The sequence below is a fragment of the Manacus vitellinus genome, unplaced genomic scaffold, assembly GCF_001715985.3.
Source record: "Manacus vitellinus isolate BGI_N305 unplaced genomic scaffold, ASM171598v3 scaffold_12_pilon, whole genome shotgun sequence".
Lineage (NCBI taxonomy): Eukaryota > Metazoa > Chordata > Aves > Passeriformes > Pipridae > Manacus > Manacus vitellinus.
Genome location: NW_021938949.1, coordinates 17195948 through 17328993, shown reverse-complemented (window position 1 = coordinate 17328993; position 133046 = coordinate 17195948). Strand labels below are relative to the sequence as shown.

General features: G+C 45.7%; 3 protein-coding genes across 3 annotated transcripts in view; all 3 read left to right on the top strand.

The window, feature by feature from the left end:
- The first annotated feature begins 11484 nt into the window (after nt 1–11484).
- Nucleotides 11485–94868, top strand: CREBBP (CREB binding protein). The gene is made up of 32 exons (XM_029957864.1): nt 11485–12124; nt 14214–14749; nt 14876–14926; nt 37614–37790; nt 47828–48077; nt 48585–48698; nt 54755–54997; nt 55584–55683; nt 56119–56265; nt 56727–56844; nt 59449–59641; nt 59745–59798; nt 60984–61108; nt 61693–61881; nt 63341–63760; nt 64353–64532; nt 64762–64948; nt 68797–68915; nt 69054–69293; nt 69749–69837; nt 74849–74959; nt 75649–75705; nt 76952–77029; nt 77529–77596; nt 81710–81860; nt 82659–82805; nt 83180–83293; nt 83751–83916; nt 84799–84966; nt 88067–88228; nt 88497–88778; nt 90453–94868. Exons 1-32 carry the CDS (start codon nt 11485–11487, stop codon nt 92622–92624), a joined length of 7848 nt encoding a protein of 2615 aa, XP_029813724.1. The 3' UTR covers nt 92625–94868.
- A 2849-nt stretch (nt 94869–97717) lies between these two features.
- Nucleotides 97718–121839, top strand: TRAP1 (TNF receptor associated protein 1; the record flags this gene model as incomplete). Its single annotated transcript, XM_018067674.1, has 18 exons — nt 97718–97739; nt 102408–102602; nt 103998–104080; nt 104477–104617; nt 111656–111727; nt 112127–112287; nt 113110–113219; nt 113405–113478; nt 115791–115946; nt 116288–116408; nt 116522–116591; nt 117259–117406; nt 117929–118114; nt 119130–119268; nt 119741–119826; nt 120903–121048; nt 121336–121408; nt 121680–121839. Coding segments are annotated over 18 exons (2085 nt in total), but the record flags the coding sequence as incomplete, so codon positions are not given.
- A 10160-nt stretch (nt 121840–131999) lies between these two features.
- Nucleotides 132000–133046, top strand: part of SLX4 (SLX4 structure-specific endonuclease subunit) — a 28791-nt gene continuing 27744 nt past the window's right edge. Inside the window, exon 1 of the mRNA XM_029957916.1 lies at nt 132000–132110. The gene's annotated coding sequence lies outside the window, so the exon portion shown is untranslated. The remainder of the gene's footprint in view (nt 132111–133046) is intronic.

The window sequence follows — 133046 nt, the reverse complement described above, 5'->3', positions numbered from 1 at the left end:
GGGTTGGGCCTCCTGCAGTCGAAGTTACCGGGCGGGACCCGTACGCCAAGTACCGTCCCGGCTATAAATAGCGGTTGGAAAAGGCGTTTTTTTGAGTCGGGTTTCCCCTTCTTTTCCTCCGTCGTCCTCGTTTTTAGCTCCCTAGTTCGGATGATGGGGGTGCGCAGGTGAGTGGGGTGCGGGTAGGGAAGGAGAAGGGCTGACCATCCTGCTTACTGTAGAATCGTGGAATGGGGTTTGGGTTGGAAGGGACATTAAAGCTCATCTCGTTCCAACCCCCTGTCATGGGCAGGGACACCTTCCACTGTCCCAGGTTGCTCCAAGCCTCGTCCAACCTGGCCTTGGACACTTCCAGGGATGGGGCAGCCACAGCTCTGGGCAGCCTGTGCCAGGGCATCACCACCCTCCCAGGGAAGAATTTCTTTCTGATATCTAATCTAAATCTAAGCTGAAGGGTGGTCAGGGATTTTATGTGCTCCTGAAAACCCACTGCTAACAGCCCTATACAGGCTCTTCCACTGTGCCCCTACATGCCACACATGTAGGAATGAAAACGGAATAAAAACTCCCTAACAGCTTCCTAATCATGGAATGGTTTGAGTTGGAAAGGACCTTAAAGACCATCTAATTCCACGCCCCAGTTAATACTTTGCTTTTTTTTTTTCTTGCCTCCCCACCTGTGACTCAGGTTGAAGGCGCTTGGCTCAAACAGTCCCGAGCGTTTTTCCTTTAAAACCCAAACGATTTGCAGATAATAATTGAAGTTGTGGGGTTGGCTGTGTGACGAAATGCCCGGCAGCCTGGCAGTCGGGCTGTGTGTAGTCTCTCTGGCGTGCCTCATTCTTCAGTTGTGATGGGTTTGTAGATAATAAGGTGCATCAAAATGTTTCATTTCCAGCAGCGCCTGCCTGTTGTAAATACACACGTGTGTGCACAAGAGCATGTGTGTGTGGACCGACGTCTCCCGGTGTTCCCACTGTTTCAATCACTGAAACAGTGGTTTCTGAGGAACACGAAGTGTGTTGGACTTGCATTTCTGCTTTCAGAGATTAATGAATCTTGTGAAAGGGACAGTGATAAGTTAATCATGCTATGCCTGCTGTGTTTTTCATAGACTGAAAAAATTATTACTATAATTGAGCTGATAAATTCTGTGGGTTTTTTCAGCTTGCTCAATCTGCGTTTGGCAATAGTTGTTAGGTGTCCTTTAGGGGTTTTTATAGTATCCTTTTCTTTTCAGCCTACAAATAAATGAAACAAGCGAGAAAGAAACAGTATCGAGAGTAAGACTTGTAAGGGAATATCTAGGTGAGGTCTTGTGATTGAACCATGTTAATCCCTTTGGTGGAAGCAGTGGAATATACGGGAGGCTGATACACAAGTTGCTGTGAAACGCTACACAGTAACTCAGGTTAAATACAGTTTTTCTTTAAGTCTTCAGCTAGACATCTTAGGCTCTCCTGGTAGCCAGTGAAAGATGTTTGAAGAGGTGTCTTGGATTTATTTTTTTTTTCTTTCTTTTTTGAAGTTCACTTGGTCTGTTCTGGAATGCTTCAGTCTTAATTACGTCCTGTTCAGCCAGTTCTCGGTGAGCTCTGTGCAGTGCTGGATGTGTGAACTCCAGCATCTGCAGAAAGTTCTGCAGGGCTGAGGGGGCCTCTGGGCACTGGGATGGCAAACCCCAAGCTGTATTTTGGACAAGTGTGTCCGTGGAGTTCTGTTGTCGCCCTCGTGTTCCACAGGCAAAAATCTCTCTCTGCGGACAGCGTGGGTCATGTTTGTTCACTCAGAGATTTTTTTTTTTTAGGAAAAGCACTTCTAGGTTTGTTGCCAGCACTTAGTGCTGCTTGTTGAAGCATCCCTGGTGGTTTCTGTGCGTTGTAGCAGGTGATACACACAGTTTGAATAGTGACTGCTGTCAAAAACCTGCCCTGGACCTAAACCAGGCTGGCTCCCTGATGCCGAGGCTTAAATGAAAAAGTTCTGCCACAGCCTGGAAAGGGGCTTTTGTGACTGGAGGAGCCTGGGGAGGTGGGTTTGAGCCTCGTTGCCTGGATGAGCAGCGAGTTGTGTGTGGGTGAACAGCACTGTAATTGCAGTGGTCACCCCGTGCCGTTGGGTGCTGAGGCTGCCGCGGCGGGGACGTGCTTTCAGTGCTTTCACTGCTTTCACTGCTTTCACAGCCACCGCGGGCCCGGCTGGGCCGTTCTGCTGCTGAGCAGTTCAGCTCCCAGCCTGCAAATGCCCGGACCCGAGGGTCTGGTGGCAGCCCTGAACGCAACTGCTCATCCTTGTTTATATTTCTCTCGATGCTTTGATGCGGTGATGTTAAGCAACTCCTTTTGTCAGGGTAAGTTTTAGCTGCCTTTAATCTTTCTGATAAAAATAGCTCCTCAGCTTACCGGGGCGAAGTTTGTGCCGTTGAAATTGGTCTGCTTGCGTTCTGAAAATACAACCTTTCCTGTTAAACCCAAGCAGCTGAATCTAATGTCTGATCTGGAGAAGGGAGCAGAGATGAAAGGGTAACAGAAATGGGTGCTGTGACCATCTTTAAATTTCACGATAGACCCATTTTGCAGTTGCCCCGCTGCTCTTTGTATGAATAAGAAAGGTTAAGACTGGTGGCTGTGCTGTATTGAACAAGCTGACTCCTGTGCTAAAATGTCCGTGGGAAAGATTTTTCCTTGTCTAGCCAAGTAGGAGTAGTGCTTTTGTCTAATTACTGCTTTATTAGAGACAAAGTCGTTTTCATACCTAAACATTTCTCTTCTCTGTGGCTGTTGTGGGACATTCTCATTCAGTATGGGGTAGAATAAACAAGGGACTCTTACAAAAAGTAGAAATACAGTAACTTTGCTTATGGCAGTGTGTTATTTTAACGTTGAGTGTCGTGGTTATTCGGTACGTTGCTGGCATTGGTCCTCCAGCAGAATATGCAGAGAGCCCACGTTGTTCTTGAGCTGGTCTGGGGCTGAATGCTGCACACCACACGCTGGGAAAAATACAACTGTGTGGAGCAGCGGCAAAGCTGGAGGTGTTCAGTGCCCCTGGACCATGGTCCCTCCTACAGGTGGCTCGGTGGGGTCTGGGTTGCACTGAAGTCCTGCCTCTGCATTCGTTCCGTTCCCTGCAGCTTGTGCTGCTGTGGAGCTGCACCAGTTCCAGAAACGACACCGCATAATCTGGGCCAGGGCAGAGGGTGTCCCTGACGGCGTCAGGACTTAACGAATTCCTAAAGTAGGTGAAGCTGGGAAGAAGGTGAGATGAGCGGCTTCAGAAACCCGTTAGAGCTGGATTTTCACCTCAGAATTTCTTGGGGGGGGGGGGGGACGCACTAAAACACTAAGCACTGGGGGGGGGGTTGATTTTTTTTACCCAGCTGAAGCAGCAGAGCTGCGGCTGCGGAGTACGCGGGCTGACACCCCCGGGAGCTCCCGTTCTCCTCACCAGCCCTTACGAACGTTGCGTGGCAGCCAGGCCCCGGATTCTGTGCCGGGGGAAGGCTGGCCCTGCCGCACGTGCCTCCCTACGTGCCGTGATAAGCAGATCTCTGGCTGACTCCCAGCCAGCTCCAGAACTTCGCAGAAGGGAGTTCGTGTCGATGCGCAGCCTGATTTGATCCTGCTCCCCTGCCAAAAACCAGAGAGGTGTATTGCAGTCGATTTAGGTTTTAGTTCTGAAAGAGGTGGACAAAACCAAAGTAGCTTAAGGAGAGGCAGCAAGGTTTTGTGAGCTTGTGTTCATGTTCTTAGCTGAGACTTCAGGTGGAGTGACGTCTCGGTGATCTAAAACCAGATTTTGTTTGGGCACGTGGAAGCATTAGTATGGATGTTTTAAAGGGTTCATTCCTGCGTGGCTGAGAAGCTCCATGGAAGCCTGTGTAATCAGTCTGCTCTTGTTCTGTAGGATATGTGCAAAACTTGAGTGTCATTTGTGTGCTGTGGCAGTAAGAACTGCAGTTGCACACGTGCTTCCTCCATCTCTCCCTGGAACAAGGAAAAGGGTAGTTCCATTAAATGACCAGACTTGGATTTATAAGCAGACAATCTGGGGAAGAAATGCATCTTCTGAAAAGCTGTAGGTGAAGGAGTGTGTGCAGTTGTAATTATTCCACCGGAAAGTCCTCTTTTTTGTGGAATTTGCACCATAAGTATCTGGGGTGGGAGGTGGGATATTTCATGGCTATATTGTTTCTTTTGGGATATTTCATGGCTATATTGTTTCATAAGACCTAGCATTTAGGTGTAACAATGTGGGTGGTGGATGGGAAAGGAGGATGCCAAGCAAGAATGTTTACTTTGGGCTGTGAGTTTGATACAAGCTGATTATTTTCTTTTCCACCCGAAGTGACTGACCCTCATAACTTGATGCCAGCAGTTGTGATCTGGAACAGGAGATTTGTAAGATTAGAAATGGGCTCCTTTAGAGAGTCTAGTGCAGCTAATTCTTACCAATTCCTAGAGCATTGCTGGTAGCAGGATATTGTGTACTTTCTTAGTGCATGGAGACTTTTATAGATTTTTTTTTCCAGGGAGTTTGATACTCACATCTGTGTGTGGGGGATGAAAAGTTGAGCAGGTGATCTGCCACTCTGATCATGTATGACTGTCCACAGTCTTTTTTTTTTTGGAAGTCATATATATTTTGAGTGATAATTGCCCATGTACTGAGGAGTTTATCAAACTGATTCCTTCCCTCTTATGACTTAAAATTACCTCAGTAAATGCTGTCTTGTGCAGTGGTGTAGAGCTCCTGGAGAAGCCCTGCCAGCAGCAGGCAGGAATAGAGGCTGTGCTTGGGGGGTCAGTCTTTGCTGTACTCCAGAGATCTCTTGGTAGCTCGTGAATGATTCCCAGTTTTCTGCTGCAGATGATTCACTTTCTGGTCTGGCTGGACATTCCTTGGCATCATGATCCAGTGCCATTAATTATTTCTACAGCAAAGTGCAGTGTTTTGTTATTATACCTGCAGCTTCACGTTAAAAAAAATCCCCATGTTCTTAGTGTTTACCTTTATTAGATGTTTTACTCTCTGTTGTTACCTGCTAATAGAAAAGAACATGAACAAAACCCCTCACTCTATTAGCAAAATAGTGCAAGTCAATGTGAAATCAGGGTGGAGGGGGTAGTTGAAAAACACAATTTGAAAAATTCTAGTGTTTGTTCTTATACAGGGGAAAAGCATGTGGGTTAGCTTAGAAATCTGACACTTCCACCCTAATTTGGTTTACACTTTAAAGAATTTTTGCTTTGTAAATCTTCCTTTTAACATATGTTACGTTTTCCATCTGTCTTCTCAGATGTCTGAGATACAGAGAGAACCTAAATCGTTTATTTAGAAACTCTTTTAATAGAGATGCCTCAAGAAATACTGTTAGGTATTGTGCACAATCAAAGTGTGAATGAAAAGAAAACTGAAACTTCTATTAGCCCTGATAATTATAGCTCGGAATCCAAACCCCTTAACATATACTCTTCAAAAGCTTCACTTCATTTTTCCTTTCCTCCTTTCTTGTTCACCACCATTGAGAAATAAGGATCTTATTTGTGACACTGGATAAATACAGTATCCTTGGTTTGCAAAACATTCATTTATGTATCTGTAGGTCTGTAAAATAATCTCCTTCCCTGCTGACCACATGTAACGCTGCGGGAGCTGCCTCGGGAAGACAATGCTGTCCAGAGGAGTTGTTCTCCCTGGGTGATCCCCCTCCCAGTCCCACAGGCAGACACATCCCTGCTGCAGTTGGATGTGGCTGAGCCAGGCATCGGAGCTGGATCCTTTTGGTTGCAGAGTGAGAAGTAAAATGGAATATTAGATTCCAAGCCCTGTCCTTGTGTGTGTCACCCGAAGAGCTGCTCCTGCTCTGCCCAGCTTTGCCACCACGGGTACTTGGGTGGCTGATTTAGTGGGTGTTGGTGATGACATCACTTCTGTGTAGTATCATCTCACAGAGAAGAGAACTGGGGAAATTACCAAGAGGCTTGAATTCAGTAAGTGCTGAGTGTAAGTCTGGTTTGGAGGAGCTGTGAAGTTTTTTTTCCGAAGGTTCATAAACTCCCTTAAGGAAAGTCTTAATGAGAATGATTCAAAACAGCCTCATCTCACTGAAATCAGTGCTTTAAAGTAAAATAGATATGTGAGGGAACTGGGGCTTTTTGGATTGTCAGTTACGGTTGGAAGGTTTTTTAGACAGAAATACGCAAAAATCATTAGTTTTAAGCACACATCTGCTGTTGCTTCCTTATGTGTATTTGGTTTGTTTTGGTATGTATGTTCTTGCACAGCTGAATTTGAGTTGCCAAGCAAAAGACACTTCACTTAAGTTTGGTATCAGAAGTAGGGAGGAAAAAGTGGCATTAAAAAGAACAGAAACACAGTTTTTGCAGCTGTTGTATGTCATAAAGGAGACCTCAAACTTGCCTGTTTCCCAGTAGTCTTGCTTAGCCTTTTTGTTTGTTTGTTTTAATAATCTTATTTCAATACATATTTATCTGGTTTAGTTTTCACAGAATAAGCCTGTTCTGTGGTTCTGTTGGAGAAGGTGCATTAAGGTGGGAACTTTAGGAGGAGGACTCATGTAGCTGAAGGGAATATTGGGAGCTGCCTGAGCCAGAACTGAGCTTGAGTTCTCTTCACTGTCAGTCACTGTGGGAAGGATGGGGACTGAACACTTGGAAGTCTGAACCACCTTTGTTGACAATATATTTACTGAGAAGTCTGTGGCCAGGGAATGTCACAGTTAAAGTTTGTTTGTCAGGATAATTCACGTCCTTGCACGTTATCTGCTGATTCCTTTTCCAGCTGGGCAGGGAGGGTGGTACAGCGAGGGGAGCAGTGGCTCTCTCAGCTCAAGGCATTTGTGTGCAGACACTGGTTTGGTGCAGACCCTGCATTTCACACTGCCTGAAGCAAGTGCCAGCTGTTAATTACCAGATTCTCAGATGAGTCCTCTTTAAAGGGTCATCCCCAACTGAAAGGTTCTGTCAGCTATAAAATTAGGGCAACAGACCAGATGTGTGTGTTTGTGATAGGATGAGAAGGCAATTCCACTGCTGTTAACGTGCTCCAAGAACCTTAAAATATTTAATCTTCTTCAGGATGATCTTGTGAATGGGAAGCTGATGTTCCCAGTGTGGTGTCTCCCAGTCCATAGGCAGATTATTTGCCTCCTTTTCCTTCTGTCCAGGTTTCTCTTCCCACGGCGCAGAAATGTCCTGGAGCGTTTTGGTCAGTGACACCTGCACTGTTACACCATGTCTGTGGTGTGGATGCTGCTGGGTGGCATTTAAAGTTACAAGAGCAAACACAGCAACAGTGTCAAAATAGTGAAGGCACCTCTGGAAGGGAGGAAGCAAAGTTTTGGAGATGCTCTGTAGGACCAGAGAAGGGTACAGTCAATCCACTGTTTGCCATCTGATGATTTCAAGAACAGACAAGAGTAAATGCTCTTGTTGGGCTGCTTCTGCTACATATTTTGGGGTTCTGCTACATATTTTGGTTTTATCCCCCTCTGGTCTTGAGAGGCTGGCTTCTTATCTGAATATTTTTCCTCTTTTTTTCTTTATATAAACTTCAGTGCCAGGTGCATTTAATGTGCCCTTATATACTACTTTGTAATTGATAGGGAAACATTCAAGCAATCCAATTTTTATGGAAGGGTAGATCTGAAAACAGGGATAATTCCTGAAAGAAGCCAGTATCTTAGGTTTTTCTAGGCTTTTAACACAGACTGTATTTTCATTACGAGCACAGCAAAAGAGAGATGGTGGAGACAATTTGGATGAGTACAGCAGAGGTTATGACATTGTGACACACAGTGTGCAAGTGGAAAGAGGCTGGGAACTAAACCTGGTGTAACCAAGGAAGGATCTCTGTTTCTAACATTTTCAGGGAGGTGAGAAAGAAGCCAGGGACAGAACAGATGACCTTTCCTGTGTCAGGTGGTGCTTGTAATCACACACATTAGTCGTGGTATAAAGGTTATAGATACCTGCATTTTCCCCATCCTGACTCCTGTGTCTGGTGTTGGGGCTGGTGTCAGGACCATTTTTAAAATAAGTCAATCATACTGGTAGTATTGCAGTAGAGATTAGAAGAGAAGGGATGCTTTTTCATTAGTTTTGAGATTTGTTTGCTCTGTCCAATGAGCTTCGCTTTTGAAAAGTCAGTTGCTGGTCTTACAAAAATAAACTGGGGGAGATTTTAGAAGTGTGAAGCTGCTTTAACTTCAGATTAACGAGATTCTAAGGTGATAGAGTCCCTTTGGCTTATTGGGATGCACAAAATGGATCTAATTTAATTGATTTTAGGAACTTTGCTGCTTAGTTGCGTGTCTGTACCCTGAATGGGATTCATCTTATGAAGGGGAGTCATGCTTTGCCAGAAAACAAGTTGCAAAGGAAGTGTGGCTGAATGAATGCTTCCTTCACAATCCCCCCATCCCTAAAATCCTAGCCACAGGAAAGCAGAAGGCACGTGTTACACCAATTTTCAAGAAGAGCTAGAAGGACAATACAGGCAACTGGAGATTGGTCAGCTCCTTCCATCACTGGGAAGGTCATGAAGGAGCTGGAGTGAGTTTAGTGAAGGACTAACAAGGAGATTGGGGGCTGGAGCAAGTGCCTTCTGATAGGAGCCTGAGGGGCTGGGCTGCAGACAGACCTCCTGACATCCTTTCCAACCCCAGTGACTGGGTCTGTGAGCGAGAGAGTGCCCTGATAATGATTCCAGTGAGTTTCCTAGAGGCAGGTACCAAGAATTCTGAAAGGTCAAGCTCATTTCCACGTATTGACATACTTGAATTTTGACCAGTCCACTGACTTAGGAATGAGCAAACCAGACCGTATTCCTTTCTCATCCCAAGTGCAAGTAGTTCAATCAATCAGGCAGGAAGAAATTAAGAAGTTAAATATTCAGATCTCTTATTATGCAAGCCATCAGTTGTTGGGACTCACCCAGATCCCTGCTGCTGGATCTCTCATTCCCCCTTACCACCCTCCACCCAGCTGGGTGTCCTTGACCCAGCCAGGTCCCTCATCACCATCATTTTCAACCAGGTTGTTAAACATCGTGTTCTGAAGAAGTGTTGCTGCTCTGCTGACAGTCAAGGTCAGATGCATCACAATCTTTCTGTGTCTTGTTAGGTAGAGACACTAATGTAAAGTTTCCTTACTGGAAATTTTATATTTTCCATGAACTCGTTGTTTAATTGCTCTAAAACATTAAATGCTGTCATTTTCTTTTATGAAACAATAAATTACAGAATCCTCAGACTGGAATGGAGGTGGTAATTGCTGACTGCACCAAACAGTGTGGCTATTGAGGGGAGCTACCTGACAGCGAATTTTAGGGAATGGCTGGAGCTCTGAACTGTTGAGGCTTTGTCTGCTGGGGTCTGGCGTGATTGAAAGAGGCCTTACAAAACAAAATTGGGCTCACTGAAATGTAACAGCTATGTTGGCATGAAAGAAAGGCACGGTGAAAATACTGCCTGTGTGCTGGACTGCAGTGTGACTCCAGTGCCTGCTCCGTGCATGGGCAGGCAGGTTGTGACAGGAAAACTCCCAGTCACGTTTCAAGCAGAGATTGTGCAGCAAAAAACGAAACTGAATTTGATAGTTCTCCTCCTGCTTGCTCTGTGAGGTAACAAGTCGCATAACGAAACACCTTAGAATGTTTGTCACCTCTCCGGGGTCAGCTAAAGGGGAAAAAATTGTGACATCCAAACAATTTAATTGATTGAATATGTATATTAAGAAAGTCCCCCAATAACAGTCACAAGCAGTCATACAGGTGAGAATGTTCTGCCTTGAGGATGCCACACAGTTTGGGCTTTTTTTCTTCTCAAAAGACTTAGAAGAAAACAGAACATCTTTTTTTATTCTGGTTTCTGAAAGTGTTGTCCAGGAAGGCAGAAAACTGTGACATTTAAGCTCATAAAACTGAAATTAGGAGAGAAAGTGTTTCAAGTGTGGTTATCTTCCATGTGTGAAAATAGCTGCTCAAGGAAGGCAGGATGCTCAAATTGGAGAAGGAGCCTTTTGGAAAGAGTGGGGGGGTGGTAGTTGCCTAGTGCTTTTCCATGCCTTCCAAAAGACATGTCATCTCTGTTTTTTGGTGAGGATACTTGGTTTTATATAACAGAGGTAATGGAAGGCGTGAGGTTTAGGATCAGAAGTGCTGTGTGAAGAGACAAGGCACTGTGAGGTGATTCTGCACAGCCTTAGTCAGCTCTGCTGCGTCCTGAGCACTGAATTAGAGGGATGTGCCTTATGAGTTCAGGGAATCTGTTCTCCTTTAAAATCCAGATCACTTTTCCCACTCTCTGTGCTCGGAGAGCAGCAGTTGGGAGGGATGGAGCAGCTCCAGAGCTCGGTGGTTGCAGTGGGACCCCTCAGCAGAGGTGTTTCCTGGGCACTGCTTCAGGTAACTGGATGGAAGGCAAAGACCTCCCTCGATTTTTAGGCTCTTGGTAGCTGCCTTTGACTTTGAGAAATAGTTGAAGCATTGAGAATTGGATCAATTATGTTCTTCTTGTGAGGATGGAGGGACTGCAGTTGCTTTTCGTTTTTCTGTCAGTAGAAATAGGCCGTGTTCTTATTATGGCAGATTTTTATATGTGTGTAAATATATTTATTCTTTTTATAACTGCCTAGACAATCTCTTATCTTTATGGATTTGTTGCAGACATGCTCAAGCAGATTTTTTGTTTTCTGTTGTATTTTATAACTGCTGTAAAATGTGCCTTGTGTTGGTGTTTTTAATGTACATGACTGATTAAATATAAAAGAGGATGATTAATCATTGTGTGAACATTTGAATTCTTGGTGAATTTTTACACAACCACTGTGCTAAGTTGTTTACCTGCATTTTATTTTCCTGCTGGCAGAGCTGTACGTTTTCCATGCCTAACCTTAATGTACAGCCTTCTTACAGGAGCTTAGGAGCAGTAGGTTATTTCAGGTTTTAAGAGGCTGTATTCCCAAATGCTTTCTTCACTCTTTTTGTAAACTGCAAAAACATTTCCAGTCCTTGGCTCTGGCAAGACTGAGTCCAGCCAACCAAGCAAAAAAAAAAATTAAAAAAAATTGAGCATTTATGCTCCAGCATCCCATTTGGAAATACAGCTGGAAAATACTACCCTTTAAGCAACAGCAGCATCTTCCCCCTCTACATTTTGTCACCCCTCTGCCCCTGTCCCGGCACGCACACGCATCTCTTGTTGATGAAATACTAACAATTTTGGTGCAGAAGCTTGGAAAAATGCCTTTTTGTGGGATTTAGGGAAGTTGTCTGAAGGAGTGCTGTAACTCCACCCTCGGTGACACACGGGCACATGGCTGTGGTGGAGCTCCAGCGGCAGTGGCACAGCCTCCTGGCATTCCAGGATGGCACAGCCTCCCTGTGGCAGAGCCTCCCGGCACTCCAGGCTGGCAGAGCCTCCTGGCACTCAGGGATGGCAGAGCCTCCTGGCACTCAGGGATGGCAGAAAACCTCCCGCACTCAGGGATGGCAGAGCGGCACTCCAGTGGCATCCAGGCAGGCAAGAGCCTCCCGGCATTCCAGGCTGGCAGAGCCTCCCGGCATTCCAGGCTGGCAGAGCCTCCCGGCATTCCAGGCTGGCAGAGCCTCCCGGCATTCCAGGCTGGCAGGCCTCCCGGCATGTCCAGGCTGCAGAGCCTTCCCGCAATTCCGGCTGCAGAGCCTCCCCGGCATTCCAGGCTGGGCAGAGCCATCCCGGCATTCCGTGCTGGCAGAGCCTCCCGGCTATTCCAGGCTGGCAGAGCCTCCGGCATTCCAGGGCTGGCAGAGGCCTGTCACGGGCATTCCAGGATTGGCAAGCCTCCCGGCACTCAGGGATGGCAGAGCCTCCCGGCATTCCGGATGGCAGAGCCTCCTGGGACCTCAGGGATGGCAGAGCCTCCCTGTGGCAGGAGCCTCCCGGCACTCCAGGGTGGCAGAGCCCCCGGCATTCCAGGCTGGCAGAGCCTCCCAGCACTCCAGGGTGGCAGAGCCCCCGGCATTCCAGGCTGTGCCACAGGGACCCGACACCCACCAAGGACTCACCTGTGGACAAAGCGGGCTGGGCCCCCAACAGCCAATGGGTTTTTCATCAGGAAGGGTGAGGGATGGTTAAAAACAGGGAAATCTTGGAAGAAGGAAAGTAGAAGCAAAATGTGTAGGGAGAGACAAACTGCAGCCCAGTCAGTGTGGAGTGGTGATGTGGGAGAGAGGAGGGCTGAAGCAATCACAGGCTGGAAGGGAGCTGAAGGTACAGCAGGAATTTCTGTAGAAGGCAAGCTGAAAAAGTGAACTAAACACTTGAAAGGAAAGGCAGCAAGTAAGAGAAATTAAAAATACTTTAATGAACCTTGCTAACAAAAATATTACCTCGTTACTTGCCGGCTTGGAAGGGAGCAGGGGGGCTGTTCTGACCCGAGGGTGTGTCTTGTCCCAGCCAACTTGGTGCAGTCCTGGAGGGATTATTGACTTCAGTAGGTGCTGATGGCAAGGTGGGGCCCTGAAGGACGTGCTGCTGTGAGCCTTCAGAACAGGCAGAGTTTAACATTTTTGACTGTGTTTACTGTGACTGTTGATGTAACTCACTGGTCATTGTAAATCTGAACGTTTTTACTCATTTTCCTTCAATTAGGTGTACTTGGAAATTCACATGCTGATGAAATGTGTGGGATTTAAGTGTACTGAGATTTGTTGTTTTGCATCCCTGCTTTGTGATACAGGTTATGTGTTGTCTGGGGTTTGTTCTTTCTTTTCCACGTACCGTCTTACATCATTTTTGCAGCCTGGGTCTTCTTGTGGTTGAAGAGTGAATTAAACTTTAAAACAATGAAGCTTTTGGGATGCTCTTCTTTAGTAAAGATCTTTTCTTTGCTCTAACCTGGAAAAGATGTGGTTTGTCTGTTGCTCACAGCGAGGGACAGGAGTTTGTCAGGGCAGGTTTGGGGGGCAAAATAGAAGTTTCACATATTTATGTTACAGTGGGGAAGTGATTGTTTTAGATCACATCCCTGGACTGGAAGAGTCTTCTGAGATGAGCTGTATGTCTAAATAGCTGCTCTGGTGAACTGTGGCTGGTCTGTGTAGATGTTTATTAGTATTGCTTGTGCTTGTCCTTATGTCTTCAAATATATAACTTTTTTATTTTTATATGGAAGTACCTATATACAGTGCAGTAACTTTCTGTTTTTAGTTACATGCCAAAATAACCTTGTTGCACAGATGCTGCTTATGATGTGCAAAAAAATATTTTAGTGAACCTGAGTTGCTCCTTAAAGGAGTAAAAAAAAAAAACCCCAGCACTTTTTTATTAGTCTGGGTGTTCCAGCCAGGCAGAACTGTTCCTTCAAGTGGCTCAATGAAGATTTGATTGATTTATTTTGCTCATCTAGAGAGTGTGTGGATTACCTCTGTCAATACTGGGCATGATAAATGAGGGCTGGGCACTTACAAAGCAATTTGAATTATTCGAGCTGTTCAGGAATCAAGCAGTGGCTTGATTCAAGAGGCATTACAAGGAGGAAATGCTGAGTGCATTTTGGGATCTCCTGAAGTAGTGGATCACGGTAGGAATCAATGAGCAGAAAGTGATCTGAGGCGTGTTCCTGTGTGAGGCTGGGATCAAAGTGCTGAAGGAGTGGTGGTTGTGTTTTGGTGAAGCTTTGAAGCCGAGCTGGAAGATGTTCTTTGGCCATGTGCACACATGAATGGCAGGGTTGGGGAGGATTGCTGGGTGAAATTCAGTGGCTTGGGATTACACAGGAGGTCGGAAGAGGTGACGTAATGGCTCTTTGGGGAGAGTAAATCAATAGGAAAAACCCTCTTATTGTTTCCACTGTCATCTTTTAGCCAAAACAAGGGGAATTAGGAGTTAAGATTAGATCATTGTATTCTTGCCACCATAGTTTTCTTAAGCTTTGTTTTGTCAAGTCTTGCCAAAAAACCTGCTTGTTGGCCAGTGCTCTTTCTTCCCTGTATGGTTGTTGTGTGCACAGTGTGTACCAACAACTGCTCTGAAAGGCTCTGGGGTTCGTGTCCCAGGGCCCCTCACTCGCTTCCTGGCAACTTGAGTTGTGGGTAAAGATGTACCTGAATGCCTGTCATTGTTAGCACTGGTACCAAGTAGTGAAGATAAGTATTTTAGCTGCTTGTCTGTCATGTTTTCTCACTCATGTTTCTGTTTTAACTTGTAGATTTTGGATCTTTGTTTGACTTGGAAAATGATCTTCCTGATGAGCTGATCCCCAATGGCGAGTTGGGCCTTTTAAACAGCAGTGGGAACCTGGTTCCAGATGCGGCTTCCAAACACAAGCAGCTTTCTGAACTCCTGAGGGGAAGCAGCGGCTCTTCCTTGACCCCAGGGATTGGCAATGTGAACTCCAGCAGCCCCGTGCAGCAGGGAGTTGGTGGGCAAGTCCAGGGGCAGCCGAACAGCGCCAACATCGGGAGCTTGGGTGCCATGGGTAAGAGCCCTCTGAACCCGGGGGACTCGGCTGCCCCGGGCCTGGCCAAGCAGGCAGCCAGCACCTCTGGACCTACCACACCTGCCTCCCAAACCCTGAACTCTCAAGCACAAAAACAAGTGGGGATGGTGACGAGCAGCCCTGCAACATCACAGACTGGACCTGGGATATGTATGAATACTAATTTCAGTCAGACACACCAGAGTCTTCTCAACAGTAATTCTGGTCACACTTTAATGAATCAGCCTCAGCAAGGACAAGGGCAGGTAATGAATGGATCTCTTGGGGCAGCTGGAAGAGGAAGGGGAGCAGGAATGCAATATTCTGCCCCTGCCATGCAGGGGAATGCAGGCAGTGTGCTGGCAGAGACTTTAACCCAAGTATCTCCACAGATGGCTGGGCACACCGGGCTGAACGCAGCACAGACAGGAGCAGTGACTAAAGTATGTACATGCCATTTCATATATTCTATTTACTGCACTTGTTTTTTCTCCATACAGGTGTTTAGGAAACGTAGTAGACCCTTTTCTGGAACAGAACTAAAGGATGTGCTTTTTTGAGCCTGTAGCTATCCGTTTCAGTCACCAGTGGTATGGTGAAAGCAGGATAATTGAAGCAGTACTGCTCTTGTAATCAGAAATGAAAGCACTCGTTGAAAAAGGCATCCTTGAAGTTAAAAGTTGGAGAGTATCTTAGCAGGGTGAATTAGAAAAGAGTAGTGTAATCCTGCAGAAAGGGAGCAGCAGATGATTTCTGGTGTGCAGAATCTCAGTTTAGCTGCCAGACAACAGCATCTTCTAAAGCAGTGTGAGCATTGTGAGAAACACTTGTGGATTGAAGGGAGAGGTGTAGCAATTGCTCCTCTTGTCAAGGACCACTGTCAGCAGCTGTGCAGCAAATGTTTTTTAAATATGGAGGAACTGATCTGGAAACATCAGATTTCAGGATTGGCAAGCTAATGCAAACTTGGGAAGGGCAGAAGTCTAAACAGTGTTTTGACTGCTGTTCCTTCTGCCTTGTGTCTTATCTCATGTCTGGGTTGCTTTGGTACAGTTCCTTCTTGAAATGTTGATGGCAAACCCACCACATTCTGATATGTAGAAAAAGATAAAAAAATTATCTCTGATCTTTTATCTTTTCCTACATCACTAGCTGTTATTACTGGAAATTATTAATGTTGGTGTTAATTCATTGATGTGTTAGGAAATATGGAAAAAATTGTGTTGCTTGACATGGAAGTGTGTGTCCTGAAGAGGTGTTGACATCACTGTAGAGTTCTGTACAGTTAATATTTATTTTTTTTTAATGAAAAACATAAAAAGCATTCTCTCTGCAGTGAAGGAGCCCCCTTTGCTTAAGGAAGAGATGCTTGTGGTCTCTGTGAAGGTCAGAGCTTCTGAAAGTGGATGTAGCTGTCTCCAGCCTCCAAAACAGCTAATTTTGCTGTGTGGAGCAGATTGGTCTGCACAGAAAGAGAGTCAGCTTATCTTTCATTTGTTTTTCTTTGAAATTTGTGGGAAGAGTGACAAATGCTGATTGTGTGGCTTATTTCTGTAAACTTACAGAAATCTAAGTTCTTGGGAGTAGACTTTTCCTAGCCACTGCACAGCTTTGTGGTGAAACTACTGATTTTCTGTGTGAAGCAACTCAGGTAGAATTACCCCAAAGCAAAAGGACTTGCTTAAGGCCTTCATGTGACAGAGTCTGTCTGAGCCTGGTGGGAAAGGTTCTGTGAGGTCTTGATGTATTTTAAACAAACCCACTCTGGTAGGGAATGGGCCAACACTCAGACAAATTCCATATTTGAAGGAATTCAGGCTCAACCTGATTCCAGCTGCAGATGGATTCACCAGCTCAGGAGGTTAACCAAGACTTTCTCAGTTAACACATGTTCAGGAAGCAAAGTAAAGTTAGTTTGAACAAGGAATACATTGGAAAAGAATAGTGAAATGGTGATAAAATGATGGTGCTGTGAAGCTGCACTTAAGAGAAAACAATTTTAAAAACTTGGCCAACTTACAAAAATAGGAAGATTGGTGTTTTTTAGGACTCCATCTCTTGCTGAACAAGATGAAGCTTAAAAACATTGTGTTTCCTTAGGCAAGTTTTACTTTATTCACATCTAATTTTCTCTTAGTAAGAGAGCAGGTGAGCTCAGTCTTCTTACACAAAGATTTAGGGGTTCCATTTTGGAACAAACACTTGTTCCCTGAATTTTCTTCTGCCAAGCAGCAGCTTTCTCTATTTTTGCCATTTTCCTTAGTAGACATTGGAGGATTGGTACCCTTTTCCTGTTTCTTCCCATCCCCCAGTTTCTTGTCCTAATAGGATTATCAACCATGATTGTGTGTTTAGCTTTTTCTTACTGATGCTCTGGTTGTGAGGAAAGCTTTTAAGAAAAGCACTTCAGTGAGTTTGTCTGTTCTTCTGAAACTGAAATTTCTGCTGGAGGAGAATGTGGGTTGGTTTGTTTTTTCACCTCCTCTTCCCTGGTGTTTACCACTTAATGTGTACAGCTTAAAAGATTTGAAAGGCTGTAATAAAAGTGGTGAGAGAGCTGATCTGCCTCATAGTGAACGTGCCCAACTTGACTCAAGGGCTTAAAATGTAGCTGCCATCGTGCTTGAAAAACTGTATCAAAGCTGGAAGGAAACTCTCTAGGTTGTGACTGTAGCAATATCCTAAGGGAAGGAAAGAGGTGTGAAATACAAATGCAGAAAAACAAAATCTTAAAGCACTTTTAAACCCCAAATTTTCTCATTACATTTAGAATAAGTGATGTGCATCACTGACTAACCTCACCCAAGTATCAAGTACAGCTCAGTGGCCCATTTTTCTCAATTCAGTGTGTTTATATGCAATGTGTGGGACTCATTGACCCTTCATAGTCTGGGACCAGTTTTGTTGGACAAGACCTTGTTCTGTGGTGGTTCATTCTAATTCTTTCTTAGTAAAAGACTAATCAAGCAAAGTCCATTGCTTTTTCTGGTTTTCTTCCTTGTGATATGTTTTTGTAAGCATTTTTTCTAGTAAGAGAAAAAGAAGAAAAATATCCAGAATCTGAGCACCTGCTCTCAGAAGTAACTGGGATTCATTTCATCTGGGTCATCATGAGCCTATATTGTTAATTTTGGGCTGGACTTGCCATTTTAAGGCAGAACTGAGCATGGTAACTGAAACTCATGTTCATGTGCTTGCATGAGCCCAAGGTGGGGATAAGCTTTGCCCCTAACCTAAAAAAGGGAGTGGAAAATAACCAATTCCCAATGTCTCAGGGCCAGGAGGTGCTGCCATCATGACAAATGTTTTGGAGAGGTTAAAGTAAAATACTTGCTCAATCTGTAGAGGTGTGAGCAAAGGATTTAGTAGACTTTATATGATCCTCCCAGAGATTGGTGACTTAATGCTACTGAGATCACCTGGAAACCTCTGAGGAACCTTCTCTTTTGTGCTGCTGTGAATATTTCTGCTCCCTTCACTGCCAGACTTCTTTCCTGTAACAATTTTGCTTGCAACTGTGGAGTTGTGGCCCTGTTTTCTTGGATGACACTACAAGGATAGTTTTTGTTTGACTGGGTTGAAGTTCTTGAAGAAATCAGCTTTAAGGAGCAGAAGGATTCTTCCTTCAATGATTATCACTTGATGGGGGCAGAGGAACAGATCATCTTGTCACAGTCATTTCCAGTAGTAATGAATTGTCCTTTTGTGTTGGAGCATGCTTTTGTTAAGTCCATTAAGTCCAGAAAATGTGTTCAAACCATCTAGAGAATCTTGTCAGGATTGTTTTAAGATTGTTGGCTGTCGAACATGACAAGCAGCAGCAAAGCTAAGCAGATGGTCATTGCTTCCATAGGAATGAGCTTGTGCCTAATACTCTCCTGTTGCTGTGGGAGCTCTTCTTTTCCAAGGGAGGGATTTGAAGCCTTCCTATTGTTCATTGTGGCTGGCAAGAGCTTGAAGTTGTGTTTCTGTAGCTGAGTGGTTGGATAGTCTCTTGCTGAGGTGCATTCCCCTTGTCCTAGTACTGCTATCAAAGCCTGTGGAAACCAGAAGAAAACATTGGAAAGTTCCCCTTTATTTTGTCTAGTTCTCAGACTTCCTTTGTGCACTCTGTTAAGAGTTCTGGACAGTCATTCACCTAATTGGTACTTCTGCTCTTTCCCTTGAGAAGCAGTGAAGTCCCATTCAGATGAGAGGGCTCTCTCTCCATGTGTTTCCAAGCTATAATGCCTCCTTATACAGGTCTGTAAAAGGAATCACCTTTTCTGCAGTAACCTCAGAGCTGTAGCAGTCCAATAAGGATATGCTGGTACCCAGCAGCAGGAATTTAGGGAAAAATCCTGCAGCTGTGTGTGGCTGATCTGCAGAAGCCATTGCTGTTGAACTGCAATGAAGCCATTGCTTGCTGGGGGCTTGTTTTAAAGTGTTTTTCTTTATAGAACTAATGAACCTACCTCAAGTTCACTTTTCTTTCTGAAAGGTGCAGTTTAATCAAATGTTTTTGAGTTCTGTATGCCCCAGAAAAAGATTAAATCCTTTGGTCAGATCTTAGTCTGAATCTATGAACAGAGTAGGAGAGAATGGTTGTTTATTTTCATACCAGGTTATGAGGGTTACAGCATGATCACTTGGTTGTTTGGGGGGTTTTTTGGGGGTGCCCTTTGAAGATTGTATATTTTGAGTAACTTTATTGAAAACTCTAAAGGAAAATATTTTTATTGATATAAACTAGAACCTGCCTGGCAGGGAGAGACTGATAGAAAAGCTTATCTCTGGTTGTCAGATCTTCCAGTGGAGTATTTCAGGAGATAATCTGGGAGCAATGAGTTTAGACACAGAGTTCAAGTGCTCTTTGCAAGTGGTGAGTTCTGTTACCTGTGTGTAAATATTTAAGCCCCACTGGAAGTTGGTGCCAGTAGTAGGATTGACATCCCAGATCTGAACAGGTTCAAAACAGTCACTAACATGGGAAAACCAGAACTGTTCTGCTGGATTTTTGCCTGTGAGTTCAGAAGAGTTTTTTCTCTAAACTATATTGGCCTAATTTGTTTGAACAGTGCATGTTTTCAACTCAGTTTTAGTCAGAGTAGCCACATGACAGGGGCACGTTGCAGGAGGAGAAGGTTCAGATTAGAGAGGAGGAGGAACTCTTACCAGAAGTGAACTTCAGAAAGCAGTAAGACCATTTTTTAGTTCTACCAAGAGAATAACCAGTTGTCTCATGTTCTTTTTCTACTATTGAGCTATTAAAGGAGTGCATTCTGTTATTGTTGTTTTGAGGCTTAGTGTCTGTATGATACACCTGCTTTGGACAAGCACATTCACTTGTTCGCTGAGTGATGTTTTGGTGTTGGGTATTAATCTTGAATCAATTTAATAAGATAATTAACTGTGTTAAAGAGGAAGAGCTCTGGTGCAAGACTTACATGGTGTATGTAGTTATGTTACTTGTCTCGGTGCTGTGAGGAATCTGTGGTGAGGAAAATGTGTGATGAGAAATAAGGAAGCAAACTATTTATTTAAACAGATCCCCCGGTACAGATGGGGGGATCAGGTCTGAGTACCAGATTTAGACACGCTTGCTGGTTGTGAATTAAGTCAGCTGAAGATGTTCTCATTCCTCTGCAGCTCTGTGTGTTTTAGCAAACTGCTGGTGCAGTTTGTTTCTCTGGTGGCTCTCAATCTGTCGGAATCTGCCTGAATTATTTTAACATGACTTGCAGTTAATTTGCTTCTCGTCCACGGACCCGGCCGTGCTCGGCTGCCAAGCTGCCTGTCTGCTAGCAGACCATGCCTCTGGCAAACACGAGCAGGCAGTCCAAGGCATATTCCAAACAGTGCTGCTTCCCACTTCCAGGGGACTCAATAACGTTACAGACTTGACCGTGGTCACTCAGTTCTGTGTTGAATAACAAGCACCGGAACGGGTTTTCTGCTGAGGAGAGACATATGTGCTTTCACAATAATACAAACAGAAGAAGGATATGAATACAGAGAAACACACAACAGCAAAACTCACTGACTCGTAGTAAAATGAAAGTCTCCGAGGCAGTTTTGTTTTGAAACATGACCGAGCAAAGTGCTGCTCCACAGATGAGTTTGCTGATACGCCGAGGAGATTTGGTGACTTAAAAAGCTCGCTCACCACAACTATTACTGCTGGCACCTGAAATGGAGTTGTTGTTTCCTATTTGTAGCACACGAGTTAAGCCTGGTTTGCAGTTGTGCAATGTCACTGCAGATCTTTGCAGCGATAGTCACTTGGCTCGGGCAGGTACCAAGGTTCACTTTGGCTCCGGGGCTGCAAGAAACACAACACTGAGACTGAGTGGGGACAAACCACAGCCTGGTTTCCCCTCCTGCTTCAAACCCAGGCAGTTAAAAAGCCTCTCTGTGAACTGGCTTATCATCCAGCTGACAAAAATGACATATTATGGGATCTTTTCAGAGTAGAATTGGGCCGTTATCTTTGGCACAAACATTAAGGATTTTGTCATTAACCATAAATTGTATTGTTCCAGTCTTGTAATTCTTCAGATTTTGTTGCTGGAATGGGGTTTATTCCTAAGAAGTGTATCTGAAAGAAGGTTTGGGAAGTGAAACTAAGAGATCTACCAGTTCCTTCGGAAGCCACAGGTTAAAAGCGAGGTCTAGAGTGTTGTTTCAGGTTTATCAAAATAACAGAAACTTCCAAGTTCTCTCTGACTGAAATGACATCTTTCTAATTTTTAGCCTGCTTTCATGTACCTTCCTGCTGCTGTTCATAGTTTGGTGGTTTTAATACACAGGTAAAAAATGACTCAGATGTTGAGAGGGAGGAGAACCTGCCAACTGAAACGCCGGTGTGTAGAAGTTACGAAATGCCTGGTTACTTCAGTCAGAAGGAAATGTCTTTGTCATAGTCATTTTCTTAACAGACTCTAATCATGCATGTAGATGTGATTTCACAGGAGCCTTTCTGATGACAGGACCTTTTAGCAGGTCTCAGAACTTGCCCTTACTTAAAAGATAAATTTAATATTTGTGCTTATAGTTAGCTGTGATTTTATTGGGGATCCTGTAATTGGAAGGACATACAGAAATGTATCAAAGCAGGTGATATTAAGGTCTGAAAATTAAATGCTGGTGGTCTGTTTGCTTAGAAAAAAAGGCAATGCAGGAAACTTGAAAAATTACGTAGAGCTTGATAAACTGTGTCAGCCTTCCTGAGAAGTGGATCAGGAGTGGAAGCAGTGAAAGGAGGCCATTCCACAAGTGAAAAACACTTTGTTGAAGGAAACAAGACACTTCAACCATCAGGCAGAAAATAACATTATGTTGGAAAGTTGCACTTTGGAATTTTGAAATTCCCTCACTTCCATAGGGGGCTAAAATTTCAATCCAAGAGGTTACAGAGAGCACGCCCAGATCTACTTTGTAGTGGGCAGGTTCTTCATCTTGATTGATTTTTAAACTAGAAAAGGTGTTTTAATACATACTTTCCCCCACATCTCAAAAAATAATCCTGAATTCTAATTGCCACAGCTGCTAGTTTACTCTACAGGGCTGAGTATAAGGAATGGCAAAATATAATGGCATTTTTCTTTCTTCTTGTGAATGTTTGGAGGAAATACCTGTTGGTTTTTGTTTGGAAGCTGAAGTCTGGTTGTGTGTGACATCAGTAGACAGTTTGCTGTAGCTGTACTCATTTCTCCTCCTCATCCTCCTCCTTCTGCTACTAGAGTGAAGAGTATTTTTATTTACCCCAGAAATTACTGTGGCTGTGAAGGGAAGTGGCACACTAAGCTTATTGCTTGTGTTTTAGCTGTTTAAATGTCACCCATGCAGTGGCTTTAATTCTAAGGCCAGAAATACTTTGCAGAACTGAGATTTAGATGAATGAGAACTTGAGATGATTGTTGAACTCCTGGTGCTACAAAAACTGTGTAAGTAACACCTGGAAATGTCTGTGCTTACGAGTTCTGAAGATACTCAAACCCCAAAGTGATGCTTTTGTTCTTTGGTATCTGTATGTCCAAATCTGCTTTAGGTTTGGGAAACAAACACTTTTAGAATGAATCATAATGAAAATACAGCACCTTAAATATAGGGACACCTTTGCCAAAAAAACTATGAAATATATTTCTAAAATATAATAGTGAATAGATTATTTAACAGTCTGAGATGCTGCTGGTTTTGGTGGTGGAGGGGTTTTGAGTTCTCAAAGTGACAGCAGCATTTTGCTGTCCTGGCTGCATGGCTGCTCTTTGAAGGGGATTTTCAGAAACAAACACAAAACAAGTGCCCTTTGAAACTTTTGGCAGACTTAATTATATAACTACCTTTAGGGTGGGAGGATCTTTGTATGCTGGAAATGGACAAGTGTTGGAACACCATGGGTCAAAAATGGGATTTCACTCTAGAATGAGCTGTTGTTGCTTCCCTAGTCTGATATGGGGCATCTTGGGTTAAAAAATACATTTCTGGATCATCCTGTGTGCAATTGCTGTCAGTGAGGAGTGTGTGCACAGGCCTGGTTTGTTTGCACTGCTCTATTTTAATCATGTGTTTAAAGACAACCATCAGATCTTGCCTTGCTTAAAAACCTGTTAGGAATTGCCTCTTGATTGTTTCATGGGAATTGTTAAATCTTCAAGGAGAGCACCTTTTATAGAAGGACTGGAAATGTCACAGTAGCTCTTGAAGCAGTGTGGTGTTTCAAAACAAACATATTTTGCTCTTAAAGATATTTAAAAATTATTTTAACGGCGTAAATTATTTATAGTTACGTTTCTCCATAGTTACTGGTAATGTCAGGCTGTGATATTTGTGCTAAGTGGTTGTTTTGAGTAAGCACTATTGATTTTTGTTTCTTTTAATGCATTTAATGTAACCTGTAGTGTGAGTTTGTTTCTTGTCTTATTTGATTTTCCTCCTGGATTGAATAGTTACTTCTTTTAGAGGCACAGTCTCTCCCTTCAGAGTGCCTGCTTTCCCTTTAGGATTCACGTCTCTCAAGGAGAGTATACATTGTAAAGCAATGACACAGAATAGCTCTTTTCATTATAGTTTTGAGATACTTTTGCAGTTGCTCTTACTCTGCAGAGCTCTGATTGCCTTTCCCCTCCCTGTGGAATATCACATCACAGGGACTGCTGGATAATGTATCCTTGGCCAGCTTCTGGGAGATAAATGAGGAAAGAATCTCTTAAATAGCGCTGCTGCTTTTTCTTACCAAACCAGCTTATTCCTTATAATACTAAATTTTTGGAGCATGACGTGCTCTCCTTTTACTTGGCTGTCTCCAGCCAGCTATAGGCACTCCTGAATTGCTGAGGTGCTGCCAGACACAGCTGTCAATGCTTTTGGGGCCTTTTGGGTACCTTTTGAAATGCTCATATCCAATATCAGGAAATAAAGGAAGGAGCATGGACACGGTTTGAATTTCCTGTTGATTTAGAAGCCTGCATTTATAGAATTCCAGACTGGTTTGGGTTGGAAGGGACCTTAAAGTCCATCTCATTCCACCCCCTGCCACGGGCAGAGACACCTTCCACTAGCCCAGGTTGCTCCAAGCCCCGTCCAACCTGGCCTTGGACACTTCCAGGGCTGGGGCAGCCACAGCTTCTCTGGGCAACCTGTGCCAGGGCCTCACCACCCTCCCAGGGAAGAATTCCTTCCCAGTATTCCACCTAACCCTGCTCTGTGTCAATGGGAAGCCATTGCCCCTTGTCTAATTCCTAAACTTGTTTTTGATGATGATGAGCTATAGGAACTGGGGGAGGACAGGGATACTCAATTAAGAACCTGTTTTATAGAATTCTGCTTTTGTGTGACTGTAACATGGTTTAGTCCACACTGAGGCATTTTCTAGAAGTAACTCATAAAAGATTTTGACCTGTGAATATACAATCAAATGTCTGTCGAGGTGTATCTTCACTGAATTTCAGTCTTTCAGAATCCTCTTAAGTGTTGTTGAATTACTCTTTGTGTCCAAACCAGATTTTCTTGATGAAACAAACCTTCGAAACATCTTTAGTTGATTTTGTGGTTCTGGTTAAGTTTCTGTTTCTGTGTACCAAGAATAGTTCTTGTTTATCTGAAGAAAGCCACTTGTTCTGCTTGGCACTCATAAAAGCTCTTGAAGCAATTGGAATACATTGATCAATTGTGGCTAATTATCCATTAGAGCTTTGAAGTTGTTATTTGCAGAGGTGACACTCGTTACAGAGTAAATCTTCTGAGCTTTGTTCTTTATTCATAAGTATGACAGTGCTGCTGAGTGCTGGAGTTGTAGAATATTCCATTGTGTTTGTACTCAGGCTTGTGCAGAATTTTGGAGATATTTTCTTTCTCCAGTCATCTATACAGTGCAAGCACATGATTATTTCATTTTCTTTTCCTGGAAAAGGTTGGTTTCTAGTTAAATGTATTAAGAGTTTGTTCTCGATGTATTTCAGTGTTTAAATATAAAAAATCCAGTCATTTGCAAAGAGTGTTTTCCCACGAAATTTTGTCTTTTGTATTTCAGTAATTATGGGGAAACATTTGTTCATTTATTTAATGGTCTTGAAATACTTAAATTTGTCTTTGACCTCTGTGAAATGCTTGGAAGAGAATTTCAAATTTTATTACAACTGGTCATAAAACACCTGTCTTCCTCCTAATGGGATTTTTAAAATTTTATTTTTCGTTTTACCTAATCTTTTATAATAAAGGACGATGTAAATTAGTTATTCCTGGGCATTTGAGTATTCTTCTGAGTTAGCTTACTACTGAAGAACAGGACAATAATTGCTTCATGGATTTGTTGGGGCTTTGGTTATAGAAATTAGATTAAAGAGGAGGGAGAGTGGAGACTTGGAGCGCAGGCTCGGCTTCCTCTGAACACTGGGAGCCAGATCATAATTTAATTCTCAGAACTGATTCTTGAAACGTTACTTTTTTTAAGACATTCTTGTTACTGACTTTAAAAGTGAGTATTTTTAACAGAGTATTTTGTCAAACTGCCAAACCTGCAGGTTGGTTTAGGTGAGCTCTCACCTCAACTCAGATACCAGCATTGCCCCCATTCTTGCATTGAACCTGAACTCACTTTTTTTTTCTTTTTTTTTTTTTGGTACCACCACTGGCTTTCTGCCATAAAATGATTAATCTTTTCCTTGCCTCTCCATCTGTCCCTCTGGCATATACATCCCAAGTGCCGTGGTGACTTTCTCTTGGAACACTTTACTATAGGATGAAATAGTAATTAGGAGAGACTTACTTTTTTTTTGTCAGTAAACAGATGCAAGATGATGCCAGCGTAGTAAAGCAAGCCTGGCTGCCCCTTCCCAAACGAGCCTGAATTCCTAATGGACCCATCTCTTAGGCTTCTCCAAGAGCTGTGGTCGGGGAGGTGGACCTTGCTTCCTGCTGGAGAGCTGTGCTTCATTCCAGAGGGAGAGGAGAGTCCAAAGAGTGAAGTCCTCGCCTGGAGAGCTGCTCTTTGGTCCCGAGTGCGGGCAGAGTGCCAGTGGGAGTCGGGGCAGCAGCACAAGGCATGGAGCAGGGGGTGACTCCAGGGGGTTGGTGCCAGATTGTAGTAGCTCTGGAACTCGTGTTAAACTCACCTGGGACCCGGCAGTGAAGTGGTGCAGATGGCACAGGTCCCTGTCTCGTTGAGTTACCACTCTGGAAAGCAGAAATAAGCCTTTCTGTCCTCTTTCACTGACACTAGCAGCCCGAAGAGCAGCTGAATTATCTGTCAGTCTGAATTTCTAAGGTCCTCTTTCATTCACAGTGCTTTGTGTACTTCAGTTGTAACTTCTGAGCACCTCAGACACCAGACTGCCTGATTTCCTTGTCTTGAGAGAGAGAGAGGAAAGCGCCAAAGAAGGAAGTTAAAATTCTTTAAGCCAAGCAAGGTGACGTGCTGCTTGTTAGCAAAAGCATTTCAATGGATGGAAAGAGAGAAAGAGGGAACAAAATGCTGAGCTCTTTAACCAAGTTACATGTTGAAAGCCCTGGTTTGAGGTAGGTGTGGTAATTCGATGACAAACGACTTGAAGGGTTAATCTAATAATGGATATTAAGTGGCTGGTTTTGTTGAGTCCCATTAAGAGGGAAGTAAAGGGTACATGGCATGTCCAGAAGTTCTGAATCATCCCTGTCCTGTAGCTTGGATCTGTGGGTCGTAGTGGGAAGTGCAGAATTCCCATTTCATGCCAGCTTGCTCTATTTTATAGAAGAAAAATAGAGAGAGAGAGAGTAGAAAAATGTCCCTGACATCTTGGTGGCATAACTGGGGATTTTGGATGATGCTGAATAGCCAGGGGGTTATTCAGGGTTGGAGTGTTTGTGCACATCTGCTCTGACAGCCTAAAGGTGTTGATTCTGTGTAACCCTGAAGTTCCAGCTGAGGCGTTTGGGAAACAGCAGCAGAGTTTATAGCAGCTCTTGAAAGGTGGAAGCAGTTAGTGTGTCCTCAGCACTTATATGTTATATCACCCAGGCTTGTTTCATTTGTTCAACACTGGAAGGGTTGGAGGAAGCAGGGAGAACATCTTTCCTTGCAAATCCAGGGATTTAGAAGAAAACAGTGATGAGTGGAAGCTGTGTTTTACTAGAGCAATTTACACCGTTGAACAGCCAAGCTCTCACGTATGTGACTCTTCAACACTGCTATTAGTTTGTGAAGATCTGGCCTCTTATCAAAAGAGATCAGATCTAAAATGCCTCTGCTCTCTCTCTTTTCTTTAATTATGACATGCATGTTCTGTTCTCTGAAATAATTTAAATTATTAATCCGGGGCTTACAGTTAAATTGATTTTTAGCTTTTATACCATAGACTAAGCTGAGAATAATACAGGGGTAGTGGTGGCTCAGTAAAAGGCTGACTTTTTGAGTTCCTCCTTGTCAGATTCAGAGGTGTAGGAACAGTTTGATGGGGGGAAAAAAGGCTCTGACCTTCTTATTTTTCTATTGCCAAAACAGGGCAGAGAGTGGCATAATCAGTAGATTGTCTGTGTGTCCTCACTGCTACTATTGAAGCTGCAGTTCTTCACAGCACCCCTCCTCAGGGGTCTTCTGAACTGTTTCTTATCGAGCTTTCAGCTCCCTCCCATGTCCTCAGATAATCTCTGAGGTGCTGACAGGACAAAACTGTCAATGATGGTGGCTCCTGCAGAGCCCTGGGTGCTGGGTCTGCTGCTCAATGCAGTGGGTGATGGCAGAGGTCTGTGTTTTTCTTCATGGAGATGTTAATCTGAGTTTCTGTCCTGGTTTAGGAATGGTATTCCCCAGTTTAGTGCTGGTCCTCCCTGCCCTGGCCATGCCCCCTCCCAGCTACTGCAAAAATTAACCCTGTCCTGGCTGGAATCAGGACATTATCCACCCCTTGTTCTGTGCCATCTCTACATGCCCAGATCCTACACCTTCCAACTATATATAATAAATGTTAATATATATCTGTATATACACAAGCACAGGTATCATTTCCACAGTCAATGGCCATCCCTCCAGGATGTCTGTTGAGTTCATTTAGTCCAGGACTGGGGGTTCCATCTGTCCTAAATGTCTCTCAGGGCAGGAGGGGTGATGTGCAAGAGGAACTCAGGACTGGTGTATCTGGAGCAGTCCATCCTCATTGTCCATGGCAGTCCTGGCACACAGTGGCAGTGTCATTCAGCAACCAATATCATACAGTGCAACATTACAGACTGTTCTCACCCAGAATCCCCTTGAGGGAAAAAACATGTTTCTCTGTCCCTCTGCATCACCCACCAAGTGCACCCAGGTCCTTGAGCCAAACTAATCCCACAGGTGGGTTTGCCTGTGCTTGAGGCAGGACTGATCCAAACTGTCTTTCCTAACACATTCCTTGTGTGCACCAGAGGGGGTTTATCCCCTTCTATAGTACCTGGAGGTTCAGGTTGGGCAGGGCCAGCTCGGGTGGTGGAGCCTCTAGTTCTGAATAACAAGGTGACCTTTGCTAGATGTAGATCCTGGTATTTGAAGGTCCCCCCCACCCATTGCTTTCAGTGTGGTTTTTAACAGTGTTGCACCATTCACCTTTCCCAGAGGCTGGTGCAGGACAGGGAATGTGATCCCCCCACTCCATCCCTGCTCCCTGGCCTGGGGCTCTGGGAGTCGGTGGTGCTGTGACTTTGGTCAGGCCATGGTAGTCCCCTGGCAGTCTCCACTCTGCACTGGGCTTACACACTGGCCATGTGGGACTATTGAAGAGGGAGTGAACCTTGCTGAGCACTCCCTGGCTTCCACTTCATGAATCATCTCCTGGCTGGGGGTCACGGAGTCCTGGCTGCTGTGGTTGCTGCTGATGCTGCACTGTTGTGGCAGTGATCAGTACTTGTTGTCCATCATCCCTCAGCAGTCCCACAGCAGAGGGGTCCTCTGAGAGGCCAGGCAAGGTATTCAGCTGTCTAATTCCCTCTGTCTCCACAGCAGCTATCCCAAAAGCCCAGCAATGCCCTTTTGGGTCCTTGAAATACTCTCTTGAGGTGAGCTGTGCCAAGGATGCCCAGGGCCTCTAGGCCAGTCACAGTGGGGTGGGTTTGCCATTTGTTCCCAGTCAGGCTCCCTTCAGCTTCCAGTACAGTCAGCTCGTGGGATCCCTCTGCCACCCTAGAAATAGAGATGGATTCTGCCCCTACATATCTCGATGGCATCAGGGTGCACTGTGTGCTGGTATCAGCTAAAGCCTTGTACTCTTGTGGGTCTGATGTGCCATGGGATCCACACAGTCCTATAGCTCTGACTGTCCCTTTCCCCTCCCCAGCTGGAGGCAGGACCCCTCTAGTTCTGGTCACAGAACTCATTGCTCACATATAAATATGAACCAGAGGTCCCTTCAAGAGGCTCGGAAGTACCATCATCCCTCCTGTTCTGTCCTAGGACCTGCCCACTAGGAACTGGAGCAGCATTTAGCCTTGGACGATTTCCTGGGGAGGTTGTTCTTCTTCTCAGCTCACATATCTGTGCTGCATCCCACTTCCTCATGTCCTTTCCATGGTCATGCAGGTAACACCATGTGTTACCTCGTGCTTTGTGTCCTCTCTCTCGAGCAGGGGGGCACTTGCTCCCAGTAGCAGAGGCTCTGGTCCACACTGGCAGGATGTGGGACATTTCCTCTCTAGTTTGCTCAAGACTTTCAAATCTGTCCACAACCTTGGAAGTCTTTCCACAGCTGAGGTGCAGGTTAGCAGGGAGGAAAAAAGGTGATCATATTGCCAGAGTCGAGTGCTCACTTGGAAGCACTGGCTGGAATCAGGACAGTGTCATAATCTACCTGTCTATCTCTCTGCTCAGCAATCTTGGGAGCTTAATTATCTGTGAGACCATTAACAAAAATGGGTCAAACTGACCAGAGACTTCCAAAGTGATTAGGGAAAAATTGATCTGAGGAAGGGAGGGGAGATAGGGCACTGATTGTCATGGCACTGTTGTTTAAGCACAGTTTCCTGAGGATACCTGACAACAGAACTGGTTTATGATCCTGCAGTCAGTGTCAGCCTGAAGAGGTGACTGAATTGCTGCTGGATTGGGTGAATGGGTGGAATTCTGTGCTGCAGTTCCATTGTGTCTGTGATCCCATGGCATTGGAAGAGCAGCCACCTGAGGCTTCACTCAGCCTTGCTCACTAACACGACCCTGTGGGGCACAGGGGATGCAATAGTTTGATTCAGGTTTTGGCTTCTGTTCTGCACCTCAGCTTTCCTGGCCTTTGCTACTTGTCCCTGGATTTGATTAATGGACTCTGGTCAAGGTCTCAGAATATTTTTGCTTCCCAAGTTAACTTTTTCGTCTCACCTTTCTGTGTTGTTGTTAGACAAGCAGAAGGGAACTTGTAATCTTTCTAGTAGCAGGTTCCATTTTATAAAGAATTAAGCATATGAAAATGAAAGTGATACAAAATCAGGATACCTCTGATTAGAGGCCTTGTGATTTTTGTGAGCTAATTCCTGTTGATGAATAGAAGCAAACCTTATTTAAATAAAACATTAATATAGCCTTAACAATTTCAGTGGTATTTGGTCACTTCCATTTTTTTCTAATTTTTTCTTTGAAACTACAGAGCTTCAGCTCTAACCTGTTTATATGTCTTTGCTAAATAAGAAATATTTGTGAGATCACCTTTTTATTCCCGAAATCAGTACTTTGGGATCACTTCAATCCTTGCCTTAATAAGATAAGCAAATTAATAAGCTTAAATAGTAAGCTAAATAAATTAGGCTATTAGATTGCAATTAGCCTGTCTTTAGCCATGCCTTTTAGTCCTTTGAATAGTTCTTGAGGCATCTCTGGGTCCTGTAATTTTTACCTCTCACTCTTGAAGTACTCATAGAGCATCTTGGTCATTTTTGCAGCAGCATTCACGTCACTCCAAACACATGATGATGTTGCTTTCCCCTTACCCAGTCGAGTTTTCATCCCTCCTCTTGGCATATTGAGAGCTCAGATTTGTTCTTCAAGCATTTTGCCGATTCATGGCTCTCCAAGTCCAGCCAAGCTTGTCTAGCTTCCTTCCTTTCTTTCCAGGCTTGTTTTCTAGTTAAATACTCAGCAGATACTGAAATGAATATTAACGATAACTATTTTTAGTTTACAGGATTGGATCATAATCAGATTACTTCAGCCAGGCTTATTTTCCACTGAGCCCGTGCTGCTTTGAGTGCTTTGATTCTCATATCAACCTTTCAGTATCTTTTCTACTGTGAGGCTAGTCCAAATCCAGTGGTAGTATTTTGATTTTAAATACTTGGCCAGAATAACCTTCTTCCATTTTTGTACAGAGTCAGTGCTTCAAAACTTAATGAAAATCAACATTTAGTTTGGAGATAAGTTTGTTGTTTTGAGTTTTTGTTTTGTTTTTATTTTTTGGACGAATCTGGCCAGACCAGCTAATTAAAGAAATAATAATAATTTGTAGCATTACCTTTATGTAGGCAGTGGTGGTGCAAGATACAAACCCAGGAGTGTGGCAGAGGTGGGTGCTGCTCCTTGGCACATGCCTGCAAATGCAGGTGCTTTCTCTCTCCCAGGAAAGCTGAAAGTGAATTCAGTCTGTCCTGTCAGACCTTTTATTAAATTTGGAAATGTTGGAGTGAAAGTCAGGTTGGGGCGACAGAAGAGAGAAGAATTTCCCAAAGGAAAAGGGGTAGCAAGGAGCAGAACTGTGTGCAGTTATGTGGTTTATGACAGCTGGTTGGAGAGGGAGCTAAAAAAGGGATTGTGAGTAGGAAATGATGTGCTTGTAACAGGTAATGGGGTTTGCAGCCTGTTGTATTCGCTGCATGTCCTGGGAACCCCAGAGGAATGTGATAATGGAGTAACCTGGATGCTGGAGTGAGAGAATGGGCTGTGGTGCTGGAGATGAGGGGACAGTTAATAAAAACTTAAAAGAGGAGGAAAGGACAGGATTTATTTGCAGCCTGAACACTTGGTGTACAAGAGGTAGTAGCTCCTTGATGCTGGACTGGAGGAAGAGGTACTGGAGTGTGTCGGTGGTGCTGAAGAAGGGAGGAAAAAAAATTGAAAAGCAGAAGAAACAGCAAGTGTGGAGATTCAGATTCACCTGCTCCTAAGGTGTCTTGGAAATTGGATTGGTGAACTTCTTACTTCTGTCATACCATGTCCAGGTTGTACCCTTGGATGAGGTTCAGATTTGATCACAACCTTGCTCTATATCTGTGAAACTCCAGGAATTAGAGGAAACAGAACTGCTGTTCTGCTCTGAAAAGACCTAAAAAGCAATACAAGAGAAGTGCCTCCAACACCTGCTGCTCAGAGCAGGCTGCAGGGTGGTGGCTTGGGTGGTCCAAGTCAGCTGAACAAAGGTTTTAAGTGTTGGGGGTTCTTTTCAGCTTGGAAGTTTGTACATTCCTTGTCTTGTGAGAGTAGAGTGCAATACCCCATTTCCTATCCACGCTGGGTAATAGATTCCGGGATCTTAGAGAGTTGCCATAGTGATAAAAAAGGGAACAGAATCTGCTTCTCTTTCTGGGATACCAGAATTATTAAATTAAATGCTTTTCTTCCATTAAAAGAGAGTGTCATTATCATATTTCTGAGAAGAACTGTTTTAGAGCAGAAATAATGTGTTTTAAGCTGATGTCCTGCATTAATCACGTTCCTTCTTCAGGCACCTCTAGCCTTGACTTGTGCTTGGGATGCACCTCTGCATCTCCCTGGCTGCAACTGGTGGAACAGCTGCTTAGAAAACACCTTGCATGGGGAAAAGTCTGCTTTTGATCTGATGGATAGAAGTCATGGAGTTGTGACCACAAAGAGCTGGGCAAGAAGCAAGAGTTGCCCAGAATTGTAACACAGAAACAAAAGTAGAAAGCGTGAGCTGCGGAGGATGGAGGGGGATGAAAAGGGATGGAGCACAGGGAACGTGGCTGCCCAAAATGGTGGCTGCAACAGGGGGATGAACTGAGAGGGAAGAGGAGAAGGAACAAGAAGGGAATATTCTTAAGCTTAGAACAAATTGGGAGTGAACAGCAACAGCACCCAGGTTTTCAGAGGGGAGCTTTGAACTCTTGCAGTGGAGATGCACTGGCTGCCTGTGGAAGCTGGAGTAGCCCAGGCAGGCAAGTCTCAGCCCATTCATTGCACGTGCAAAAAGAAACAACTCACACTGAATTGCTTTTCGCTTTAGTTCCTTTCAGGAAAGGGAATTTAACAAACTTTAAGCCAAATACAAATCTTTGTGATGGCTCAGAGTTCCCCATGAAAACGACCGTTCTTACCAGGCTGTTAACTCTGTGTTCTTGCTGGTTTATCTTCTTTGATGACTTGTAATTACCTGGTAATCTTCCCCTGTTTTGGGATGGCAGTTCTGTTTCAGAAATATAAAACCTAAGGTCTCTGAGTATCTTCTTCCCCCCACCTACCCCCTCATTTCACAGGGGGAAAAAGCTGGGGGCAGAGGCAGGAGCTGCGGAGTTTGAGCCTCGCGAGTCCTTTGCTTCGGAGCTGCAGGTTTCAGTTTGCAGAATGAACAAGCAGGGCAAAATCTTTACTGCTTACAGGCTCAATCCTCTGCTTATATTTACCAGTTATCTTTTGAGATTTCAGTCAGCCGTGGTTTAAAGTTCCACAGAAGTCACTGAGCTCAGAGTTCTGATAATTAACCAGGAATTGCAGTTAATTCCTCGCTCACTGGGTGTCTTTCAGCGTGTGATTTCCTAATTCTTCCTTTCCTTCCACCTCCTGTTTGCTGCCTTCCCACCAGGGAGGAGCTGACAGAGGTTTGCTTTGCTGGACTCCCTACCTGGCTGTGTTTGGAGGTGGCTGCTGCTGGAATACATTCCAAGCTGCCCCTCAGGGCACCAGTAACAGCTCTGTGGATCTTGATGCTGTTTGGCAGCAGGTTGTTCTGCCACTAAAACTCATCGATCCCAACTTGGTTGGAAGCTCTTATAAACACATAAGAGTTCATTAGAGTAGGTCTTGCATTGTATTGTGCACTCCTAGTCTCTGGAAATCACAGTCCTGTTAATCTTAACTCCAGGAAAAACTGAGTTTAAAACCCCCGGAAACAAGCATCCATCAGTTTTAATGAACTCATCTTGTGATGAGTTTTTGTCTCTCTATTTACTTCAGGGATTGCAACATAAAAAAGGTCTTTCCACTTTTTCAGATTATTTTTTGTAAATGGACTTCAAACAAAAAAAAGTCCTTGGCAGTTTGTTTCGTTGGCATTAATTTACAAAAATGAAGCGTAGGTTAAAAGGCATGTCTAATGTTTTAACATGTTATCAAACTATGCTATTTTATTAAAGTTATGGACTGGTATAACTTTTTAGCCTTAGGTTCCCTTTCCTTATGGAAGCACAGCTTTGGACACTGAAATACAACGTGGCCAGGGGCAGGTTTACCAAAATACAAAATTTTAACTGGAAGCTATTCCACTTCCATCTGGATTTCAAAGAACAGCAAGACACTTCTTAAAATTTCAAACAAGTATTTATGACTTAATGACCACCTAGAGTAGGAAAAATTATCCTATTAAGCACTCAGTTTGGAAGACTTGAAAGATTGCTTTGTTGTCATACTGAGTTGTGATATGTTTAATAACAAGATCTACTGAAAAGGAAATGTTAAAATAAAATGAAGCACCCATGTGGTGGTACCTGTTAGGATTTCAGGTCCTTGGTGCTTTGGGAGTGTGCTAGAGGTTTAGAGTTTTAACAAAATTAAAATTAATATTTCTGTTCTTTGTCTTTTGAGACCAAAATATTTGTAATACTTTTTCAAAAAACCCTGTTTTTAAACACTTTAATATGAAAGTGTTACTCTTCCCTGATAATGAGATGAGGAACACCTCTCTGTTCCTTTTGGAGCAAGACTTAAATTCGATGTAAAATTTGCTCAGCATTCTCACTGCCTAAAGAAAATCTCTCTTCTGCATTTTGAAAATTTAGCTGTAAAGATTCTGCCAGTAGCTTTCCACATCAGGCTGCCAAGCTCAGCACATCCATGTTGGGCATCTTTGTTGCCTGCACTGAGATTTTCCATCTTCTACTCGGTGCCTGAGTCTGCTCTGTCCATGAGCTGCCAGATCCAAGGAGGGCTCTGCTTCACTGGCCCAGGTAGGGCCATGGAAGCCATGGAAGTAGGATCCTGTGTATGCAACACTCCTGTCTCCCAGTCTGGGCTCACCACAACTCTTACAGTGCTGGTGGTGGCTCCAAGGGCTCGTAGGAAGTTGTAGCTTGATGGTAGTTGCCAGAGTAGTCAATATGTTATTCCATTCAAAAAAAACTCCACCAAACTTCAAAGCAAGATCAAAGAAGACTGGAAGGGCCAAATCCTTCCACAGACAGATGAAGTCTGTAGTTGGGAATTAGACACGGGGAAGCTGAATAACAGCCCAGCAGTTACTATTCCTATTTCTGGCCTCTGAAAGGTTTCAGTAGTTGGTCATAATCTTTCTCAGAATCTCCCTTTTAGTTTCAGAAATTTTCCTCCCTCTTAATCTGATAGACCCTCAGAGCATTAATGAACAGCTGTAGTTATCAGTCGATCCTTTCTCATACCTTGTCTCAATTAGTGGGGAATTTTATTAAATGCTTTGCTATTAATTCTTCAGATAAGAGCTGCCAGAACCCATGGTGTAATAAATAATAATTAAACTAATTTCTTTGAGCATGCAGTCAACAAAACAAACACAGAAATACAGAAAATAAAATTCTTGATACTTGTGCCATGTGACAGTAGCCAATACCACTTCTCTTTTAAGAGCAGTCTTAGGATTAAACTTTAGATGCTGTTTTTTGGTCTTATATTCTATTTGAATTATTCAGCTTTACTCTGGAACACGTACTTGATAACCTCTTCCATTGCCAAGTGACAGCTTTTGGGATTCTTTTTAATGTGTGAGGATAGAACGTCTTGTACAGTGAAGAAAGGCCCAAATCTGGCAACAGTCACTGTGCAGGATGCAGGGAAAGAGAGCGTTTCCTCACGTGAAGCTGCTCGGAGGGAGCTGGGCCAGCTGTCTGAAACCCGAGGGTACAAAGTGCATGGCCAAAGGGGACAAGGCCCAGTCAGATTGTGTTTATTGGACTCTGCCCCAGTGGAATTTACTGCTCATAACTGGGGCTTCATCAACTCTTGTTCAGTCTGATTCCTGTAAGCATGAAAAGCACCCACTGAGTAATCCCTTATTATGAGGCTGTTGCAGTGATAAGCTGATGTGTGCGGTCCTTCTTCCAACTATGGGAATAGTCCTCCTGAATCCCTGCTGGGAAGGGAAGAGAAGAGACCAGGATGTGCAAAACCACTGTGTTGTGTAAGGAAAGGCTGGGGATGTCAAGGGAAGAGGAAAATACAATTTAATATTTGGAATAAAGACTTTGCTCAGGGGTTGGTTTTATGTTTAGGACATTCTGACGGGTGATGAAGTCACCTAGAAATCCTCCCAGTGCAGGGCAGGGGGAAGAACAAATGGGATCTGTTGAGCATGTCCTGTGAGGAGCAGCTGAGGGAGCTGGGGGGGCTCAGCCTGGAGAAAAGGAGGCTCAGGGGGGACCTTCTCACTCTCTACAACTCCCTGGCAGGAGAGTGGAGCCAGGTGGGGGTCAGGCTCTGCTCCCGGAGAAGAAGGGACAGGACAAGAGGAAATGGCTTCAAGTTGTGCCAGGGGAGGTTTAGGTTGGATATTGGGAAGAATTTCTTCACTAAAAGGGTTGTCAGGCACTGGAAGGGGCTGCCCAGGGAGGTGATGGAGTCACCATCCCTTGGAGGTGTTCAAGGAACAACTGGTCTGATTGACAAGGTGGTGACTGGTCACAGGTTGGACTTGATGATTCTGTAGGTCTTTTCTAACCTGAATGGTTCTGTGACTGAAAGTTCCTCTTTATTTTGAGGTGAGTGAGAAGGATCCTAGTCTCAGTCTTCCTCTTTGAAAGAAGTAAATTCCTGCTAAAATGTCTTCAGGACCTTTTGTCTAATGTGATATTAAGTAGCTCCAGTAACAGAGATTTCACCACCGGGGAGACTCCTGCAGGCCAAAGGGCTCTTTAGATGAACAGGGATTGTTTATTCAAGGGTAGTCATGTTTCTACTTGGTAATCTCGAGGAGTTTTGGGGTGTCATTTGTCAAGGATGTCAGCCTTGGATAGATGTCCTTTTGCTCAGACACTTCTCAAGCACCAAAACATAAGATGATGACCATTTGCTCGATGCCTCTATGTATTCCCCTCCCTTCTTTCCCCTCCCTTCTTGTCTAGACTATGTACAAAGTCATGCTTTGTGCACAGAATGCGCAAAGTATCACAGGAGTTGAGGTTTGTTGGGTCTTCAAAAGCTTTTGTAGTGTTGGAAAATGTAATTTCTGTCAGTGCAGACTGGGAAGGATAATCTAGTGTTTGCCTTTGGTTTTGTAGGTTGAATTGCAAGACTTCAGCCCCAGACAGCTGTATATATTCATAAAACATCTTTTGAAAATATATTTTAACTTGATTAAAGTTGTGAAATTGTGAATTTACTATTGAGAATTTAATATTGAGCAACTTAAACTAGAATTTGGTCTCTGTGAATGCAAAGATGGATATTTAATGTATGTTTTTGGTTTTTTGAGTTTTTTTTAATGTCCCTTTGGAATCACAGCAATTCTAATCATTTCATTCATTCTTTTCCAGATGGGAATGACAGGTAACACTAGTCCCTTTGGGCAGCCTTTCAGTCAAACTGGAGGGCAGCAGATGGGAGCTGCAGGAGTGAATCCTCAGTTACCGAGCAAGCCAGGCATGGCCAATAGTCTGTCTCCCTTTCCTGCCGACATCAAGAGTACTCCCGTCACCAGTGTGCCAAACATGGTGAGTTGGACCTGCTGCTTCCAGCATTTTTTACTTCTTCATGGTGCTTTCTGAACCCTTGGGTGATCCAGCTTCTGCAACAATATCAAATGACTTCCCGTTTCAGCATCAGCGTTGCCCCGTGGTTCCTTCGTGTACATTATTATGCTGTAGTTTGACTTTCTGAACAGTCACAGTGTTCTGTTACAAGAATTGCATTGCATCCTTCTGTTTTGTCTGGTACATTTAGTTTCAAACCAGTCTTCTTTAAGTTCTGTTTGTCAATTAGAACGTGTTGGATGCATCATCACCTTCCTGAACTGAAGGGAACCTCATATCCTTAAAGCCTGTTGTAGTAAACACCCCACATGCTTCTCACTTCATATTGTGCACAACTTGCAGCTCACAAGCCTATGAGAACAGTTCTTATTAGGATACCTTACAAGTTTGTAGTGTTCTGTTTACTCGAGTTTTCTTTATAAAGTGAAATTAAATATTCCCATTTGTCTCAGGATGTTGCGTATTAATCAAACTGCTTGTGTTGTTTCTATGGAAACCCCAGCATGTTGCATTTTATATTCTTATACATGATAGCAGTTACTATAGAAACTTGTTAAACCTTCCATAAGATGCAAATTACCTATTTTTTAATTTAAATCAAAAAGCAACTATTTTTTGGCACAACCAATGCTTGTCCTTCCATCAGTGAGTTTGCTACCTGCCTGTCACCAATAGGCTTTGTATGAGAGGCAACAGGATGTAATAAACTTCCCCTTTTCTCCTGATTTTAAAGGATCACTTCTAATTTTTCTGTAGTCACACTGTGAGATCGTTGTTTAATATCATCTGTCATTTACTGCTTATGATTATGGAAGGGAGCTGGTGACTCGTATTTAAAACCATGTTTGAAATACCACTGGCACTCGTGCAGGATGTTTGTAAAAGACAGTTTGCTGCATGACTGCTCTAAATTTGTTTTTAAAAATTTTGGATCAGGTGTGAAGCAAATGAATTATTGTCCTGATCCTGCAAGGAACCTGCAGGTCTCCCCAAAGTGCTGTATTCATCTCAGGGACTGGGTGATCTTGAAGCCCAATTTTGTGCTCATTTTAAATATCAGGTTTTGGGAAGCCTAAATTTTAATATACTCACTTATTAGTATAAGATACAGTGGCAGATATTCAGGTGGAGTAAAAAGGGCATTTACCATCAAGGTTTGTTTCATGGTGGGAGAGAAATAAAAGAAAAAGCTGTTTCCTTTCTCCCATCTTGTCCAAGAGATAGAGGAAAATAAGGGAAACTTTCCCAGTACTATCAACTGCCATTTCTTTAAAATGTCAAAAACACCAGCTGAGAGAACAGTCAGAACCATCTTTCTTTGTTTCTCAGGTGTCAAAAGCTTCATGTGTCCAATATATGGAGAGTAATGGCCATTTCAGCCAAAAGGCAGGGGTGCTGTCGAGCCAAAAGGTCTCAGCTCATGGCTCACGTGTGGCTTAGAGGGATGATGGTCCTGACAGGGGTGGAACTGTAAAAACTGAAGTTTCCATCCAAACATTTTTATTGTAAAGCCAAGAATTTAAAAGGAAATGTCACACTTGTTAAAATTTAACCTTTATTTGGCAGCAGTGGGTAAGGCAGTGTAATTATTTGGTAATAGCACATCCATGGCCATATGCTGTTCCTTCCACAGGGACTTTGCTTTACTCAGTGAACAATATGAGCAGAGCCCTTGGAAGGAGCACACAGTCAACATTTAGTTCTATTTTTGCTGCTTGGTGTGTGGCTGTGGGCATTGTTGGGTGTACGTTGTAACTTATTTCACTCCAGTCTTTTCCAAATGGTCTTTCCCGTGGCAGCCAGCACTGGAGCAGGCCTAACATTCAGGATTAGTTCATTTTCACAGCTCCACTCTGAGATAAAGATGTGTTGCCCTGGTTTTAAACACAGTAAGACTGGAAGAATCTGCTGACTCAGAGCCTGGGGTTTGTAGGTTCTGAGTTGCTAAACCTTATTTCATGTGTTAAGACATTATCTAAGGGTAAAATAACATTCATAGCATTCACTGAGTTATAGGAGCACACATCAAAGTGACATCTGTCTCTCACACCAGGCAAGATGTGACCCAAGTGGCACTTGTGAAAAGCAGCTTGTGACAGAAGCAGGTCCCCAGAGCAGAGCTGCAGTGGTGGAACAATCATGCCATGCTTTCTTGCCACAATCCCTTTGCCATTTCTGTGTCCCAGGGTGTTTCAGGACCCTGGAGATGATGGTTTATTTAATGTATTTGGCCTTGTGCATGGTCTGCTGGAGACACGGCCTGTCCTGTACCCTGAGGGAGGAAGGACTGTTATGTTAACATCTATCAAAAATGAACCCATAGAGGATCAGCTCAGACTCCATCTACTACAGCAAGTGAAAGACCAACTACATATTTTAAAAATAAAAACCTCTAGGGTCTTTTGTGGGATGACTGAAACCACATATCTTGCTAAACCAACCCTCTGTACTATTCTTATCATAAAAGGGCCCCAAAAGTACTATTCCATGTGAGTGACAAGCCCATGTGAATGCAAACCCTGGTGATATGTGGCATATCTGAGGCAGGAAACCAGATTGCAACATGGCATTGAACACTGTGGTTACCATGAAATAATATTTAAATAAGAAAAGAGGAAATAGAAAGGTGCAGCCATTATCTGAAGACCCCAAAGTCCTGAAAAGCGAGATTTTTTGAATGCTCCTTTCAGTCTTCAGCCTTCCACCTTAGATGTGGGCTGCAAAAGTGAAAGACAAGTGAGTTTCTTAACCCACTTTATTCTAATTGTTGTGTGACACCCCTGTCCACAACACTAACCAGGAGCTTTACCACTGCCAGGCATGACCCTGGCAGCCAGGACAAATGTGCTGCAGCTGTGGATTTGGGTTTTTTGATCCAAATTCAGGCTACCACTCTCCTGAGAACAGCACTCTCTTCCCTTCTCAATAAAGTGGGTCTCAGAAGTGTTAGTTCGTTGCAGCCTGTGTTCCGAGCATGACCTTACACTACACCCTGAGAAGCACATTTGGATTAATCTCTTTAATTAGAAAAGAAGAACAAACCTTATGGTATTAAAATGATTAAAAGGTCAGCATTAAGGTATTAATTTTCAGTGCCAGCAGGATGGATTGATTTTTCTGTTTGTTTTGTTTCAGTGGTGGATCCAAAAAGCGTATTAGCACTTAATTTGTATGACTGCTACAGAATCAGTTCTCTTTACAGGATAGGCAGCTTGAAATCTTGAGTGAAAGGCTTGTTTCCAAAGGAGAAATGTTGCTTCTCATGTTGTTGGAAGTTTTGGTGACAGGTTATTGAGATTCAGTGTCACTTCCATGGTTCGATGCCGGACTGGCAGCGCTCTGCTGCTGTGAGATCACAGAATCCCTGGGCTGGGGAAGGGAGCCACACTCTGCTCTTGGGCACTCAGCACAGTGTGCAGCCTGTTCAGGAGCCAGCAGGCTCCTGGTTTTGGAATGTGCAGGCTCCAGAATGAGCTGGCAGTGGAGGGAACCCTGTTAGACTTTTCCATCACGCTCACTGAAGCTTTGCACTCCCCGCAGTGCTGCCTGTTCCAGGGGTGGTGATGGATGGTTCCTTTGTGGACATACCAGTAAATCTAGCATTTCTACATGAATTAGGAATACAATGGGTGAAGTTTGGCTTCCAGACACCAGCTTGGTTTCACAGTTATCCCTATGACCAGCAGATGGAGTTGAGAGAATGTTACTTTTTGGAAGCGAAGGAAATCATTTCTCCTTGGTTCTTGACTTAGAATTGGAGCAGCACATCTTCTCCTGGTTTTTTTCCCCATCTCTTACTAAACTACATCGGGAGCTTTGTGCTGAGTTCTTTGTTTCCTTTTATGTCCTTTAGGATTTTTGTCGTAACAGATTTTGATCAAAAGAGAGGAAAAGTGACTGAGGGTGAGGATGTGCCTTGCTATGGACCTCCGAGAGAGAGGAAGAAAGGTCTTAAACTGGGAGGCCAGGTTTAATTAGAACAAGTAGAACTGAAGCTACTTAAAATAGACAGCTGGTATTTTATTCTAGAGACTAGAAATAAAAGGCTTTGGGAAAAATTACTTAACTCCTGTGCCCTTCCAGGGAGGAAGGCCTGCGTTCTTAACCTCTCTGTGGTTTTTCCTCTCTTGCAGCACAGTCACTCTTCTCTTTCACTGTGGGAAAGGTCTGTGGCTGTTGCCCCAGAGTCATGCTGTGTGTCTGCTTGCTGTTCTCTCCAGCAGTCTCCCAGTCTCTGGTGGGCTTGCTGTTAGCTGTGCTCACCTTCCCTGTGCCTGCCCTGACCTCCTCTCTGAAAGTTTTTCATTCACAGGCGTGTTCACTCCTTCTCTTCCTCAAGAAAATCCCTCCTGATTTACAGCAGTGAACAGCTGGGAAAAGCTCTTGTCCATGTTGCTCAGCCATGGGCTCTTAAAGGAGAGGATTTTAATAGCCTGGAAACAAATCCAACAGGTAGTGTTGGGTGCCAGAGGAACAACACTGTTTGGGGAGCAGAGAAGGCATCTGTTTTCTGCCTTCGTGCAGGAGTTCATCCTGGGACTGTGCTTTGCTTTGAATGGTGGAACATCTTAGTTTTTGCACCATACATAAATACAGTGCCAGCCTGGCAAAAGCTGACAAAGAGGATTTAGTCTTTCCACAGCACTCTTGTCCATGTTCTACTCTCCCATCCCCCATATGCAAATACAGGTGGTAGAGAATATCCATTGCTGTTTCTTTCTCTGTTCCAGGAGTTGAAGTACTGCATAGTCAGCATGACTTTCCCTCCCTTACAAACTTCTCATTTGCCTCTTATCCCTTTTTCTATTTGGGATTTGCTGTTTGGGATTTTTAATGTTGATCATTCCTTAGTCTGTTTTATCCCACAGTAAAATATTAAGATTTATGTAGGATGTATAAACCCCTCAATATTTCGTTCAGGTAATTTCCTGTATGTGAGAGCTGAACTCTGTCTAAAGATTGCTGTATTTTGTCCCTGTTTGCTACTTTGAAACACTTCTTCAGTGTGTGTTTCTTGGCATTTCCTGGTCCTTCAAATCAGAAAGTCGAGGGGATAAAACTCCTTAAGAAAGATGCTGATCCAGCCTTGCTTCCCAGCAGAGTCAACTGCATAGTATTGAGACCTTTGCTTGGTTTTAAAAGAAAATTCCTTTAGCAATTAAAAGCCCAGTGCACTGAGGGGGCTCTTCAGGACCAGCTATTCAGGTTCCTTCCATGGCCTGACCGTGGGAGCCTTCTCACCTCTGTGGTTGTCATGGGCTTGCAGGGTCACTCCCCAGCACCACCCTCAGAAGTGGAGGTTACTTTCCAGGTGAAAACTGGAAAATGAAAATATTCCTGTTCACTCTTGACATGAAAACTCTGCTTGTATCCACGTCAGAGCCAAAGCTTTGAAATAAATCCTGGGCTCCGAACATGTTCTTCATGTTAAGATTGTAGCCTCAAGCTGCTCCAGGTGAGGTTCAGGTTTGAGATCAGGAGGAATTTCTTCATGGAAAGGGTTGTCAGGCACTGGAGTGGGCTGCCCAGGGGGGTGGTGGTGTCCCTGTCCCTGGAGGTGTTCAAGGAGTGGCTGGACGTGGCACTCAGCGCTCTGGTCTGGTTGACAAGGTGGTGATCGGTCACAGGTTGGACTTGATCTTGGAGGTCTTTTCCAACCTAAATGATTCTGGGATTCTAGGATCATGCTGGCTTTGTATTCGGGAGCTGAGTATCTCCTACCTCCTCATTTGCTGGAGCACTGCCAGGGTTCAGGTCTGTGCTATTAACAGGCTGATATAATTTCTTGACACTTGAGTCATTCTCCCTCCAGAGACCATGACCACCTTCCAAGGCCCTATCCAGTTCAGGAAGCTTTTTCTCCTTTCCTCTGAAGTCTTCTGCCCATGATCCAGACTCAGATTCTGATTCCTCCAGCTCCTTGGGTGAGGAAATGCAGCATTGCAGGATTTTTGGGCACAAATGCTTGTGCTTGTAGTACTGGTGCCCATCTCAGCCTGGTTTGTGCATGTGTGAGCCTCCAGCCTCTGGGGTCAAAGCAAACCTTGGGATTCCTGGTGTCAGAAGGATTCTTCCTTCTTGGATAGGATCAGGCTGTTCAGACCATACCTGTTCAGAGTAACTGGTGGAACCAGAGAAGCCACCATCCACGTGGAGAAGTGTGACCTGGTTCTGTGCCGCTTTCCCAGTGGAGCTCTGGTCGTCACTGGAGAAAGCCTGGGTTCATCTGGTGACTGCACTGGGGAATGCCTCATTCCTGATGCCATCTGACAGCTGCTGCTTGAGCTCTCCTTCAGTTTTGGGACAGAATTCCTGGGTTTCAGAGCTGGTTCAACAATTATTAGAGCATTCCTGCAATTCTTGTGTGCAGGAAGGACTTCTTTGAATCTTAATGAAAGTGTATTTGGGTCCATGACTGGAGGTGATCACACTGTGAACACTTAATTCAGATAGAAGTGTTGCTGATTAGAAATGTTCTTTGAGATTTACAGTTCATGTGTGTATCCACTTTATGCCCACTATCCCTTCTCTGGAGGGGACCCTCAGGATCACACTTTCAGCCTGTGGTTGAAGGGGAACTGAAGAGGTTTGGGTGTGTTTCACCTGGTGTACTTGTGGGTGCCTGGAGATGGGATTTGTGGCAGTGGATTTTTAATTACTTCACTAAGATCCACTGCTAATTACAAACCTGTCTAAAAGAAATAAAAGGCGTTTTTTAAACGCATGATTTGTCCTAATACAGTGGTTCCAGAAAGTCATGTTCTCCTAGCAGGGAGAAGGAAAAAAACATGGAAGTAAAAAGAAATTACAGAAGAGGAAATGTGTTTTAAAAACATAGTGCTGTATGGAAGCTGGGCTGACGCAGAGTTCTGTATCACATCGTTTACCTGCTCCAAGATTGCCACTGCTGCTGAAATTGGTGCCTACTTTTCTAAGAAGAGGTACATAGTGTTCCATCTTGACAATGTGGAGTGCTTTTGAATATACAAAAATCTCTACATCAAAATGTGGAGAATTGGTCACCTCAGCAAAGTAAAATACCAGGGAACTTTGTGTCCATCCAAGCTCTTGACAGTGAGATACTCGTCCATCTGTGCTGCCCTGACGTGCAGGGTGGTTTTACCCTTCAGGATAGGGGCAGGGCAGAACCATCTTCCTATGGGAATAGAGAGTGTCCATAATTTTAAAGAGTATTAATGACTGTGTTACTCTATAGAAATGTGTATTACTCCATTTCTAGAAAATTGGTTGATGAACCTCCCATCTCTGTCAGAGGTTTTAGCAGACTGACAGCCCCTGATCCATTTGTTCTGTTGATGGTGGAGCTCAGCAAGTGGCAAGAGAAACAAAACCATCTTTTTTATCTCGTGTATCTGACCACTGAAAGATTTATTTTAATTGTGGGAGCAGAAGTGTCTGAACTTGCTGCTTCAGCAAGAAAACTGTTGGTCGTTCAGGTGAAGCAAAAAGAAGCCTCCTGCTCGTTCTGGAGTGGGATGATTCCTGTCCCTTTGGTGTGGCTGTGGTGCACTGGCAGGTCTTCAGTTATGAACTGGTCCTGCAGACCACTGTTCTTGGAAGGCAGACTAGCAGGGAAGAGATCAGCTTCTTCAAACAGTCAGTAGTCCTGGGAAGTAAGATAGGCAATATTCTGAGGGGGATGTTGTGCCTACCTGCAGACACTCTGCTCTCATCTGCACTCAGACTGCTTGTTCTTCAACCCACTGATACTCTGTAATTCTGCTTTTTCCTTACTCACTCTTCAAGAAACCCTTTTGGGTCAGGGCATCTGTGCTGATACAGCTGTAGCTGTGTCTGTTCACTGGTGGGGTAGTAACAAAAGGAGAACTTGGCTTGGGAAACAATTCTTTGACTGGGATGAAAACACCACTTCCAACAAGATTTTCTTTGGCATGGTCTCTGTATTTTTTTGGAGATTGGCTGAACTAATTGTTTCCTATTTGTGACCCAAGAATTGTTTCGGCAAAACCTGTCTGCTCTGTGGATATGTTCACAGGAGAAATGGAAGACTGAATTGCAGCTGTGTGCACTGGAAGCAGAAGTGGCTGGGTTTCCTTCGTTCACCCTTTTTCCTTTTATTGCTCTTTTTCTTGTCTTGGCAAGGCCAACACAAACAGATTCAGCAATTCCTCTTTGTTTTTAAGACTTACTATAATCATTATCAAGTGGCAGAGTCCCCATCCTCCTCCATCAAATACCAGCCGTGGTGTTTTCTACTTGATCTTTTGTGCTTCGTTCTCCAGAAGAAAAACCAAGCTCTTCAAAAAGCTGATGTGCAGGGACAAAGCTTGTTGCTGGAGTAGTGACAACTCTTGCCAGGGAACCTTTTGTTCACCAAACAAAAATAAGGTTGCTGTTATTGGGCTGTGGAATTTTCTGGGGAGTTCCTTCTCAAAGGTCAGAAGTAGAATGGGCTACAAATGGTGTATTCTGTCACTTTAACCTGATTTTCCTTAAATGTAGTACACAGGCTTTGGTCAGTAGTGGTCAGCACTGAACTATTTCCTCTGTTATCTCCCCAGTATAATCCTATTCTTCCTGTATTCTATTTATAAGTGCTTTTAATGGCTGATTTTCCTTAGGTAGCTTTTCTGTGTTAACCTATTTTCACAGGGCATAATCAAAGTGATTCTTGGGACAGTTTTATGTTTGTCCATGAGATTAATTCAGGCTGCAAATCACAGGGATTCAAGTGCTTTTGCAGTCCCATATCTGCCCCTGCTAGGGGAGACATTGCAGGCTGTGGATGTGCTTAATTTTGAAAATCAGGTTCCTGCATTTGTCCAGGAAGGTAGAAAAAGGTGCTAAATCTGTGCTGGAGAAATGACGTGTTAAGGAGGCTGTTCTCTTCTGCAGTGTTATGAGCTGTGCCTCAGCCTAAAGATCTCTGTGGGTTTGCAGCTGTCAGGCAGAGCTCAGGCCTTGGTGCAGAAGTGTGTCCATAAAGAATGGATGCTGGAAGTAAAACATTGGATTTTACAAGCTGATACATCCCAGCATCGCCCTATAGATAACTCTGATTCACTTCAGTAGCCATAATACAACCCAGATTTAGGTGGCCCTTTCCAGGAGAAAACCATATACAGCTTACCCAGGGAATTTTCTCTTTGAAAGCCATATCAGCACTCACTTGTGAGACAAAAGACTAATTTATGCTTGGAAAATCAGCTCTGCCTGTTGTTGTAATATATAGAGACAGTCATAGAATTCTGTTTTTTCCCTTTGGACTCCTCTTTCTGTTAGGGATGAGAAACAAAGATTTAAGTGTATAAAACCTGTAATACGAAAATATAATACTAAACAGGCTTGAATTCATAGAATCATAGAATGGTTTGGGTTGCAAGGACCTTAAAGAATTCCAGCTCTGGGTGTGGTAAGAGCTTATTCCTGTTGGAATTATGGTCTGTCCAATAAACAGAAGGTTTTGAGTGGCTTGTGTTTTAAACTCTTGTTTATAAATGTTTTAACAGAGGAACCTCTCAATACGTTGTTCCAAGATCAGAATAGAAAAGTTTGAGAATGCTGAGGGAGTGGTGTAATAATCCTGGTAGCCTGGTGAACAGTCTTGTGATACTCACAGAAACACAGAATATGTTGAGTTGGAAGGGATCCACAAGGGTCATCAAATCCAGCTTCTGAGCCTGCACAAGACCATCCCCAGGAGTCACACCATGTGCCTGAGAGCGTTGTCCAACTATTCCTTGAGGTCTTTCAGCCTTGGGGCCGTGCCCACTGCCCTGGGGAGCCTGTTCAGTGCCCAACCACCCTCTGGGGGAAGAACCTTTCCCTGAGATCCAACGTAACCCTCCCCTGAGACAACTTCGGTACCCTGGGGTCCTGTCCCTGGTCCCCACAGGTCAGTGCCTGCCCCTCTCCCCCGCTCAGGAGGAAGCTGTAGACCACAATTCTTACGCAGGATTAGGGTCAGAACCGCGACTCGCAGACGTGCTGCTGACCTCCCCTCTCTGCTCTCTCAGTCCCAGATGCAAACCCAGGTGCAGCAGGTGGGGATCGTCCCGACGCAGGCCATGGCCACCGGGCCGACGGCGGACCCCGAGAAGCGCAAACTGATCCAGCAGCAGCTGGTCTTGCTGCTCCACGCCCACAAGTGTCAGCGGCGCGAGCAGGCCAACGGCGAGGTGCGGGCCTGCGCCCTCCCGCACTGCCGCACCATGAAGAACGTCCTCAACCACATGACGCACTGCCAGGCCGGCAAGGCCTGCCAAGGTGAGGGCACGGGGCTGGGGCTGCTCTGCACGAGAGCTCTGAAAGGTGTCTGGGGTGTCTGTAACCAGCGTTCCTCTTCTTGTCAAGAGCATTCCCATACCTGGCACAAACGAGTGTCAGCACTGGTTCTGGAATTAAGCAGCTGTTCCCTTTGCCTGGTTTCCGCTTCCCATCTCAGTTTGAAAAAACACGATGCAATATTTGCTTTTTCAAGAAGGGGATAGTACCAGGGTAGACTTGCAAGCATCTTTTTCATCTCATCTGTTGTATAAAGAGGGTGCCCTATTCCCCACATCTTTGTCTTAGATTTTAGTACTAGTTTCTTTCATTGTTTTCTTGACTCGTCCCAAAAAATTTTAGTTGTGTTGAGCTGTGTTTAGTTACATGCACAGTGTTGCTCGTGAAGGAGAAAGAATAGAATTGCTCTTAAAAATGAGATTGAGTTAATTGAAAACCAGTTAACCTGGTTAACAGTGACCTTAACTCCTTTGCTTTTCCTTGCTGCAGTTGCTCATTGTGCATCTTCGAGACAAATCATCTCCCACTGGAAGAATTGTACTCGGCACGACTGTCCTGTGTGCCTTCCTCTGAAAAATGCCAGTGACAAAAGAAACCAACAGCGTGAGTAGTTCTCTTTCTGCTGTCACCATTGAATGGTACTGGTAAAGCTCATCAACTGTGCAGTGTAGGAATAAACTTTGGCAGTGTCTAAGAAACTTAGTAGCTGGTTAACTTGTAGAGGGATAAATTTACTAGTGAATTCTCCTTTCTGATCATTGAAGGCAATTTACTACTGAATAATTGGGAAAGCCTGAGCTCAAGCACCCATCTTATTTTAAAGGGTGTGGCAGCTTCTAACTGGTGGTTCATTGTGGGGCAGGTCAATAGATTCCAGTTATGAGGCCTAAAGTTTTGGATATAGGTACAGTTTGGGGAAGGAGATAAGCTACTTGATAGTTTTTCTTGCTGCTAGGAACAAATTAACATGCTAGTGATTCAAAATAATCAAAAATGTTTGAAAAAAAAACTTGCATACAGAAAGATCTGGTCTGGGTGTCTTAATCATTAAGTGTATTTATTGCTGCTGTAGATTAGCTAAAGCCCTGCAAATCACAGTTGCCCATGCCTGGTTTTTATAATAGCTGAGCTGTTACTGATGCTTGGGGCAAGTCCATTTCTAGTGTGTTTTTATTTCCCTCCTGCTCTGAAACAGAAAATACTGAGCTTATGTTGGTAGGTTTGCCTCTCATCAACTCCTTTGAAAAGATGCCAGGATGGAACATTTTACAGCATCAACACTGCAGTTCTAGGAGTCTTAAGTAATGTTATGCCTAAGTGTATTTAAATGAGGGTTAGGAAGTGGAAAATAGCTGGAGAACTTGCAAAGCTTGTACATTGGAATTGGGTTGGAAGCATTCTGCTGATTTCCAGTTAAGCTGAGTCTGCAGTGAGGAGCACCAGTAAACCTTGGAGAATGGAGAACTGGTCCTAAATTAGGTGAGATTAAGACAGAGGAGACAGTAGCTGGAAAGGCTGTCAAAATTATCCATTGGGCATTGCTCTCTTTATAGTTTCAGGAGGGGTTTTTCCCCTCCAAAACAGAAAAAATTATAGCTATAGAGGTACTTGGAGGTCAGGATTTTGTTTGTGTTTTACCAAACTTCTTGGTAAACAAGATAAGTCTTATGTGTTGAAAATAGTAATTTGTGGCAAGTGATTAGTTGTTTGGTCCTCAAAAAATGTGTTGAAAGCTTTGCTTTTTAATTTGTGCATAACATCCTTATTAGACAGTTGTTATCAAAGTGCTAACAACATCTAGCACAACAGAATTGTGTTTTTCAATACAAGCTACTGTAGTAAAGTAGTTTGTGCAGTGTTTTTGTTGCTCATACAGCTTATCAAAAGAGAACAAAATCTTGAACACAGGCAGTCCTCAAAAACAATTTTGTTATGGGATGTTGTTTGGCTGCAACAGAATTATAATGGGTAAGTGTAGAATTTGGCTCTGTTGCTGCATATGGAGGGAGATAAATATGAAATCTTCCAATCAATGAATCAATAACCCAGTGGTACAGGGTTCTTTGTCCTGGATTATGTCTCTGAGTCATACATGTAACAACTCATGGTTTGGTTGAAGGTGAAAGAGGAACACTAAAATACTTGTTTAGATCTATTATAAAGGATACCCCTTTTTGGGCAATCAGAAAGGTTTGTGAAGTGATTCACATCAACATGTGCAAATGGTGAAAATTCTGTGCCTGCTCAGGTGAAAACTAACCTAAGTTGCATTAGTTTAAGACTGGAAGAAAATGTGGGCTGTTTTAGGAATAAATAATCACAGAATCTACAAAATTGGAGGGAAGAGGGGTCTGCATTTGGCAGAATATGATCAGAACATTTAGAAAGGGAAAAAAAGAAATGAGAGGTGTAGAGACCCTCGTTCCATTGTCAGGCTGCCTTCCTTGCAGAGAGTCTGGAACCCTCCTTCCTGTGCTCTGCCCTGTTTTGCCATATTATTTTAGTCCTGGTGTGTCTGTGCTGGGTTTTCAAGCAGCTCCTTCAAAGATTGCCCATCTTGTAGAAAGTTCTGCAGTTGAGCCCTGCTGAACCACTGCACTGTGGTGCCTCACTTCCACCCTTCCATCTGCAGCCATTCCTGTGCCTTTCTGGCTTTCTGTTCCCACTCCTTGGGGATCTGTGTGCTGCAGAAAGTCCTGGGGTTTGGGTTATTGCCATGGAGCTGTTTCTGTACAGGTCTTTTAGTGTGTAGATTTTTTTGCAAAGAACATCTGTGCCAGGTTTCTTTTGTGTAGCTTTTTTATTTTTTTTTTTTTAAACAATCTTGAGCTGTATTTTATTACAATGGTTGATAGTGACCTGACTTGTAAATAGGACATATTGGGACAAGTTGAAAATTCTTTTTGTTCCATGTGGTTCTTGTTGTGTGTCCCTTGTACCTCTGAGGGGGCTGGGGAAACAGGAAAACAAGTGTTATTTTGCACATGCTGAAATATTAAGGTTTTCTTTTGAATGAGCAGGTGACTCCTGTGTTTTGAATTAATGGCTTGAAATGTTATGGGGCTGGGGGGTTGTTTTTGTTGGGAAGTACCTGCTCCCTGCTGAGCCCACCACAATTTGAGTTCTAGACTCTTGCAAACAGTTGTTTATACATTTCCTAGTTCTGTAGCTGTGTCATAACAGTTTTAGGGGTTTTTTTTTTGAAGATTCAACTTATCATGCACACGCTTGAACTCCTTCCATTTCTGACCTGGGCAGGTGTGTTTCCCACAGCTCCTGGGCTTTGTTCATCTCACAGCTGTGCAGGTGGTGATGTGTGTGCTGTGCTCATGTTCTGAGCCATCCTTGTGCTCTGTGCTTCATTCCAGGATCAGGGGACACCAGAGATCCCCTGCTCAGCTGACACTGGAAGGTGGAGTTGTGAACATGGAGCTGGTTTCCTCTGTAGTTTTCCTTGCAGGAAATTTTTAAATAAAATGCAGCAAGGGGAAAGCTTGGTTAAGAAAAATTAAATTTGAAACCACTGATTTTCAGCCAAAAATGTGATTTTAAAGAAGACTCTGAGCCAGAAATTCTGGAGTATGTGGACTTGGGGATGAAGAGTGGGAATCTGATGAGGGAAGTGGAAATAGGGACCAGGAGCTAAGAGTATGGGCAGAAAATGGAAGAAGGCCTGGATGTGGAGCATTTGGGAACCAACCTTTGCAGAGAAGGAAGGAGTGCATTGGTGCACAGGGAATTGTATCCAGGAGGAGGAGGCCTCAACTTCTTCAGTAGAGCCTGTTTCCTGTGAGAACTAGGAATGAAATCCAGCTCACTCAAGTCTTACTGTCAGTAACTCTGACAAACAAAACGTGTTTCTTGTTTGTTCAGTTGCTGGAAATCATATATATAATGGTGACCTATCAGTTACCCCATGGAGCCATTATGGATGGTTAGCCCATGGATTAAGGAGTTCTATTCATAGATTAATATGGTGCTGTACTGTGAGGCTTTTGGTTTAATGCTTAACTTAAATAACCATTAACATGGCATTGGTGGTCAACTTTAATATTGACACTTCCTACCTTCAAGTTCCTCATAAAATCTTTACCCCGTGATTTGAGTCAAGATACAGCCTTTAATTAAATGATGGTGTACACTTACCTTTGTGTACCTAATTCTGGGTGCAGGACAGGCTTGTGCTGAGGTGAGTCAGAGTCACCAGCAGAATTTTTGCTCCAGCCCCTTTGAGCTGGAGTGGATGTGAGGAGCAGAGTGAGGAGCTGTGGGACAGAGCAGGTCTTGATTACAGAATTCAGAAGCAAAATCAAAAACTTAAACCACACTTTTCAAAAATGGATTAATGTGTTCACTGGACTGGTCAGGTTCGAGAAGTGCTGGGCATTTGTGCTTAAAATAGAATTAGGAGTCTGTGTTTAAGATAAATTTTAATTAGCTGGAGGGATTCCCCTCTAAAAGACATGAGTGCTTCACACTTGTAGCTTCTGTCATGAGTTCATCAATGTCTGAAGCATCAGTTCATAAAAATAAATTGCAGTAGACATTGTTTCATGTAGCAGTAGCCTAATGTGATAACTCCTGTTTGTTCCAGGGCTGTATTTATTTTAATTTACTGTATTTCCTGCAGTATCTGCCTCAGAGGGGACAGCATTTGACTTGGTCTGTCCAGAATGGAAGTGTAATACTCTCTGCCTCCATCTTCTTGTTTGACAGATCAAAATAACGTCATGTCTTCCTGTAAAATCATTGAACAAACAGACAAAAAACCCTCTTCAGAATCAGATTCCTGATGTCAGGAAATGCTCAGCATAGTGTCCTATTAATTGAGTAGTGAAGTGAGAAAAGCTGAGGCCAAATAGTCTAAGGCTGTTCTAACACAAGGGCTGAACCCATGCTCTGGTCGTTCTGCCCTCTCCACATTTACAGCCAGCACTGAAAGCACCAGGGGTGTTTGGTTGTAACTCTTCCAGAGGAACATCATCCTCTTCCTCTAACATAAGCTGGAATTCTTATTAGCTCCTGAATCAGTCCATACTGTCACAGCAGCCTCTGAAGCTTTTTGAATTTCAAGATGCCATGAGTTTTGTGGTATTTAACCTTCCTGAAGACTTCCTATTCCTTGGATTGCACTTGTGTAAGGCATTTTCTCTTAGATGGTGTAATTCCAGAGTGCTATGTGCAAGTCCAACAAGGAATTCATGTAGTTACTCTTTATTATGTCTTTTTTTTTTAATTAAGCTGATAGGATCTTAATCAGCTTCTGACTTTGTTTTTAAAGTCTCTTGGAAATGATCATTGAGTTCAAAAGTTACTATGAATGTGTCCAGAGAGTGTAAGTATGTGTAAGCCTAATTTCCATGGTAATCCCAGAGTTAAAAATACTGTGGATTGTCCTTTGGGAAAAAAAAGGATGTTTTCTGTGAGGCTGCTTATTCTGGAGAGGGAGATCTCTGACTATATTTATTTGTAGTTCTTTGGCAAATGAGATCAAATTGAATTCTCATCTGTAGAGAGAAGTCTGGACTCTGTAATGTGTGTGTTTTCTCTTGGGTGGAAGCTGAAAGCCTGTGTATCTCTTTCAGTGATTCTCTCAGTTTCCATAGTGGGTAAGGATTTAAAAAAGCCTGGATAATGCTGTTAATGTCTCAGAAGGCTTGTTTTCCTGAGTTTTTTATCTAACCACGTGCCCCTCCTAATATTTCAATAAAACAGTTATTGTTGCCTATATTAAAAGCCATTACTGTTGCTATGTTTAGCTCACAAATTTGTAATGCACATTACGTGTTTAATTACTTGAGGGGGAAAATGTGAAGGATGAGTTACTTCTACCAGTCTCACTTATCAAAATGCAGTGTCTCTGTACTGAAGGATATAATATTCCGTGGGTCAGTCACAGTGGAACATGTTATTACTTAGAATGGCAGTTAAAATGAGGTCCAGAAAGCAGACTTTTATTTGCTTCTGGGTTGAGTAAATACTACTTTTCCCCCTGTTGTTTCCATTACCTGTCTACAATGGAAATGACTCTTCCATACATCTGTGTGGTGAGAGAGGTTGGTTGGTTGTGGTGGTCACATAGGTCAGTACAAACTGAAAACCATCAGGGTTTTTCATATCTCTGAATAACTGGGCTTTAGGGTAGTTTGGCCTTCAGAGGGTTCATGCAGTGACTGCTCGCCATGAAAATTTCTACCTGCAGATCTTCAGTATTACCTTTGTGTCCAAGGACACAGCTATTTCTGCTGAACTCAGGATCTCTGTTCTGGAGCCAAATATTTTGACCTAAAATGGGATTGATGGGAAAGAGGGAAGTAGAAGAATTAAGTTTTTTTTTCACCTTAGCCTACTGTCCCAAGCATGAAAATCCTATTTAGCCTCATATAGGAGCCTTATCTTTATATCTGTTACAGTAATTATGGACTTATCTGCCTGAAATACACAGCCCTCCTCTTTAGACTGCATGGATTAATAGTTAGGGTGGTTTCTGTCCTGTAGAATCCAAGGCTGAGCTTCCCCACTTGGGATCTCAGGTGTCATTCTGTCCTCTGGCAGGAAAAGATACACAACATAGAAGTATATGCATGTCTGCTGATTAGTTTTATTATTTAGCCTCATCGATTTTCAATATTCTCTTATCTTTTTTTTTTTTTTAATAGCCCTTTTAGGGTCTCCAGCTGGTGGAATCCAGAATTCCATTGGTTCTGTTGGCACAGGCCAGCAGAACACTCCCTCACTAAGCAATCCCAATCCGATCGACCCCAGCTCCATGCAACGAGCCTACGCTGCCCTCGGGCTGCCCTATGGAAACCAGCCCCAAACCCAGCTGCAGCCCCAGGTACAAGGCCAGCAGCCAGCACAGCCCCAGGCTCACCAGCAAATGAGGACCATTAATGCACTGGGTAGGTGGAGAAAACACCAAGAAACCGAGTGTTAAAATAATTTGTGTGGAATTTTTAGGGTAGCCTGGTATTTCACTTGGTCAGAGCAGTGACACTGTTTGTATTCCCTACTGATCATTTATGTTTGAATAGCAGAAAGTTTTGAATATATTGCTTTTGCCAAATAGCAGTTTTAGTTTTAAAATATAGCTCAGAGCTTGATGTTGCCTGAGGTGATGAAACAGAATTGCTGAGGAATTTTGCTTTAACAGTTGTCACCTGTTCTAACAGACAATTCTGTCTTAAATGCTACTTTCTTTCTGCAGCTTAATTGTTAGTATTATCTTCTTTTTAGCTTATTGACCTAATATTAAGAGTTTATGAATTTAAAATTTCAATAGACTCGGTTTTGTAGTTAAGACTGAAAGTAACTTTATTCCATAAATAGCTATATATGTGCAGCACAGCAGATATTATTATAAAAATACTTACCTGATACACTTATATACTTCTTCCATTAACCACTTGGGCCAGTAAAGTATAGTTTTGTCATATTATTGTCAAAATTGTGAACTCTCTACCAATGATGTTTAATTTTGTCCCAAAGGAGCCAACCAGATGAACCTTCCTGCAGGAGGAATAACAACAGACCAGCAACCCGGTCTAATTTCTGAAACTGCTCTTCCAACATCCCTTGGGACAAATAAGTAATGCACACATTTTCATTCTTACTCAATTAAACATTTATTTACATGTTTATAAATAAGGAGCTGCTTTAAAAACTGATTGTATTGGCATGGAAATGGTCAGTGACATCCATAGCTATGCTTAATTCTAGAGCTGCCACTTTGTGCCTCCTGGGAGCCCCACAATATTTAGTAGTTTGAAATGATTTCCCAAAGGAAGAATATTTTGTGGTTTTAAGTGTACAAATACCTTAGCAGTTGTGATTCTTTATCATTCACCCTCTCTTGTAAACTCCTGAGCTTTGCTGCTTTGCTGCAGTTTTGTTGATACCAGAATTTCACTTAAGGAATGTTTGACACAATAGCTGAAAAAAAAATGATGAAAAATAACTTCAGGCATCAAACCTACAACAAAACTCTGCATTCTTGTAACAGTCCCTTCTGGCTTTGTTTTAGCCCACTAATGAATGATGGCACAAATTCTGGCAATGTTGGAAACCTCAGCTCAATGCCAACGGCTGCACCTCCTTCGAGTACCGGGGTAAGGAAAGCATGGCATGAACATGTCACTCAGGACCTGCGCAATCATTTAGTGCATAAACTGTAAGTATTCACCAAGGCTGCCTTTTTCCTGAACCTTTTTAAAGAATTTCAATACAGTAGTTCTACTATTAAGCTGAAAAAAAAAATAAAAAGTTATCAGTAATGGTCCTCTGGTGCTGGGCCACTGAGGATGAGCTGTTACCTTTAATCCTCCTCTTCAGTTCTTCATGCTCTTTAAGGAGTGGGCATGAAGTTAGTTTATATTGCCAGTAAATTTACTCTGCTCTACTGAACAGGTATTTAAACTCCAAACTGTTAAACCTCACTTTATTTTCATCATTGCTTTAATCTGGTGAGAAATAATAAAATATTGATTTTTTTTTTTTTTTTTTTAGCAAGTTTGATATATTTTTACATACCTGGTGTATAAGGGAATGTCCAGGGTGATTGTCTTAAAGCTGTATTGATTTTTGATTTTTTTCCTGAAGAATTTTTCTTTTGTTCTTCCTCCTTCCTTGTAGTGTCCAAGCCATCTTCCCCACTCCTGATCCAGCAGCACTGAAGGATCGACGCATGGAGAACCTGGTGGCTTATGCCAGGAAAGTGGAAGGAGATATGTATGAGTCTGCTAATAGTAGGGTATGTTGCCTGAGTCCATTCAGTAGTTGTTAAAAAACTGTAGGATCACTAATCTTACAAGTGTAATGAAAACCACAGAGAATCATTTCACTGCTCCCTTGATGAGGAAAGTCATGTTTTCTGTCTATGACAGTGTTTGTGTAGTCCCAAGACAGATGATTAATGTCACTCTGAGCTAATTCAGCTCCCTCAACTCCATGAAAACTAGACAGCATCACATCCCAACCCCACCTGCATTCCTCCTGAGTGTGACTGACGTGCACAAAGCTTGGAGCACAACTTGCAGTTCTTGGTGGTTCCCTTACTGGCTTCCTCCTTTTTTGGAAGTCTGTGTAAACAGTAGTTTTAAAACTTCCTTCATGTTTCTTTACCATTGGAGGTTTTCTGTAGGGCCCAGTGCAGTTCCACTGCTTACCTTCTACCTACACTGCTAGAATTAGTTCTGCTCTACTCAGCAGCACCAAAAGTGGTTTGGCAAAGACATAGGAAATATGTTTGCCTGCCTTTTGTTCTTGTGCATGGAAACAAGACAGAATTCCTGTTCTTATTCATGATTCTTGCTCTGTCTGCAAAGAGGTGCCAGTTCCAGTCTGTCCTACTGAGAGGGAGCAAACCCCTGCTGATTGACAGGCTGAGGATATGACACTGTGCTGATTCTGCCCTAAAGGAACCACTCCCTGAAAGTTTTCGCTGGGAAAAGACATCGTCAGTAGTGCCAGTAACAACAGCCAGTGAGATCTTAGCAGATCAGAATCTTGGGATCCTTTCTTAAGTGAGGGAGGAATATCTGAAGAGAGTAGTTAGTGGCACTTCAGGTGACAATTATTCAGTAAGACACTTCATCTGCCTCTTTCAACCCATTTCCCAGAAGAGCTGGAGGTGAAAGGCCAGTTTTATTTCCTAGAGATAAATATACTGGCCATACTTGTAGTGCTGCTGCTATGTCAGTATTGGTCAGTGACCATGTTGTATCCTCCTTGTAGCTACTAAGAGATTGTTTACAAGGAAGACTTGAGTGTGATCACCCTTGGTCACCCTGGCAGCTTTAGAGACCAATTTTAGGGAGAAGGAGGATTCATGGACATACATGGGAATCTAAATATCTTCTCAGTAAGAATGAGCATAGTAAACTGCTGGTTATAAAATTAAATGTCTTCTGACAGACAAACACCCAGAAGTGTCTCCTCTTCACCTCTCAAAACAGCTGTCAGAGCCTCATTGCCAGAAGTTGCTGTTATTGGAATTCATCTGATGTTTTTGGCTCCAAGCAGCAAACTTGGAAGAAGGGAGTAATTCAGAATTTATTGATGATGCCGTGAGGAATTGCATCCTTCTTTTTGAGGAGCTTCCGTTCTACTTTGACATTGAAAACCATATTAGTAAGAGGCATCATTGCAAGCAGTTTGACACTGTTCTAGTAGTGTGTGCTCCTTATGAACACAGCCTTTTCAGGAATCTTTGCAGTGGGAAAGTAGCACAATAATCAATTTACAAGTAAGGAAGTTAGAGGTGAAGTGGCTTGAGCAGGAGGAGAGAAAGGGCTGTAGAGCTTTTGTACTGGACAGCAGAAAGTGTCTGCACTGACTTTTGAGACATTTGGAGGAAGTAAATTACCTAAAACCAAAGCTTTATATTGCATCACTGGACTTCCTTAACGAGGCTGCTGAGGAATACCTATCTCCTGTTAAGTTTTCTGAGGTGAACTCAATCCTGCTGTAATAATAAATCATGGTTGTGATGAAAATTGAATAAAGACATAATGACTGTGGGACAAGCATCACTCAACCTGTACTCTGTGTAACACTGGATTTTGAGAGCATAGGTGACCCCAAAAAGAAATGTGGTGTTGAGGGTTTATGGGGTTTTTTTGCCTTTAACAGGTGCATAATCTCATGCACTTGGCAATTACTGACAAGCAAAATTGTCTACCTGGTGTGCACTGCGACTGTCGTGTTGGATCTGTTGTTGTTGTTGTGGGTTGAGTAAAATGGATTTTTCATCTTCTGCAGATGTAGTGTTCAATTGTCTGTGCCTGTGGAATATTTTTTCAGTGAATTTCCTCCATTCCTTTGAGGTTTTCCTGGTTTTGTTTATCCTTTGCCATGATTGTTGATAGTCAGACTCTTTAGGAAAAGAACAGTTCTTTTATGTAAAAATTGATCTGTTCTTAACATCTGTCTCCTGCAGTTTATTCAGTGTAACTATGTGCTGGGAATATGTTTTTCTTTTGTCTGTGGATTAGTAAAAATGTTTATAATGAAAATAACATTTAGAAATCATTAACATTTAAAAAACTAAACCTCAACTTCCTGGCTTTTGTCGAAGCAAGAGAGAACCTCCAGCCTTCTCCTTTGCTAATCTACTCAGAGTAGGTATGAAGGATTAGCCATAAAAAAGCAAGTGTGTTTTCTAGAATCTTTGTGTTTCCTTTTCTGCATTAAAGCAGTGATAATTCTGAAAAGAAATATTTCTTTTTCAAATAGACATTAAAAACAAAAAACCAGGTGATGGCATTCAGGTAGTAAATGAGACTAAATGAGTTCTGCTGCCACTTCTTTACACTTGATGCTGAGCACTCTCTTCTTTTTTTTTCCCCCCTTATAGGATGAATACTATCATTTATTAGCAGAGAAAATCTATAAGATACAAAAGGAGCTGGAAGAGAAACGGAGGTCTCGTCTCCACAAACAAGGGATGTTGGGGAACCAACCAGCCTTACAGACCCCAGGGCCCCAGCCCCCCGGGATCCCCCAGGTGGCTGCTGCCATGGGCCAGGCACAGCCCGTCAGGCCACCCAGTGAGTACTGCTGGAGGTGCCTCTGCATTCCTCAGGCTCTCCTGGTAACCTTCAGCTTGTATTTTAAGCTGGTTTTGCTGACCTTTCTTCTGCTGTGTTGCAGATGGGCCAATGTCCATGCCAACCGTGCCTATAAGTCGTATGCAGGTTTCTCAAGGTATTTATGTTTTCCTCTCGAATTGCAGTTTGTGGGTTTAAAATAATTTTTTGGGGGGGAAAAGCTGATCTTATGTCAGGTTTTTTGGAGTTGGGATGGGTCTTCCTTTTTGCAGCATCATTCTTGTTGCTGTGTGGCAGGAACTGTCCCAAGTGCAGTCTTAAGAACCAACAATATGTACCCAGCACTTTCCTAGCAGTTGGGAATTGATTCAGTCCTTCCAAAGAGGACAGTTCAAGCAAGAATACTTTGGATAATCTCATTTAAAATGCTGTAAAGGGGGAAGGATGTTGGCATTTTTTCATCAGTTAATTAGCAAAAAATATACCTGTAGCTGGAAACACAGCACATTAATCCTAGAATGTTTGTAACTAGTGATATCCTTTCTTGGTTTCTGATGCCAAGTGCATTAAAAAAGGTGTTCATAGCTTGTTCATAGCACTGACCATCATTGACTAAAGCTGCTGTGAGCTCATGAGAGGGTTTTTTCTGAAAAATATAAACCCATGAGTTCTAGGTGCTTCAGCTTCCTTCAAAAAGTGTCCCCAGTTATTTTATTTCGTGGTTCAGAGTTAGTACTAAGTCAAAACTTGTGTTGAAATGTCCTTGGGAAGTTAAATCCTTTTACAACTCATTTAAATAGAAGAACAAGTTGATAGCAAATGTAGCTCCATAATTACACCTTTAGACAAGTTTGGGGTTTTTTGGAGGGGTTAAATGTTTTGTATAAAAAGCACAACCCCTGTTTAAGAATTTTACTGGGTTTTGTCCAGATTTGAGGCTCGGAGTTGCCTTCCTATATACAATAAGTATTTTTATCGTATTTACTTCAACCATTTCAGTGAGCCCTAAATAAGACATTGCTGTTTCAAAGCAAATGCCTGATTTTAAGAAACCATCCCAAGGTATTATTTTTAAATAGCATTGTGTCTCTGCGGATCATCCACACTCTTCATCTTTTGTGTTTAACTTTTTTCTTTAGGCATCCTAACTGCTATTCTTCTAAATACTTCTCACATCCTCATTTATCTGTGAAGTCAAAGTAATTTGAGCAAAGTTGAGAGACAAAGTATAGGGCGGTCGAATTTCAGCCATAATAATTTGTTAGTTAATTTTATAGTAGAATAAACATACACAAATTCCATGACTTGTTCCTAATGACTTGTTTTGGGGGTGCATTTGCAGGAATGAATCAGTTTAACCCCATGTCCATAGGGAATGTACAGATGCCACAAGCCCCCATGGGACCCCGGGCAGCGTCTCCGATGAACCACCCGGTGCAGATGAACAACATGGGCGCCGTCCCCGCGGTTCGTACCCTCCTTCTGCTCAGCACTGATCCCACTCAGCAGCCACTGCTCCTCTGAAAAGGCCACGTCACAGAGCAGGGCTGTAAATTGTAGGATAATTTCATGGAAAGGCTTTTATTGAGGCGTTTGTTTTCGGTATTTACCTGTTCTAAAGAAGCCAACCAGGCCTTTAGAGACGTGCGTGCCAGAGGTGCAGTAATTCCCAGCTGTCTGTGGAAGAGGATCATTCTTTCAGGAGCTGGCTTTGCAGTATATACACCTTCTTTATTCCTCTGTGAAAACATGTTTTTTTTCTTTAGAAAAACAAAAATATTTTCAGTTTCACTGGATTCTCTCTGTTATCTCAGAGAACAAACACTCTCAGTAGAGTTTGGAATATTACCTATTTAAAAATAACTCCCTTGTGAATGCTGGGGAACAAATGCTGAAGTTCTGTGCATATCCCCACTTCCATTTGGTTTACTGAAGCCAATTTTCCTTTTATTTTTTGTCCTATCTTTTGGTTGATTACATTGAGGGTATTTTCCTTTGTCCTGCTCCATAATATGAAATGGTAATGAGTTCATTTGGGTGTTAATTTTCAGATGGCAATGTCTCCTTCCCGAATGCCTCAGCCACAGAACATGATGGGAGCTCATTCCAACAACATGATGGGTCAGGCTCCCACCCAGAACCAATTCCTGCCCCAGAATCAGTTCCCTGCATCCACTGGGACAATGAATGTGAACAATGTGGGCATGGGTCAGTCAACAGCTCAGGCTGGGGTGGCACAGGTAAGATGGATTTTCTAACTGGTGTTATTTACTCTTAGTTATTTTGCACTAATTTATTTAATATGTTTGCTTATTTGTATTTCTGTATCCACTGTTCAGCACAGCCACCCCAACTTTGGGGGATCCTGGGTTACATCTGCCTTTTTCAGAAGCTCTTACATAACCCATCGACATCTGTTAACGGGGGCGCAACGCCCCGTAATTCCTGATTTAAATTCCTTAAAAATGCATGCTGATGAGATTTTTAGGGGGAATATCAGAAATTAATTTATGGGATGTTTAGGAACATATGTTTCCTCTCTGTGTGGACCCAAGTAGCTAACTTTAAATCCAGATTTATAATAGAGTGGTTAGGAAGATCTTGTAAAGTTTGTTTTAACCTTTCTACTTCTGAAGAGAGGATGGTTGGTTTTTTCCTGTGACATTTTTCTGTTGCATTAGTGGTCAGTGTTAGTAGCAGCTGTGCTTATGATGCCAAAGTGTGTGCTCTTCCACAGGGAAAGGCTTGTTGTTTAACTCAGAGTCCAAGTAATTAAGGCTTGTTGAGACCTCCAGAGTTCTCTAGTCCAGCCCTGTTCTCAAATGAGAGATGACTTAGAACAGGTTATGAAGGGCTCTGTCAAGTCAAGTTTGGAATATCTTCAGGATGAGCATCTACAGTTTCTTGGGCCCTGGCTCAGTTGTTCGACTGCTTTTGTGGTAAACATTATCTTCCTAATGCACTTAGTTCAATAAAACTGACTGTGTACAGGCAATATAGAAGTATGTTTTAAATTTGAAACCTCATCTGCAGGAAATTGTTAACTGATTTGGATTTCTAAGAGTAACAGTTACATCTGAGGATAGCATATTCTTATTTTATCACCAGTTATCTGATGCAATCTTCAGTAAAATGTACAGTTTGAAGGTTTAAGTACATCCAGAATATGTTATTGTATTGCTGCTCTGAAAAACAAATCCACGGTTTTCTGAAGCATCTGGAGCAGTCTAATTAAAAAGAAAACAAAAAAGCCTCCTCTTAAGTCTCGCTCTGTGCAACAGGGCAGCATTAAATGTGTTGACCTGCCCTCTAAAGCAGAGCTGCTCCAGAGTCCTGGCCTAAAATGGGTATTTGCTTGAAACCATTTTGTGTCAAAGCCTGACCTTTGCCCAGCTAATGGCACAATTTAGAGGCTCTGTGCCTGTGGGTTTCTGTGTTAGTGGGATGGAGATTCCCTCTGTATGCCAAAATTAATGCAGGACAAGCATGGCACATCTGGGTCTGGGAGAAAGGTCTTTGAGAGCTAATGAGAGCGATGACAAAAATCAGAGCACAGTTACTTGCAACAGCAGCGTTTGTTTGTGGCTGATCTCCTGGATAGTGTTCTGTCAGAGAAGGCTTCAGTGCTGTGATTTAAAGGCTGATGTGATTCCCAGGGGTTTGGCAGTCACACATGTGTAAGAGACTCTCTCTTCCTAGCAGGGGCAGGTTCCCAGTGCTGCTCTTCCTAACTCCATGAACATGCTGGGCCCGCAGGGGGGGCAGTTACCGTGTCCCCCGGTGACCCAGCCACCTCTGCACCAGACCACGCCTCCCGTGTCCAGCGCTGCTGGGATGCCACCCATCCAGCACCCGACGCCGGCGGGAATGACCCCTCCCCAGCCAGCAGCACCCACCCAGCCATCGACACCGGTCTCGTCCTCGGGACAAACTCCGACCCCGACGCCGGGTTCTGTTCCCAACGCGACCCAGACCCAAAGCACACCCACGGGGCAGACTGCGGCCCAGGCCCAGGTCACACCACAGCCCCAGACCCCAGTCCAGCCCCAGTCTGTGCCAACCCCACAGCCAGCCCAGCAGCAGCCAACCTCTGTGCAGGCACAGCCACCTGGCACTCCAGTAAGTACCAGCCGGTCCCATTTTCCTTGTGTAGTGACATTCCATGAGTCTCCCTGTGTGTAGCACCATAGAGCCCATAGTTGTCAATAGCAGCTTCTACTTTAGACCAAAGGGTTCATTAGAATGTGTAAAATGTGTGTGTTCAGATGTTCTCAGCGTTGTCTGAAGGAGGGGGGGATTGAATGGCTGAACTGCTCACAGTAAAATTGGCAGCAGTGTGCAGAAAGATGAGGTGTAACGGGCCTGATATTATATTTGGCCATAATCAGAATCTTTTCTGAGCCTGAGATTTGCATAATTTTTTTTAAGATACAGTCAGGCAAATGCACGTTTCAAGGAATGTACAGTGTTTTACTGGGCAGGTGTTTTCTCTGTGAAAGAAGCCACTTTGGGGCAGAATTCTTCCTTGGCTTCTCCTCTGTAAAGCAGAGTTATTAAATGTGTGGTATCAAAACTTGGCTACAGTGACCTGTATCCATGTTCTGCACTGTTTTAGAATATCATCTCATGTCTCTTTTGTGCTGTTCATTTTTAGTAAAGGAAAATATTTCTATATATGCAGTGTCTTTCTTTTGTACTGTTTTTACAACAGCTATCCCAGGCAGCAGCTAGTATTGATAACAGGGTCCCCACCCCTGCCTCAGTTGCTAGTGCTGATACGAATTCCCAGCAACTAGGACCAGATGCACCAATGCTAGAAAGCAAATCAGAAGTTAAAACTGAAGAAACTGAGCCAGAGACTAGTGAGACACAAGTGGAAGCTAAGACTGAGGTAAATGAGATTCTCTACAGCTTAACTGAAAGCAGTGATAGATATAAAAGCACTTAATGATGTGTCTGGATCGGTGAGCTAAGGGGCGAGAGGAGGGTCGTTACTGAAAAGTAACTGTCCTGAGGAAAGCCATGGATGGAAAGTGCTTCAACAATCTCAAACTAATATTTTGATGGCTGAAGTTTGGGTTGTAGATGTAACAGTGCATCTCGTTGCGTCCTTTCTTAAGGTGGAGGAGGATTTACAAGGATCTTCACAAATAAAAGAGGAAACAGATGGAACAGAGCTGAAGCAGGAGCCAATGGAAATAGAAGAAAAGAAGCCTGAAATGAAAGTAGAGGTTAAAGAGGAGGAGGAGAGCAGCACTAATGGAACCACTTCCCAATCCACATCACCATCTCAGCCCCGCAAGAAAAGTATGTGTATGAAAACTGAGTTTCCTTGTGTACTTTGGTTTCACTAACATTTGTTTTCCAACTCCTGCTGCAAGACCTGTTTTGCACTTGTGTTCCAGCACGTGGAACTCTGGGAGATCAGTACTCTATAACTTAATTTTGAAAGTAAGATTCTTTTAATGTTGCGTGAATCGCAGGTGAGAAAGGCATTGTGCTCTTGATCCCAGCAGCGTCTGCCCAGAAGGACCAAGGCAGTAAGGCAGGGATTGCTGGAGGAACTGAACACATAAATCCCTCCCTGTACATCTTGGTGCTCTTTCAAGGGAGTTCAGTGTAGATAAATGATTTCAGTAACCAAGAATAGCCACTGCTTTTATTTTCCTGTTAGAGGCTGCACACACCGTCTTCATACTGAGTTTTGTCGGTCACTTGTGTGAGAATTAAGCACCTGAACTCTTCTTCTGAACCTGGATTCCTCTGAACCTGGACTGCTGCAATAGACTTAAACTTTATTTTGAAGTTCTGTGTTTTCAGGACTTTAAAGTTTTCAATGTAATGTTCATCTGGAAGCTTTCTCCTTGGAAACAGCTCAGCAGTCTCTTAAGGGGCATAGATTGAGGTGTGACTGTATCTGTGCTCAAGGAAACTTTATGGCATTACGGATTAGATAAATGATTGAGTGCCTTGGGTTAGTAAGAAATAAATGAATAAGATTATTAAAACAGAAATAAAAGACTACACTTGCAGTGCAGGCTTTGTGGGAGGCTGCAAGATTTAAGTTTTTGGACTCAAAACCCTTAGCAGTTCCAAGACCTCTGTGTTTTGGCATCTGCTTTTTTGAGATGGTGTCTTTTGTGGTTAGTTTTTAGTTTTTGACCAAAGGTAAGCTTTCAACACGCTGCAGATGTCAAAAAATCTAGGTCTCCTGGTTGTGCTTGGGGTTGCATTTGGTGACTAAACATAATCTTTCTGTCATAAAGCACTGTAGAACACATTTTGCTGCAGATTGATATTTTCAGTTTGCAGCAGAGTGGGCCAGCAAACGAGAGCTCACTGCAGAACCAACTGGCAGAGCCTGTTCTGACCAAAATGTAACACAGGGAGTGGAAAGCTTATTAGCATTTATGAAGCAGTGATATTCCCAGTGGAAGGAATCACTGCTTCCTGTTAGGAATGCGCTTGCAGTAAATGGAGGCGAGCGGCTCCAGGAAGGTTCTCGCAGAATCAGTCGGTGGAAGCTGCCCTGGGTTACTACATATTCCAATACCTCCTTCAGTAACACAGTTTTCCCTTGGAAGTGTTGTCACTAAGTAACTGTGGAGTGTAATGCATGTGCAGCGTGGGCAGGTACAGCCAGAGACACGAGTTTAAGTGGTGACATTTTCTCGCCGAGGAGTTTGCTCGACTTTAACCCAACCTTGGTATTAAAATGCTGAATGAACCACGAGGTGCTGGAGGGTAAATGCTGCAAAGTGTGCTCAGGGGTTATGAGGTGTTCTCCTGGTGTTTGTAACCAGGAGTTCTCATGGGTTACAAAAGTATTGGGAACTTCTTCCTTCCCATGCAGCAGACTCCTGAGGTGCATCCCACAGCACCTGGGATGTAGCAGAAGTGCCATGGAATGTGTGTTATAACTTAGCAAGTCACAGCCTTGTTTGGCTTTATTTCTGCAAATCTAATGTAAGCAAGCAAGGTGGTTCCTTTACCTCTTCTCTTGCAGGCTTAAAAAATTTGGCATAATGTTCATTTGGGCAACTCCTCTCTCCTTGTAGGTGACTTCTTTAGTTTGACCTTGAAGATGAGTTTTACTGGTTTCTTCCCTTCTTTGTAAGGGAATAATACTGCAAAACCTGCAAGGGCTTGGGTCTGGGGGTTATTCAAGTGTATTGTCCTAATAACTTTGAAGGTGGCTAATCTTCCTTTAGGAATTTTCCCCTTAGTAATCATAAGCAGGCTCACCTCTGTTTGAAACAAGTGAAAAATTGAAGAAAGTAAAAAAGGTAGCATTGTACTTTCCTTTGGCAGATAATACGTCATCATGAGTCAGGCAAAGATCCCATTTTCTTTTTACCACCCACAGATCCAAGACAAAATGGGATAACTGGGTGCCAGCTCCTTACAAAGGTCTTCTATCTAATGGAGGAGCATTTCATTTTGGAAAAAGGAGAGAGGGCAGAACAAAACTTCCTTGTAAAATCAGCGAATAGGGAGATCCTATGATCAAATATGCTGGTATTAGTCATGTTCCTTAGAGGCAGAGCAGCTAAAGATGAAGGCAACTTTTCTTTACGTTTTTAGGTAAAGTAATAAATTGAAATGATAACTGGATTTTGGTTTTGATTTTCTTCAAACTTCAGAATGAAAGTAGGTTATAAACTTCATCAGCAAACGTAATTGGGCTTTAAGGAGCCTGGCAAAAGTCGTGCTGTGTCTCTGTAGTTTGGGTTTAAATTAAGATTGGATTTATTTTGAAAGATACTGTAGCTTCGAGGTGTGTTGTTATAAGAGAAAGTTCTAAAAGCAGTGTCAAGCAGGTAGCCAGAAGGTTCTTTTTGACCTTTAAATTTCATGAAATGAAATAATTGAGATTGTCACGTTATGAACTACCTGAATCAGAGCAGTTAGACAATACTGTTCCTCATTAATGGAATTTAATGTTTCCTTCTGTTCTTGAGAATCCCAGAATATAATTTAATAGTTGTTTATAAAATGTTGAGAACCTATAGTAGGGTTCCTTGCACAAGAAAGTGTCTGTGGATATGGTATTGATAAGTATGGAAAAGAGTTACCATTTTATTGGGACTGAGACTGTGGAACAACTGAAATGATCATACAACCAATGTAGTCGTGTCAGCTTAATTTCTTGTCGTGCTTTATTTTTGTGTGTACTTTTTAAAATCACAGACTATGAACTAGATGTCCCAAAAAGCAATTTATATCTTACCAAAATACCATTTGAGTGAGAAAAGCAATGATCGTAACTCGAAGGGGTCACTGAGCCCTGTGGATTGAAGTGCTTTTGAGAGGACTAATTGCTCCATTTTATTGGTGTTGTTCACATTTCATCCAGGTAGATAAATATTAGATGCCATCCTGCTTTCCTTAGTTGTCTTTTTATCTCAATAATAGACATTCTTCCCTATGTAAAGTCACGTTCCTAAGGAAATAAATGTAATTACGCTGCTGAGATGTTCAAAGAGCTCTCCAAGTTATCATTATTTTTCAGAAAATGTATTGCCTTTTTTTTGTCCTTGTCATCCACTACTGAAAGAACTGTGGCTGTTGCCATGTCACTGTTGCCAAGTGGTGCCATAGAAATCTGGAAGTATTAACACTTTCAAAATCAATTAACGATCCATCAGACCAGGACTGTTTGCACACTGTGGCCAGAAAAATTCCTGTGCCAGCTCTCAGGACATCTGGTCACTCTCTGTAGAGCTGGCTCTTCATCCCTGTCCACTGCAGTGGGTTTTGCTGGAAGAATCTTGGCTTGGAAACAGCGAACAGGGTTAGAAGGAAGGGAGAGAAAAATATGCTCAGTCTCTTCTCTGAAGAGAAAAGGTTCATCCATGTTGAAACAATTGATTTAATTTGATTCTGTATAAGTTTTGAGGGCGTTTTTTTTATGTTCTAGAGTATGTATCATTACGGGCTAGAGTTGTTCCCATCCCCTTACTGTGGGATTAACACCTGCTGTGATGGGAGTCCATAGAAAAGCTGTGTGCTTGCCTCTTGATTGTAAGTGAGGTTTTGCCTCTGATCAGGAAATCTCTCTTCAGAGTTCTGTGTTAACATAGTTCTTTACTTTCCTTAGGGGAGTCAAGAGGTTAGGAAAGCAATTTTCTAACCTTTGTGCCTCTCCTTTGCAGTTTTCAAGCCCGAGGAGCTGCGCCAGGCTCTCATGCCCACCCTCGAAGCGTTGTACCGGCAGGACCCAGAGTCTCTACCTTTCAGACAGCCCGTGGATCCCCAGCTTTTAGGGATTCCGGTGAGTTGACCTGAAGAAAACCTACAAAACATTCTTCTGCTTTGTCTTTGCCCGTTCCAACGTTTATTTTTCACGCTCAGCACGCCGCGAGCGGTCGACGTCCTAAACATAAAGCGGGGTTTTTCTGTGTCTTTGAAGGACTATTTCGACATCGTGAAGAACCCCATGGATCTTTCCACCATTAAGCGTAAGCTGGACACGGGGCAGTACCAGGAGCCCTGGCAGTACGTGGACGACGTGTGGCTGATGTTTAACAACGCGTGGCTGTACAATCGCAAGACTTCCCGGGTCTATAAGTTTTGCACTAAACTGGCGGAGGTGTTTGAGCAGGAGATCGATCCCGTCATGCAATCGCTCGGCTACTGCTGTGGGCGCAAGGTGGGTACATTCCTGGGGCACTTGTGTTCTTCTGAAGAGCTCAGCTTGACTGATCAGACAGAACTTCAGCTTTGCACACTCTGTTTTTCAAAAACAGAAGGGTTGCTAGAAGTTTGGCTTTGTTATAAAGAAGGTCAATAGCATCCTTCTCTCTGCTCTTGTGTTGTTATTGTTGTATTTTGCACCCTCAGAGGACAGCTGTCTTGGTCATAAGCAATATTAAAATACTTCCCTTCTTTCTCGCGTCCATTGCAGTAAAGCAGCAGGTTGGAGGGTCAGCTTTTAGAGTTAATGATTGTCATCAAATTGAGAGGGCTGTGCTAATATATTTACAATAGCTCAGAAAAGCGTGCTAAACCTGACAATCTGATACCCATAAGCGTCACGTTTGCATAATAGATCCTTGCTGAACAAAAGATCCCATTGTAAAGCTGCTTTTCTCCCTTGTTTTGCAGTATGAGTTCTCTCCACAGACCTTGTGCTGCTATGGGAAGCAACTGTGCACCATTCCCCGGGACGCTGCCTACTACAGTTACCAGAATAGGTAAGTCCTTGAATTCAGGTTTTTTTCCTTATTCAGGAAGTGAGATCTCCTTTGACTTCCCTGCACATGTAGAGGAGGAGGTTTATTAATTTCTGCTTTTCTTTGTCAGCTAAGTCAGGGAAAATTTATTTTCTTTACCTTTCCATGCTGTCCTTTTGCAGGTGACTCTTTACTTTCCTGCAGTTTGGTACACACTGTGCTTTAGTGCTGTTAGTTAGGCTGCCCCATGCACTGCCTAAGTGCAGGGCAAGTTGTCCATGTTTTCCATACAAAGAGGAGCAGGGCTTGCAGGAGGGAGAGGGGCAGAACTGCAAAAAGGCACTGGGAAATCCTGTTACCTTGTTCTGGGAGAATTGTGGAAATATGCAGGTTTGTTTTCAAATTAGTGCCAGAATTTGCCAAGTAAAGGATACAGTGATTAATTGCCAGACTTACATTCTCCCTTCCTAACCAGTGCTTAATTCTATTTAAATTAGCTTGGAAATAGCATTTAAAACTACCCAGAGACTCCATGAGAAGCTGTGAAAATTATAGTTTCTCTTAATCTTTAATTAATATTAGGACTTAGTGTTTGTATGATTATTAAACAATCGTTAGATTATACTACTAATTTTCTATTTAATACTTAAATCTCCAGTGTTACAATAACAAAGCAAACTCAAAACTTGGCTTTTGGTTTGGGTTCTTAGATGGTGTGTGTTGTCCCTCACAAAAAAAAAAAAAGCAGAATATAAATGGGCTAAGACACAAGCTTTGTTTTGAACAAGGAAAAGGAAGTTATGAGTTGGAAGTTATGAATTCCAGAGGCTTGGCAGTCTCTCTAAGCCTTGCCAGTTGTGAGGTGCATGGGGCTGTTGTCTGAGTGAGGTTAAAGAACCGATTCAGACACTGAGCATTTCATCTTTTAGGGCCACCCCTACTCACCAAACAGGCTCTGAGGTGGTTTAAGCCTGTTGAGCACCACCACACTGAAGTGTGGCAGGTGAAAACGTGTGTCCCACCTCGTGTCTTGGGTGGCCTTTGAGAGGCAGAAAGTATTGACAGGGAGAAATGAATTCATGACCTCTCATTAAAAGGTTTTACACAGCCCCTGTGGACTCTGAAAAAAAGTCAGGCTGAAGAGAAATAAAGCCATGAAAGTGCATTTAAAAAGACAGTACTTCAGTACTGGAATCGGGGAAAAATAACCCTTAAATACCATCACTGTAGGTAAAATCCAAATTACTTTTCATGTTGTGCACCCAGGTAGTTCTGCATTTGAAAAGCACAGTAACTTCAAAATGAATTGAAGAAGGGCTCATTTTTCTCTCAGTTATCCTTCCCTGTTTAAATTCATGTTAAATCATCTGGGTTATTCCATGGAAGGCAAGAAGCCCAGGGTTGGTGGGGCAGTGGGTGTTGCAATATTTCAGTTTTCTGCCCATTGTAAATGCAAGAGTCCCTTTAAGTTGTAGGTTTCTGTTCATTCAGATGTCTTGAGAAGGGATTGGGGGTTTGGGGTGGGTTTGAGTTCAGGGGGAGTGTGAAGCTTTCTGTTTCAGGCCAACTAAATTGAGTGATAAATGGGGCTTTTAAAGAAAGCATTTCTGAAGATTTATCACCATATTTTTAAGTGTGCATTTGGACTGTCAGATCATAGAAAGCCCTTGTTCATCAGCTGTGTTGCTACAAAACGATCACATTTTCTGTGACAGTGATCTTTAAATTTTAGGTGTTCTTAAAGACGTAGAAAATAAGTGAAAAGCAAATTCTGTGCTTCCAGCAGATCTTTAATTGGTCAATGCTCTTGAATTTTCTATGTACAGAGCAGGCAAAATTGAATGCACCTAAAGTCCAGCATATCACATAACTAAATTACAACTAAGAATATTTAGGCACCATTGAATTAAAATGAACTCTGACACTACAGTTCAGTGATTAAAAGTTAATTATTTGGTATGGAACTGTTTAAATTCTCTAATAAGGGAGAAATTTAGGTTAAAGTGTTCGGAAAATGTGCTTCATGTGTGAATACCCAGTTGAGAAAACTGATTGGTGTTTCGTACAGTTATTAATTTAGAATTTCCTTTGAATACACTCAATTACAGTTGGCAGTTCTCCTGTTAATGCAGAAACTGAGCATTTTCTGGACTTTGGTATTGAACCATAATGTTGCTCTTTGATAAACGGGAGTCAGTCACCTGAACAGTCTGCATTTGAAAAGCTTTTCATGTTTGATGTGTTGCAATAAGTACGTTCTTTGGGTTTTCTATGGCTGTTGTAACTAGAATATTGTATGTTTTCTATGGGTTTTGCTGAATATTTGTGGGGGCAAGCAAAACAGGTCTTTGTTTCTGAGGGTCCATATCCATAATCAATTATAGCTATTGCTTCACCATGGTTATTTTATGGACAAATGTTCATGATCTTTTGGTGATTCATTTTCACTGTACTTCAGTTTTTATTTCCTCATTTTAATATCATGGGTTAAGGCTTGGAGTGCTTTGAAAGCCCATAAATTATTCTGAAAATGGATCAGAATTAACCTTTTCTGGGATTGTTTAACTGTAGCAAAGTATTAATAGCAGCCTTGACCATGGATTTTCCTGGCTAGAAGCTCCTGTGTTTGGGTCCTCCTGAGTTTCAGTCCTTCCCAGTCTGACTCTTAAAATGATGAGTAATCATGTCAGTAAGGAAAATAATTAGTGGGGGGGTCAATTAAAGAAAAATTTTAAAAAGTACATTCTAGGGGGAAAAAAAAGGACATGGACAACATGTAAAAGGATATAAAATTCTGAATCTCTTATATTTGAGTTGTAAAAAAAAAAAGTACATGTTTTGGTATCAGTTTAGGGGTGTGGAGTGAGGGGCGAGGGAGGTCAGTGGAAATGAGATGTGCAGTGTCAGTCCCCACTCCTGAAACTCTCCTGTGGTGTTCCTCTTTAATAACCACTTTATCATTCCAAATGATTACAAATCATTGGAATACATTTACTTTTTTCCTGGCCTTGCTGTGCTGCATTCTCAGCCCCAAAAACCTGGTTTTCCTTGGGAGGGTGATGTGTTTAATCCCAGTGGGGCTGACCCAAGAGGAGTTGGGTGCAGTTTAACTGGTGGTGGGCTGGGAATCCCCCCTCGGGACAGGGAGTGGTTGCCATCAAAGAGCAGCTGCCCTGTGTGGAAATGTCACTGTGGGTTCTGTTAAGCAGAATAAACCACCCCTGCTCCCCTCGCAGTCGGTCCCACACTACGGGCAGGACTCCGTTGCTCTGCCGCAGTTCAGTGGCTCTGGGCTGGCAGAGCAGCTCCTCATCCAGAGCCAGCTGGCAGAGCTTGGAAAAGTTTTCTGGCTCTGTGAATTGTGCTGTGGTAACTCGGAGCTGGCTCCAGCCCGGGAGGGCACGGAGAGCTGTGCCGAGGAGCCGCTCCCGCTCGGCACGGCCGGTGTGCGTGTCCAGGGGGAGATTCTGATCCAGCCATTCCAACAAGTGCCTGTAAATGCCTTTTGTTGTCTCCAGGACAGCACAGCCTTGGAGCTGTCACCGGGATTGCAGTAGTTTAGGTGTGTGAGGGTGTGCTGGCAGGGGCAGAGCTGCCACACTGCTCAGTCTCCATCCCCTCAGTTGTTGGTTCATTGTGCCACTGAGTCTCCTTCGGTGCCTTTGCGCTCCCCATCCCCACAGTCGGTGTTTGAGTTCTCAACCTGCGTCGTACTGTGCTGCCATCGCTGCTTAAACTCTCTCACTCTGATCCTCCATAAAGCTCCTTTATTTTGATGATCCTTTGTGGCCTTCCCGCATTTTACAGCTGTGGCCTCTCTGTTGCCTTTGTTCATGTGTGAATTCATATCCTTTCCAAACATTTAGCTTCCTTTTTTTATTTTTTTTTTATTTCTTTTGTGACCCTGACAACTTTGGTTCCAGTTCATCTGAAACAAACAAACAAAACCACCAAAAAACCCCCCAAAAATCCATGTAACCTTGATTTTATTTTATTTTTTTCAAATGCAGATTGTATTTTCATAGAGTTGTATTCCAGTTTACTCAGCTTGGTTTGGTAAACTGCAGAATTGGTTTTGCTGAGTATGACTTGGATTGGCTCTTGGTCTGGTGACCAAAAATTGTACCTGCCTCATATTCAATTTTTAAAGCTTAATTAATTCCACATCCTTAATGTACCTGATAAATATATTGTATGTATGTACAATATTTCATGTTGTTCACATATATACATATATTGTATATATATAGATAAAATGGCTGGAAACTCTGACCCATAATTGCATTTCTGTTAAATGTTTGTCTAGAGTATGGATTTGGTTTCATTTATATTAAAGAATATTAGCTGAGCAATTGGTCACATTTAATCTTATACTCAAATTTTGAATTTAATATCTTTATATCATTTAATCTTACAGTCAAATTTTCAATTTAATATTTTTATAGATTTTTTTTTTTTACAATACCAAGTGTTTCTGCTTTTGCAGTTCTGACTCACAATCAGTAAATGCTTTCAACATGTTTCCTAATTATTTAAATCCATAATAAACATGTTCCTAAAGCTTTTTGACAGGCTGTTTTTCACCCAAAGCAAACTCGATCAGTCACAAGCCTGGAATCAAAGAGCATTTTTTTTTTTTTCCTAAGCAATGCAAATCAAATCCAAATTCTTAAATTTGAAGCCTACACAAAGGTAGCTCTTGGTGGCTACTCCATTAATCCTCCCCAAATTTTGAATTTGACACCCGCCGACTTGTTAGCGATGTATGAAATGAGACCGAATGCTAATCTGTGCTTTGCCTTGGCTTTCTGCTCTGTGTTGTCTTGGTGTTTGCGTCTTACCTCTTACGTCTGTGCTGTTTGTTCCCTCCCCTGTTCTCTAATCCTGCCCTCCCCTCCCTCTGTTCCTCCTCATTGTCCACACTGACCCATCAATCAACCAACAACGTCCCCCCTTCCGTCGTGGTCGTGCTGATCTGCCCTGCCCTGGTTGGTGGCTCCGTGCTTGGGTGGCTGTGTTTGTGCTGGACCAGCTCACCCAAATATGGCCTTCTTGCTGACAGGTATCACTTCTGTGAGAAGTGTTTCACTGAAATCCAGGGGGAGAATGTCACCCTGGGTGATGACCCTTCCCAGCCTCAAACGTAAGTCCTTCCTTTCCTCTGCATGCTGCCTCTTGGACTGGGAGGGGTGGTGTTTGTCCTGGGTGAGGAGTAAAACCCAAACCCCTTTGGTGGTGTTTTTGGGGGGAAGTGCCTTATTCCTTCCTAGCAGGAGAATTTACAGTGACAGGATTAACAGCTGTCGCTGTGTTGGGGCTGTAGGTGTGCCCAGCAGTGTCCAGTTGAGCTGCCCGTTCCAGGGGGTGGCAGACCCTGGATAATGTGCTTGGAGAGGGGCAATGGGGACTGTGCCAATAAATGTCACCTTCTAATGAAAGACTTCATCTAATTCTGATGTCTCACCTTTTGAAGTGCAGCCTATATTTATAAGACCAATGGCTTGCCTTTAACCTGGCCAAAAAAATCAGATTTGAGGAATACAAGCTACTGTTTTACTGACAATAGCTTCCCTTGTCCTTTTTTGAATTTAAATTTATTTGGGTGCTTGGGTGTCTCTTATTTTGCATTTGATTTTTACAGAAAGTAAAATGAGAAAAATATTTTCTGTAGCTTAAGCTAAAATGAACTGAATTGCTTGCTCTGACTAGAAAATAAATACTGAGGTGCTTTCTTCAGACTTGAGGTTTGCTGCAATTCAGCAAAAAATTATATTGGCTCAGCCTCTGATATAAAAATGCTACTGAGTTTTCATGTTAACTCTTTGTCTCTAGAACCATCTCTAAGGATCAGTTTGAAAAGAAGAAAAACGATACCCTAGATCCAGAGCCGTAAGTACCCAGCTGTTGGTTTTCCTGAGATAATCCCATCACTTCCACTTGTCCTTTAGCCAGAAATGGGGCAGGGAGTAAAGAACTCTTCCTTTTCCCCCATCTCTGCCCAGACAGGCTGCAGAATCTTTCCCTGAAGTTTATGGCACTACGTCCAAAGTTGATGTCTGACTTTGATTCCCAAAAGGGATCGTGAGCCTGTTCCTCAGGCAGTTCCTAGTGCTGTTGTATGGGTGATTCCAGGAGTCAGCCAGGCTCTGCACAGGGCTGGGAATGGCCCTCTCTCACACAGAGCCTTTCACACCCAGCCCTGCATTCCTGGGGCACTTCTGCTTTTTCCTCTTCTGTTCTAAACCACATTTTTCTCTCCACTGAGTGCTCAGCCCACCAAAAGGACCACCCTGCTCCCTCACTTGTGCTACCCCTGGGAGGTTGAGAGAAAGCCCAGCTGAACTTCCTTTAGGAGCATGTGCTGCTTTTCCTACAGCCCTTAACTGGCTGCAAAGAGACTTTATCTTACTTTTACTATGTTGTCTGGCAGTTTGATACACAGCACATTTTGATTTCTAATCTTATCTTTGCAAATACTAAATAGAGCTCCTCCCCAGGCCTGTAAAGGTGGACTGGGACAGACCCCAGTGCATTTGGCTTCATAACCAATCCTGCAGCCTGGTCTGGGAAAACCTCTAACAGTTTTCCCATCCAAAAAAAGGATTTTGACATACTATTGTGACCAAGAAAAAAGAAGACTGCAGCAGAGACATGCAGGCAAAGACAAGTTAATACATGTTTTCTTGGCAGGGTGATTCATGACTGACTAGTTTTTACGTTTACAGTAAGTTGAGCAACCATTTAATCAGTTTGTGGTTGTTGCAGCAATTGGAAGTTAAATCTGTGGAGGTATTGTTGAGCAGGATTCTGTGAAGCTGGGAAGACTCAGGACTCTGCTTAGAAAAGGATAAAAAAGATCCAGAAAAAGTTGTGCATGACAGCCCATTTCAGATTTTTAAACTAGAACACCTTGTTATATATATATATGTATATATATATATATGTAATTCTCTCATGGATTGATAGATGTGGATCTGAATCTATTTTGAGTATTTTTTAAACTGACACATAAATTGGGCCTGTTGAAGTTGGTTCAGATCTTAAGAGAGGATTGGCAAGTCCTTCTTTCTTGCTGAATTCTGGAAAATTACTTACCTAACACCAGAAGTGATTGGCTGCTGTTTTTTCTCCTCAGGTTTGTTGACTGCAAAGAATGTGGTCGGAAGATGCACCAGATCTGTGTGTTACATTATGATATTATTTGGCCTTCAGGGTAAGAGATGTTTGTTAGTTTTTTTTACCCCTTGTATAATAATGTCGATGTAGTTTATATAATAAAGACTTTCTGCCTTGTTCTTTAATATGTGGCCACTTCCCTTGCCTTCTAGGAACTGAGTACAGAAGGACAAAGTGTTTCTTAATAAAATACATTTTTTTTGGTGTTTGGGGTCTACTTAGATAAAAATGTGCATGAAACCCAACTTTTCATACACTCAGCTTTCTGGGGTTTCTTTCTAACTCTTAGACAAGTGCAGCTGGTTGGAGGTGAGTCTGTGTGCACAGAACACTAATGCAGGTGTAAGCACTAGGCAGAATTAAACCAGCTCACAAAGGCTTTAAGTCCCTCAAAAATGAAGTGATGCAAGCTGTTCAAATCCAGAGAAAAATATATCGTGCTCTGACATTTAAATTATGGGTTCAGACATTGGGTTTAAGCTCACCAGTAATGGCTTTATGCTAAATTTTTGGCTTTTTTTTTTTTTCCTCAATAGGTTTGTCTGTGATAATTGTCTGAAGAAAACCGGTAGAACACGCAAAGAAAACAAATTCAGTGCTAAAAGTGAGTTTGATATTTCTGTTTTTATCTCCCAGTATTCATCTTCCCCCTGCCAGCCCTAATAGCTCTTTGATTGAGACTTTGTGTTGTTATAATGGACAGCACTGGAACATTTGCAAAATGGGGCGTGGTGTAGCCTGAGGCTGTCAGAATTTTAATCAACATTTTAAAGCCCTGCTCTCTATGTGTTTGTGGTCAGCCTTGAGGTGTTTGGCGTCTTTGTCCTTATTTTTCTAGGATTAGAAAGCAGAAAGGGGGGCAAAGAGAACAGGAAAAGCACGGGGCTGTGTGCTCTTCACTGGCTATATTTAGCCATGTTTCCATGTAGTGCTGAAACTGTAGTAAATGACTGTCACCTTTGTGCCCTTCCAATAACATGTAGTAACAAGTTGTGCTGCAGTTCAGGTGCTGCTGCCAAACACAAAAGTGTTTGAAGAGCTTTTCTTGCCTCCAGAGCGGGTGGTGGGACAAGGACTGTCCACTGGAATGAGTGACCCATTCCACTGTGAGTCTGGATTCCCTTGGCAGTAATCACTGCCATGGTCTTGTTGAAATGGGCACTAAAGAGAGGGTCAGAAGATGGCCAGGTCAAGTTGTATCAGTAACCCTTGCACAGGACTCTGCAAGCATTTCACCTCAGAGAACATAATTCAGTAATTTCCACTCACACACATTTGGAGGGAGGGCAAAGAGAAGGTGCTGGTGTTGGAAATGCAGTGTCAGTGCACAGAGCAGAAAAATAAAGTGACTGTAGAAACCAAGAGGGTGATTCAGCCACTTGAACAACTAGAACTTGCAGGTGCACTTGATTCCTGCCTTGTTCTTTGGTCCTTGGAAGTTCTGGGCATTCCTGTGTTACACTGTGCCTGCACAAGCCTGACTCTTCCACACTGTGTTAAAGGCAAGGTTTTGCATTAAATGTGACTTCTTGCTAACTTGGTGTGTGGTTGATTGCATAACAGGAGCTGTGGAGGGGGCTGATGTGGAGATGATAAAGCTGTGTGAGGCATTATTAGGTTGCAGTAATCAAAACGGTCTCTGGAGGAACCTGACGCATGCAAGACAGCATTGTTAGAGAGATCTAAATTAGTCTCATTAAAGACAGATTAAAGTTGTAAGAGAACATTAATAAAATGATGAAATCAAAATGTAGTTTTAGATAACCATTTTAAATGGATGCCTCTTCTGTCATGTGCTGGCTTTAGAGCAGATACTGATGTAAATTGTCTGAAACAAGTGTGTGACTCCTCAGATACCTGCAGTTGTTTAAGGTTTGTGTAAACCACCCATTTAGTTCAAGGTGACCATTCTGTTCTGGACAGGGGAATAGTGGTGCTTTTTCCCTTTCCTTCTTTTTCTTTCCCTGCTGTTTGACTGTCTTTTCCTTTTCCCATGATTTGAGTCCTGCTGTAACCCAGTGGTGGGCTCAGCTCTGGAGATCAGCTGCTCTAACAATGCTCCACTGGAAATGGAAGAACAGGGAAGGAAAAGGAAGGCCTGCTCTTGTCCAAATCTTGGTCTTACTGCTGACCTGAAAACAAACCTGAGCAGTGAAAGATTGAAACATTAACATGTTCCCTCTCCCCATAAAAACTTTTACTTACAAGGTATTACAATCAAGTAATACAATCAAGTTTTAATTGCCACCAATATTTCTACACTCTTTCAAGCACAGTGGCACAACTGCTAATAAATAACCAAGACAGCAGGTCCTTCAGGTGTTGTGGAACATTAATGTATATTAAGTAAAATTGGTTAATTAACTGATAGCCTGCCAAATACAACAAGTGTGCAGCTGTGAGACCCCAAACTTTTCAAGTATTTATTTACCTAAGAAAATCTACAAATATCACTTCCCCGATGCAGAGATGTTCAAAGACAAAAGATATCCTGACAAATAAGTCCCCCACAGTAGTTTCCTGACAAAAAGTCACAGTGAGCCAGGAGTCTGACTTTCTTCCTATGTGTCCATTACTCATCCCCTCACAAATGTCTGGCCACTGCTGCTGCCACAAACCTGCTGTGCTGAACGTTCCTTGTTAACAGTTTGGGTGCCTTTTGTTCAAGTGTGCACTGCTGTTTTCACTGAGCCTTTATTAGAAGTGTAGGTGTGAGAGGTGTCCAAGAACCAAACTCTGGTTGCTTTCTAAAGGAACTTGCACATTCCAATAAATCAAAAAATGCAAGTTTTAGATCCTTTCCTTACAGTACCTGTGATCTTAATGCTGCCTGTTTCTTTTGTCTTCTAATCTGGTCTTTTTGTGTTGGTTGGTTTTCGAGTCCTAATGCACAGCAGCATAAGGAAGGAAGCAGATATCCCTTGGTTGCTTAGCATTGGGAAGATGATGAGATGAAAACACAAGACAGTGGAGTTAACTCTAGTGGCTTCCTAACTCATCAGCTGAGATGGAGCCCTTTTCTCTTTTTCTCATTGTAGTCAGAGAAATCAACGAAACAAAAAAATGTCCTCATAAAGAATTTGTGAATTCCCTTTAAAATCCCCTTCATATTATATATGGAAAGCCCAATATAGTGTATTGGGCTGGGAAACACTGGAAAGGTCAAGGTGTTGGAATTTAAAAGGGCTTGGTGTATTTTTATTTTAACCTGCCTTTGAATTTAGTTATTGACTCCCAAGTAAATGATATTTAGACTGTGTTGTGCTGGTTATAACCACAGAATCTCAGTGGACAAGGGGGGCAGGCTGAAAGATATAAATCAAGACTGATGCTTTTGGGAATTTCTATCAACTGATTGTGATTAAGCTGACAGAGAGCAGGGTTAGATGGGATATTGGGAAAAAATTCCTCCCTGTGAGGGTGAGGAGGCCCTGGAACGGGTTACCCAGAGAAGCTGTGGCTGCCCCATCCCTGGAAATGTTCAAGGCCAGGTTGGACAGGGCTTGGAGCAACCTGGGACAGTGGAAGGTGTCCCTGCCCATGGCAGGGGGTGGAATTAAATGAGTTTTAAGGTCCTTTACAACCAAAACAATTCTATGATTTTATATAATAATTTTAAATATATAAATCCCTTAGAAAATGAGATCATCCTTTGAGTGTATGTGGGGGTTTTCCCCAGTATTGGAACCTAAGGAATTTTAGTGTAGATATTCCACTGCAGCTTTCTGGATGTCAGGAGAAAGAACCAAGAGCCTTGTGTCAGGAGCCAAATAACAACTGAAAAATGAAGCAATGGAGAGCAGAAAATTAAATGTATTCTAGTAAAATGAACATCTGGAGATTACACCATCACTTTGGAAAAGATAGCAGATTGACCATAAAATGAAATAGGAATTCTGGCTAGTAAAATAAGTACAGCAGGATAAGAGAAGTAGTCATAAATCTTCAAGTCAGAACAGTGGGATCCTTCTGTTTTCTTAATTTTAACCAAAATCTTCATTGTGATTTCTGTAATTTGTTGTGGATTTATTTGAAAACCATCATATCCTGTAAGACCACAAAAGCCAATTGTGAATGTAAAGAGCAAGAGAGGGGATCTGGACAATCTGTGGACTTGAACTTTCCAAGACCTCTCTCCCTGTGCAGGAACTATTTAACCTTGGTGTGCAGATTACTGTAACTGCAGTCTAAAAGCTCTCTTGAAAAGAAAAGCAAAAGCAATGAAATCTCCGTTGAAGTCAAAAGGCTTTTCATTTCTGGTGATTTGCTTTGCTTTGCTTGAAAAGGTGTGGCATGGAGCCAGATCTATAAAGTGATGTAATCTCTGTCAAGCAGCCAGAGAGTGGGTTTGGCAGGAGAAAACATTTGCAGTGTTCATAAAATAAGCCTGCAAATTGAAAAATGCTACGTAAAGCCGCCTTTGTTGGTTCACTTACGGGGTAATTTTCCCACTGTAGTGGTTTTGAGCTTCCACAATAGGGTGTGAACACCTTCAGGCCTGGGGGAAAGCATGGATGGGTTTGCTTTTTTTCATTTTTGGCTGCATAAATAAAACCATCAGATTTTCATACGCAGGTGAAACAAAGGGGAAAAAAAACCTACTTCCGTCCAGAGAAACGAGCTGAAAGAGTTTAAAAAGCACAGTAACACCCCAAACTTAAATGATTCCTCCAGAATTAAGTTTCCATTGTCATGTTCTCTCCCACTTCACTTCCAGGGCTGCAGACAACACGTTTAGGAAACCATTTGGAAGACAGAGTGAACAAATTTCTGCGGCGACAGAATCATCCTGAAGCTGGAGAGGTCTTTGTCAGAGTAGTAGCAAGTTCAGATAAGACAGTAGAAGTCAAACCAGGAATGAAATCCAGGTTAGTTCTGTTAATTCTGATAAATGCAATTTTTTAAATTGATTTTATTTTGAAGTCTCCTTGTGTAGATATTGCAAAACTTTGGCAATTTGCACCTTAATCCCTTTACACATCTTTGGAACTCTGGCGTGAGTAAGATCATGAGAGGTACAAAAAAGCAGAGGAGGTGACAATTGTACTTTGACTGTATGGGGGGCAGTGTGGGGGCATCCTGGGTTTGGTTATAATACTGTGACTTTGTGTTGCTAAATCTTAGGAGTCTGACCCCGTTTTGGTTGGTGTTTCAGAATTCATAGTTTAGTTTGGAGCAGTTGCTGAGATTCTGTTCCTCACTGTTCCTTACTGTTTTGTTGTGTTTTTATAAACACTTTGGCTTTCAGGAGGGATTTTTAATTTACTTCATTATAAATGAAAAGCTTAAAAGGTTTATTCTGTGGAGCATTTTGGCTTTAATTCATAAAGAGAGTGTTTATGTGACATCACCTCCTCATAATGCATCAGGTTTTCTGCTCTGCAACCTATTTAAAGGCTTGTGGTCTCTGAGGATATTCACATACTCAATGCTGGCCTGTTCAGTCCTGTGTTCTATATGGAAACAGTCTTTCCATGAATTTACAGTGATGGGACTCCCTGTTTTACTACAGCTCTGATCTGACCCCCCTTTAACTTCTGTGTAAATGTTCCTAACGGGTTAAAAATAAGGTTGAAAATAATTTCCTCGTTCTGGTAGGACACCGGTTTAATAGTTGGCTTTTTGTTGTTCTTTTTTTTATCCTTCCCTCCCACCCTTCCCTGCAGGTTTGTGGACTCTGGGGAAATGTCAGAATCCTTCCCTTACCGCACCAAAGCTCTGTTTGCCTTTGAGGAGATCGACGGGGTGGACGTGTGTTTCTTCGGGATGCACGTGCAGGAGTACGGCTCGGATTGCCCCCCTCCCAACACCAGGTACCCCCCCTCTCTGCACAGGGGCAAATGGCTAAAGCCACTGGCAAACACAGAGAACTGGGCCCTGTGGCTCAGTTCTGTGGCACTTCAAAGGTGGCTTTGAAGGGGAAGACATGGCAACAAAAAGCATCACAATGTTTTGCATTCTGCTTTTCACTTTGCCTCTCGATGTGTTCTCTTGCTGCCTAAAAGAAAAAAAAATTCTGCCCGTTTTTGGCTTTTGAGAACTGTTTACACCACGTTGAGATGATTGAATATGCATTAAAATCTCACCATCGTTAATTCTTCTTTCTGTGTACACATCTGGGGTGAAAGGCAGCTCTCAGTAGCCAGAGCAGCCCCACGTGACTGTGGCTGTGCTCTCGTTGCTGCAGGCGTGTGTACATATCCTACCTAGACAGCATCCACTTCTTCCGCCCCCGCTGCCTCCGAACTGCAGTTTATCATGAAATCCTCATTGGATATTTGGAATACGTGAAGAAACTCGGGTAAGTCAGATCTCTGTGAGGAAAGGAATCTGGGTTTTTTAGTGTGGGTTGTTTGTTGGTTGTTTTTTTTTTAATCCAGGGAGCCATGTAGCTTTTCATTTTGGGGTAGTCTCTGTTTCCCTCTGTCTTCTCCAAGATCTGGGGAACACCCACCTCTTCTGCACTGGACAGAGAAATTGGGATTTCTGTCATTAAAGTGGTGGTTTGTTGTCAGGATTCTTTAAACTGACAGCACATCATTGACTGGGTCAGAGGTTCACTTGATATTTCAGCTTTGTTGTTATATCCCAGACCTTATCCCTTGTCTAAACAGAAGTTATTGCCCTGGCAACTTTGCTACAAAATAAAAATAGAAAAATATTAAAAATAAATAAAGCCAGAGCTCTGAATTTATACCTCGGTTGGAGTTAATTTCGTGATGGTAGTCACAGATTTTGTTTGTTGTGTGTCACACCAGGTATGTGACAGGGCACATCTGGGCCTGTCCCCCCAGTGAAGGAGATGATTATATCTTCCATTGCCACCCCCCTGACCAGAAAATACCCAAACCCAAACGTTTGCAAGAGTGGTATAAGAAGATGCTGGACAAGGCATTTGCTGAGAGAATCATTCATGACTACAAGGTTTGCTACTGTTTAATTCCTGATTTAATTTTTATGGGCTTTTCAAACTGGGATGGTGTCCTACAAGGGGTTTATTCTCGGCCAGTGTCTTCATTTTCTTAGGTTTTCTTGAGGTTCTGCCTTTCAGGCTGAAAATTCCTTAGGTTTGGTGTCTGAACAAAGAGAAATCTGCAAGAACCTGCCTTTGTGTACTTGTCTTTCACTGCAGTTTTTAGGCAAGGAAATATGGAGCTTGTTAAGAAACTGTTTGCTTTGGTAGTTCTGGAGGTGGAACTCGGGGCCCCACTAGTGTGAAATAAAAAAAAAAACCCTCCTTATAGAAAGGATGATTTTCTTAATTAGAGAACATCACACATGCACCCAAGGAAATATGTTGAAGGTGGCAAAGGGAGCATTTGCCACTCCTTACATGCTAAAATGTACAAGAATTCCTTCATGGCAGTGACAGTGCCGGCAAAAAATCGATGTTTTGATGGCAAGTGACAGTTACTAAATGTGTGGAGTGGAACAGCCTCTAACAAGCCTTGCCATGGGATTCAGTGTAGCAAAGAGCTGCAAAATCTGTGCCTCCTAATAAAAAGTGGTCTTGAAACCAGGGAGGGCTTTGTTACGTTTTCCAGGGGTCTCTTGGTGTCTCCCATCAGGTCAGGAACATGAACTGGTGGCATGATGGGGGTTCAGGAGAGGCTCAGCAGTGTCTCTCTAAGATAAAACAGGGGGTGGGCTGTTATCAGCATTGCCAGGCTGGTTTTGGAGCTGCACCAAGAGAGGGAGACCTGGCAGGAGCAGGCCAAGGGCTTTGGGGCCTTGTCTCTGGTTCTCCTCTCTCCCCTGAGTGATCTTCATTCATTTGTTCCTGGAATTGTGTGATGTGCTCAACAGGACATCTTCAAACAAGCAACTGAGGACAGGCTGACCAGTGCCAAGGAGCTGCCTTACTTTGAGGGTGATTTCTGGCCCAATGTGCTGGAAGAAAGCATTAAGGAGTTGGAGCAGGAGGAGGAGGAGAGGAAGAAGGAAGAAAGCACTGCAGCAAGTGAAACAACAGAGGTGGGTTAACTTTATGTGCTGTGTTTGCTCCTGGCTCACAAAGCTGACAATCAATGTTTTAAGAAATGAGAGAATTCACATCCAATAAACTAGAAAAGGTCATTCACATCAGCCACGAAATCAGGGGTCCCTTTACTGCATTTCTGTTTTTTTTTCATGGTTAACAAATACACTGGTGGCTTGGTTTGGGTTTTTTTAACAGACTCAGGAGTCAGCTGTGTCAGTTCAGCATCTCCATTCTCAGAGAAATGTGTTAAGCTGCTTTTGCATCACTGCATTTGCTCACAGTCATTTGGCTGAGCTGGTTCACACCTTTGCAAAGCACCTTCAGTATTTGCATTTTGAAAGGTGCTGGATTTTCCAAAGCTGAATGAAATGTGGCTGTTATTTAAGCACAAGTACTTGTTGTCCTTTGCAACAGCAAGGGGTTGATATTTAAAAGTATTTATTGCAAGCTTTGTGTTGGTGGGAAACATTGATCCTGATGGTGCTGTTCCTTCACCACCATTCTCCCTCTGCCTATAAAAAACCAAACAAAACCCCAACAAACAAATTTTTCAGGGTCCTGGCCAGAATTGCATCATTCATTTTTGTTTCTGTGTCAATTTTGTCTGTAACCAAATGGCCTCAGCACTTTTATGCTGACCCTTTGACTTGTGATTTGCAGCAAGATGTTTTCAAAATAAATATTGTAGGAAAATCTGAAGTCTAACAAGACTGAGGTGGAACCAAAAGCTTTACATGGGGAAAACTTGCCTTCAGCTTGGATGCCATGACTGTTTGCTTACAGGGTGTGTTACATGGGATTGATGTGGAGGGATGGACCTTTATCTATTGATTTCATTGTGTCAGGAAGTTCCTTCTGTTAAACTTTAGCAGCTCCTTCAAGGCTAATACAGTTGGTTGCTGTGTTTTTATGGAACCTAAAGGTTAACAGCTTTCACTTTGTTCCTTCTGAATGTAACTTCGAATATTGAAATATTTCAACAAACCAAGCAATATAAAAAGAAGTGGAAGACAAGGCTTGGGATTGAGCTGCAGCCCTCTTTTGCTAACTATCATATCCAGTAAATCAGAGGGTGCCCTCCCAGTGAAAGCATTTATTCTGCATCCAAGAGGGGAAAAAAGGTGTTTAAAAAGCCCAGAACAACTAATTCTGAGCTCGTGCAAGTTGTGGTCTGAAGTGAGACGGTGCAGCCCTGAACATCCTTGTGCTCCCACTTGATGCCACTGATGCTGTTTTGGGGCAGCAAGGGGACAAACTCTGCATCCAGGTCGCTGAGATGTCAGCCAAGAACACAACAAGGAATGGAACAGTGTGGTCTTTGCCACTTGGCTCAGGAAAAGGAGTAGTTTTAAAAGTGTGAGAACTTCTCCAGTGCAGAGACCTGAACTTGGGTCCCTTCATGGAGGAAACTGCCCAGCAATGGGGATCTCTGTGGGTGGAACCACGAGATGGGTCTTGGAATTGAAATGGCACAGAATCTGTCTGTCTTTTCTTGAATTCTTCATCCTAAACTTTGTACATGTGGAGAGAAAGCTTCTTAAAAGTCAACGTGTGCTGCAGGTATCAGATAAAGAGAGTCTAAAGAAGTGGGAAATATTCAGAATTCTTGGAACATTCTGAAGGGGCAAGGCTCACATATCTCTGGGTGACCTGGCTGAATATCAAAATAAAGTGGTACAAACACAATCTTACAACTTCTTAGAACAGTTTGGAATGCTTTGTACAGTTGACCAAATATAAACTTGGTGAAGGTGGAGTAGAAAGAAAACTTAGACTTGTCCTGTTAGATAAGTTTCAATCTGTCCTTCCTTTTGGTGTTTAAATTTTAAAGTCTCTGTTGATGCTCCAGGATGTGCAGGCAAAGAAGGACAGGCCCCAATTCCATCAGGGTGGTGGAAAATTAGGGGGAAGTCAAGGTGGGAACATACAATAGCTCACTTCTGAATCCCTTCAGATCACTTAGAGCCCTGTCTGGTTTCCCATAAAATAGTCTCATTTTAATTTCCAAACAGATTTGGCCAAAAAGTCCGTAAAATTAGTTACAGAGACCCCAGGAGTGGCCAGGGAATTCCTGTCCAACCCTAATTAATGGAATGGAAGGGTGGCAGCAGTCTATAAATAGAATTGCTTTCTGCAATTGGAATATTTTTGTTTTCCTTGAATAAATATGCCTGTGGATAAACCCTGTGTTTGCTTGTACGTGCTGTTCATGGAACTTTCTTGCATATGTGTGTGTATATATATATATTTATATATATTAGAGTGTTCCAGTAGCTTATTTTTAATTTTATGATGACCAATGTTCTCGCAGTTAGAGAGGGGGTTTGACTGAGTGAGCTCCCTGCTGAGGGCTTGGGGTTTGATTTTTCAAGGACATGAGAACTCCTACAAGTTATTTCTGTTTTCCCAGGTCATCTAAATAACATCATCTGCTATTTTTTACTCTCTTTACTTACATCCAGTATTCAGTGTATGGCCACTGTGGTCTGTGTTATAACTTAGGCACAAGTGAAGGTTTTGGAGGTTATTTTTTTGGAGTTGCACGTGCAGCTGGAAGTCTGCAGGATGGAGAATAACGTGATTTGTTGGTTTCAGTTCAAATCCTTCATGTTCTTCTCTATGTCCTCACCCTAAATTTGTTCAGTAAATACAAACAAACCTTAAATCAGAGCTCGATCAAGTGTGTGAAATCCCAAATGCACAGCAAAGCAAGATACTGCAATCCTGGAGTTGTTTTGAAGTCCATTTTATTTGTAGCTGGTTTTATCATCAGATGTCTATAAGATCTTATAAAGCAAGCAGTGGAAGCTGAAGTACAGTGTTTGAGAGGGAAAAAAAATCAGGGTAAGATGGGAATTATTTAATGTATATATGTACTTTAAAAGTCTGTTTTTAATCAGTGTTTGGATTTGTTTGCCTGCCAGTTTGGCTTTTGATTTTTCCTGGAAGATAGGATATATTTAACACAGCAGGGCTGATTTGCAGGCATTGGAACAAAGTTCTATTCCTGACAGCAGAAGTGTGTCAGTGTGAGCTCAGTGAATGGGAGAGAGCTCTGTAAAGTGTAACATCCTTCCCGTGCCTTTATTGCAGGGGAGCCAGGGTGACAGCAAGAATGCCAAGAAAAAGAACAACAAAAAAACCAACAAGAATAAGAGCAGCATCAGCAGAGCCAACAAGAAGAAGCCCAGCATGCCCAACGTGTCCAATGACCTGTCTCAGAAGCTCTATGCCACCATGGAGAAGCATAAAGAGGTACTGTCAAAATGTGCAGTGCAGAGAGAAGGGTTCGTGCCGGTCAGCCCCGGCACGGTGGTGCTCAGAACTGAAAACTCAGGAGGAGTAAAGCTCATGGTTGGGTTAGAAATGTTTCTGTTGCATAACAACAGACTGGAAGAGATTAGCTTCAACTCAGTTAATTAGATAAGGTTTGTAGCACACCGTTGCTGCAGAGAGCACGAGCCTCCTCCCGCGAGATTACCTGACCCCGCTGACTGTTCCCCCTTTCCCCGTTTGCCCACAGGTCTTTTTTGTGATTCACTTACACGCCGGGCCCGTGATCAACACCCTGCACCCCATCGTGGACCCCGACCCACTGCTGAGCTGTGATCTGATGGACGGGCGGGACGCCTTCCTCACCCTGGCCAGGGACAAGCACTGGGAGTTCTCCTCCCTGCGCCGCTCCAAGTGGTCCACGCTGTGCATGCTGGTGGAGCTGCACACCCAGGGGCAGGATCGCTTCGTCTACACGTGCAACGAGTGCAAGCATCACGTGGAGACAAGGTGGCATTGCACTGTCTGTGAGGTACGTGGGGGGCACCTCAGAACTCTTGCCCTACAGCTGAGCTTCAGGGGGGTTTTTTTGGATATTGCCCAGAAGCTCCTCCAAATTAAGCCTATCCTGATGAAAGGGTGCTAAGCCTTAAGGGAAGGTGATTATCAGGTGGGTAGGAGAGGTGGGTACCTCTTCTTCTAGAAGTGGCTTTAGGTTCTCAACATGGACAACTCTGGAGTGGCTCCTGCTACATCATTTATTCCCCTGTGGCTGCTCTGCATAGACAAGTTTTTAACTAAGTTTTAAAGAATCATGAATCTTAGAATGGTTTGGGTGGGAAGGGACCTCAAAGACCATCTCCTTCCACCCCCTGCCAGGGGCAGGGACACCTCCCCCTAGACCAGGCTGCTCAAACTTCAGGACTGGGTGAGGGGTGGCACTGTGTCAGACTGGTCAGAGTCTGCAGGGCACTGACTCATCCACGTTTGGTGGATGTCCACGAGAGCAGTTGACTTACCCTCCTGCAGGGCCATGTTCCTTCTGCTGTACATGGTGCTTGTGCTGTACGGAGCAGAGCTGGGCACGTGTCCCAGGGCTGGCTGAGGAGGCTGCCACAGCTCCCCACTGTTGTCCCTTTGGTCCAACACTAGTGGCTCCCTGCCCTTCACATCAGACCAAATAATTGCTGCTGACCTGGCTTGGTGCTTTTAAGGTCCAGCCCTTTTACACACGGATCACTTCCGTGTTAGCTGTGTTAGGGAACAGTTATCCATGGGGCTGTACCAGTGGCTTCGTGAGGGCTTGTGTTGACCTCTGGCTGTAGCTGAACAAAAGAAATTTGAATAAGTGCAGCCTAGTTTTTACACCAAAAGTTACTGCCAGGTTTGTGGTGGAAGAGTCTTAATTAATCCCTCAGAGGAAAGCATTGAGCAGGGCTTCTGGAGGCAAGGCTGCAGGAGATGGATCCCCCACACAGGGGGAATTAGGTGGTGGAAGGAGGTATGACCTTTAGGCTGCCTCTGGGTAACCCTGTGTAAGGGAGTGCCCTTCCTGCAGCAAAAGAGAGACAGGGCAGTGAAAATCTGGGGGGTAAGGAGATTTTCAGGTAAGTGTCTGTCTTAGCATGAAACTTGCACTTGATTTGAGGGTTGTTTTAGGGATTTAAAAAAATACGTATTTCAGGGCAGTAATTATTAGTCAGTAATTACACTAAGAATAGCTAAATGGAGAGCTAACCCTGCCTTTCAGGCAGTGACCTTAGGTTTATCTGACTAGTTGGAGGTTTTGGTACCCAAATAGGTATCAGAAAAATAAATAGTTCCTGTCACCAAAAGGGAAAAATAAAAAAAAAATTATTCCTGCAAGACATTTTCATGTAATAAAATGTCAGCCCCTGATTGCATTGTTACCCACTGTGGTCAAGAGCTGTGATTGCAGGCTGGCTTTGCTGGGGCTGCTGCCCTCCCTGCCCCAAAGCCCTGCTCCCACAGCTGCTTCCCTGCCTGGTGTAAATGGAAACGGGTGTAAATGGAGGTGGCAGCTGTTGGGAGCGCGTGGCTTTGTCCTGCTTGTGCTCTGTGTGGTTGTACCCACGGACACCCAAAGTGTTCCTGCTGGTGCTGCTCACCTGGCACCACTGTGCTCTCCTGTCGGCGTGGTTCGTGCTCCCTCGGCAGCTGAGCTCTGGGTGTTCTTTTCTTGCAGGACTACGACCTCTGCATCAACTGCTACAACACTAAGAGCCATGACCACAAGATGGTTAAGTGGGGCCTGGGTCTGGATGATGAGAGCAACAGCCAAGGAGAGCAGCAGTCCAAGAGCCCCCAGGAGTCGCGGCGGCTGAGCATCCAGCGCTGCATCCAGTCCCTCGTCCACGCCTGCCAGTGCCGCAACGCAAACTGCTCCCTGCCATCCTGCCAGAAGATGAAACGGGTTGTCCAGCACACCAAGGGCTGCAAGCGCAAGACCAACGGTGGCTGTCCGGTGTGCAAACAGCTCATCGCTCTTTGCTGCTACCATGCCAAACACTGCCAAGAGAACAAATGCCCCGTGCCATTCTGTCTCAATATCAAACACAAGCTCCGACAGCAGCAGATCCAGCATCGCCTGCAGCAGGCTCAGCTCATGCGCAGAAGGATGGCGACCATGAACACCCGAAACGTGCCTCAGCAAAGTTTGCCTTCTCCTACCTCAGCAACGCCTGGTACCCCCACACAGCAGCCAAGTACACCGCAGACACCGCAGCCTGCTCCCCAGCCCCAGCCCTCCCCTGTAAGTATGTCACCGGCCGGCTTTCCCAGTGTGTCCAGAACTCAGCCCCCCACCACTGTCTCGACAGGAAAACCCGCAAACCCGGTTTCCGCGCCTCCGCCTCCGGCTCAGCCCCCGCCGGCCGCCGTGGAAGCGGCTCGGCAGATCGAGAGAGAGGCTGCGCAGCAGCAGCAGCAGCTCTACAGGGTCAACAACATGAACAATGGTTTGCCTCCCGGCCGCCCGGGACTCGTGAACCCCACGGTGGGTTCGGTGAACCAGATGCCGCAAGTCAACATGAATGTACCGCGCCCCAACCCCGTGAGCGGCCCCGTGATGTCCAACATGCAGCCCGGGCAGTGGCAGGCGCCGCCGATGCCGCAGCAGCAGCCGATGCAGCCGGGGATGGCCAGGCCGGTGATGCCGATGGCGACGCCGCAGGCCGTGGCCGGGCCCAGGATGCCGGGCGTGCAGCAGCCGCCGCGCAGCATCACCCCGAACGCACTTCAGGACTTGCTGAGGACCTTGAAATCACCGAGTTCTCCGCAGCAGCAACAGCAGGTTCTTAATATCCTTAAATCCAACCCTCAGCTTATGGCAGCTTTTATAAAGCAAAGAACAGCCAAATACGTGGCGAACCAGCCCGGGATGCAGCCGCAGGCAGGGATCCAGCCCCAGCCCGGGATGCAGCAGCCGCAGACCGGGATGCAGCAGCCAGGCATGCACGCGCAGGCGGGACTGCAGAACATGAACGCCATGCAAGCAGGAGTGCAGAGACCCAGCGTCCCGCCGCAGCAGCAAGGGATCGGAGCGATGAATCCCCAGGGACAGGCGATCGGCATCATGAACCCCGGCCACAACCCCAGCATGGCCAACATGAGCCCGCAGTACCGAGAGATCCTGAGGCGGCAGCTACTGCAGCAGCAGCAACAGCAGCAGCAGCAGCAGCAGGGAGGGGCCGGCATGGCAGGAGGGATGGCAGCACACAACCAGTTCCAGCAGCCCCAAGGGCCGGGAGGTTACCCCCAAGCCATGCAGCAGCAGCGGATGCAGCAGCACCTATCCATACAGGGCAGCTCCATGGGACAGATGGCTCAGATGGGACAGCTGAACCAGATGGGCCAGCCCGGCCTGGGGGCGGACGGCGCTCCCAACATCCAGCAGGCCCTGCAGCAGCGCATCCTGCAGCAGCAGCAGATGAAGCAGCAGATAGGGTCCCCCGGGCAGCCCAACCCCATGAGCCCACAGCAGCACATGCTCTCAGGACAAGCGCAGGCGTCTCATCTCCCTGGCCAGCAGATCGCCACCTCCCTCAGCAACCAGGTGCGGTCCCCAGCACCCGTTCAGTCTCCCCGTCCCCAGTCCCAGCCACCACATTCCAGCCCGTCACCCCGGATACAGCCCCAACCGTCACCGCACCACGTCTCTCCCCAGACTGGTTCCCCCCACCCAGGACTCGCAGTCACTATGGCTAGTTCCATGGATCAGGGACACTTGGGCAACCCAGAACAGAGTGCAATGCTTCCCCAACTAAACACCCCCAACCGGAGCGCGTTGTCTAACGAATTGTCTCTGGTTGGTGACACCACCGGGGACACATTAGAGAAATTTGTGGAGGGTTTGTAGCATTATGGGAGCATCACTTTTGTTTCTTCTTTCCTTTCGTGTTCTTGGATATTTTGTACTGAAAAATTCAGACATCTGGGTTGTTTTGAATCCTAGATGGAACTGCTGCTTCCTACAGATGGAAGAATTAATTGCTGTTTAAAAATAAAAAGAAAAAAAAAACAATACAAAGAATATATTTTTTTGTTAAAGCCAGGCGGTTAAAATATCTGGTCTCTTTTGTGGGTTTTTTTGGTTTTTATTTTTTTTGTTGCTGTTGACTCATACCTTTTTTTTAACGGGGAAAACAAGTTCATTATATTCATATTTTTTATTTGTATTTTCAAGACTTTAAACATTTGCGTTTAAAAGAAGAAAAAAAAAAATAATATTCAGAAACTGTTTCCTGAAATAATGCAACATTATAGCGTATCCCGGTAACTTTGACACATGGCGGGAAGATTTTTGTTTTCTATAGTGAACTCTGCAGGCGTTTGAAGTATTACCCCTGGGAAGATAGGAATTGACTCTTGCACACATTGGCCAACGCCAAAATCCTTGTCTTGCAGATGTAGAAATTGTTGCTTTGTTTCTCTGATAAAACTGGTCTTAGATGAAATAGGGATGATCACTCTTAGGCCGTGCTGATCTGGATAGAGAAGAAACATTCTTTTCTTTCTTTCTTCTGTGTGAAACTTGAAACGAGGAAAGCAATTCTAGTGTAAATCATGCAAGCGCTATAATTACTATAAATAAGAAAATCCAAGAAGATTCAATCACTGTATAGAATGGTAAAAAGAAAAAAAAAACTCATTTCTTACTTATAATATCATATTGTTAAATAAACTGTGTGCAACAGACAAAAAGGGTGGTCCTTCTTGAATCCATGTACATGGTATTAACACTTAGTGTTTGGGTTTTTTGTTATGAAAATGCTGTTTTCAACATTGTATTTGGACTATGCATGTCTTTTTTCCATTGTATATAAAGTATTGCTTAAAATTGATATAAATTACTGAAGTTTTTAACATGTATTCTGTTCTTTAAAATCCATGTAAGAATGTTTAAGGTTTTTATTTATTTATATATTTTTTTTTTTGGATCATGTTCTTTGTAAGACATAGCTATGACGATTCACTCATGACCCGGAGCAGCCAGAGGCAGCGGTAGGAGTGGCACGATCCATGGATATTGTAGGTAGCAATGTCTGTTTTACAACACCTTTAGTGATTGTTTCCTTTTCGGGGAGGGAGAGGAGAGGGGAATGGTTCCCAGCCATCGACTCTTTGCAGGTGTTCATCCATAAGGGTTAACTGGAATAAATTATTAATAGCCGTTGCTTTTTAAAAACTGCATTAATTTAGAGAAGGATCACCAATGAAAGGAAAATAGAGAGTATTGAGTTAATTCTAGGCTAATTTATTTAGTCTACAGTAAAATATGAACCTATTGACTTTAACACTATTTTTCTGCTGTTAACTCTGAGTCTAGATTTGAGGGTTTTCTGTGGAATAAAAAATAACAAATCATGTACATGTTCCCTTTAATATCCTGTCACATGCCCTCATGTCCCTGGGATAGTCACCCCTCCTCCCCTCAATGAATTGCTCTCTTGGAGTTAAAACGTCCAGGGAAGCTTTCCCAGCGTAGGTGTGAGCTCAGACCACGCCGAGTAACCGCCATCCCTCAGACCTCGAGGCTCCTCCATTCCATGCGCCTGGCATGGGATTTGCAGCGATTCCAGCAGGGAATCCCGCCCGGCAGCGGGAGCACCAGGCACACGTGGCTTTTCACATCCAGTTAGTGCTTCCTCCAGCCTTAATGTTTTTCTTGGAGCGCTGTCGGGGGAGGATGGGGGGGAGAAGAGCAAGTATTTATCTCAACTTTTATCCCCGTACTGTGAAAACAGCGCCCGGCGGCGCCTTTTTAACTGGAGAGGGTCTCTGCTTCAACTTTTCTTGCAAACTTTTAACTATTGTACCTTTTTCACCACCATCGGATTCATCTGCCCACGCAATTGTCTTCAGCAATTCAAGATGTCAAAATTTGGGGCTGGGGTGAGGTCAGTGAACACTAACCCAAAGCTTGTCCAAAAGAAATTGCTGTAAAAAAAAAAAAGTAAACAGGAAAAAAAAAAAAAAGATGGAAAGCCCTGATGCTGTGTCTCATGCTGTGTACTTAAAAAGAGGAAAAATACTATATTTGTGATCAAAAAGAGGAAACTTGAAATGTGCTGGTGTTTCTAATAAAAGCTGGTAAAACTGCTTGGATTGAAGGATGGTTCCACTTGGCCGGTGCCCGCGAGGATCAGCGGAGCCTGACACCCGAGGTTAAGATAACTGCACTCAATCCCACTAATTCCTCTAAGTAGCCTCCATTTTAAAGGCATCGGCACCGCTTCCGGATTTGGATAAGCCGAGCCCTGGTTGGTGTGGCTCAGGCTGCAGCTCGCTCGGGTGCCCCTTCCTGGGCAAGAGTGGAAAAAAACAACTGATGGGAAGCAAGTACCGGAATATTTTTCAGTACAACCCGAAGTGTGGTGGAGATCACAGAGCCAAGGGATCGGTGTGGATCCAATAACTGGAGCTCTCTGGAGTAGGTGTGTTAGGGAAGAGCAGGGAGAGAAGGGAGGTGCAGAGCTGAAAGCAAACCTGAGCAGGGGCTGGGCTGGGGGTGCAGTCCCTGCAGCCCCAGGGAGGCTTCACTCCAGTCTCCTGTGAGCATTGATAGGAAATTCAGCATGTCTGAAGACTGGATGGGCATGGATTTTTCCAGTCCTTGCCTGTATTTGATGGGGGAGGTACTGGCACTAAGGAACAGCATCCTAGAAACCTGGGATTTTATAAGGCAAGAGTGCACTGGAGCTCGGTGCAGGATCTTCTCCACCGGAGAGGGTGGGCTTCCCCCAGGCGTTAAAGCAGAGGGGAGGAACAGAAGCCAAGCAGGCTGGGACAGTCCCAGTGCAGGGAAGATCAAGCAGCCACTGTGGAGCTGGGGGAGCACTGCAGAGCACACAGGTGTGGGGTGATCTCTCCTTCCCTGTGCTTCTCCACAGTCAGGAATTTAAAATGTGGAGCAGGATGCTGCCAGGGCAGTGGTTGAAGCCAGCTGGTGCCAGCCCCTGGATAATTGAAACGAGCCTGGATAGAGGGAAGGATCTGCACCAGATCCCCTGCAATCCCTCCAGGAGAACACTTCATGGCCAGTGGTCAGAGCACACCCGAGGTGAGGCAGGGGGAAGATCCGGGTGTTTCACAGCAGGTACAAGAGCTCCGTTAAGGTGTCGCTCTCAGGAATGCTGTGGGGTCAGCTGAAGGTAGCAGTGAGCACAGCAGGAGGGAAGCGTTTGACTCAGAAGTCATTTTGGTTTTGGCTGCAGCACAGGGAATCTCCATGAAGGGCTGGAGTTGGTTCCAGGTGGAAATGCAGCTGCTGGAAGGGTGCAGCAGTGGTGCAAAGGCTCATGCTGGGTTTGTTGCACCTAATCCATAAGATCCAGTGCCACACAAAGCCCGCTCTGTGCAAGTGTTTCTTGGATGTGAACCTCCAAAACAACACGTGTAGTCCCAAGGATCACTGCAGACATGAGTGAATTGCACACGGAGCTTTCCAGGGAGCTCCCCTGGGCCTGGGATTACAAAGCTGGCTCTGTTCAGTGGGCACGGTTCCCTGCTGAAGGTTCCTCGGTCTGGAAGTGGTTAGTGCTCCCTGAAAGGAGCCCTGCTCCATCCTTTGTGTTTGGCTGTGGTGTTCAGCAGGGCCGGGCTCTGCCCTCACACACGTTCCAAATTTGGCTCTTGCTGGAGTGGTTCATTTCCGCTCTCACCTGCACCCCTTCCAAAGCCTTTCTCCAGTTCCTCAGCCCTTAAGATCTCAATGATCTATGCTCCAGGAGCCCCGGGAGATGAGGAGTTTCGGAGAAGCAGAAAAATGAGGTGTTTAGCAATTTATCCAGAGTCGAGCAGGGGAGCCCGGCCCAGGTGCAGCACACAGGGGCCTCCTGAGGGCTGCCCCCTGCCCAGCACAGCCCTTCCTTGGCCCTCAGCTCCCTCCGTGGGGGAACTGGGAGAGCCACTGTGCACTGAGCTGTGCACCGAGCTGTGCACCGAGCTGTGCCAGCTCCGACTGCCGAGCTCCTGCCACGGCCTGTCCCTGGAACGGGCTCCCCGGGTCACCAGCGGTGACACACCCGCAGGGCCTCTGTGCGGTTTGTAACCTGCGTCTGGCTCCCTGATCCTACCGAGTCCTCAGAAACACAGACCGGAATTTTTACCATCAAACGGCTTGGAAGTGGCGTCCTGGGCTTGGCATCCAACCTCCTGGCAGAGCCCTGGAAACCTGCCGTGAGGGGACCCGGGCAGGGCCGGGAGGGGACTCAGCCCGAGGGCCGTGAAGGGCAGCCGGGGCCGTGAGGGGACAGAGCCCGAGACCGTGATGGGGGGCACCCAACCTGGGGCCGTGAGGGCACTCGGGCACGGCCATGAGGGGACCCAGGCGGGGCTGTGAGGGGAGTCGGAAGAAGAGACCCGAGGGTGCTCGACCCGGAGGCCATGAGGGGACCCAGGAGGTGCCCTGAAGGTGCTCGGCCCGGGGTCTCTGAGGGCACTAGGGAGGAGCCCTGAGGGTGCCCGGCCCGGGGTCTCTGAGGGCACTAGGGAGGAGCCCTGAGGGTGCCCGGCCCGGGGTCTCGGAGGGCACTAGGGAGGAGCCCTGAGGGTGCCCGGCCCGGGGTCTCGGAGGGCACTAGGGAGGAGCCCTGAGGGTGCCCGGCCCGGTGGTCTCGAAGGGCACTAGGGAGGCCCTGAGGGTGCCCGCCCGGGGTCTCGGAGGGCACTAGGTGAGGAGCCCTGAGGTGCCCGGCCGGGGTCTCGGATGCCGGACTCGGAGGGTCCCTGCAGCGCCGAGCGCGCGCGGCTGAAGGGCCGCAGTGACGCCCATCCTCGCGCCGCCCTGCGCGCGGGGGATGCCTCGCGCCCCGCGGCTCCTTCTCGTAGACGTCATTCTCGGGGCAGCCGCGCGAGGGCAGCGGCGGCCAAGGCGGCGGCCCGGCGGTAGTCGGCGGTGAGGGGGCGCGCGGCTTCTCCCGCCCTGCGGCGCCCTCGGGGCCATAACTCGGGGCCGGCGCCCCACCCGCAGGTGAGCGGGACAGCCGGGGCGGCGTGAGGGGGCGGCCGGTCCTCCTTGGCTCGGCCCGCGGCGCGCCTCCTTCGCCTGCGCCCGAGCCGCGCCCGGCCCCCAGCGGTGTCCTTCGGCAGGGCGCAGGGCCCGAGTCTCACCGGCAAGTGCCACCCGTCGGTCTCGGCTGGTTCCGCCGTGGCCGCTCGGCAGGAATAGACGTGAGAACGCCCAGCGCTCCTTCCTGCGCGAGGGCGAGTTCCTCTGGGAATGTACAGGGAATAGAGCACAGCTCGGGTGCTTCTGATGTCTCGTGTCGGGCAGAGGGCACGGTCAGGGCAACCAGCGTGTCCAGGTTCATGTCCTGGCTCAGACAGGGTTTGTAGCATATCCAAATTAATCTTTTGGCTCACACAGCATGTTCAGGACATGCAGCATGTGCCAGCTCATGTCCTGGTTCACACAGGGTGTGCAGCATGTCCCAGTTCGTCTGCTGGCTCATACAGGGTTGTGGGATGTCCGGGTTTATCTGCTGGCTCATGTAGGCTGTGCAGCACGTTCAGATCGTGTGTGGTGTCCCAGTTCATGTCCCAGCTCATACAGCGTGTTCACATCATGCAGCATGTCCCAATTCCTGCCCCGGCTCATACAGGGTGTCCAGCATGTCCAGGTTTCTCAGCTGGCTCATACAGGCTGGGTAGACTGTTCAGATTGTGTATCATGTCCCAGTTCCTGCCCTGGCTCATACAGGGTGTCCAGCACGTCCATGGGGACCTGGGTGAGGGCAGAAGGCAGCAGTGGGCTGTTCTCTGGCCATGTCAGTACCAGGGGACTTTACATATGAGCCTGAAGGGTTTGCTTGTCCCACTCGAGGTGCAACTCGAGGTTTCACCTCAGACAGCTGGCAGGAGTGAGTGCTAAGAAAATCCAAACTCAGGCCTTGATTGTGGGATGTGCTCTCTTATCAAGGCCATCATGCACAGGCTGGAGTTGTCATTAACTGAGGCACAGTGATGAGCTTCCTCTGTGTCTCCTGCGAGCAGCCCATGCTGTGCTCTGTGTTTCCTTCTCTGTTGTCTGGCCCCTGGTCCAGCTGGTAGGTTGTCACTGTGGTCTGTGGTTTCCCTGTGGGTTATGAAGAAAGAATGTGACAGAGGAAATTGTATGACAAATAAGGTCACTGTCGGGGTCGGATGTCAGATTAATTGTGCCACCGAGAGCCACTTCAGTGTTTCTGGGCAATCCAGCTCTTCCTCCACGGAAATCCCCAGTGGCTTGTTGGTATCTGTGTCTGGGAACAAAGCCATGTGCCTCTGGTGGGTTAGATATACTCCAGCAGAGCCAGAGTTTATTCCTTAACCTGTCAGTCAGGTCCTTCAGGGGAAAAAATAGTGAGCAGAAGCTGTGTGGGGTGGGAATAAAGAGGGAGGAGCAGGAGGTTGTGTCCTTTCAGTTGGATACAGGCTGCAGGGACGGCCGTCCCCTCCCTTTGGCCCTGCAGAACTGGCAGTGTTTGCTCTCACAATGCTGAGGGCTGAAGCTGCTGCAGAGGTTTTTGGGAGATGTGTTGGTGGGAGCAGGTCAGTCAGAGAACCTCTTGTCCCCAGGTTCATGTGGATCTGGTGCCCAGCTAGGGAGCCTTTTTGTCTGATGAGGTCTGAACTGGGAGTGTTTATTGTCTGCACGAGCCTCCCTGGGCCCAGGGCTGCCCTGCACGGAGCTGTTATGGTAATTTCTGCTGACCCAAATTCTCCTCTTTTGTTTTGAGCCACAGACTGCTTTGTGCTGGATTTCCCACCCTAAATCTCTAACTGGCACTGGGCTCAGCTCGCTGCAGTCCTTGTCCAGGAAGAGGCTGTGTTTCCTGGGGGCTGCAGTCCTGTTCCAGGAAGAGGCTGTGTTTCCTGGGGGGCTGGTTGGCTTTGGGAATTGCTGAGGCATCCTGGTGTCTGGATCAAAAGGAGCCCATGGGGATGAGGGTCCTTGTCTTTGCCTTGTGTTCCCCGTGTGCGAGGTGGCTCTGTGGCCATAGGCGCAGGTCACTTGGGATCACGGAGAGCTGGAAGCTGGGGAGTAGTGTGGGTTTCTCCTTCTCTCCTGGTGCAGGTGGGGCAGTGATGGGCATAGAAATGTACATGGGCTGTGATAAAGCTCCACATTTGATTAACTCGTTATCAAAAGACCTGATTTGCCCCAGCACATCACAGCACTCATCTGGGGCAAGAGCCGTTCCTTCTTCATCTCTTGGTCCTTGGAATTTGGGCTCCTTCCAAGTGTCACATAACCTGTTAACTCTGCAGGTACTTTCTCCACAGCTCTTGTGTGCTGATAATTGTGGTTTTATACCCAGAACAGCCACAAGCTTTTCCTGTTCCCGTGCTCCAGGCGAGGACTTGCCGAGAGGCAAATGGTCTGAAGATGCTGCAGCTCGTTGTTTAATGAGCTGTGTCTCTCCCTGGCACTGTTAATTAAGGAGGATAAGACCAAACATTACACAAATCCAAAAGTAACTTCCAAACTGATGGGTGGTGATCTGTCATTGTGCTTTAGAGGTAGGGAGGCAAAAAACATGAATACGTGCAAAATTATAAATAGCTAGAAATAAAATTATAGATAGCTGTGGTTTCTAGAGTCAGCTGGTGTTTATGAGTTGTTATGGTGGCTGTGGGGCTTTGCTGCCTGGATGATAGAAGTGGCCTTAAGGTTACCAGGGAGCTGCTGCTGGTGTGTGTCCTTTCTGGATCCTGGAGTCAGGGAGGGAGCAAAATTCCCTCTTTTATTTCTGCTGGTTGGGAAATGTGTGTGTGTGTATATTTGTACAACTGCAGTATCCTACAGCACCCAGCATAACAGGAGCATGAAATAAGTGCACCCTGGGTAAATATATATAAATATATAAAATATACATAAATATAGGATATAAATATATTATATAAATAAAATATGTAACCCTTGGGCTGCAGGCCCTTCCCCTCTGAAGCTCGACGGGCTGGACAGTGAGTGCTCCCCTGCTTTCCACTGTGGTCACCCAGGCTGTTTTCCTTGCTGCTTTCTCAGATGATCCTAGCAAAGGCAGTTGAATGGAAGTTACAGAACATGTCCTGTGATAATGCAGCAGAGCTGTTTGTGACGCAGAGAGCACAGTTATGTGTGTAGGAGGTGTTCAGATGCATTAAGAACTATTTGTGGGCTCTTTTCTTTAAGGGCAGAATGACTGGGGAGTAATTCAAGCTTCTGGCTGCAGAAGTGGATCTTGATTCAAAGCTTTCTGTGAGGAGGAGGAGAAGGAAGAATGAGGACTGACAGCCTCCTCGATCAGCTCTTGGGGAAGAGGCAGGAGCCAGGAGTGCTGTCAAAGCTCAGGGGTTTGTGTTCTCCTGATCTGGAGAGCCCAACATGAGGGTCTGGAGCAGCAAGACCTGTTCTCAGTGACCACACCAGCTGTAGGACCTGCTGTGGGTGGCAGGAGGTTTGCAGAGCACTTGTGGAGGGAGGTTGAGACTTCCCAAGGTGAGCTTGAGGCTGACAAGGGATGTTGCTGAAAGGGCTGGGATGGAGAGTTCACTTGAGGGCTGTGGCAGGGTGGAGGAAGGTTCAGGAGGGAGCCAAGCTCTCCCAACATGTCAGCTGGCCTGGGGGCAGAACATGGCCAAAGAAGCTGTTTCCAGGGGGGTCACAGGTGCACTTTGGGACTCTCACTGTGGTTTTTGGTTCAGTGTTTTTCCGTGTTTTTGTACCCAGTCATCTAAAGAAAGGACACCTTGAAGATGTAGAGTGTAGGGTTTGCCTCCTTCCCTTACTGGATAAAACAGCCTGCAGGCACAGAGTGAGCTGTAAGAAAAGCCTGGGTTTGTCACTGCTTCCTGCCACTTCTGCTGCTTATCCAGGTTCTCCCTGCTCTGCCCAGGCTGTGCTGGTCCCTTCTCTGCTTCCCAGAGCAGCTCTGTCTGTTTATATTCATGGTAGGGGTGGAGGAGACCAAGTCACTGCCTGCCCCAGGTCAGATCCAAACCCTCCAGGACCCTGCTCTGGCACAGGCCATTCTCCCAACAGTGCAGAGATCACAGCAAGGAAAGGGCTTTGGGCAGAGCTCTGTAGTGCTGAAAATGGTCTTTTTGTGGCCAGATTTGGCTTTGATTCATCCCCTACCTAAAAGAAGACTGTTGGGTTCACCTGGGCACAATGGAAGGAGGAGAATTGGGAATCCCTGACCTTAACAGGTCTGGTGACATTCCCAGCTGGTCCTGTTTTCCCCACTGATTTTGTTGACTCGTGGTTTTGCTGCTGCATGTGCTGCTCGCCCTGGAGCCAGCTTTGTTGGGAGATGTAATCCCTGTGCTTGGACAGTCAAGGGCCAGGTATTTATTGCCAGTTTATGTTTTCACAGGCAGGGATATGGGAGTTGTCTTCAACCTGGCCAGGTAACAGCAATGGAAGCTGCAGACTGCCTCTTCCTTACTGTTTAATTCCTTGGGAAGGCTGCTAATTGTCATCTTCTGGATAGAATTTTAATTCAGAAGAGTAAAGGCAATGCCAGAGGGGAATAGTGGCTTTTGGACTGTGGGGGAACTTCAGTCTTGCTTGCACAGTGTAACTCCCGTGGGATTGCTTAGGTGGGACCTTTAAGGACTGCTCCTGCTGCTGCTGGACTTGTGGTGTGTAGCAAAGTATCTTCACTTGTGTCTTTAGCAAAAGGAGCAGCGTGTTTGCAAAGACAAGCAGTCCATCGTTGGAGCCTCCGGTACGACATTCCCACCAGCAGCATTCCCGCCGTGCGGACATACAGGACATACGGGACATACAGCACATACAGCACCCAGACGGCGGAGAGCAAAGAGGAGGAGCCCCTGCACACCATCATCAGCAACACGGAGAACGTGAAAGGTGGGCACGGACACACAGCTCCTGTGGGGACACTCTTGGGGTGTGTCTGGGATGAGCTGTGGGTGCAGGTGACCCCTCCTCTGGAGGAGGTGCAGATTTGGTCCTCACATCCTTTGAATCTGAACTGCACCATCACCTCCCAGGACTGGGATGTGGAGGTCAGAATGGCCTTTCCTGAGAAACAAGGCCATCAAGGCTGCATCCAGGGGCTTAGCCAGGCTATTGATGGTCGTGTGTGTGTGTGGAGGCTCCACAGCCACTAGAATTGGCTAAAAAGAGATTTTTTTTTTTGTCCCAGGAGCAAGCTGTGCCTGCCCAGGTCATTGCTGTGGATCCTGGAGGTCTAATGAGAATCCTGGCATCAGCCCTTTAGTTAGAGTGAATTGCTTTGCACATCTCCAGGGAGAGGTGCTCTAAAGCAAAGTCACGTGAATTATTCCAGCATAGAAATAATGTCTAAATTCTGTGCCTCCATGGTTTTTCTGGGAGGTACTTTTGAGACTGCAAGGCTCTGGACCCCCCAGTGGGGTTGATGTGCTGCTCCAGCTGCTGCCCACACCCAGGATTCACTCCATCCCTGGGGGATGTAGGTTCTCCCCAGCAAGGCACAGCAGAGGTGACCTGGGACCTGTGGCTTTGCCCATGTTGCCTCAGGGTTCTCTAATGCCTCTTGCAGGAAGGATGCTATTTTTAAGAGGCCAAGGTCTCTCAGCTGAGATTTTTGTGGTGTTACTCTCTCTGAGGAAATGTCTCTTCCTGGGCACAGCTCCCCCCTGCAGAGGTGGCTGTAGGTATGTGCTCGTTGAGGTGCAGAAGCCAAGTGTCTGTTGGCAAAGTTGCCTCAAAGGGGGGTGTAAACAGCACCTTTGTTGTCCTTGTTGGAGGCCACAGCTGCCTGTGTCCCATCCTGCTTCAGGCTGTCACTCCTGGGAAGCTGAAGCACATGGTAAGACTGTGGTTTTGCCTTCCTTCCCGACAGGACCCTGGTGAAGTGCCTTAAAGGTGTGTCTGTGACTCTCACAGAATCATGGAATGGTTTGGGTTGGAAGGGACATTAAAGCTCATCCTGCCATGGGCAGGGACACCTTCCACTAGCCCAGGCTGCTCCAAGCCCCACCCAACCTGGCCTTGAACACTCCCAGGGATGGAGCAGCCACAGCTTCTCTGGGCAACCTCACCACACTTACAGGGAAGGATTTCTTCCCAATATCCCATCTAACTCTGCCCTGTGTGAGTGGGAAGCCAGTGCCCCTTGTCCTGTCACTCCAGACCCTTTCCCAAAGTCCCTCTCCAGCTCTCTTGGAGCCCCTCTAGGCACTGGAAGGGGCTCTGAGGTCTCCCTGGAGCCTTCTCTTCTCCAGGCTGAGCAACCCCAACTCTAACATTTTATTCCAGGTGCAGCTTCTAAACATGAGTTTCAGGCTGAAACAAAGAAACTGCTGGACATTGTTGCCCGTTCCCTGTACTCGGAGAAGGAGGTGAGATACCCACTGTTTGCTGGGAGATTTTCTGTTGGCAAAGCTTTGTCTGTCAAGGGGTACATCTCAAACAGTTGAGCTGGGAGAGTGAACTGCTCTGTTCCAGCAAGTCCTGTGCTGTTCATGTCAGGCTTCCTTGAATGATGTTTTTTTAAGAGACCTTGAAAATGTGTTTTTAAAACAATTTTTAGGTACAGCCAGAGGACTCTGTGAGTCTCAGAGCCTCTGCACTTTCATGCCGAGTTCAGACAAACGGTTCTCCTGGCAGATAATGGGGAAACACAGTCTGGGGAGCTGGGAATTAGTCTGTGGGCAGCCAGTGAGCTCCTGGGTCTCTGGAATTGCCATGCAGGGGACAAGGCCAGGCTGCAGTGGGAGGTTGTGTCTCGTCCCCAGGTGTTTATCCGGGAGCTGATCTCCAATGGCAGCGACGCGCTGGAGAAGCTGCGCCATCGGCTGATGACAGAGGGGAAGGCCTTGCCAGAGATGGAGATCCATCTGCAGACAGACAGTGGAAAGGGAACCATCACTATCCAGGTATGTCCCTTTGGTAACAGGAGAGTGTTGTTCCTTGCTCCTCATATCCCTGGCCTTTGTCCCATGAAGGATCAGTGGAAGCTGAGCAGCAGCACAGTTCCACTGAAGTGTGGTGTCCTCAGCTGGGCTCTGGTTCATGAGACTGTAACCTGAGGGTGTGATGAAAAACCATCAATTTATCTGCTCCTCACTTGTCCCCATAGGAAAATTTACTGCTCCTTCTTTCCCTGTTGGGAACTACCAGTAGCTTTTCTCCCACCCCTGCACTTCCCAGGTCGTGTGTGTGTTTCTCACTAGTGGGTAAGTTGTGAGTCTGGTTTCATCCTGATGTTTGGGGAGGATTTCCCACACCTCCTTAAGTCCAAGGTGTTACCTGGTAGTTTGCAGACCCTCCCTGTCACCTGGGTCATGGGAGGTGCAGGGGTGTTGAGAAGAACCTCCCACTGCTGACTGTCTCTGTCTCCTGCTGCTCAAGGACAGGCCAAGTCCAGCTGATGCTGAGGTTCTGCCTTAAGGTGCAGGTGGGACTGTAGATTTGGGCAGTACCACAGCACTTCCCTGTGCCCAGGCTGTGGTTGTTCCCTACTGGTGACACAGTGCTGACTGGGAGGGGGACAGTCAGTGTGAATGTGGGCCTCAGCATGGGGAGGGGAGTGGAGCTGGGCCTTCTCTCTCTACTTTGGCTGCTCTTGTTTGTGGCTCTGTCCAGGGTGGACAGCTGAGCCTCAGTTTTGGTGTTTTCTTGGCAAAGTTCTTGATGCAAAGAAGGCACACTGGTCACTTTGCTCATGGAGCTGTGTCAGCTGCGGGTGCAGCTGTGGGTGTTCTCAAGAGAGTGGAGGAGAAGGAAGAGAGCAATGAGGGAGTGAAAGCTGACTGAAGCAGGTGCAGGGGGGACATGGCACAGACAAAGCACAGGGGCTGACATTTTTCACGTGGGACAAAGCAGGGGCTGTTAGAGCTGCGGAGTTATTTTATATTTCTGTTTCTCTGCAGAACAAGCGCTGTGGTTGCCATGGGGAAGTTAATGCTCGTCAGTGGGCAACACAATCATCAACCAGAGCTTCTCAAACCGTAGTGCAGGGGCTTTGCTATTCCTCTCACACCTGACTTGCAGTTTCCTGACTCCTGTGTAACACCCCTTGTTTAATGAGCCCTCGCTTAGCCCCAGGCAGGGTGTCACTCCTGCCTTGCTCTTGTCTTTCCCTTTGGAGACCACAGTGGACACAAAGCCTCAGACTCCACTGACACATTCCCTGTGGAAGCTGTCCACTTCTCTGGCAGTCTGGTTGGAGACCTGTTTGCCATCCCAGTTGGATGTGTCAGGGACTGGGCTTTTTATAACCCCCTGCCTGCCTGTGCCCCTCTAATGCCATTAAATGAGTCTTAACTAGGAGGCTTTTAACTGCAGCAGCCCTGGGCTGTGAGGAGCAGCAAGAACAGCACTGCTCCAATCTCTTAATAGCTTTGCCTTCTCCGGAGTGCCGAAAGCTCCTTACCTCCAGTCAGGGGGTTATTTATAACCTCCTGAAGAAGCAAACTGCTTACAATGATTGCTGTGAACGAGCCTCATTCAGAACATCTCCCTACCTTTCAGAAGGCAAAGGTGCAGGAAAACTTGCTGCAATGATTGAGGCAGAGGTGGATCTGTCCCTTAGCTGCTGTGTGTTCTCTGTGTTCACTAGGACCCACCTAAACAGAGGCAGCAGGTCCCTCATATATGACCTGTAGCAGTGATAACTCCTTTTGTTTTTCCTAGAAAGGTCCCACTGTCTCACCCCTGGATCCTTTTCAGATCTTCAGGCTGCTCTTGGCCTCTGAACCTGCTGAATCTCTCCCCTCCCCTTCCAAGCCCTGTAGCATCTCTTTGTGTCTCACAGTTGAGAAAAGGCAGGTCTGTAATGTGTGATGGCCATTACAGGCATGTTCCTGGGGGGATTATGTAGCTCTGGTAAAGGATTACATTCATCTCTGTTCAGTGACTGTTTACTTCTCTGCCAGGACTGAATTCCAATCACAAGCACAGCAAGTCTCAGAATTTTGATACGATGTCCTCATTCGGGGATACCCCATCTAAGCACTGCAGTGTTGTATCTGCTAAAAGGAGTGTGTTCACTGGATTCCACCACCTCTGTCCCTTCACCAAAGTCACGTTGTTTTAGCAAATTCCACTGTTTCCTCCATCCCTTTGCAACCTGCCTCGTGTTTCTAGGACAGCTCCATCTGTAGCAGCCACAGCCTGCAAGGTCAGAGCTCTTAAGAAAATCTATTTGAAAATGTGCAGGGTGTGTTTTCAATGAGGACAGCTCTGCAGAGCTCTGCAGTTCCGCATGCTAAGGCTTTACAGACGTGGTTTTGGACCCTTTGAGGTGGGAACAGAGAACCCTTTACAGATCCCAGGGCCCTGTGAGCACACAGCTCACCTTCAGCAGCTGCAGGGGGTGACAGGCTGTGCTGTAGTGGTGGTAGGGCTGCTCAGTTCTGCTGTGCTCTGTGAGCTCGGGGCTGCAGCCCTGCTCCTTGCTGGTGCTTAATTTAGGGCTAGGACTGTTTAGAGGAAATGGTTTGAAATGTTTACAGAGCTGATGGCTGCTGCTGGGGGAAGGAGGGAGGGAGTGTGACTGCTGCTTTAACATGGGAAAGCAGCGCAGTCGCTGCCAGAGCTTGGGCTGCTCAGTTCCCTTTGCCGGGCTTTCATCTCGCTGTTGCAGTCATCCAAAATCCCTGTCTGTGAAGCCACAAAATAACCAGTTTGCTGTGTTGGGGAGGAGTTAAAATCACTGCAAAATCCACTCCTCCTTGCAACAGCTCCCTGTATCACTGAGCAATCTCTCCTGCCTTACCAGTTACAAACAGCCTGTAAAAAGGACTGGGCTGTCGAGGGGCTCCAGTAAGGATTGGGAAGTTTGAGCTGTAAGGATTGGGATGTTTGGGCTGTAGCAGTTCAGTGCAGATGCACCTGCATGTCCAGCAAAGCTTGGGGCAGGTGGGGAGCAGGTCCCCCTTCCCTGCATGCAGCACTGCAGCATCTGTGTGCCACCTGGGCAGGGGATAGACAGGGGGACTGGGAGGGGTGAATCTGGCTGCACTTTGGCAAGCCTTGGAATTAAGCTTTCAGGAACGTGCCACATTGCAGGGATGGGTTACAGCTTCCAGTGGTTGCATCATCTTCAACAAATAAGCCAGGGAACCAGAAATGCAAACATGTCTCAAATAACCTGCGGCCTAGGGAAGGAAGTGCAGAATCTTTTAGTTCTCTTCATGCCAGAATAAGAGCCTGTCACATTTAAAAATGGGAAGGTCAAAGTGGATGAAATGAAGTACTTTTTCTGGACAGCAAGTATTTAGACCTGGATGGGTGGAGACTGAGACTGGTATTGGAAAGGCAAACTCAGGCTCCCTGCTTTGGACAGCTTCTGTGTACTAGGCCAAGATCACCTTGTGTCCATGTGCATCAGTTTTATTGTGGCTTTTCTTCTGCTGGATGCTGCTGCTGCAGATGCCATATTGGTTCTAAACCAGAACGTTGCTCTAGTGCAGCTGCTGTCCTGGTCTTGTGAATTTTAAGTTTCTTTAATCAAGTTATTTCAGTATCGGGGGGCACACACATTTGGGGATTTTTTTACCTTGTCAGATGGTGAAAGCAGCATGTCCTTATTTTATAATATAGTCAGTGCTCTTCTGATGCCCCGTTGAGGTTTTACTGTGAAATAAACATTTGTTTTGCAACAAAGTGAAATGAAAGACACTGTAGCTCAGCCAGGTACCTCTGACTGGGTGTTCTTTCAGATGCAGCCGTGGCAAAGGCAGCAGTTACTGGTTAGTTAATGGGTTATTTGGTGTAACAAAGCTCTGCAATACTTTAAATTGGACTCAGGTAATGAGCAAAGCTCTTACATTGCCCAGGTTCTTGTTTACCAGCATGGTCTCTGCAAACATCCAGCACTCACACCACAGGGTGAGAACAAAGGGCACAGAAGGCACAAAGGTCCTGTGCAGTTCAGCAGCAGGTTTGGTACCTGGGAGGTCTCCACACATAAAAAGATGCTAAAAGCAACGTTCAGCTGGTGTATCTTTGGGGTTAATGTTACTGAGCCTAGTTCAGCAGCTGTGGCCACAAGCCCTTCATGGTCCCTCAGCAGACGGGGTGAAGGTCTGCAGCCTGTTGTGTTGTCTTGTAGAGAGGATGGTTTGGGGGAAGCTCTTTACTCTGCACCTTAAGAAGTCCCAGAAGGAAAATTCAATCAGGTGAGGAGGTGCAGTAAGAGCAGGACTTCTGTAATTAACCTTCAGCTTACGAAGGGTCAGCTCACTGAACTCTGCATCTTGGTTTCTCCAAGCTGGGGAGAAACGTTTGGCCCTTGGAACTCTGAGCATATCCCTCACATCTTGGGTTTTGTGAAGCCCATGAACAAATTGCTTTGTGCTGTTATCAGTAGCTCTGCTGTGGCTGTTGTCAGCCTGATAAAAGATTTCTTGCAGGTTGAAGGGAGGGCTTGAAACTGTCTGCAGGGGAAGAAAAGTTGTGCTGTTGATGGAGGAGCAGTGGCTGGCTGGTGGTGGGTAGAAGGTGTTTGCAGGTGTTGTGTGATGGGTGGTTCCTGCCTCAGAGGCTGAGCAGTGGCTGGTGCAGCAAAGAACACAGAAGGGCAGTGCAACTCCTGCCAGCTCCTTCCTTGGATTTCATGGAGCTGGAGCTGCCAGTGCTTGTGTTGGCTCAGCCTGAGGCTGTTCATGGGCACGTTCAGCTGATTCTCCATCCCTGGAGAGCTCCTGCTCTGCAGAGCTGAGCTCCCATTTCTCTGCTGCTGCTTCATTCCCCATTCCCCCAAGCTGCACCATGTGGTGAAAGGAGCCCAGAGGGCAGCTGCAGGAAATCTGGGCACGGCAAAGGCGGGTTGGATCTTGATGTCATCTTCATCCAAACTGCCCAGGTGTTCTCCTGCAGTAGGGAATGCCTGCTTTGCCAGGATCTTCACTTCCCACTCTCCCTGTCCATGTCCCAGCCCTGTTGTGGAGTCAGCCTGGTTTGAGTCGTGCTCTCTTTGTTCCTTGCAATTCCCCCTCACCAAACTGGTTTCCAGGAATTGTCATTAAGCATTTTGCAGTAAGTTTGGCAGAGCGTTCAGAATTCAAGAGCCAAATAAATTCATGGGGTAGGGATGTATTTTTTTTTTTAACATGCTGGAATTTGGGAATGACATGCTGTACTATAAATAGGAGTGGATCAGAGGAGTTAAGAGTTCTGTTCAGGGTCTGGCATGAACAAAAACTGAACCAGATGCTGAAAACTGCTCTTTCTGGCTTTTTCTTCCCTGGGGGAAGGGACCATGTCAGATTCCTGAGATTTTGCCATACACTGTTTATTTTTCCTGGCTTTTCATCTCTCACTGTTGAGATCTTACTGGGCATCATCCCTCCTCTCAGCCAAGTGGACTGACTAGCCTTAATGTAATTAATCAAGGGAAAGGTGTTGCTGTGCTGTGACTTGTGGGGATGTAGGAAAATGTCTTACCCTCATGACACCTCACAAGTTGAACAGTTCAATCAATCCTTCATTAAGAAATATGTACTGACATTCATGTACCTTGCTAGAAATAAGCCCAGTAAATGGGTGGCAGAGCTGTGCTGGGCCAGAAGTCACTCTGGTCCCTCACCTCTGAGCCATGGAGCAGCAGCCAGCTCTGCTGCAGCTGGTTTTGCTGACCCTGCACACTGAATCCCAGCCCTGCTTGTGGCACTGGGAATGTGTCAGCCTGCTCCAGATGTGCCAGCTGCTGTCAGCCACGATAACTGTGCTCACAGGTAGAGCTGAGCTCCTCATGGGAGTGAGAATCACCTGTCACTTGGCTAATTTTCATCCTGCTTCCACCTCAGGAGTGGCCCAGAGAACCTGTAAAAGTGGCTTCTCGGGATGTTTCTTGACAGGTGGAGAAGCTGCTGAGATTTGGGAAGGGGAGAGGGCACTGGGTTCTCAGAAGTGGCATCCTGGAGGGCAGTAGCCTGCCCTTTGCTCCTGTGGAAAATGCACGTGGAGCAAGGCTGAAAATACATTGGACAATAGAGTGGGAAAGATTTTTGCTGGGATCCTGTGTGAGGGGGTGGCCACTTCTAGCTGGGGTTTGCTGTTAACCTGTGTTGCCTTGGGGTCCATGCAAATTGAAGCTGCAGCCAGGTCTGAGACTTGCTGCAGCCTTTGCTGGGTGGTGCTGCTGCAGGCTCTGCTGCCTGAGACATGTGAGCCAGCAGCAGGGAGATGTTTATCTGCATGCAGCAATGCAAAGCTGGGATAAACTGAGGATGACAAGGAGCCATGTGCCTCCAAAGCCTGGACAGAGCACCGTGAGGTGTGGCCACTGCACTGGGGTTAACCTGTTCCCATGGGAATGCAATTCCCAGCTCTCTGGTACCTGGATATCGACAGTTTCATATTCGTGGAGCACAGAATGAGGGCGAGAGGAGGGAGGAAAAGACAGAGAGATGGAGATCAGTGCCTGTGGAGTTTGTAGACAAGGGTTTGCACTACCTGAGAGTTCAGGGATTCACTGCTCTGCCACTGATTCCTGGTGTGAGGGCATTGGTTCCACATCTGCCAAATGGAAATAAACTACTTCTCAGTGCTCCTCAACTCCCCTCTGGACCAGTTCAGGATTGGAAGGTGTCTATGCACAGCACCTGGCACGGCAAGGCCATGGCTGGGTGAGATCTCCTTCCTGCCCTGCCATCCTGTGCTTTTTAGAGGGATGTAGAATCCAGCCTGTCATGGTTTTGTCTTTCCTTGAGGAATGGTCAGAGTCTCTGAGCTTCCTGGAGGTTTATATGCAAAGGACAGCTGTGGGTGTCCCCAGAGCTCTGTGCCCTTTGAGTCTGTGTTCCTGACCATGTGCAGGGGGGGTCACAGCTGGAAGTCTGTTGTTGGATTTACTGCTCAGAGGGAAAGGAGAGAGTGGGAGATAGGGGCAGAAGTTTCTGGGGTGCTGTGTGCTAAAGCAATGCTTCCCTACTGTTATTTCAGCTGCAACTGCTGTTTCTTTTCAGGACACAGGTATTGGGATGACCCAGGAGGAGCTGGTTTCTAATCTTGGAACCATTGCTCGATCAGGCTCAAAGGTAACAACACCCTTCTCCCTTCCTTAGAAAACTCAACTCCAATTACAGCCACTTTTGTTCTCCCAGTAATTTCTCATTCCATTTTTTCCCTTGGCCCCCAGCCCAGCTGTGAAATTACACCCTACCTGTGGAGTCTTCTGGCTCTTAATGGTCTCTGCTTGTTTTTCTTTACTGCCAGAGTTGCTCTAAGCAATGCTCCCCTCTTCCAGAAGTGCAGTCCCTTTGGAGAAACCCTTTTCCTTGGGCATCCTCCTCAGAGCACTGATGCAGAAGTGTGGGATGAGGGTGCTGGAATGCCAAGCTGCAGTGCCTGAGGAGCCTGGCTGGGGGATGGATTGCAGCCTCCCAGCGATACCTGAAGTCACTGTGTGCTGGTTCATGTCTCCTTTGCTCCTCCAGGCTTTTCTAGATGCTCTGCAGAGCCAAGCTGAAGCCAGCAGTAAAATCATCGGCCAGTTTGGAGTGGGTTTCTACTCAGCCTTCATGGTGGCTGATAAAGTGGAGGTGTTCTCCCAGTCTGCAGAGCCAGGCAGCCTGGGCTACCACTGGTCTTCCGATGGGTAAGGCTGGAGAAGGGGGTGGCAGCGTGGGGGGGCCTGTGTCCAGACCAGGCACGGACTGAAAACTGTGCAAGGACAGGCTTGTGTGGCCTTTCAGGACCTGGCTGGCTGGTTTAGGTCCTACTCAGGTTATACATGGTAGCAGAGTGTGGCCAAATGTGCCAGGGTGGAAACCCCAAGGACAAACTTGCTGCATCAGAGCCAGGTGTGTTGTGGACAAAGAGAGTACCAGGCAATCAGCTTAGGGGGGCCCCAGGCTGCAGGGACAGATTTAACCTCTTGGGTCTTGTCTTCCCCCGGGGTTTGGCTTGAGGGCACCCACAGTGAGCAGAGCTTGTGCAGTGCTGGGGTCTGTAGGAACATCTTTTCTCTAGGTCAGATCTTTGCGCTCATCCTTTGCTTTTTTTTGTCATGGCAAAGCTGTGGGCTGTGGGACCATGGTGAAATTGGAGCTTCTGCAGGTGACAAGCTCAGCATGCCCTTAAAATCTCCTCAGAATAAAGAATGTACTAAGTTATTTAAATTATTAGGGAACATCTGTTAATGGAGATGTCAGACTCTCTTGGGTTTTCAGTAGCTGGTGTCTTTGCAGAGCAGTGTGTCCTGGGTCTGGCTCTGCAGGGAAAACAGCCACATACAAACAGCCACATGTTTTGGAGGGTTTCTCAGAGCCACGGGGAGCATTCAGGCATCCAAGACTTTTTGCCTTTTCCTCTTGGCACTAAAGTGTTGTGCATGCTCTTAGTTTAATAAACCATTTTTCTGTCCTATCATGGATGTATCTGAGGCACAAGCTGACTCAGGGTTTGTTTCTAATCCTAGTTCAGGAATGTTTGAGATCGCAGAAGCATCTGGGGTCAGGACTGGGACTAAGATTATTATCCATCTCAAAGAAGACTGCAAGGAGTTTGCAAATGAAGACCGAGTGAAGGGTGAGTGGAGGAGGACAATGCTGTTACCCCCAGGGGCTCTTTGGAGGCTGTTGGTGCCCGTGAGTGGGAGGTGATTTTACAGCATTTTTCCTCTCCTGCAGCTCCTTTCACCTGCAGCTACCGAGGGAATTCTTACTGTGTTGTTTTCACAAAGGTGACTCTTCTGTGTCTTCTTTCCATTCCAGAGGTGGTGACGAAATACAGCAACTTCATCAGCTTCCCCCTGTACCTCAATGGGAAAAGAATTAACACGTTGCAGGTGAGCAGGAGGCCACAGGCAGGTCACTCGTGGAGATGAACCACTTTAATCCTCCAGTGGAGGAGACAGGAAACAGGATAAAGCTGCTGCTGTCCCTGGAAATCAGGGGAGGATTGTCCAGCATATCACAGACCTTGTAGTGATCAGTTGATTAGAACAAAAGGAGACAATCCAGCAGAAGTTGTGCCTGGAGCTGCTTGTTTGCATTTATTGTAGAGTATTCTTGCAGATTGGCAAGATCTAGGTCTTCCCTTAACCCGAATTATTATTTCAGTGCTTTATAATGCTTATTTTAACTGTTTAAGCCAGGTGACATGTTAGTGCTGTAGGGATTGCTCATATCACTGGTGTGCTGACACCTCTCCCTGCAGTTCTTTTCCTTCAGCATGGGATAGCCAGTGCCAGGGATGGGTTGGGCTTTTTTAGCAGCTCAGCTCACAACCTGATTTATTCCCCTCTCCTAGCTGAGCACTGCTTGATGCTGGCGTTTTCTGACCACTTAAATGATATTGCAGCCAGATCCATTTTAGTCAGATGTTCTTGGCCCAATTGCAGGCATCACCTGGGAGAAATTAATTATCTTTAAAACAAAAATCGATGAATCGTTTTCCTCCAGCATCTCCTTCTCTGATTGTTTAAAGCTTCCTCCCGTGTAAGACAGCAGGTAGGGAGCATGTGTGTGGCTTCTTTTGTTTCCTGGAATGTGGCACTGACTGAACAAACTTTCAAGACTGTACTTAAACATTTTATCATGTTAATTTATCTAAGATTCTGTAATTGCTGTTATTAGTCACTGATTATTTATTTGGATTCCTGCATAATAGTGTTTCTCTTCCAAAGGCTTTCTAGCTGTGCCCCTTAATTAGACAGCTGTTTGCTCTCTCTACCTGACAATCAATAGAACAGGCTCCCTGGAGAAGAGCAGCAGTAGAGCAAGGGGTGAAATGCCCTTAATAGAGTCATGGACTTTTATCTCCTCATCAGAAAGTCTGTTTTCCCTTGAGATACAGCAACAGCTTTATTCATTATGCTCCCATTTCGTGCCTTTTCCTTATCCAGGATCTTGGCTTTGTGTTTTTCCACACGTCAGTGTCAGTTCACTGCAAACAGAGCCACAGTTAGTTCCCTGGTGGGGATTCTCCTAGATGAGTTCCTGAATGCTTGCCATGTATCTCACAGTATGGAGCTGGAGGCTTTTCCAATCTAACTGGGATAACTGTAGCTACAAGTGAGCCTCTGGGAACACAGCACTTTACCCAACACAGCTGCTGTAAAGCACCTGAGTTCCCAGTGAGTCCCTAATCCTCCCTGTGATCCTGCAAACCCTCCAGGACACTTGTGTGTGCTGGAAATGTTATGAAGCCACCTGTGGAACAAGATTCTGAGGGAGAGGAATCCTTAAGGCAGCAGGGTTAGGCTGCCAGGGCCCTGAATCCCTTGGACTCTGGTAGGTGGAGGGTGGGCTGGATGTTTGTGTTGCCCCCAGAAATCGCTCCTGTCACCCTTGAGGGCTTGGGTGGCACAGAGTGGCAGTGGGTGAGGTGGGCTGGAAACATGAGGTTCTTAGTTGAGTGCCACATCTTTGCTAGAGGGGAGTCTTTTGCTGAGGTGCTGAAAACTGAGATGTGATGTGAGCATGGGCTGAGTGCTCCAGGAAGCGTTGGAGGGGTTAGAGCAGCAGCAGGTGGAAGATGTGGCCATGGGGCAGGGCCTGCTCTGGACCCTGTGGCTTCAACACACATGTTGATATGTGAAACAGTGCGGGAACACTTTGTGACCCTGCAGCAGGGATGGCTCAGTGATTCACAAAGCATCTCCTAAACTGCTCCAGAACAAAGCAGCAGAAAACAGGCAGTGCAGGAGTTCTTCACAGGTTTTCAGCTGGGCTAGTGACCTCCGTCACAGAGGCAGGCTGAGTGCAACAGACTCACTTGAACTTTCACTTTTCCTTTGCTGGCCAGGCCTTGAGATATTTGATCAGTACTGCCAGTCAGCCGAGCTGTGGGATCTGTCCAGGATGCTCTTGGCCATGGGCAAGTGTGAGGCAATGGAGATTAGCCAAATCCCTTTTGTTTTGGGCTACACAAAGCTGCCTTATGTATGCTACAGGGCAAGAGGTACCTCTGAGGTCGGCTGAGGGGCAGTCATTTCTAGTCAGTGCCCCTGGGTTATGCAGAGGAGTCTGTTTGAAAGATCTTATTTCCTTGCTCCATCATCCTGGAGGGAAAGTGCACCTCAAGGAGAGCCCTGTGCTGTGAAGCCATAAGTCTTCAGAGCTGATGGGAAGTCCTCTCCCTGCTGCTCCTCCACAGGCTCTCTGGATGCTGGACCCCAAGGACATTGGAGAGTGGCAGCACGAGGAGTTCTACCGCTTCATAGCGCAGGCGTACGACAAGCCCCGCTACGTCCTGCACTACAGGGCCGACGCTCCCCTCAACATCCGCAGCATCTTCTACGTGCCCGAGCAAGTACGTGTCCTCCTGCCCAGGGAACCTGGGACATCTGCCCAGCTGCTCTGAAAGGGGAGAACAGGAGAACAGGACAGCTCCTCAGGGAAGCTGAGGCTGCAGAATGTCAGGGAGGAAGGAGTATCCCCTGTGGCATCTCTGCGGTGGACTGGGGGCCACAGGGTGGTTGTGGGGATGCTGAGCCACAGGGGAATGGCTCAGGTAGGTCCCCAGGAAAACCAGCCAAGATTTCAGCTCTTGTGGGGTTCAGCACTGTAGGGAAGACCACAGGGTGACCTGGTAGTGTGCAGCTGGGTGCCCTGCACAGTGCTGGCATTACCTCCTGTCTCTTGTTCCTGCAGAAACCATCCATGTTTGACATCAGCAGGGAAATGGGCTCCAGTGTTGCCCTCTACAGCCGCAAAATCCTCATCCAAACCAAAGCTGCAGACATCCTGCCTAAGTGGCTGCGTTTTCTTAGAGGTGTGTACTGGGACCAGGAACAGTGGGCTGTGGCCCATGGCTTCCTGAGGGGTGCATTCCTGAGCCTGGCACTCGTGTCTGCCTCACTGTTCAAGGGTTGCTCTGTGTTGCAGGTGTTGTGGACAGTGAGGATATACCTCTGAACCTCAGCAGGGAGCTCCTGCAGGAGAGTGCCCTTATCAGGTAAGCCAGAGGTAGATCCTGTGGACTGCTGAGGCTCTTTCAGCTTCTTGCTGGCTGAGAAGAGAACATGATGAAATAGTTAGAGGGACTTGGAGGGACCTGGCATGTAAACTGCAGCATCCTTGAGAATTTCTGTAGTCTACAAAGTGAGTTGTTTCTCAGACAGCTGCCATTGTTGGAGTATGAGAGTAGGCTCTTCCTCCTTAACACCAGAGTTTGTTACCTTGTTGGGTTTGATGGCTGACTTTGTATTCTACAGCTGGTGAAGTGCCTCTGCCTTCACTGTAGTCAGCAAATAACGATGTCACTTCACAGTGGATTTTGAGGCCTTCAGAAAGAGTTCCTCCAAGTGTAACCACCCCTGTATAGCCACCCCTGTCCCATGGTTGTGGGAGAGAGGCAGATACCCTGGGCACAGCTGGTTATGTGCTGCAGCACCACCGAGTCACAGGTCATGAGGACTGGAGCTTCAGCAGAACATTTGTACTCAGCTCTGTCTCTCTGCAGCTCAAGAGCTGCTCCTGCCTGAGATCAAAGAATAGGTGTAGAGCTATGAGGGGGAGGAGATGGTGGACCACTACAACCCTGCACAGACAGAGAGACATTCACCTAAAACCTCTTGTCTTGCTCTAGCAGCTGTCTTTAAAAAGACTTGTTCCTGCTGCAGGAAGCTCCGTGATGTTTTGCAGAAGAGGGTGATCAAGTTCTTCATTGACCAGAGCAAGAAGGACCCTGAGAAATATGCCAAATTCTTTGAGGAGTACGGGGTATTCATGAGAGAGGGGATTGTCACAATCGCAGAGCAGGATGTCAAGGTACCAGGAGTCCTGAAGCACCACAGCTGATGGGAAAGACTGCTGGTTCCTACTGTGAGCTGGGATGAGGGGCACTGCTACTTCTCCATGAAACCTGCATGCCTATAACTTGTGTTCCTGGGTCTACCCAGACATACTGATTCTGTAGTGCCCAAACTCTCCTTTTTTCTCACTGGGCGCTGCTTCCCACTTTGAGACCCTGCAGAGTCTCTATATCCACACTGTTGTCACCCCTCCCTGATGCAATATGAACTACAACATGCAAGAAAAGTAGGGCTTTCCCCTCCTGTTGTCCTCTGCCTGCATTCCCATTTTTAGGAGAGTTTGACCTACATCCTGTCTAGGTCACTCTTCTGCCTCCTTAATATCTGGAGCAGGAAAGGAGAGATTCAGAATCCCCTGAGTCTTTTTGCAGAGCTGCAAAAGAGGCCCGTGCGCTCCAACAGGAATTCCTGGGGCTGGGAGCGGTCAGGTGGAGGTCCAGTGAGGTGCCCTGAGCTCACGGGAGCATGTTTCCTGCAGGAGGACATAGCCAAGCTGCTGCGGTACGAGTCGTCGGCGCTGCCCGCGGGGCAGCTGACCGGCCTGGCCGACTACGCCTCGCGCATGAAGGCCGGGAGCAGGAACATCTACTACCTGTGTGCCCCCAACCGCCACCTGGCCGAGCACTCCCCCTACTTCGAGGCCATGAAGAAGAAGGACATGGAGGTGGGTGAGCAGCGGTGCCATGGCCAGGGGAACACCACTGAGCTGCTGCAGCAGTGGTCAGGGCTGGAGCTGAGCAGGGCAGCGAGGCCGGTGATGGAGCTCTGCCAGCGCGGGGCCTTTGCAGGGTGCCTGCTGTCTCTGGTCAGACCATGGTGTGAGGCCAGGAGGGACCTGTCACACACTCTAACCACAATACAGAAAAGACATTAAGCTCTTAGAGAGCATCCAAAGGAGGCCACAAGGATGGTGAAGGGTCTGGAGGGGAAGCCGTATGAGGAGCAGCTGAGGGCGCTTGGTTTGTTCAGCCTGAAGGAGACAGGTCAGACCTCACTGGTGTCTTTGACATCCTCCTGAGGGGCAGCACCAATCTGTTCACTCTCGTGGCCATTGACAGGACTGAAGGAAACAGCATGAAGCTGAGTCAGGAGGTTTAGGTTGGAAATCAGGAAAAGGTTTTTCACCCAGAGGTGGTCGAGCACTGGAACAGGCTCCCGGGGCAGTGGCCACAGCACCAAGCCTGTCTGAGTTCAAGAAGCATTTGGACAATGCTCTCAGGCACATTTGTGGGATTCTTGGGGTGTCCTGTGCAGGGCCAGGAGTTGGACTCCATCATCCTGATGGGTCCTTTCCAACTCAGCATATTCTGTGATTTAGTACTTGTGCAAACATCTAGTTCTGACACCTGTTTCATACCTGTGCTGAATCCCAGAGCAGGAGCCCAGGAGCTGCTGTGCAGGGCTGTAATGGTGTTTCAGGTGACCTCTGTGGGCACGTGCCCCTTTCAGGACTGGGGTCAGTGGTGGTTCTGGACTTGTTCAGGTGCAGACCTGCCACCCATGTTAATAAATCACTCCAAGGGTTTGCTTTCATGGGGGGCCCTGAGTGATAATCACCATGGGGTTGAACCTGTGAGTTTCCCATGTGACGTTCCTGCTGTTTGGTGCAGAGTTGCCTTGGGAAGGAGGGAATGCTGTTACATCCCAAACAATGTGTTGCTGTCCCTTTTTTGGCACAGGTGCTGTTCTGCTATGAGCAGTTTGATGAGCTGACACTGTTGCACCTCCGTGAGTTTGACAAGAAGAAGCTGATCTCTGTGGAGACAGACATTGTTGTTGATCACTATAAGGAAGAGAAGTTTGAGGAGAGCCGCCCAGGTGAGGCTCCCCTGGCCCATCCTGCAGCCACCCTGTGCCACCAGTGAGGGCACACCTCTACCCCTGCTCCTGTAGCTCCTGAGCAAGAGCCCTCCTTTCCACCCTGCCATTCTTGTGCTCTGAGGCAACTTGGAGTTCTTGCAGATCCTTTTCATCCCACATGATCGAAGTTCAAGCAAATTTGAACAGATGGAATGTCGTGTGTGGCGTTGCCATGATTTGATTTTAACCCCACAATGTAAATCTGGTGCCCTGATAGAGGCAGGTAGGCCCTGGCAGGGCATGAACCCGCCCTCCCTGGGTATGGCGTGGTCTGGGATGAGGATATGTAGCTGTGTGCTGAGCAGTGCTGCCTTCCCATTTGCACAGGAGAATTGATAAATGGAAGTGTGAAATGGGCTGAGCTCAGCTCAGCTCACTGTCCACTGCACACTATAGATGCACACTCAGATGTGCCCTCTCTCCCTGCCAGCTGGAGAACGTCTGACAGAGAAGGAGGCTGAGGATCTGATGGCCTGGATGAGGAATGCCTTGGGCTCTCGAGTCACTGGAGTTAAGGTGGATATTCTGTGTTTGGGTGACTGAGTACAGGAGATCCATGGAGGTAGTGATCTGGGGAAAAAAGGTGGTGGTTGCTTGGGGATCTTCTGCCACAGATTTTTCTTTGGGCCCTGAGGGAAGTCGTTCTTCTCCATGCCTCCTGTCTGTAACTGCTGTGGATGAGGGCATTTGTCATTTGGATGGTCAGTGTGGGAGCAGAAGAACCCTATCCTAATGTGTAATGAGCAAAGCCCATGTTCCTAGTTGACGCTCATGTTACCAGTGATGCCTTAAGCCCCTAATGTTTTTTATTTTTCTAATATTGGTAAGCCTTATAAGTTTTATAAGTAGATTTTAAAAGCAGTAACCCTCCCTCCTTTGTCCCTTGTCCCTTTCCCTTTCTCTCTAACGCCCTTGTTTACACATTCCTTAACCCTCTTACCCCATTCTATGCTCCCTATATCACTGAATATAGCAGAAATGTTTAGTCTTTTGTCAAGGCAAGGCCTAGATTGTTGGCAGAACAGCATATCAGGGCCTAAACCACAGAATAGGGTCAAGAATTAGGTAACTATGTGCCCTTTGTGCTCTGATGATGGTGAAGATGGGATGAACAGGGGGTCCCGAAAGCCCCCCGACTCAATTCTCAGGGGGTGGACCCGGGGCAGACCAGAGTAAAGGCCACAGGGTGGACACATCTGGGATTGGATGGATGGTGTTATAAAATGTAACCTCTCAGGCACAGCCGGGCTGGCGTCTTGTAACATCCTTGCCTTGGCAAAATAAACCCTTTCTTATCTCACCCCTAATTAACTGCTCTGGAGATTTTTTTCAGCACCTAACTCCCACAGCAACACCAGAACAGGCTTTTTTGGTAACTTTCTTGCCTGTGGACTAGAAAGGTGTGTTAGCAGGGAGTGCTTTGGGTCTGGCTGCAGTCCACTGCCATTTGGGCCCCCAGCTTTCCTGCTGGTTTGGGCAGTGCCCGTGGGATGGGGGTGAATCATGTGGAGGCTTGGTGTGAGTCTGTGCTGAGGAGACTCCGAGTGCTCAGCCCTTGCCCTCCTGCAGCACATGCACTGTCTGTGCCGCAGGTGACGCCCCGGCTGGACACCCACCCTGCCATGATCACCGTGCTGGAGATGGGCGCTGCCCGCCACTTCCTGCGCATGCAGCAGCTGGCCAAGACCCAGGAGGAGCGAGCCCAGCTCCTGCAGCCCACCCTGGAGATCAACACTGGGTAAGAGGGGACAACACCAGCACTATTAAGTGCAGCTTGTGCTACAGTGCCTTAATCTGTGAGGCTGTGTGGCACCATCGACATGATCCACCCCCACACACAGTGTCCAGCCCTCTGGGGACCAGGGGGGTTATAGGAACAGATGGGAGAGAAGAGAGAAGCCCCCAGAACAGGAGAAAGAAAGTGTCCTTTTGTGACCCACCTTGGCTTAGCTGCTTGTTCGGGAAATAAATTTCTCATTGTTACCAAAATCACCAACTCTCAGCGTTGATCTCTCTCTTTTACAGACATGCTCTGATTAAGAAGCTCAACGAGCTGAAGGACAGTCAGCCTGATCTGGCCCAGATGTTGCTTGACCAGGTGAGAGCCAGACCTTCTCCAGAAGCAGCATCATCCTCCCCAAAGCCAGCTTGCAGACCATGCATGGCAGGGAATGGCATTACAGTGGGCAAGAATCGCATCTTTCCGTGGTCCCTGGGTATTTCCAGGACTTGTGGTCAGTATGTTTCCCTATCACGTGGCCCTGAAGACGTGCCTGGTCTGAGAATGCAAGTCCTGGAGAGTGACATTCCCTTCCTCCCTCATGCAGGTTGCTCTTGCTGCTTATTTAGTGCTTTCTTCTCTTTTTCAGATTTATGAGAATGCCATGATTGCAGCAGGACTGAATGAGGATCCCAGGCCAATGGTGAGCCGGCTGAACGAACTCCTCACCAGAATCCTGGAGAAGAACTGAGCCCCCAAGGACTGAAGGATGAACTCTGTGCTGATCTCTCTTGCCTCAAGTGCAGCCACTCTCTCAGCAGCTACTTGTAGGCAGTGTCCAGTGTGGGATTCACAGGGCAGAGGGCAGGGACAATGCCAGGGACATCCAGCCCTCCCTGCACAAGGAGGAGCCACCTGTAATTACCAGATCATACATCATCAGCCTGTTCAAAGTGCAGTGTTCTTAGTGGGGACAAAATCCAGAGGTTGCTGCTTAAACACTGTGCCCAAGCCTGAAGAGCCTCTTTTCATACTGTTTCTAAAAATGGCCTTTCCCAAAACAGATGTTGGCAGCAAGATTCCCAGTTAGGTCTGTGAATACACCCCCCATCCACTGAATCCCTGTGCACCATTGTGCTCTGAATAAGCACTGGCAAAATGAGTTAATTAATTCAGAAACCTCCAGCTCTGACCAAGCAGGAGGAGTTTGCTGGCATGGATAGATTGCTGCCCTTGGCAGACACAGGCACTGCTGGAGGAACATGTCAGTGCAATCCCATGGTAGGAAAGATCACTGAGCTGCTGGATAACTGAGTTCATCGTGGTCTTGTGGAAAAAGGGAAGTAACTGGGAAACAGCCTTCCAGCATATGGCTTTCTGGAGAGTCTCCAGGGTTTTTGTCTCATCTGTGGGATAAACTGCACGCCTAGCTGATCTGTATTTATGATAAATAAACACTTATTTTCCAGACCCTCTCCACTTCTCCCTTCCCATTACATTGTTGGTCTTTGTGTCCTCCAGCTGGTGATTTGTTGGTTCTTCTCTCTTCAGATGCTGTTTGGTTCTTCAGGGCATCAAGCACTGGACAGTGGTGGGAAGAGAGGGCTGTGAAAACAACAGCAGTAGCAGGAAGTGTGGAGGGAAAGCAGGAGAATCTGTAGCTATGAACCCTGTCAGCCTTGTCTTTGGAAATGGAATTTGCCCCTTGGAATCATTTCTAAGGAGCAGTGGCTGTTCAGACAGAAATGCCACACTAGATTCCCTCTCTGTGTCTGGTTTACACCATGCAAACTGGTTTATAAGAATCCTTTCTCCTGCTCAGTGGGGCTCTGAGCAGCCCTGATATTTGTTTAGCTTATCTTTAAATTGCCAGATTAAGATGCAGGAACTGGATTTGGTTAACTGTTTGGATGCTGTGCTGGACAGCACAGCCTCCAGCTCTTTAAGCTACAGGAAGCCTGGCTGTGCTCAGAGGAGTTAAAAAGGTGAGCACAGGTGAGCATTTGAGAAGTTTTATCAACATCACCTAAAATTTCATTTTTGTTCAGATGCAGAAGAGGAACTGCAGTGACAGTTTAGATGGTCTTGAGAAGAACAAGGAGCTACCTCCTACATCCCTGCTAATGTATCATCAAGAATGGTGTGGCAGCAGGACAAGGGCAGTGCCTGTCTGTGCTGGGCACTGCTGAGGCCTCACCTCGAATCCTGAGGTCAGTTTTGGGCCCCTCAAAACAAGAGAGACATTGAAGGGCTGGAGCAGGTCCAGAGAGGGAACGGAGCTGGGAAGGGTCTGGAGCAGCAGGAGTGGCTGAGGGAGCTGGGGGGGCTCAGCCTGGAGAAAAGGAGGCTCAGGGGGGACCTTCTGGCTCTGCAACCCCCTGACAGGAGGAGGGAGCTGGGGGGGTGTCAGGGTCTGCTCCCAGAGAACAAGGGACAGGACAAGAGCAAACAGCCTCAAGTTGTGCCAGGGGAGGTTTAGGTTGGATACTGGGGGCATTTCTTCACTGACAGGGTGGTCAGGCACTGGCACAGGTGCCCAGGGCAGAGGTGGAGTCCCCATCCCTCGAGGGATTCAAAAGCCATGTGAATATGGCACCTGGGGACATGGGTTAGTGGTGGCCTTGGCAGTGCTGGGTTCATAGTTGGCCTTGAGGATCTTTGAGGGCTTTTCTGACCTAAACAATCCTGTGATTCTAACACAGACTGAAGGAATTTCAACCTTTGGTGATTCCTAAGCAGCACAGCAGGTGAGTGTGGTATCCAGCAAGCTGCTCACCTGTTAAAGTGCCTAAAAATAGCAGCAGTTGATACAGTGCCTGAGCTGGATGCTGGTTTGTAACCTTTGCTGCAGTGAGAAGCAGAGCGTGCTTGGTTGTGAGATGGTCATAAACTGATACATCTTTAACCTCCCCATCCTGGGAATCCTCCAGGAATTCCAGCAGCCCTCGAGGTGCTAATTTTTTTGCCATGAGAGATTTGTGATTAAAATATCAAATAAGATTTCTGTTCCTGGAGTGCACACCTGCCCTGTGTCCCTGTGCCCATCAGACACGGTGAGAGGTGGTGATGGTCCTGGGATACAAGAAGGAGCAGTAGCAGCAGGATAAGGAGGGTGCTTTGGCCCAAATCTCATACACACTTTATCACACTGCTTTGTCTAAGCTTCATCACTGCACACACCAGCAGGCTCTGGGTCCTCACCTCAGGCTCAGCCTTCCCTTTTGTTCTGCAAAGACTTGCAGGGAGGGCTGGTGTGAGGATGATGAGCCTGGCTGACAAAGCAGATCCTAGTGGGAAAGGGGGATGTACTGAAGTGCTGATAGGAACACAGGTGGAAGCTGGTCTTCTGTGATGACTCTGTGTCTGAAAGGGCAAAGAGGCTCTTTGGTGAAAAAAGCAGTGAAAAGGATGAGTTATTCCAAACATGATGGCAAAAGGGAGGTGTAGGAAGCTCACTAGAACCTGGTTTTTCACTTTCTGCACAACCTCAAAATATGCTGTGCAAGCAGAGGAGGCTTGTATGGATCTTGCATCAGAACTGCAGCACTGTTTGTGGTGGTGAAGCTGCAGTTGTGCTCTTCCAGCTCCTGGTCTCTCCCAGCTCCCGTGGTCTCCACTTGCACATTACATTACTCATCCTCAGAGGTGTTGTATCACCAAGCAGTTTCCATCTGGCCTGTGCTCTTCCTGCAGCCAGAGTGCCCCTGGTGTCTGCAGCATATTGTGGTGAACCCAGAGAATGCAGCATGTGGGAATGGTGCTGGGAAGAGCCCAGAATGGGCTAGTTGTGTCCTTCAGCATTTGCTCTACCAGGAAGGGAATTAGGGATCTCCAACCTGGAGGAATCTCACGGAGCTTGTTTCATGTCCTGGCTGTAAAGCAATGCTGAGCCCTGCCTGGTGTAGAAAACGGATCTATTGGGTTTGGTTTGTACTGGGATCTTATTAACTGCTGCCTGACTCCTTTTCTTGTGGTTGGTTTTTGGGGTTTGGGGGATTTTTTTGTTCATTTTTCTACAAATTAAACCTTGTGTGCTGACAAACTTGGTGATAAACAGCGTGGCCTCCTCTCCTGCTCTGCCCAGGCTCATCAGCTGTGGAGTCAAACCTATATCCTCCAGGGCAGAAGATGGAAAATATTTAACAGGCAGTGAAACCAGTTTGAAAGGACATTCCAGAGACCTCGTGCTTTTAAACTTGGACAGAATCCCTCTCACGTCTGGCTTGGGACCCTGAAACTGGACTGGCCATAAAGTGGTTCACGGGGCCAGACTGAAAACAGTTTTCTCTCGTCCAGACTTCCTGCTGAGCCCATCGAGAGTGTCTTGGGCAGGCTCCAGGTCTGTGATTTATGGACAAACCACAAGCCAGGAATCTGCAATCTAAGCTCCTTGAGCAGCAACTGCTAAAACATTATGGGAAGAAACGGCCACTGTTTCCAAAAGAAGAAAACTTGGGAGCCATTAATAATATTTAGCACTTCTGTGGTCCCTCACAATTGTTGATTAATCCTCCTGCTCTCCCTGTGAAGTGAGTCAGAATTATTCTTACTGTACAAATAAGGTCTGCATGGAGCTGAAATAAATTTCCTTTAAGAGACACAGTGAATCTGCATTAAGGACACAGTCCAAGACTCCAGAACCCCAGCACAAAGTGAAACAGAGGCATAAAGACAAGTACCTGCTGGGTTTGGATGAGGCAGTAAACATAAACTTAGAGCACCTTTGAGGGACTCTCTGCCTTTCATCAGAAGATTCTTTCCCAGGCAGTTCTGGGTCTGCCCAAACCTTATCCCTAGGTATAAAAATTCCTGGGATTTCAGAGAATCTCTGGAAGTTTGGCTGCTTACTGGAATTATCCAGCTGTTTGTCTCCCTTATTGTTTGGGAAGAAGAGGATGGCATACTAAATCTATCTTGCCACCTGCCCAGAACTGCTCACCTCCTGATGCTTCTGGAGTGGGTTAAACATGGCTTTTCCTTTTCTTTCATCAGCAGGAAGTTTTTCTTCCAGGAAAAAAAAAAAGTCATTTATTCTCCACCTGCTCTCAGAACCATCTTTTGTTTCTCCTTCACCTCCCCCTTTACACTTCACCTCCACCTTCTCTGGGACATTTTGTGACCAGTGCTGTGATTCAACACAGCCCAGGCTGGGAGGGAAGTTTCTCTGCCTGGACACTCATGTTCCCGTTCTCCCAGGACACAAAGGTGCTCGTTGTTGCTGGAGCTCCTTCTAGCAAGATTTCCATCTCAAATCACAAGGCCCTTCCCGTTGCACTCCTCCTGGAATCGGTCTGGCATGTGAACAGGTGGGAATGGGTGAAGTCTGCCATAAGTCCTGGCTGAAATGGAAGAGCTGGCAGGAGCACAAGGACCAAAAGCTTCGGTAATAAATTTGTAGGGGCTCCTGATGGTCTCATTGTTAATCTATTTACAGCAGCAGGAAGGATGAAAAATTGGGGAAAAAGTTTCCCCCGCTTTTTAAATGTGAGTGGCAAAAGGTGTTGTAATGAATTGTCCATTAAATATCCATCCAGTGTTATTCCAAATGTCACGACATGACCTGCAGGGGATTTGGGATCAGTTAACAAAGGAGTCTGAGGAGCCAAGCAAAGCTTGTTCTCCTTTTGCAACCCAAGAAAACAAGAGGTAACTGGGTCTAAAACCCAGACCAGAAGTAAATCAGCAAGTCAATCCTTCATGGAACTGTCCCACATTAAATCCTTAGAAAATCAAGAAGTTGGAGCTGTGTCAGGAGATAGAGGGAGATTCAACTGGAGTTTTGTCTCACTGATGCATCTTGATTACTGGACCTGTTCTGTCTCAAGTGGTTTAGCAGATAGGTTAAAAAAGAAGTGTTTAAAGCTACCTTGCAGTGTGCTGCAAGAAATCAAAGGACAGGGATTAGGTTTTTCAGTTGGGGAATTGTATTTTTACTGTGTTTAGAGATCCTTTAGTGCCCAGTGTCCTTACTGAATGATGCTGATTCTCCTTGGAAATGGGCACTTCACTGCCCAGGAGAACAAGATGAATTTTGGGTTATACCACTTGAACCTCTGCCCTGTGACTTACTGAATGGGAACATGCTTACAAGAGGAGATGAATATAGTGGCCTGTACCATCCCAAAATTCCCACTTTACAGTAAAGCAAACCAAACCACTTTTGAGGAAAATGCTGCCTTCTTGCTTGTTTGGCTCTTTCAAGACATTGTTCTGAGTATTGTGCTGAGCCCTGTCATCCAGCATGGCCAAAGTCCATGAGAAGGGAATTAACACAGTAAATTAATGAAAACCCAAACTCTCCTCACTGGAATTGGCCTCTGTGGCTGCTTCTCTGATCACTGCTGACCTGGATTGATCAATTTGTATGGAAAAGCTTTAAAAATTAAGCTGGAGCTGCCAAAGAGCCACCAGTGTTACAAGTCCTAACAGAGACCAGGGGATCTGCCCTGAGACAGAGCAAAGAGAAAGTGAAATACAAATGCTGATTGCAGCACACTGGGGATAAATATGAACATTATACAGAATACATAATTTGTGTATTCATAGATCTGCAGATAATCACATTTACTATAAATCCCATGGCATGGTGAATCCAAGCAGTTACTTTAAAAACCTTTTAATGTCACCTAATCGTGTTCACAAGTCCCATAATCGTTGTTTTCTGCAGAGACAGCCCAAAACCACAGCGTGACAGTAAATTTCCTGCCTCTCACAGCGTGGATCCCAAGTGTTGCTGCTTCAGGGACCTGCCTGCACCCACACAGTTGTAACTCAGGGGTGAGTACACTTTAAATTAAGCCAAGATTTTCCTGCTGGAGTCTGAAGCACTGAGTCTGAGCCATATCTGACACAGAGCAGTTCCCTGCTGGGGAGGGAACAAGAATTAGTCGAAAATTGCTTGTGGAAGTCCAGTAGGTCTACGTGGAGAGCCAGACAGCCTGCCTCTGATCAGCTGCCTGATTTTGGGAGGGCTGCTTCTCCTCTCTGTGCCTGTCACTGTGGCTGTGTCCTCTGATGCTGGGAACAAACAGTGACTGGAAAACCACACCCCTTGTTGTCTTTAGGAATGGTCAGAGGCCTTGAAATGCCCTGTGAAAGAGATACCTGTTTGGCAGCCAGGGTGAACCAGTAAGCGTTGGTGCTTTTGGATCCACCTTCATTGGGAATGCCACAATTCCTTTGGCTTTTGAGTGCTTTTGAGTTCAGTTTAGGGCCTTGTGCAGCCAGATGCTCCTGTGCCTGGGCTTGGTCATGCCTCAGTACGTAACTGGAGTATTTTCAGTCTGTTTGTGCAACGGGCACTTGCAAGTCCTTGCAGGATTTTCTTCAGAGGGTTCCTAATTCCCATCAGTGCAGCAACTTGAGAAAGAACTTGAATAAACCAGCAGAAGTGTTGAAAGACACAAACCAAAGGATTTCTTCACATCAGTTTCGAGTTCTTGTACTGACAGGGGTAAATCTCCTGATGGGATTCCTTGCAGAAAATACACCCCTCAGTCCTGCCAAAACAACCATTTTTTTTGCTTAAAACTCAAGGGTTTCCAGCTAAAATTGTTTGAATGGGTTAAAAGTTAAATTTCTTTGCTGGAAGTGAAAACTCACAAGTGCCTCGGGAGCTTGGAAACCTTATGGTAAAAAAAATTATCTACAACTTTTAAAATGGAATGAACAGGCAATGTTTCAAAGAGAAACAGTGTCTGTTTCTTTTGGTAATGTTTAATTACGGATAGAGATATAATTATAGGAAAATGTTTATGTGTAAAGGAGACATTCTATTGCTCACCATTAGAACTGATTTGTAGTTGTTAGTGAAGTGTCTGCCTTGATGTTTATGAAGCTCTGGTGTGTTCCATGTGCCACTAAACCTCTTCCCTCTGCTGCATCTTGGCCTGTTGAGAAGTGTTGCCCAGGAGGGATTTTGGTTCTTGCCACAGCTAGGCCAAGCATTGAGAAAGAAATTCGGATTTCAACACAAATCACACATTCAAAATGCAAATCCAGTGTATGAACACCCCAACCCCCACTGCACCTCAGGTGATTTTATACCTGCAGACCTTTGGCCACAATTAACTGATGATCTGGAGGAAGTTATTGTTGATCCTGACTCCAAGGCAAGACTCAGTATGAGGACTTTGAGCCAGAGCTGAACGTAGTGGGAAAAAGGCTCAAGTTTTCCTGTCCAACTCCAGGGATTAAAGTACAAAATAAAAAGGCAATGGTCATTCTTTTGACAGATAAGCTTGGGGAAAGCTTGAGCTACATAACTGCTCACCCTGAAATTTCAGTATTTCCATAAATTTCCGTATGAGCAGCACAGTAGCCATTATAACCCCAAAACATCACAGTTGTAACGGGCTGCAGCTGCACAGGTGTGCCTGACGTTTTACATGTGAAGACTTCTTATATTAGAATTCTTTAAAAACACGAACAAGGGTGCTTTCCCCTTTCGCCGGTGTTCATCCCGGACTGGCCATTCGCCTCGGCGACAGCCGGAGCCGAGGCCCTAACCAGCCGCCCCCCAGTTTGACTGGACATCCCGCCCTAGGCCGGGGCCGTGAGGCCGGCAGGGGGGGGGGCCGTGAGGCGGCGGGGCGTGAGGCGGCGGGCCGGAGGCGGCGGGGCCGTGAGGCGGCGGGCCGTGAGGGCGGCGGGGCCGTGAGGCGGCGGGGCCGTGAGGCGGCGGGGCCGTGAGGCGGCCGGGGCGTGAAGGCGGCCGGGGCCGTGAGGCGGCGGGGCCGTGAGGCGGCGGGGGCGTGAAGCGGCGGGGCCGTGAAGGCGGCGGGCGCGTGAGGCGGCCGGGCCGCCGCCGCTTTCCGCGGCGCTCGCTGCCCCGCGGTGGCCGCCGGCCGGGGTTCGCCTCAGCAGGCGCCGGGCCGTTCTGCCGGAGGGCGAGAGCGGGATGGGGACGGACGGGAACGGGAGGAGGCCACTCGCGCCTCGTGGAGGGGAACGGGAAGAACGGGGAGCGAGAAGAGAGCAGCGGTGTGGGGAGGGGGAGGCGGTCTCCATGGTAACCGCGGGGGAAGCCCGTGCGCACGCGCGGGAGGGTGAGGCCCCTGTCAGCGACCCTCCGGCCGGGCCTGCGCATGGCGCGGCCGCGCGCGCGGCGGGACTACCGACACGGTTGGCGCCCCGCGCATGCGCTCCCGCGCGGTGCACCGGGGGCTCCGCCGGGCCCTGGCGGCAAGGGTACGGGAAGGGCCGGGCAGCCCAAGGGCGAGGCGGACAGGTCGGTCGGCTGCGGGGCGAGACGGAAAGGGACGGGACGGGACGGGATGTGACGGGACGGGCGGGCAGGGAGCGCTCAGAGCGGAGCGCGGGCGGGTGGGGTGACGTCATGACGCCTGCGCCGTCAGCGCGGCGTGGCGCCACCTGGCGGCGGGGAGGCGGTGCCGCGGGACTGGCATGGCCCTGGGGTGACGTCAGCGATGTGACGTCAAGTACATGACGTCATCTGTGTGGCGTCACCCCGTGCTGGTTCAGGGGGATGAGGAGCCCGGACCTTGGGAGGAAGCTCCTTCCCAGGTGTTAATGTGGCATTGAAGGCCAAAATTCAGGGATAGAGCAGAGGTAGAGCCGTTAAGCACAAGGAGACCTGTGTGTCAGGGGATGCCAGCGGGCACTGGCAGCTGGCAGGGTTCACTGAAAATGTAGTTTAACGTGTCCAGCCTCAAAGCAAACTTCTTTCAAGCAGTGTTACCAGGGAAAGCAGTTCTGGGGGTCTGAAGCAACATGGAATTTCATCTTTTGCTTCCAGGCTCAGGGGCACAAGGAACTGCATGTCCAGAAGGCTGGAGAGGGACTTTGGAGAAGGGCCTGGAGTGACAGGACCAGGGGAATGGCTTCCCACTGACAGAGGGCAGGGTTAGATGGGATACTGGGAAGGAATTCTTGTCTGTGAGGGTGGGGAGGCCCTGGCACAGGTTGCCCAGAGAAGCTGTGTCTTCCTGGAAGTGGCATCTCTGGAAGTGTCCAAGGCCAGGTTGGACAGGGCTTGGAGCAACCTGGGCTAGTGGAAGGTGTCCCTGCCCATGGCAGGGGGTGGAATGAGATGATCCTTAAGGTCCCTTCCACCCCAAACCATTTTATGGTATTGTGATATGGGCCTACCTTGAAGGGAGACAGTTTCAGCTACTTTCCTGACAACACTTTGTCCCTGACTCTGCAGACACACAAGGTACTCCTTGTTACCCTTCTGGTTTTAAATAAACCTCTAATTACAGCTGAGCAAACAATTTATCATTTTTACTGCCCAGTTTGACTCTAGTAAAGCCCAAAGTTCAGTCCATTGTCTCTGTATAAACTCTCAAAAATCACAGACTGGGTACAGCCCTTTTTGATGACAGAAAAGACCCTTATGTAGGTGGCTTTTGTATTTTCTTCATCTCCCTCGTGGTCCCTCCTCTCCCCTTAGATTTTGGTGTTTGGATTAAAACAGCTTTCTGGGTACCAGTGTCAGAGGCAGACTGGAAACAGAAGCTGAAAGAATTGTTGCCATCAGCTTTGCATTTGGAAACTTTGGGCCTTGAGTTCTTTTGAGCCTTTGCTTTTCCCACTGGGTCAATTTTAATTACACGTTTTTTTTCAAAGAAACTGTCAAACAGTAGAAAATAGGAATTTTAATAGGATGTTTGAGATTACTGTGTGCTGTTGAAGCTCAGGCTGTGCTTTGGGTCCTTGGCTGTGGACAAGGCTCTTGCCCAGAGTTTCTAGAAGGAATTTTCCTGAAAGCCAAACACAGAGGAACTGCCATGGTGGTCTGAGAGCTGATCCCCTGCTGTTACTGGAGCAGTATTTACACATTCCTGAGATCATTGGGGTGATGCCAGAGCTTCCCAGATCACTCACCAAGGTAGCCACGTATCTGGATATGGAGAAGGTGAAGGAACTAAGTGAATAAAAGGGGAAGGTGTAAAATTGTGTTTTCATAAGACTAAACCAAGCCTGTTTGTGATGGACACCAGAGGATGGAGAACAGGAATGAGAGCATGGAGACATCATAAAGCTACACATGCACAAAGCAGAGTGTTGTGTGGTTCACTGTGGCTTTTATATGTGATTTGAGATGAGGAGAGAGCAAGTAAGTAATTGGTATAGATTAATGAAACATTATTCTAAAAGATACTTCGTTAGATCACGTGTAGAAATCCGTGATGAGTTTGGTCATGTTTTTAAAGTGAGCATCTTCCTATTTTAGTGAATAGGAAATCAAGATACTGGGTTAAATTTCACTTTATATTTGGCTCTTGTGACGATAAGCTTTGACATTTTCCTGCTACAGACATCCATATCATGGATTGCTCCGTTCTTGATCTGAAAAAAATGACAGAATTGATTGACATGGTCACAATTATCAGTGTTGGAGTGGAGTCAGACACCTGGGACAAGGCCACAATGTGGTTGGTTTGGAAAAATGATGGGCTGTCCAAGAGTTCCCTTCTCTGGATCATCAGACAGCTCAAGCCTGGTGGTTGGTGTCTCTCCCAACTCATTTCCTAATCTAAAATACAGAAAAACAGGGCAGGCAGAGAGTTGATCTCTGGGGGATGGTAATAGAAACACACATGCTCAATGACAGCTGTTTGCAGCTGCATTTTAATAATTTTAAATGCGTTTTATCGATTTTGTGGGATTTTAATTAATCATTTTGTCCCTTGATACTTCTTTAATGGTTTACAGAAGAATTACCCCCCTGATAACACAGAGCTCTCATTAAGAAGGTATTAGCTGAGTGTAGGAGCTCTGGGTTTTCATAAACTGTCTTGGCTGGTGTTAATTTTATTATCCATCTTTATTCATCAATTCCCACCTAAGCCATTTCTTTAACAGCCTGGCATAGAGCTCTGTGTGCAAGATGAGTGTTTACTTCCCTAATTGTCCTTTTTGAAAAATCACAGTGACTTCTGCTTGCAAAGGATCCAATTCCTGTGACAGAAACACCTTCAGCATCTGCTTTTTGGTGTGTTTTGGATTGCTCCTAGAAAAGGCTGTTTGCAGCAACACCAGGGGATGGATA

Coding starts and splice junctions, on each gene's coding strand:
- CREBBP (XM_029957864.1), top strand. CDS start 11,485: ATGGCAGAAAACCTCCCGCACTCAGGGATGGCAGAGCGGCACTCCAGT. Junction 14,750..14,875: donor CTCAGCAAGGACAAGGGCAG/GTAATGAATGGA, acceptor GTATCTCCACAG/ATGGCTGGGCACACCGGGCT. Junction 59,799..60,983: donor TCGTATGCAGGTTTCTCAAG/GTATTTATGTTT, acceptor GTGCATTTGCAG/GAATGAATCAGTTTAACCCC.